Below are 144,179 nucleotides of genomic sequence, written 5' to 3'. Positions count from 1 at the left end.
CGGCGGTCGGAGTGTGAACGTGGCTGTCTATGTTGGTGGTTTCCACCACGGTCATAATTCCATTTTTTTACTGCCGGCCTGTTGCCGGTCTTACCACCGCTTTAACACCGACCGGCAGGGTTGTAATGAGGGCCTGTGTGTGATTTACAAAGCTGCCAGACAAATCAGATTTAAATTACTTTGTGGGTTTTTTCCCAGTAATTAATGCAAGTTGGAGTTATGCACATTACCTTGCTTTGGGAAGGCATTCATGGGTAAAGCATGGGCATTCTCACGCGTCCACCCATGGATTTTGGTGCATTTCTAGATTTACCACGTAATCCGGGGATTTCATCAAAAAGCTACACCTTCCTGAAGCAGGTGTAACACGGAGAAATATCTTCACTTTTCACCATTACATCCTCTTTCTATGTATGCTGCCTTCGTTAGCACATATAGAAAGAGGAAAATGCCTCTTTGGATTGTTTTTGTGCCCCTTCCTGCACAACAAGCTAACGAGGAACTGATGAAGCCACTCTGGTCGGGCACCACCCTAAGATGGGTTCTGAAGCTTGTGGAGCATCAGACTTAAATGTCTGATTAACTTGGCCCTATGAGGTCAAAGAGCAGATGGGTGAGGTCACCCTCTTGCTGAACCCCAAAATATCCAGGACTCCCATTAAGGGTCCTGCATGTCAGTCGCTTCAAACCTCACTTTGAATAGTCCAAAATATACATGGTCCTTGTGATAGAAGACTTGGTAGAGGAGGAGAGCTACCCTCTGTCTGAATTCTTGCCAACCAAAGAGCAAGATGAGTCAAAGGGAGAAGTTGTCCTCTCTCCAAACCTGTCTCCAGTGCAACAGAGGGGCTTTTCTCAATTGTTGGAGCAGCTATCTTCATATTTATCTCTTATCCCAGACCTCACCACTTGGTATATGCATGATATTGACAATGGGGACAGAATGCTTTTCAGAAACAATATTTAGCATCTGTCTGTTAACGTAAGAGCCAGCATCAACAAAGAGGTCTCCAAGATGTTGGAGTTAGGGGTGATTGAGCACTCCAACTGCCCCTGGTCCAGTCAAATTGTTCTGGTACCAAAGACCACCACACCAGGTGCCAAAACGGACTTTGGTTCTGTGTGGATTATAGGGGCCTCAACTCCAGCACCAAAACTGACACTCAGCCATTCCCACAAGCTGATCAGCTCATTGACTAGTAAGAAGCTGCCAAGTTCCTGAGTATGGTTAAATTAACTAGGCCTGGGCATAGAACTCTGCTCCGCCGGCAGAATTCGCAAAATTCAGGCACTCAGCGTTACGCAAAGTAGCGTGGAGTTCCTGAATTCAACTCTCCCGCAGAGCAGAATTAGTTCGCACTCGCAAGATTGGATTTTGGCATTCTCTCACTAGCACTAACCTAGCGTTCTATCGCATTGCTTCGAGACGTGCCACCCACCATAACAGGCTGCTTGCAAGCACAAACTTGCTTCCAAGTAGATTTTCTACTCCAGAGCCACTAAATCTAGTCAAAAAGGCTTTTTTATTTCTCAAACGGGAAGAAAATGTGTCAGAGGCTCCAACTTCCACTTCCTGTCCAGCAGGCTCCTGCCAGTGCTTTGTCCATCCCCTGGTCACTTTTCACTTGGATTTTTGTGAGGTGGAAGGATCACTCTCTTTTTCTCCTCGAAGTACTTTTGGATTTAAGGACTTTGTTTTTATGAAATCATCACACAAGTAAGTTCTAAAACTGTACTGAATAAGGATTTTGTTGTTTGTTTGCTTGGGCATGCCCCAGTATTTCTTTGTACTTTAATTTGATTTAAAAATGTATAGTGTGGTGGGTGGCCTGGAGTTGATGGATGGTCCTAGTTAATATTTATTTTGCATTTCATTGATTTTTCACCTTTTGTTAAGGAAAATTGTTGCACAGTCCAGTACCCTTTCTAAATGTTTCCATTTGCCATGATATTTTAGCATGTGCTCTAGATTTCCAAAGGGTCGTTAAGCAAGTTGTCCCAGGCCAGTACATGAAATAAATGTTTCAATAGCATATGTTTTTAAAATTTCTTTTAGGGCAGGGATGGCATTGGATTAATTTAAATTTAAAATGTTGGCTAGTCTCTGCATTTCAATTTTTGCACAAAGTTTATATATTGTGGGTAATAATACCTGAAGACATAGGAGGATGTAGTTTGACAATGTGGAGGGCTGGCAGCCATTTTGTCCATCCATCCAGTGTCCTTTAACATAGGCTTGCATGTGTTCCTTGTTTGCCATGCCTCATTGTTCCCTGTTATTTTACCATGTACCAAATATTCTTGGACCTGGGGCTGCATATGTCCTGGGTACTAACAACATTTTCAAACTGCAACACACAAAATGTGGTGTATATGGAATGACTTGCAAATGTGGACTGATGAATGTAGGGATGACTACAAGATCAGTGAAAATACGCATCAATTAACATAGAAGCACATTCAGATGTAGAAAGACAACGACGAAGATGTTGCACTACTTTATAGATGCAGGACATAGAATACTTGATTTCAAATGGTTTGTGATCGAACATTTAGGGGACACAGATAAGACTATGACACAGAAATTATTCTACATAGAACAAAGATGGCTTTTTCACCTTCACACTGATGTGCATAGACTTAATGATGAAATACCTTGGAATCAGTTTAGTGAGGGGTATGCAAAATAATGATCTGTGTCCTACCCCCATGAAATATTGCAAGATGTTGAGATGAGGAGAAATCATTTACAGAAGTGGTCATCATGAGTGGCATAGGACTTTGGCCTTAGGATTTAAGACAAGAGCTGTGGTGATCCTCGGCAGGGTACTTGGTTTATAGGTGAGATGGACCTTTATTAGACATACCCACTGCGAGATTGGGCATCATTAGATAGCAAACAGAGACACGTTTAGATTATTGCACCCCCCTGACAACCATGGAAAAAAACATTTAGATCACAAGCGCATTCACTAATGTACTATATAATAAATAAATAAAAAATATCTTTACAGTAACTGTGATTGAATATACTTAGAGCAAGTTTCAAAACCTGCTGGTGTAGAGCCCATAAATATCACATCTCGCTCAGCCAGAAGTTAGCTATGGTACGTGATAAAAGAACAGGATCAAAAACATTCAATATGAATTGCCAATGTTGAAGGAGGTTACACAGATTACAGGCTCTGATAGCTTCTAAACATTAAACAATTAAAATAGCCCCTTCTAGCCTTAGAAGGCAAGGTGTTAGAAAAGCTGACAGAATTAAATGTCTGATCGCCACAGAAAGAGGACTACATATCCCAGCAATCCTTCCATGACTCATGTAATGACGTCACGGAGGTCTACTAGGGCAACGTTGGGGGCGTGACAATGGAGTTAAAATCCCCTGCCTGAGCAGGTGTTACAAGAGGAGGACCCAATTTGTCAAAGTAAGCCGGGGGTGGACCTTGTCATTGAACGCTTGGGGATTAGTAGCCACAGCGGCATGTCCCATCAGCAAACAGCTCCGTTCTGGAGTTGAAAAAATAAATTTTGGGCTCCGGTGTGAAATGTTTTGTTGTGTGACTGATGGAAGGTAGCACTATAAAACTGCCTGAGTACGGAGACTATAGAACAATGTCAAATTGATAAGTATTCCATTTCAAAACGATATCGCTGGCACCACAATGTGATGATAAGGTCATAACGTGCGATTTTGGCAATGATTTGATGAATGTGATGAACGATGATAGAGATTCTACATAATTGTGAAAATGAGAAAACACCATTTCAGCTGAGTCTGTGCTTACTCAAAGTATGGCAATATGAATAGAAGCAACACGTTGGCATGATTAAACAAGCATGAATTTAAGATTTAAGCCTTCCCTCAGATAACGCTAGAGAAGAGTGGATGTGTGCAAAATTCTTTTGAGGACAACATGATTGATTTCCCATGTAGTATCCTTCACCTGCTTCTAACAAGCAAGTGACAGCTGACATTAAATGCCTTTTGATCTGTCTTGTTTCTATATTTTCTGACCAATATAGTATGTGACAATAAGTGGGACTTCATCCCCTAGTGACTGATAAGGCCTTGTCCTGACGATTGCAGGGTACGACACACTGTATATAGAGTTTTAAAGTTATGACTGTGCTTTTATCGATTTAGCTTGACACCTCTATGGATTTGCGAATAATCACATTTTTATATACAGAGTACAGTGTGCAGTGTTACACGATTTGTGGTGATTTTCAGTTGCACTGGAATTGTATTTGAGTCAGAATGAATGGGTATAATCTTAAATAATAAGATTTATTTTTCCTTTCTGCTGACACATGACCCACGGAGATGTCTAGAGGTTCAGGTAGGAATTAGTTTTATCTAGTTGCATGCATGAGAACACAAAATGTATCAGACAGAAAGAAACCAGACTTAGGGGGTCATTACAACATTGGCGGTATAAGGTGCTTACCGCCGTGCAGAAGACCGCCAATACACCGCTGCGGCTGCGGTAGACTGCCACAGCTATTATGACACACATCACGGAATCCGCCGAAACGCAGACACCCACACAATACCGCCACACCAAAGGTCAGCGATAAACATGCGGAAACAAATCCTCCACCTCCACGCCAACAGAAACACGCCCATGCTATTACGACCCACAAATCCACACGGCGCTCTTTCAACCGCGGTATTCCATTGGCGGGACACACCGCCGCTCTCAAAATACACACACATATACAAAACACAGCCACATTGGACAATTCAAAATACACACACCTGATACACATACACACACCACTCCCACACACCCAACACAATATAAAACACACACCTACATCACCCACAAACCCCTACGACCACAATTCACGAATGAAGGCCAGAGAGATGGCACAGAACAGACAACGCCATCACACAGAGGCACACAACACCATCACCCACGCAACATCCAAGCACAAAACACCACATACCACTACACTCACCACACTCATCAACATATACACCACCCCACACATCACACACACCACCCCATGTCACGCCAAAGACACCCCTGCTTCTCCGAGGAGGAGCTCAGGGTCATGGTGGAGGAAATCATCCGTGTAGAGCCACAGCTATTTGGCTCACAGGTACAGCACACATCAATAGCCAGGAAGATGGAGCTATGGCAAAGAATAGTCGACAGGGTCAACGCTGTGGGACAGCACCCAAGAAATAGGGAGGACATCAGGAAGAGGTGGAACGACCTACGGGGGAAGGTGCGTTCAACGGTATCCAGGCACCACATCGTGGTACAGCGGACTGGCGGCAGACCACCACCTCCTCCCCCTCAACTAACAACATGGGAGGAGCAAGTCTTGTCCATCTTGCATCCTGAGGGCCTCGGAGGAGTCGTTGGAGGAACGAACACTGGTAAGTCAAATCTTAACTATCATAACCCCCACCCTACCTGCATGATATCACACACCCCCACCATCACACCCTCCCCTATCACCCCAAATCCTCACCTATCTACCCATGACACCAACCACCCATCCCAATCCCAAGCCCTGCATGACATAACTAAGCATGGACACCCATCACCAAAGCATGCCCACTGCACAGACCCAGAACACCCCCCAACCATCAGCACACAAGCCCCCCTACAGGAATGCCAGCACTGGGGTTCACGCACACCCAACCATTGCACACCATTACACACACACATGCAATAATCATGCACTTATACCCCCGCAGGAACCCGAAGGAACGTCACCACACCAGAGGGTCCAGACAACACCACTCCACCCCCAGAAGAGGCCCACAGTGATGACAGCAGCTCTGCCCCACTGGATCTTGATGACCAGCCCGGAACATCGTGGGCCTCGGGACAGTCGGTTCCCCTTGCCCAGCCACAGCCCAACACTGAGCTTCCACCCTCTGGTAACACCAGCACAGCACCCACCCAGCGGGCCCAAACCTCCCTACCCAGGACAGGTCAATCAGCGGTGTGTCCACCACTACAGGGCACCCAGGCTAACCCACCACCCCAACAACAACAGGGACCTGGGGGCAGTGGTAGTGGGCACACGGTCCAGGGGACGGAGGCCCAGGAACATAGGGGAACTGGGAGGGCTACTGTGCAACAGAGGGAGGACAGGCCAAGGGAACCCACTCTCAACGAGGCCCTCTCCTCCATCATGGGAGCATACCACCACTCCCAGGAGACGATGTCCACGGTCATGGACAAGTTGCAGGAGACCCTGCGTCTGCAGGAGGAACAATATTTGGGGTTCAGGGAGGAGCTCAGGACCATCGGCTCCGCCCTGGGCACCATCGTAGGGGTGTTGACGGACATTCAAAAGACCTTGAGGGACACCGTGGCACTCCAAGGGGCCCCTGACACTAGCCAGGATGACGAACTGCCCACCACCTCCGCCGGCGCTAGTGGGCAGGACGCCCCGCCACAGGACCACCACACCGAGACCCCACCCCCTGCAGACGGACAACCACCACGCAAGAGGGCCCTGAGATCCAGGAACAGGACAGAGCAAGATGGCAGGACCCCCGCCAGGAAATAAGACCATCCTGATTGTCCTCCCACTGTCCCACTTTGTTACCCTGCCCAAATCGGAACTGCCCCAGCTCCACTTCCAATGCCCAGATGTGCAATGTACATGTGAGACTAATAGACTGGACTCTGCCATGGACATTCCTCCACCATCACCCATCACCATTTTACAACCCCCCTTCATTTTTTTGCACTTAAATAAACACCCTTGAAACACCCCAAAAAAATGGAGTCAGTCTATGATTTGTAAATCTGTATTATCAATTACAGTTTCATAATGGGTTACCCATTGGAAGGCTAACATACCTATGTCACACATCACAAGTCCTTCAAGGATGCAAACAGTTGACACGTAGGTTACCACATTTGTGAAACTGAAATGGAAGGGGACAACTCAGTTAACAAATAGTGAGTGAAATGGAGGTACAGGATAGAGGTAGATGTGTGAAAGTCAATGTAATGGTAAAAGATAAAAAGTTCTCACCTGTGTGTCACTGGAAATATTGCTGTATGACTGACTCCCTGTTGTCGTTTTCGTCTTCCTCAGCTTCATCCTCATCACTGTCCACAGGCTCCACAGGCTCCACAGCTGCTACAACACCGTCATCTGGATCATCCTCCTGTAGAAAAGGCACCTGGCGTCGCAATGCCAAGTTATGGAGCATGGAGCAGGCGATGATGATGTCGCACACCTTCTTCGGTGAGTAGAATAGGGATCCACCTGTCATATGGAAGCACCTGAACCTGGCCTTAAGAAGGCTGAAGGTGCGCTCGATAACCCTCCTAGTCCGCCCATGGGCCTCATTGTAGTGTTCCTTTGCCCTGGTCCTGGGATTCCTCACTGGGGTCAAGAGCCATGACAGGTTTGGGTAACCAGAGTCCCCCAATAGCCATACACGGTGCCTCTGGAGTTGACCCATCATATCAGGGATGCTGCTATTGCGCAGGATGTAGGCATCATGCACAGAGCCAGGGAACATAGCATTTACCTGCGAGATGTACTGGTCTGCCAAACAGACCATCTGGACATTCATCGAATGATAACTCTTCCTGTTCCTGTACACCTGTTCACTCTTGCGGGGGGGACCAGAGCTACATGGGTCCCATCAATGGCACCTATGACGTTCGGGATATGTCCAAGGGCATAGAAGTCACCTTGAACTGTAGGCAAATCCTCCACCTCAGGGAAAATGATGTATCTCCTTACGTGTTTCAGCAGGGCAGGCAACACTCTGGACAACACGCTGGAAAACATAGGGTGGGACATCCTTGATGCCATGGCCACTGTTGTCTGAAATGACCCACTTGCAAGGAAATGGAGCACTGACAGCACCTGCACGTCAGGGGGGATTCCAGTCGGATGGCGGATTGGTGACATCAGCTCTGGCTCCAACTGGGTACACAGTTCCTGGATTGTGGCACGGTCAAACCTGTAGGTCACAATTAAATGTCGCTCCTCCATTGTCAACAGGTCCACCAGTGGGCGGATTCCTCCATCTTCTCATATGTCCCAGCTGACGGTGCCTACGAAGGACAACAGCGAAGAAACAGTCACTATTCCTCCAGGTATGTACCCACAGTCACACACAAGACTACACCAGACAATAAACCCTTCCTGTATGTGTGTTGAGTGTTGGCCTCAGTATGTGTGATGCAGTTGAAAATGAATCCATGTGGGCACCTGAAATGGCGGCTGCCTGACCTCTAAAGTGGGACAATGGGATTGTGGGGCAACAGCGCTGGCGTTGCACACCGTCGCGGTAGGCGGTCGTTGAGCGCGCCGCAATGCTGCCTTGGTTAACATTGGACCCTTTGGGTCCCAGGAGCCAATGAACAGGTGCGCCGGCGGTGATGATGCGCCCCGCCGCGGACGTCACCGCCGCGGACGTCACCACCATTTTCTATCTCTTCAATCACTAGATACCTGACCTTCGACAGGAGAGGACCTACACTGCTAGTGCTGATGTGACCTCGGTCTGGAAGCGACGATGGCTGCTGCATCTGGGGAAAGGGCCCCTGCCTTCACTGCACAGGAGTTGGAGAAACTTGTGGATGGGGTCCTCCCCCAGTACATGCTACTCTACGGTCCTCCAGACCAACAGGTTAGTACACAGGGAGCACGTTGTAGGGGTTAGGCCTGGGTGGACAGGGCTGGGTGGAAGAGGGAAGGGGGCAGAAGTCAAACTACAGTAAAGCATGGAAATAAATGGGCCACATGGTCAGATTATGGAGGGGGCCACACACATTGATGGTGCAATTGGTAATGACGGTTCCTCTTCCCATGTGCATGTCATGTAGGTCAGCGCCCACCAGAACAGGGACATTTGGCATGCCATCGTCAAGGAGGTCCGGACCCTGGGGTCCACCAGAGACGGGGCACCCACTGCCGGAAGTGTTGGGAGGACATTCGCTGCTGCAGCAAGAAGACAGTGGAGGCTCAGCTGGGGATGGCCTCCCAACGTGGGAGGGGTGCCCGTCATACCATGACCCCCCTGATGTTCCGGATCCTGGCGGTGGCCTACCCAGAGTTGGATGGGCGCTTAAGGACATCACAGCAGACACAAGGGGGTGAGTACAACCTCATTCTGCTGACTTTGGGTGCAGTGGAGGTGTCTGGGTGGGGGAGGTCGGCTGTGGGTGTCCCTATGCCAGGGCGAGTTAGTTAGGCAAGGCCCGTCCGTAATGTAGGCCATGTGGCACTCTACCCCACCTCAGAAAATTAGCAAGTTGAGGTATAGTTGCCCCTGTGGCGCCCATGTGCACAGATTTCAAACATTGCCATGTAGGCCATATCCCTGAAATTGCATGTGCAGATGGCAGGAGCGCGGTGTTGTGCATGGGGCTGCTGCGTCTGCCTTGTCCGCCAACAGTAGCGGTATGCCATGCACTAAAACTCTCTTTCTTCTGTCTCCCCCCCTTTTCCTGCTCTCCCTTGCCTTTTGTACATCAGCATCAACAGGCGGAGGTACAGTGGCACCGGAGCACAAGGGAGCTGAATCCCACATGGCCACGGAGGGCCACACCACAGACTCTGAATGCACCAGTGGGACGGAGGGCGAGGGGAGCTTCACGTCAGCCACCGGGTCAGCAACCAGCGACACGGACTCGTCCGACGATGGTAGCTCCCTTGTGGTGGCGGCACCATCTGTGCCCCCCACTTCTACAGGTACAGCTGCCACCTCCGCTACCAGCACCGTGCCCGCTCACCCATGAGGGTGGGCATCACCTTCACCCCAGGCACCTCAGGCCCTGCCCCAGTCACCCCTGCTGCCCTCTGTGAGGAGGCCATTGACCTCCTCAGGTCAATCACTGTTGGGCAGTCTACCATTGTGAATGCCATCCAGGGTGTAGAACGAGAGTTGCAACACAGTAATGCATTCCTGGAGGGCATTCATTCTGGTCAGGCTGTCCATCAGCGAACCCTGCAATCTCTGGCCTCAGCACTGATGGCAGCCATTGTCCCTGTGTCTAGCCTCCCCCCTCCAACTTCCTCCACCCAGACCCAATCCCCTGTACCCCAGCCCATCCCAAACACACCTACAGACCAGCATGCACACAAGTCTACACACCCAAGTAGCTCAAGCAAACATAGGCACCACACACACCACAGTCAGTCACACAAGCATCACACACATACGGATACAGCAACATCCACTGTCTCCACTGTGTCCCCCTCCTCTTCTTCTCCCTCCTCCCTCCCAGTCTCGTCTACACACACACCTGCATGCACCACATCTACAGGCACTAGGACTCGCACCAGGACACCCAGCACCACAAGCCGCTCACCTGCACTCACCACCTCCACTTCCATTTACACGTCCCCTGTGTCCACTCCCAGTGTGTCTGTAACGCCCCCTCCCAAAGTACACAAACGCCGGCAATCACTCACCCAACATCCATCCACCTCACGACAGCCTCCACTACCTGCACCTGCACCCAAAACAGCTAAGGTGACACCTCCTACAACCACCTCCTCTTCCTCCACTCCCAGACCCCCTCCAGCTACCCATCCCAGTGTCCGTCAGAAACTGTCCCTCTGTCAAATTGACCTTTTTGCCCCCACCCCCCCCCTCCAATTCATCAGTCCTGTCGTTGCGCCTCAGCCAAAAAGCCTCCAGTACCAGTGGTGCATGTTCCAGGTTTTTGGAGTGCACCGTCCACCAGGGCAGGCAGTAGGACCCGGAGCCAAGGCACTGGCAGCCCACCCCCTGTAAAGGCTCCGAAATTGGAGAGTGGACGACGGGACCGTGTCAAGACTCCTGGTGGGACAGCAAGTGAAATGGGATCGAAGGCGATTGGTGAGTCAGCTGTAACTCCAAAAAAGGTGGGGAAGGTCCAGAGGAAGTCTGCCCAGCCTGTTGTGAGTGCCACGGCGGAGAAGTGCGCCATCTTTTCAGGTGGTCCAGACACAACCGCCAGCACCGTCGTCACTGGTCCAGAGACCACCGCCAGAGTCACAGCCCAGGAGGGCCCAAGTATCGTCACTGGTCCAGAGACCACCGCCAGAGTCATTGCCCAGGAGGGCCCAAGCATCGTCACTGGTCAGGAGACCACCGCCAGAGTCATTGCCCAGGAGGGCCCAAGTATCGTCACTGGTCAGGAGACCACTGCCAGAGTCATTGCCCAGGAGGGCCCAAGCATCGTCACTGGTCAGGAGACCACCGCCAGAGTCACAGCCCAGGAGGGCACAAGTATCGTCACTGGTCCAGAGACCACCGCCAGAGTCACAGCCCAGGAGGGCACAAGTATCGTCACTGGTCCAGAGACCACCGCCAGAGTCACAGCCCAGGAGGGCACAAGTATCGTCACTGGTCCAGAGAGCACCGCCAGAGTCACAGCCCAGGTGGGGCCAGGATGCCACAGCCCCGCTGGGCAATGATGGAACGTCATGCCACACACCAATGTCCAGTGTGGAAATCGTCAAGCCACACACCAATGTCCAATGTAGAAATCGTCATGCCACACACCAATGTCCGTACCAGAACTGCCATGTCATAGCACCACTGAACAGGGCAAAGACCGCCATGTCATAGCACCGCTGAAGAGGGCAAAGACCACCATGTCATAGCACCGCTCAACAGGGCAAAGACCACCATGTCATAGCACCGCTGAATAGGGCAAAGACCGCCATGTCAAAGCACCGCTGAAGAGGGCAAAGACCGCCATGTCATAGCACCGCTGAAGAGGGCAAAGAGCGCCATGTCATAGCACCGCTGAAGAAGGCAAGGACCGCCATGTCAAAGCACCGCTGAAGAGGGCAAAGACCGCCATGTCATTGCACCGATGAACAGTCCTGAACCGCCATGTCAAAGCACCGCTGAACAGGGCAAGGACCGCCATGTCATAGCACCGCTGAAGAGGGCAATGCACCGGGTAGGAATGAATGGCCCACCACATCAGGCATCCTTATCCCATGTGCAGCTGGGACAGTGACAGGACACTACCTTTCACGGGGAGACTCATCCAGTCTGGGCACCAGTCACCCCCCAGTACCAGTATGGACCTGCATCAACTTGAGAGACTGTGGCTTTGCACTCCCCAGGATGGCACAGTGGGCAAACCACCCACTGTAGAGACTTGAGAGACTGTGGTTTTGCACTCTCCAGGATGGGACAGTGGGCAAACCACCCACTGTAGAGACTTGAGAGACTGTGGCTTTGCACTCCCCAGGATGGCACAGTGGGCAAACCACCCACTGTAGTGACTTGAGTGACTGTGGCTTTGCACTCCCCAGGATACATCAATGGGCATGGAGCCCCGTCGTGGATGTGGCTTTGCATTCATCTGGCTGAGGTGCCCCCCCCTTCCCTTCCCCCTGAGGTGCCTGTAGTGTTTCTATCTGATGCCCTGGCAGTGTTCTTTCCGATTTTGGTCAGGTATCTATTGTTGGCCCATGCATTTTTGGACTGTTTGTGCACGGACATTGTTGTGTACATATCTGCACTACTTCTCGGATTGTATATATGTAAATAAGAGTGATTTTCTAATACATATATTTGTATATTATTGTATGACATGTATATTGGCACATTACAAAGTTTGACCGAAATTCGCATTGTCTTTGCATTCTTCCGGGGGAATCGTGGGTTGTTACTGTGATTTTTGTGACTGCATTGGTGTGTATGTTGTACTATGCGAGGGTGGGGGTGGGGGTGTTTGGTGGGTGTCCCCCTAACTTTTGCTTCCCCCCTCCCCCGTGTCGTAGGTGCTGTACTCACCGGTATCTTCTGCGCCTACGTCACTGTTGGTCGTGAAGGAGCAGAAAGACAAGGGCAGGTAGTATTTGGAGTTCCGGGTCCTTGGAGTCGTCGTTCCTCGTGGGATGTGTAGAAGGTGAGCGTTTTCCCATAGCAATAGCTGTTTCCACCGTGTTTTTATCCACGGTGAATCTGCCCCGGAAAAGGTGGCGGATTGGCCTGTTGTGATACTGTGGGCGGGACATTGTCTTCCGCCTGTCTGTTGGCGGTGACCGCCGCGCTGCTTATCTGTACCGCCGTGGCGGGCGGTGTGTTAAAGTGGCTGTCTTTGTTGGCGGTTTCCGCCAGGGTCATGATTCCCTTTTTTTGTCCGGCGGCCTGTTTGTGGTATTACCGCACCTTTTACACCGTCCGCCAGGGTTGTAATGACCCCCTAAGACTTTTGTCCCTAACAAAGGCCACAGCACTTCCTGGAGAAAAATGTTCCTTAGTGAGTACATGTGAAAAGGCTGAAACATGTTGACATTTGTAAAACATAGTGGTTATGGTGTACTGCTCATTGAGACCAGTGTCACAGCACAGACTTGTTTTTTATCCTTATCTCATGGCATCATCCATAAAGTATTATCTTTAGACAGTCACAAAGGTATTTGAATTATCTTCTTTAACCATGGTTCTCACTGACCAGAACAAAAATTATTCTGATCTCCCTGTCCCAGTAGGAGCAGGTTCTCCTATGGGCATACGGTTGAGACCGCCTAAACCAGTAACATCTTGGTTTGCTGGGTTGGACTGGCAAAATGATGAAGCAAGCCCCTATGAGGTTGGTAAGGTCTTTTCATCCATAAAAGGATATTTTTCATTGAAGACCGAGAAATGCAAGGGTGATAAGCTAGTGGTAATATGAACCCACTCTTCTTTGTGATACAGTAGGACGATATCTCCTGCCTAGTCAGTGGTGGTCATAGGGGAGGACTAGCTATATCAAGAAAAAGAAGAATGACAAAAGACAAATTGGAAAGAATGGTCTGAACAAACACCTGTACAAATGATAGCTAGTGGGTGGCATTGTAGCACTGCATTGATTAAGGCATTATGCATTTTGGCGCACAAGTTGTGTCAAATTATTGAAGGCATGCTAGCCAGCACTTCAAGTGCGTTGCTACTGTCTAGCTGACAGTTATCTATCTTTAATTCCAGTGGCCCTGCTCTTCCCCACATGACTTTCATTTAGTTTAGTTTCTACCCTGACTCCAAAAAGGAAGATGAATAAATAAGATACATCACACATGTGCATAAAATGTGGCTATATTTTCCTGTCTGCTGTAAGTAGCTGTGGGGGAAACGATGCACTGCACTACAGGAAAAGGAATGATCTATATAGATTGTATTTAGCATGTGTTTCACAGAGTATCCCCTACACCAAATTTGAAATCAAATCGGGCACTTACTAGGCCCACTTTACTCCCTGGTCTCACCCTCCATCACAATTCTTTCCAACAAATTGGTTTGTAAGGAAAGTCAAAATACTTGACTTGTTCTAGTGCAGAGTATGGCAGATGGATTATGCAGGTATGTAGAGCTTTTGCTATAGAAGAATAGAGAGGCGTAAGAGATCTATCTACAAAAAAGAGTTCCCTTCTTTACTCATTCAAGCAATTATTCAATCATCCTTTCATCCTTCCCCTATTTACAGTGTATACCCATAGCCAACATGATTTAAGCTTTACATTTTCTTATCCAGTCTTCCACCCAAATTCACAATCCTTTACCCATCCATTTCACCTATTCATCCACTTACCCAATACCACTACTCACCCACGCATCCTTTTTCACCCACCCATGCATCCTTTCCTTTCTCTCTTTTCACCAATCCTTTTCTTTCAACCTTCTGTTCTTTCCCGTTTCCATCAAGCCATAATTTTTAGCATACATTATGTGTGCTTTTGCTGAGTTGCAGACAGAAGAGGCCATAAGTAACACAACAATCACTGTAGCTATAATGCAGGGGATTCATGAATCTGATGGTGAAAACACCCTTGTAGCTAGTGAGTAACATTAATTGTCAATAAGCAAGCATTTTGGCTTGCCAGTGCCCGTCCCTGTGGTGGTGTCTCCCCCTGCTCTATCTGTTCCTTCAGCTGTGGAATTTAAGCCAGCTCCTCCAAGTCCACTGGTGTTTGGTGTGGCTATAAAAAAAAATATACAGTTTTTAGGTGTCAGATCCCATTCTTTATTTTTAAAATGAAAAAATGCAACCACATTCACTACAGTTTGGCTAGCACTGCATTGTCGTCTGTCAAAAATATTACTCTGGGCATTTTGTTGGAACGTCAGAGAAGCCAGATAAACAAGCAAACCAAAAGCTTTGCGTAATAGAGGGGCAGATAAGCCAACCAAAGGCTTTACGTAATAGAGGGGCAGAGCTATAGCCTATGATTGATAGTAACTCAGAATCATTGAAGAGCAACAAAGGGGTGGAATACAAAATGGTCAATGAAAGACAGAAAAAAAAGATAATGCAGGAATAATAGAAACTAATTAAACACAACTTGGATAGAGAAGTTGGAAACAAAGTTAGACAGTATAGAAAAAGTAAAAAAGGCAAAGTTAAAAGTAGTATAAAAGTGGGGAGAGTTAAAAGTTAGGGAAATAATAATAATAATAATAATAATAATAATAATATTGAATAATAGGACTTACTGGGATGAGCAGAGCCATCAGCATGGGCACTAGTGGTCGGTGCCTCCCCAGCTCCTGCCGGACCTGCTGGTGCAGTGCCCTTCTTCGTGCCCTTGGGTGCTGATGTAAGATTATAAAGAAGATAAAAAAACATTACTGGTACCATTATTCTCAAAAAAATTATTATATAAGAGGCAACTGCAATAAAATTTAATCTAAGTCAGATCGCCTATGGTACTATACTAGTATGATCAAATATCATTGAGTTGGCTATACTCCTAAAATACCTATTCCAAATTTCCTTACAAAAATATATGTTTAGAGCTAATGCGTTGCAATGAATGAGCTTTCATTCTATTCGCATTTCTCAAGCCCCTTGATGGACCAACTCAGTCTCCCTTTTTTGCAATGCATGCATACTTTCATCAATGTGGGACTGTACATGCTATATAAAGTCACAGAGAATGCTACCTCACTGATATGATTAATTCACTATGGAGATAGGAGGAGGACAGAGGAGTCTGCGTTTCAATGGCTTCTTAAATAATCAGCCAAGCGAGTTCCTACCTACGAGGATAAAAATCATTGATGTAGCACTGAGCACCTGGTTAGCTCTAACTGGATTACATAATAAATAATTATCTAACGTAAACTAAATGTAACTTACTTCAGAGTGAAAGGCGCCTGCTATTTGGAAAAAAAGTTAGCATTGTAGAATACAAACACAATAAAAATATAATACTCACCAAGCTCTGGGATATCCATGCCTAGTAGGTCGAGAAGGTCCTGCTCGCAGTCGATCTTATCTGTCCAGCAGTGAGTCAGCTGCTGGGTGGTGTGCTGGACCTGGGTGGCGGCCCTGACCAACTGGCATACCCTAGCCCAATGCTGCCAATGCTTCCGCTGGGGGTACCTGCTTCCAGGCCTGCTGCCGGCTGCCAGCATGGAGGGTAGGTTGCTCTGCACATAAAAACAGGTGCTGCCACTTCCTCGCTCAAGATCAGGAAAGGCTGCACCCCTTGATGCCCTGCTGCTGCTGTGCTATGGTGTTGTGTGGGTAGGGTAGGAGAAAAGAAAAAGAAACCGGAGGAAAAGGAAGGGAAGGGAAGGGAAAAATAAAGAAAAATTCAAAAAGTCATAAAAACATAAAGCAAATTAAAACAATTTTAAAATAATGAAACACAAAAAACACTATAACAAAAAATAAAAAATAGGGTTAGATGAAGTATGGGATAGAGGACTGCAAAGATTGAGGGCAGATAGAAGCAGAAGTCCTTCACCATAAACATAGCGAAAAACAAGATGGCTGCACCCTTGGGAACCGCGTGGTGCCATTCGCTCTAGATTTTGAATGCAAGTACACACTTTGCGTTGCATGTGATGTCAAATGCAATGGGAACAGGCGCAACAGAGAACTCTGACCACAAGTGGAACTCAACGTAGCACAGCAGAATAGTTTTGCCACTTTCCAGGGTTCTGCATACATATATATATTTAACATCGGTACTGGCTGATTGCCTAAATTTAAGAGACTAAGGAGAGGTCTGCATTTTCCACCCCAGAGGGCACATCCAGCTTTGAATGATGCCTTTTGGATTAAATAAAGCCCCTTCCACATTCCAGAGGTTGATCAACTAACTATTTCCTGACTTGGAGGGAGAGCTTAAGTGCCACCTAGTTGGACGACATTGTGGTCCTTAGTTCTAGCAGGCGGACCAACTGTTTTACTTTCAAGAAGTGCTTCAGGCCCTGTAACAGGCAGGACTGACAATCAAGGCCAGTAAGCGTGAGATAGGGCAGGTATATATGGTTTACTGATGTGACCAATTCAGTGGGTGCAGTCCCTATAGGCCAACATCCAGATCTTCTTGACTTGGGAACCCCCGACAACCCAGACTGAGGTGAGAGCCTTCTTGGTCCTCAATGGTTAGTACAGGAGGTTTTTCAAGGTATATGACATCATTAGTGCCCCTTTGACAGAACTGACTTCCAAGAAGCAGCCCAAGAGGGTGATCTGGAGAGAGGTATGGCAAAACACTGTTGACACCTTAAAGGAGGCCATGTGCACAGCACCGGTGCTCAAGAGGATCTGTCTTCTCTAAGGACTCATTGTCCAAACAGACACATCTTAGATTGGCATTAAAGGTGTGGTCTCACAGTTAAATGAAGAGGGCTTGGACCAACCTACATCCTTCTTCAGTAGATGTTTATTTACCAGGAAACAGAGGAGAAATACAATTGAAAGTTAAGCTGTTGTTGCGGTCTTGGCATTGAAGAAGTTAAGCCCATACCTATTTGGGAAACACTTCCGGGTGCAGACAGACCATACGCCTCAGATGGGTAATGCAGATGAAGGGTGAGAATCCCAAACTGTTCAGCTTGTTCATCTTCTTACAGGGAATGGACTTTATGGTGGAACATCGCCCTCGTACTCACCTCACCAATTCTGATGACCTTTTAAAGTTTGTCTGCCTTAGATATAGGAGCTCATGAGGATAGGTAGTTCTTCCTTTTTTCACCTGGGCAGAACACATTAGATCTGACAATCTTGGTGTGGTATCGCCCCCAAAACATTTTGCCTCAAAAATTTGATTTTTTCGGACTCGTTTTTGTTGGCATTCGGACTCTACAAACTTTACCCATGCTAACCTGAGCTAAACAGCTTGTTCTCTTGCATTTTTAATTTCTTTATACGTTCCTAGTAAATGGTACTACTCACCTGAGGGCATGTAAATTTAATGCTACTAGTGGACAGCAGCACTCACTGTGCCACTCAAGCCACTCACTGAAGTAGCACTGAAAACATGCCTCATACTTTCCACTGCAACCATTTCGACCTGACAGAATATACATTTTGCCAGCATTAAACCTTCCATTTTAGTACTTAGAAGTCACTCCTAAGGTAGGCCCTAAAGGCTCATAGGGCAGGGTACATTTCATTTAAAATGTAGGAAGTGTGTACTTACATTTTACATGCTCTAGCAGTGAAAAACTCCTAAAGTTGTTTTTCACTTTTGCAAGACCTATGCCTCTCTTTTACTAACACTGGGAACATCTTATGACATTAATTAGGTGGTAACTTCCAATTGAAAGTACACAGAGATATGCTGTTTAGACTCAAATTAATTTCTAATTTAAAAACCTCTCAAGTTTCAATTCTGAAAATGCCAATGTTAGAAAGTTGTCATTTTCTTGTCTCAACCTTGTCTTTCTGCCAATGTCCTTGGTCACATGACTTTGAATGGCTCTGCTGTTGGGGTTTGTGTATTCCTTTCAGACATTTAGACATAGGGGGCTTATATGTGGTCAGGATCGGCCATCCTGACAGGATGTTGGGGAGGTGCTATACCGATCCTTACAGGCTCAACTTTTTTGGCCTTACAGGCCTCATATTTTGCCTATAGCACACACAAAGGCATCTGACACCAGGTCTGCCCTGCCTTTTGCGATCCTAAATAATCTGTAGGCCTGGACAAGGGGATGGAAAGAACTGACCAGAACCTGTTTTGGGGGTAGGTCAGAGAAATACCATACAAAACGACTTGAACCAATCATAAAAAGAGGACCTTCATAACCACTAATCAGAGCATTTCTTGACCAGTGGAAGATTAAAAAGAAGAACTGTCCTGCTCCCAGAAGGACTGCCTTGCTGCTTGAAACACTGCTGCTGTCTGAAGAAGGAAGATTCAACCTTCTTGCTTGATCTCAGGAAACTGAGAGTGACTCCAAGCATTAGTTGACTGATCTCTTGTGAGAGCTACAAGGATACAAAAAGCTTTCAGAAGCCTCCTTGCAACTGCCCAGCTGACCAACTTGACCTGTCTTGGCTCTCCTGCTGGACTCTGCTGAAGTGACTACTCATCCCAGGGGAAGCCCCTCCGTTATGGCAGAGGAGCGTCCCCCCACTGCTAAAGGCAGAAAAATAAGATGATATTTTAAAAAAGTACTTTATTATAATTTTATTTTTCCACTTACTTACTCACCAAAGAGGAGGAGTAGTGGTGCTGCGCTCTAATTGCTGATGGCAGTTTGGCAGGCCATCAGAGGCCAACCTAACTGACATGCACACTTAGAACCCTCCACCTGAACCATATTTTACAGCAGGGTGGAGAGACCAAGTGCAGACTCCAACTCGCTCCCTGAGTGACATTTCAGTCCAGTCAGGCCAATCCTGGTGCTTCTCTCAGGCTGTATAACAGCCTGAGATAAGCATCTGGTTTGGGGAGGCAGGGGAGCAGAGAAGCACCAAGGTGGCGGCTGGAGCTCAGGTAAGTGATTTTTTTATTTTTATTTATTCTTCTTCATCCTCCTACATCCACCACTTTGTGCTCTGCCGCTCTGGCCATCCCTCGCAACGGCCGTCACTGCCTGATTTCCAAGAGGTGCTCCCCAGATCCTATACCCTTGGCTGGCATTGGTGAGAGCTTCTTCTGAAGACAAAAGTGAAAATCCTGAAGGGTGGGCTCCTCACAACTATGAGTGGGCCTATTTATGCCAAAGCCCTGCTTTCTTTAATGACTGCCAACTCAAGGTTCAGTTCTAGCGAAACATGATCTTTACATCGACAGTGATCGCGTGTGATGACTAGCAAAATGAGACCTGTACTTGCCACCCTCAGCAGCTGACCATGACGATTCACCATTGTGATGCTCCTGCGATGAATGGTTCTTCATGCTACAGCAACAATCTTCCTTGACATTCAACCTGCTCTTCATTCTAGAAGCCTCCTCCTCGTGGCCTACTTAAAGGCAAACTGAACTCTTTGCGTTGGTCTTAAAAATTTAACATTTCTGTGTGAATAGGCTGGTCTCTTTACCTGTCCATTGTGGTCCACGTGAACTTGTAAATTGTCCTCATCTGATGTGACCAGATGACCCAAGGTGGTGCTTTGTGCTTGTTGGCACTATTTTCACTTAAATCTTTTAAAAAAGCAATATCCCCAGTTCTTCTGATTGCATTTTGTTAAATTTTTGTGTCATTTTATTGATTAAAATTTACTCTATGTTTCTAAACTGGTTTGAGATTTTTGTAGTGTTGTGTTTCCACGACACTGCTGTTTGTGTGCTGCATAAATACTTTACACGTTGCCTCTAAGTTAAGCCTTACTGCTTTTGTGACAAGCTATGAGATGTTAGGCCTGGGTTAATTTAGTGACTTTGTGGTTCTGTTCACTCAGACAAGAACTGTGGTTGTTGTCTTATTGATGTCCCTGTAGCCACAAAGAAGGTAACTCACCCCTGGTGTTCACTTGTTAGTCCTTGGTGCAAGTGAGAAAAGGTACAGCCCTTTAGGTCTCATCACAGTTCATAACAAGCCTAATCATCGTATGTTCATTGGGAGGCCAAGATTTGTTCTAAAGAGTTATTAGTGAGGTGTTATTTTTGATTCAATCACTAGCCAATGTGGTGGGTGACTCTGGGATACACTCTGACCAATAGGTAAATAGTCCCAAAGGAAGCCATTCTCTCTTTTCCTTTTCCAGCACATCCTGTTGGTCTTATTGCAAACTATCGCACAGTGACTCATCGTCAAGAAAATCCTACATGGTACAACATTTCTGCCCCTCGATGAAGAAGGTGTCACATCTGGGAAATGAGCAGTCCCTTTCAACTCAACTAGTCCAAACTAGTTCTAGAGTCAGCTTCTTCCTCCACTGAAATGTACGAGTGTAGCCTGAGGCCGAAGGTACCCTTCTCTTATTACTAAACTATAAAGGTGCAAGCATTCCTCTCATCCATTTCAAGTCAGTGAAGTTCCCACACTCACCTTAGTTGCCATTGTTTGGTTAAGCTGGGTCACACACCTCACACCTTAAAACTGGCATTGTTGAGACTGGGAGTTACCTAAAAACTCTGTGAGATTCTGAGGAGTTCTGCATGTGGCGAATTCCAGCATGTCACACTGCTTGCACTGCGTTTTATTGCTGGAAGATTGTCCTGCACTGTAAAATCAGCTTGAACAGCAACACGTGATGCACCAGAAGGAACTAATTTTTTCTTCCATTCAAGCAGATTTTCTACTTGAGAAGCAGCTTTTTCAATGGGAGCAGCAGCTTATTCAACTTGAGCAATAGTGACCTGCAGCGACCTCCTGCATTGAAAAATCTCAACGGGAAGCTGTCTAGAACTTGATTTTCTCACTTGCGCTCTCAAGTTTAACGTTGGTGAGCCGCATGTGAGAAAAAACTTCACAATGCAGTGGTTGACTGAGTTTTCTGAACCTCTGCACTCCAAGAGGAGCATTGAGTGGGCAAAACTCTATGAACTGGAGCTTACCACCCACCCCAAGTATTGTTACATCACTGTCTAAAATTCAAAATAGGTTATTAAATATTTCACAATTAAATATATATACTATTTTTGTTATATTTTTTAATATTCATTTATATTTTTAACTATTTTAAATAATTTAATTTAATTTAACATTATTTATTATGGGATTTATTTCAAGTCCCTACCTCCATTATTTTCAAAAGGAGGGTGTTGAACTACTAGTGGTTAGCCATGTACAGTGCTGGACTTACTAAAATATGTAAGTTGCTACAAAGGTATAAGTTGTTTCACATGTGCAGTTTGTGAATACCAAAAAGTAAACATGCGTAAAAGGGTAAAATTACTCAAAAGGGCAGTTTGTGACTCAGGGAGCATGTATCCCTGCAACTAAAAGAGCCTGATTCACAAATGTAAAATTACACATTGTTTCATGACCTTCTTCAAGCATGTGAACCCCTTGAAACAAGTGAGATTCATAAATAATATGCATAAGAAGCAAATATATAATATACCTGGAGAGTGATCATGCACATGTATTAAACACAATCGTCATTACAAGTTAGATGTTACTAGACAAATAAAGAATATTAGAAATGTATCATTCTGAAAAGACATACATCATTTCCAGCTTTGTCTTTATTCTTGATCCCGCTACAATAGGTGCTGTTTCCTGCTGTCCCTACCAGTAAATTAATAACTACTATTGGAAAAAAAAATAGATTTAACATTACCTGAACGTACAGTCGTAATGAAATGAAATGGAAAAAAATTATTATCCAGACAGTAGAAAATGTAACATTGACTCTGGCTCTTTGCAAGTTTAGTTTCTCGATAAATCTACAGTTTCGCTCACTGTGGCAAGTAGTCTAAGCAATTGCAACTTTCAATAACAGGTATACAGGATGGGAGCCACCAACTTCACTAGATTTCCCATGATGTGCTATAACAATATCAAGATGTGTCATTCTCAATAGCAAACTGATGAAAAGAGACACATTTCCTCTTCTGTCTGAGAACTCCTTTAGATTTTTAGTGACTTTTACTTACTAAGGAGTCACGTTCACTAAAACGTAGCTTCTAGCCCAATAAAAAGCAAGACTAAAAAAGTCCTCAGCAATTCTAGGATCCAGCACAAGAAGCTGATGCTCAAGTCATGGTAAGAAACATATTTGTCAATGTCCCTCTGTTAGAAAGAGGATCTTTCTCCACTACAGTCAGGGCAGTTTTCTTTCAGTGTCCAAAATATTGGCAGTCTGCTTTATTATTAGATGTGATGATGTCCCTGTTTTTGTTAAAACAGTGAAATAGAAAGGTTGTATTGTTTGCAGTTCTGTTGCACTGTGCAATAATTCACCCATTCCATTTAAAAGGCATTTCTCTCCCAGTTGTTGTTCTCCCAGGTGAATTATGAAACAGAGTAAAAGGGAAAAGTGATTGTCTCAATTCCCAAGAATGCATTACCTTGTTATGAAAACCACTGTGGAATACTGGTACAAACGTATCCCTGTTAGACGGGTGTAAGTTGTTTATAATTGTATGCTTGATTCATTATCAGTGCTCCACTACATTTTAGCCATAGTATTTCCTCTAAAAGTAGTTATATACAGAACAAATTACCACATAATTATTATTTTTCAGCAAAATAGCTTAAAATGTAAATTTTCTGCCACTTTCTTCTCCAGGACCAGTCCATTGGAAATTGTGAAGAATACATATGTGGCCTCACCACCCCATCTCTGGGAGGCAGCCTAGTTAAAAGTAGGGGGTGTGAGCCTTGATTAAGCAGCAACCACAATCCTTGTCAGAGTCAGACACAAGCAAATTCCACATTAACCTGTGCTTACCCTCTGGTAACTTGACACAGAGCAATTAGGCCTAACTTGAAGGCAATGTGTAAAGCATTTGTGTAACACTTCAAACAGTGAAACAGAGAAAACACCACACAAATAAGGCCCCACACCAGGTTAGGAATTAATTTAGTAAATGAAGACAAATATCAAAAAACTTGAGTTATGAATGTTTAAATAATAAACTGTGCAACAGTGCTGATCAGCAAGAGGTGTCACCTGGGGATCTCTGGTAGGCCTGGACTGGGACAAAGTCAAATGTTCAGATCAACTGCGATGGGCGCACGGGCTGGCTACAGGGACTTAGTTAGGCCTGCTGCACTAAAGTACCCTAAATCCTAGAACATTTCAGTCCTTCTCACTCACAGGCAAGAGGGCAGCTGGCAGCAGGTCAGCACAGCAAAGCAGGAGTCCAATAGAGTACCAGTTCAGTATAGTCGCAGTTCTTCAGCAGCACAGCAGTCCTTCTTCATGACAGAGTATCTACAGGTCCAGATGTTTACTGAAGTGATCCAATTCTTATACCCACTGGTGCCTTCGATGTACGGATGTTCTGCCCTTCCTTACCTGCCTCAAGGGGATATGCTACCCTTTGTTTGTGGATGGGACACCAATTCAGGTGTAAATGTGGCTGTGTCCAGCTTCTCCCTCCCATCCTGCCCAGTCACACAGAAGCTCCCACAGTGTGTGGCTGTCTAGAGGTAATACACAAAGCCCAGCTGTCACCCACCGCTGACTAGTCATCAGAGACGAATGGCTGAAGTAAGTAAATTCCACCTTTCTAGAAGTGGTATTTTTAGTACTGCAATTTAGTCAGGGTTTAAATTGTGATTCCAGCGTTCCAGCGATACCAAACTTGGAGGGTTTATCTCTTCCCATTTGGTAGTTATGCTTATAAAGTGCTAATCTATTGGGAGGTTGTCCCTGCAGTGGTGAAAAAATAAGTGGAGAGGTTTTTATTTTACTACCAGGACCTGTAAAATTTAAAAGTACATGTCCAACTTTTTAAGTAAACTGCACCCTACCATTAAGCCTGCCTAGAGCCTTCCTCATGGGTGACTCATATGTATTAAAAGGAAGGTTTAGGCCTGGAAAATATGTTTTCTTTGCCTGGTCAGAATGACAGTTCAAACTGCACACACAGGTACGGCAATGGCAAGCCCGAGACCTATTTAAAGGGCGACTTAAGTGGGTGGCACAATCAGTGCTGCAGGCCCACTAGTAGCATTTAATTTATAGGCCCTGGGCAAATGCAGTGCACTTTATTAGGGACTTATAGTTAAATTAAATATGCCCGTTGTGGAAAGGCCACTGTTACCATGCTTTTGGGAAAGAGCATAAGTACGTTAGTGCTGATCGGCAGTGGCAAAGAGTGCAGAATTATAAGGCCCTCAAAAACGATGTCAGCAAAACCAGGTGGTCTGAAGAGAGAAAGTTGGGGGAAACCATGCTACGGATACCAGGTCTAGCAATAATTTTGTCCAATTTTGTCAATTTCGTAAACAAGGCAATGTGCAAAAGTTGGTGATAACAATCCAGCAAAAGTAGGTTTTGCAGGAGCAAAATATACCACGCATCGAGGGTGGCGTTTTGAGGGCTTTTCAGTCTTACCAAAGTATTTTTTGCAGATGTTTCAGCTACGATTGTTCTGTTTTGTAAGCTGTGCCAGATTCATTAAATTGACAAAGCTAGCAGCTATTATATTTCACGCAATCACAATTAAAAAGGCAAGAGGGGGTCTCTGCTCTTCCCTGGCAAAGGTCACTTAGGATGGCTTCAAAGAATCAACATTTAATAATGTAATAAGTGCAAAATATAACATATCTAGAAACATTTGACTTCATGTCTGACCATTTTGGGCTATAAAACCTGTTGAATTGAATTTTGCTTTTGACAGCTGCTTCTTAAGTCTGTTTTTAATAGATACCTCTTATTTATTGCGTGTGGGTGCAGCATCTTTTCTGTCACAAATGTGTGTACAAGGTTACGGATGAAGATGTTTAAAACAAGAGGGAATACGGGTACAAAGGATGGATTAGTCGTGATATCATGAATATGGTGAACAGTTAGCAAAATATATTTGGTCATTTTCCGACAAAACTAGCTACATGACAACATAGTTAAAAATGCACGACAACGCAACATTAAACCTCTGATTAGTAATCATATGGACTTACTTTTGAAGTGATGCTTTTTTTCAAAAGTGAGGAGGACGTTGTGTATCTAAGTTTTGTTAGTGAAGTGTAGTACAAGCGATTTGCTACTAGTAAGCTAGGGCTAGAGTTTCAAAGTGATGCAGAAAGGCACGTAGAATCTATTCGGCCGTGAATATCGGGGTTATATTAGAGTAATAAACCAGGCTGTGCACCATCTGTTTTGCAGAAAGGTGGGCCGCTTAGTAGGAAAATTGTGTATTTTAAGTGTGTCTAGGGAGATGACATAATGGGCAAGCCACAATGTTAAAAACGTTGTCCAGGAGTGCAGAAGCAGATTTGATTAATCAACACACTGATACTGTAATAACATTTGTTATTACCAAAACATTTGGATAGCCCGTCCTTGCAAGGGTGAGGAATTTACAGGTGTTCGTTTTCACATAGCTAGCAAATGTGTTAATAATATATGTCTATTTTTCTAGGATCATGCTCACGTCAAGTATGACGTTTTGAAGTAGACAAATAGCGCTTGAAAGTGTTGGTTGTTAATACATTTTGAAGGGATGGGGCGTTGGTTTTGAGGTAACCTGAAAAATAGGCTGCAAAGTAGATGTTTTTTTTGTCTTGGAAGAGATATGCATGAAAGACTGAATAGCCATGCAATAACACATCACTATTAAGCAGATTTGGAATGGAGAAGAAGCTTAGACTGTCATCACATAGAGGTGGTATGAGAAACCAAATAAGAAAATGATGAACATAAGGGCAGTGGTGCATAGAGATTAGGAGAGGACCAATGACTGGCCACTTGGGAACACCAATGGGAGGGTGTGTACAAAAAATATAGGAGTACCAAAGACAGAGAAGCAAAGCCCAGGAGGAGAAATATCATGGTAACATACCAGACAGAAAATCAAGATCTATCTTTGAAACAATTGATTCGCTGATGACTGTATAGCTACTCAACATCTTTGCTTTAAAAGTATTTCATCCTGTGGTCTGAGATGCAGGTTAGAGGGTGATAGAGGAGAAGGAGGACCCAATTTTACATGTTTGGTATTTCTCAACATCCATTAGATTATCCTTGTAAAATAATTCTTAAGACTGACATATCCCATTTAAGCCTCCACCTGAATTCGATTCTCCTTTTACAAATTCCACTTTGCTACTGGGGAATAAGACATTACATAGGAAAGTACTTTTTACTAGTCCCCATTTCACATTTAGTTTAATGTAATTTTATAATTAAGTAGTTCTCTATTCACAGTTCAATAATCCTTATGCCCTTGGACAGCAGGCAGGATTAATGATATAGTCACTCAATCAGTCAATCAATAAATCTTTATGCAGCTTTCATAAAAAAAAAAACATAAATAAATACACATATTCATAAAATAAATGTACAATTGATGAATAATCACAATGATAGATAAAATATCCAAAAATGTAAAAAATCAAAAATACAGGTACAAGAGTAATTCCACATACCCCAAAAGTCAGTGTACATCTATTTCCTTCATACACGTTATTTCTTAGAATAGTTTATAAGTGCAAAACAAATCATCAGAGACTGTAGTCTTTGTAAGAAGATTGGAGTGTGCCTACATTGTTTGAAACTACAAATCAAAGGCTGTATTAAAAAATGTCATTGATATTTGTAATATTTACACATAAAAATAAGTGCATTGTGCTTTGCAGGGACACTCCATCACAAGAATGGACCCTGGGGTCCCTGGTTCATTGGCCCATCTCCAGAAAGGCTACTAAAATGTGTATCACACTGAGTTGAAACCCGGTCGATAGGAACCAATGATGTGAGTTTGTTTCAAGGATGAGATACGGATGCATAGTTTTGGTTGTTAACAGCATGTCATGTTTTACAATTGTCAAATTATCATACTTGACTGGCTCCCTATCCCACTCTACGATAGATTTTGCTTTGCATTTCATTTCTGCTTTCAACAACACAATAGTAGCCTTAGGGTACTTGACATTCATGGTTATTCCCATACTCATACATTATACTGATAAAGGCCAACCATGGGATATTAAAGCATTATCTAGAGCTAGAGAGTCTACGATAAGCACCCTATTTACCTCTGTTTCTACTTTAGTTCAGAGTTCAAAAGTGGTAAGGGGCAGAGTTTAATAGTGTCTTTCAGATAATGGGAGCTAGTTTCTTGTGAGCTCTGTATGTGGAAGTACTTTTAGATGTTGCCAGCAGCCTCTTTGTAAAACCATTCCCAATCCTCTGTAAATTGTGAGAATTTGCGTAGCCCCAAATATCTGATCCGTACATTGCTACAGAGATACATTTGCTTGAGTATATAGTGCACATTTCTTTATTTGGCACGTTACCCACTCTTGAGGGAAACCTAATACACCCTCAACATTTGTTTCAGTCAGTGTTCCTTTCTTACATGCATGTGCTTCGAATTCCCTGTTTGATCATACAACACCCCAAGACAGGGGAATGAATCAACTTTAGATATTGTAATATCTTATATCATTAATTTGTAGGATGGGTGTTCTCCTTCCACATATCATAAAGTAAGTTTTAGTTAAATTAACTTTCAAGTTTAAATCCTCCATAAAACAGACATCAGTGTCCAACAATTTCTGTAAACCCAAGGGAGTTCTTGCGAGGAGGACGGCAGCATCTGTAAATAAAAGGACCTTGATTTCTGATGATCAATCTTAGGCATATCAGCTTGAATCTGAAGAAATGCTCTTTCTTAGTGATTAATATATATGTTAAACAGAAAAGTAGCCAGAATACACCCTTGTCTCAGTCCTCTTTTTTCTCTGAATGATTTGGAGCATTCACTGTTTGGGCTCATTCGAACCTGAGCAGTCCCTTGTTGGTACAAATTGCTGAGCAAATAGACAATAGAATTTTCTACCTCCAAAGATCTTATAATGGACCAGAGTTTGGCATGTCTCACACAGTCGATGCATTGCTTGGGTAAATAAAACCTAAATATAGGAAACCCTTCTTGGCTTTGATTTATTCACCAATTAATAGCTCTAAATTGAGTCAGTGCTCCATTATGCCTGAGCCTTTCCCAAAACCAAATTAAACGTCTGACAAAATTGAGTTCTAATCAGCCCAATCTACCAGTTTCTTTAATAAAGCTCTACCCAATAAACATAAGCCCAGATTCTAAAAAAGTAGCGCTTCATGTCATGAAAAGCCACTTTTCTTGCGGCCCATTGCACCCTCCTAACACCACCTGTGTGCACCGTAAATATTGGTGCTAATCCTGCAAACCTGCAATGTACATAGAGGCCCATTGTTCTTCCTTTTAAAGCCTGCTCTGAGCAGGTGTTAAAAATGCTGCTTAAAAGTGGCGAAGTGGAATCTCATAGATTCCACTGCGCCATTTTAGTGGGCCCCCAAAGCCTGATGCAGGCATGATGTGGCACAAAAGTTTACAAAGTGGTGCAATGCGTATATTGCGCCACTTTGTAAATATGGCACAGCGTTTTATCACAGTATCTCCGCATGAGCATAAACTCTAATTTGGGAATAGCTGGCATTAGGTTTGTCCTAAATTTGCGCCATAGTTTCTATAAATGTAAACAAAGTATCAGGGTATAGTCCTGGACAGTTTATTTTAAACTGAGCCTGTGCGGGCTAACAAAGCCCACCGGCAGAGCTAATAAAGTTTTTCAAACCCTGCTCACCGCTTGGAGTGCAGAGTTATCCAAAAGACTCCATTAGCCCTGCCAGTGGTGCGGAGCTCACCTGGTGCGAGATGCAGCCCAGTATGGGCTGCACAGCGCAGACAATCTGCGTCTGCACTGTGCATTCCATAACTGGGCTGCACAGTGCACCGGAGCACAGGAGGCAGCCTCTGAGAAGATTTGTCTCCGTCAGACAACAAGGAGAGGACAGCCCCAGGAAGACCCAGGTAAGTCCTTGTCCCTTTCTTCTGTTGTTTGTGGACATTGGTGCGCAAACAAGGGCTCAAAAGGCAGCTTTTGCTGCCATTGGCCTGGCCTGAACCTAGGCAAGGGCCGCAGGCAGTGAAATCTGCCATTTCAGGCCTCTTGTGCACCGGCCAGTCCCGTGTGGAGTGCAGGCGGGGCAGGCCGGTGGCCATCTTGAATGCACCCGATCTCAGAAGCGCTAAGGAGGGTCGGGCCTGGATAACCATGCCCTACCCTGCATAGTGCTTTCGAGATGGTGCCTTCAGGCGGACTCCGCGGGCCATGGAACTTCCCCTCTGCAGTATTCCACTGAGTTTTTTTTAACTCTGCAGAATTCTGCAGAGCTGGACTCCGTTTACTCAGCCCAAGTCTATTTTAAACTCAAGTTTGAGAGGTATGCAACAACCAGTTCACAAACAACTGTGCCTCACATCAATTTCACACAGGCTTTATATACATTTCTTTGGTACATTGGCTAACATGGAAGAAGCTGAATCATTTCCAAATATGACACAGTGTGCAAGGCTTAAGCAACCTCTGAATAATGTTTAACAGAGATAACAAATAGGGATCAAATGTGGTCTCTTACCCTTCTGACGGCAGCTTTAGGATGAACCTTCTCCCTGTGGATTCAGCAGAACTTTCAATCAGTTGTGGTGTCTGCTCATTGTCCTTGTTGTGGAACTCTGAATCCTTTCAGGGAGGGTCTTCTTCCATTGACCGCAGTTGGATCCGAGATGCCAATCTTCCCTGTCTGGCTTGCCAAAATGTTGTTTGAATGAGATTTTACCTTAAAAAACAAGAGGGGCTTGGCAGATAAGGAACAATTTTTTAATCAAATATTACAGCCAGGGAAGCAGTTACAGAATTAGGTCTGAGGACTTTCTCTCGAAGGAGATCAGTTTGGAGCACAATTTATAAATTCCCGGGGACCATCAAATGAGAACAAATGCAGGTGGGACCCTACTTTGAGTGGACACAAATATGGGTCAGCGAGTTTTTGTCCAGATGCCTGGCCCGAGGGGTGCATGGTCACCTTCTGTGCTCTATGTTGCATACAGGTTGGCTGGGTGTACTTAATCTTAGAAGTGGGGTCTTTGGTTGGCAGTCAGGTTACCACCTGTCCAAGGACCCTCACTCTAGTCAGGGTAAGTCACACACTATCCAAATTATCCTGTGCCCACCCTCTGGTAGCTTGGCACTGAGCAGTCAGGCTTAACTTAGAAGACAATTTGTAAAGTCTTTGTGCAATAAAGCATGCAATAACACAGTGGGAACACTACAAAAATACACTGCACTAATTTAGAAAAATATAAGCTATTTATCTGATTAATTTAAGGTAAAAAACAAGCAAGATTGGATAATCTCAAGTTGAAAATATCATTTTTGATATCAATGAGAATAGTCTTAAGTTCTCAAAAGCCACAATTGTCTCTCTTACAAGCACAAAGCACATGGTTTGCGTCAAAATTACATGCACGGAGACTGCAGAGGAGGAGATGCGTGGAAAACGAAGGGAGTACGTTGGATTTTCAGGTGCATGCAGACAATGCGTCGAGTCTTTTCCATGCGGCAAGTGCTTTGCGTTGAATTCCAGCATGAAGGCTTCAATCCTCTTTGCGATGTGGGGTCTTTTGACGCCCAGGGATGATGAGAGATCCTGGGTATGCAGGATGAAGTCACAGGGGCTGGGTTGATCCAGTGGGCGATGTGTTGGAGTTTCTGTCACACAGCAGGTGCTGTGTTGGTTCCTCACGCAGGAAGTCAGGCTGCGTCATTCCGGTTCGGCAATGCATCAATCCGGTAGGCTGTGTTTTCCTGTCGCAACGCGGCGCTGCATCGATCTCCACTCGGGGAGCCGGGCTGCATCGTTCCGGTTCGGCAGTGTGGAGATTCTTTCCCCGCAAATCATGCTGTACAGCGTTTCCGGCAGGCTGTGCGTCGATTTTTCACTGCACAAGGGGTTCTTTGCAGAGATTAAGGCCCTGATTGATACTTTTTGGTGCAAAACTGCACTAACGCAGCTTTACACCAAAAAGTTTAGCATCAGCTTGCACCATTTCTGTGCACCAGCCAGGCACCATATCTATGGAATGGTGCAAGCCGATGCAAAGGGTGGGCTAGTGTAAAAAAATTATGCTAGTTAGGTGGGGCTGGCGCTATGGAAGAAGGGAGTTTTGCACCAAAAAATGACATTAGGCAGGTTAGAGTAAAAGCAAATGACTCTCACCTGCCTAGAGTCATTTTCTGACGCAAAACCATCCACACCACGTGACTCTGTCTTGGAAAAGATAGGAGTCATGTCCACCACCCCAAAGGTCAGCACAGGGGACCAGGGTCCCCTCAACATGGCCACTGCACCCAGTGCCATGTGGGGGGCCCATTACCTGTACTTACCTGGGATGGGGTCCCACATCCTCCGCAGACCCTCCGGTGTGGGGGGGTGTCCCTGGGGCCTAGGGAGGGCACCTGTGAGCTTATTCCATGGTGTTCCACCATGGAAATAGGCCCACAGGCCCCCTAACGCCTGCCCTGACCCAGACATTAACAAATGGGGCTTTGCATCATTTTGTGACCCCTCCTCCCTCCAGTGCACCATTTCTGCACGGGAGAATAAATATGGCGTTAAGGCCATGAAGTAATTTTTTGCACAGAAACGACTACCTTGCATCTCGTTAAGGCACAGTAGGTTTCCACATCCAAGGTAGGTTTCCACATCCATTGGTCTAGCGCCAAAGTATACATATGGAGTTAGGTTTGCACCACATTAGAGTAAAAAAAAATTATGCTAATTTGGTGCCAACAGAGTATAAATATGCCCGAAGTCTTTTTGGCCCTGAGACTTCAGGAAAAAGGAAGCCAGCTCAATCTGAACACTTGGAGAGCACTTCTCAGCAGAGCGAGAGGCCAGCAAGGCACAGAGCAACAACAAGGCAACAGTCCTTCTCAGAAAAGCAGAACAGGTGAGTCCTTTGGCCAGCCAGGCAGTTCCTTTTGGAAGGTTGCAGGTCCTGGGGCAGAGTGTCTGTCCCAAGGAGTATCTTCAAGTGTCCAGAAGTGTCTAAATCGTTAGGGTCAGAGACCCAGCTCATATACGCAAAAGTGCCTTTCAAGTGGGAGAGACTTCAAATAGTGCTTTTTGAAGTGCACAAGGTCCCTTTTCAGTACAACCATGCCTGCCAGGGTCCCAGTAGGGGTTTTGGCAGTCCATTGTGTGAGGGCAAGCCATTGTCTTTTGAGATATAAGTCTCAGGCCCTCCACCCTTCCAGCCCAGGAAGATCCATTCAGTATGCAGATGTGTGCAAGTGTGACTGAGCATCCTGTGTTTGTGGCTGTCTGGGTGAAATGCACAAGGGAGCTGTCAACCAGCCCAGCCCAGACGTGGATTGTAGGCACAGAAGGATTTAAATGAAGATAAATGCTCACTCTCTAAAAGTGAAGTTTCTAAAATAGTAATATCAAATCCAGCTTCACCAGTAAGCAGGATTTTGTATTACCATTCTGGCCATTACAAATATGATCTGTCTATCCCTTTCTGATCAGAATCTACCACTCAAACAGTATATGAGGGTAGCCTAATGTTAGGCTATGAAAGGAGCAGGCCCAACAGCAGTGGAAAATGAATTTAGGAGTTTCCACTGCCAGACATATAAAACATCCAGGTATATGTCCTGCCTTTTACCTACACAACACCCTGCCCCATGGGTTACCTAGGGCCTACCTTAAGGGTGGCTTATATGTAGAAAAAGGGAGTTTAAGGCTTGGCAAGTACTTTTAAATGCCAAGCCAAAGTGACAGTGAAACTGCACACACAGGCCTTGCATTGGCATGCCTAAGACATGGTTAAGGAGCTACTTAAGTGGATAGCACAGTCACTGCTGCAGGCCCACTAGTAGCATTCCATTTATAGGCCCTGGGCACATGCAGGGCACTGTACTAGGGACTTACAAGTAAATTAAATATGCCAATTGAGTATGAGCCAATGTTACCATTTTTTAAGGGAGAGAGCATATGCACTTTAGCACTGGTAAGCAGTGGTAAAGTGCGCAGAGTCCCAAAACCAGCAAAAACAGTGTAAAAAAGCAGAGGGCAGCAGGCAAAAAAATTGGGGGTGACCACCCTAAGGCAGTCAGGTCTAACATTAATGACATGTGGCATCTAACTTTATGGTGTTTTGGAATGTCCATGTGCCTTTGGGCATATGTGCTTTATTCAGGCTAATCTCCTGGAACTGTTGCAGTACAGCTGCCTATCCATGGTATCTTAATCTAAGATGTCCTGTGTGCATGTTTGGCTGTTGGCTAAATGTTATCCCACCTGTGACCTGTCAGTCATTAACCTTCAGGCCTGGGTGGCAGGGCCTGCCTGATCAATTCCCTTCATGCTGTGGTCAATGAAGATTTCACAATGGGGGAATCTAACAGCGATGATGCGATTTCTTTTGAGTATGAAAATGTATCATTCATATACAGAAATGTCTTATTATCATGTGCATCAACACAGATATACTGGTAGCTCCATAGTTACCATATTCTGATCACTGTAGACTATCTAAATTACCTTATGTCCTGTAGTATAATGGGTTAAGTTGTCAGAAATCACAATATGGTCAATGTTAGATGAGGTCCCTCTGCCATTAAAAGTCGGCATTACATTTGAAGTATTTGAAGTAGTAGTGCTTCCCAAGTCAACTACATGGTTGAGGCAAGGAGGGCATTCAGTATCTCATCATACTTAGAGTGCACAAAATAGAGTTGGCCTTCTCCCAGTTGTCTACATAACCATAGATGTCCTTAGCAGATTTCACACACAAATTAGTTTTTAAGTCCCCTGCCCCAATATATTATCATAATTTACTATCTGAGTGAATTATCATTTCTATCTGTTTCTCCAGTAGGTTTATCAGATCCACCCGACATGATTTAAATGCATTATTGAAAAAATTACAATTAACAGTTAATATCTTGAATGCAAACTTAGACACAGTAATTGGAAGTGTGGTGTGTCGAAATTGAACCATGCCATTTCAAACAGAAGAAGAAATGGAATTAGAATTGCTAGTTCAGCCTTAGTTCTGCTAAATGCTGATGGAATAATGGGAGCAGTGTAAATTCTATAATCATCTGCTACGAAGTCATCTGTTGCCCAAGTCACTTATAGGTAAATAGTATTGTCTTTTTGATCAAGTGATCTTTTCCTCTCACCTATCGATTCTGAGTTGGGTCCTGCATGATCAAATAGTGAAGTGGAATCATCACCCAGCTCGATTAAGGAATCATTTCGCTTATGGGGCAAGGATAGTGTACTTACTGTTAGAAGTGAATAACTTGCTATGAGGGAATGAGATGACCCATCTGAAATTATTGGAGAGGTAAACTAGAGTCAATCTTGTTCGTCTAATATTGACAAATACATATATTGATTATGAGTGTGGATGATATATCTTGAATTAAGATCCCTTTGATGTGTCTGTTTAATAAGTTTGTCTCATCCTGAATGGCTTTGGTTCTTGAAAAAGCCTATAGGGATGGCTGTTATTCCACTATTATGTTAGGAGGAGAGATTTAGAGCAATAAAGATGTATTCAAGAAAATCAGAATTTTAAAATCTATTTGACACCCAGGCAGGTTGACTTCTTTGTCAGCAAATTAACATATTCAAGGCCTGATTTAGAACTTGACTGATGGAATACTTTGTCACAAACATGGGGATCACCATATTACAATCCCCATAGGATAAAATGGGATTGTAATACAACTGACGGGATATCCATCAAGTTTCTGACTGAGTATTCCATCGGCCAAGTTCTAAATCAGGTTGTCAGTTTAATTAGAGGGCAAGAATGGACATTCAACCCTCTGTCAGTGGATTGGCTTGCTGTAAACCTGCCTCACTCAAGTGGCCGTTCCATTTCCCCTAATAGTTTGTATGTTAGCTTGTTCATGTAATATTTGATTTGAGTTATGAAGTGGAGCATTATTCTCTATGTTTATTGACCTAGCTCACAAATCAGGACATGCATGGACGATGGGGCCACTACTAGGGGTCATGGCAGTTCTCTTTTCTTTTTTAAGGGCTGGGAGTCACTGTTTAAACTTTGTAAATTGGTTAGTACATGCTGTCCTTGACTTGAAAGGATTTATAATTCCATTGCCTTGTCAGTCAGGTTTAACGTTGTCATGGTTGTTCCTATGCCATTATGCTCTTCTTGGGTGATATGCTGAGTCCTATTTACTGTTGCTAGCCTCCTCTCTACCTTTTTAATTTCAAAATGTATTACCCCCATCACGTGATAGATAGCTTACATTGATGGATATAGGCCATCTATCTTTTAATATTGTTTGGGGAGGTAGCTTTCTGTTAACCGTATTGCACAATATACGCCACACTAAACACAAAAACAATAAAAACAATAATGAATATACAGTACTAGACCTCAGAAGGGAGTCCAGGGCCAGTTTTTTCTGGGATCTGAGGGGCACTGATGGGGTTGGTCTTGTCCTGTTGTTGATTCTGGCATATACCCTGGAGCGGCCAGTGGTCATCCCACACCAAGTGCTTGAGGGGCTTCTTGCTTGATGCCTCTTCTCCCTGCCTCGATGTCAGCAAGATTATGGACCTTTTGATCCTGGACCCTGGGAGAACAAATACAGCAGGTACAGTCAACACTAGGAGCTCGAGGCACTCCTTTCTGTCTCCTTCTCCCCACCTCAAAGTCACCAGGATTATGGGCCTTGTGTCCCAGGCCCTGGGAGAACAAATGGCAACAGGTACAGTCAAGCTGTCAATGATATAGTCATTTTGTATCTTGCTCTTGTCTTTATATATCGTTTTGACTGAAATAATTAAACATTAACGTTCATGATCAAAAGTCCTATAAGAAAAACTTGACAAGCTATATATATGGTACGACGCAAAAGCAGAGCAGGTTGAAACTATAATTTACAAATGAAGGGAGCCATTAGCCTCACCCTGTAGGTTGCCCTGACAGGTGACATAATCCTCCTTCCCTCATCCAAAAGGACAAACAACGTTGACAGAACAACTCAACTGCCCATCATGTCAACACTTTACAACACTGCCGAACTTATGATCCAATCCAAACAAGAAGCCCTGGGAAGTTGTGAACTATTCATGCAGCATGTAAAATACCTGAAACAGAAGGAAAATGAACAGAATTGAACAGGAGGGAGACTTGTGTTAACCACTTGGAGTGAACCCGTCTAAAAGCATAAAAAGCATATGTACTATCAGACATTCTGCTGTCAATTGGACCAAAAGATAGAAAAAGATGTGCTCAATACTGTCTGAGCTCGAAAACAGATGCTGCTGCACCAGAGACATGCTGAAATAACCAATAACACCATGGAATCATATTGATTTTTAAGTGAAACATGGGTATGCAGCAGTGGTAGAACAATATGCTTTTTATCTTCTTCAAAGCTCTGAATGATCACAGCGTAACAAAACATACGCAACCAAGATTTTCAAAAATCACATAAGCAAAACATTTAGGGGCATATTTATACTCTGTTTGTGCTGAATTTGCATAAAAAATGTTGACGCACATTCAGCGCAAACCTTGCCCCATATTTATACTATGACGCCCGACCCCGCGGATGTCAAAAATCCTCTGTGTGCATCATTTTTTGGATGCAGGAAACCGCCTTGCGTTAATGACATGCAAGGTAGGCGTTCCCGTCCAAAAAATGACTTTAAGGCCTCTGCACCTTATTTATACTCCAGTGTCATTTTGATGCACAGGAGGGGGCGGGCCTTAAAAAATGGCACGCAGCCTGATGTGTGCCGTTTATTTATGCGTTTTTGTTGTCCACATTCCTCCCATGTAACGTCTCCCTGCTTCAAGGTAATCCAAGGCATAGAAATGCGCAAGGTGGCTTTGTATAACTTAGTGAGTCCCCCTTGAGGGCTTGAGATGACTTGCATTGACTTTTGTGACGCAAGGGCAACACATGCCCTTTGTAAATCTGGCCCATCCTCACCTGCTACTGTGTAGTACCACCTTGCATCTGTAACTCTGTCTTTAACACCCTTTTTTACTGGCCATTTCATAACAAGATACTATGGCCCTGATTTATACTTTTTGATGCAAACCTGCGTTATCGTAGGTTTGCGTCAAAAAGTATACCGCCGGCTAGTGCCATACCTGGATGCCAGCCAGGCGTCATATTTAAGCTATGACGCTAGCCAGTGGTAAGGCCCAGTTAGCGTCAAAATTATTGACGCTAAACGGATGGGGGAGGCGAAGGGGAAACTGGAGGTTGTGCCGGAAAGAATGGCGCTAGTCAGTTTAGAGTAAAAAAATGACTCTAGCCTGTTTAGCGGCATTATTTCCATGCACAACCCCCATGGACATGACTCCTGTCTAAGTAAAGACAGAAGTCATGCCCCCCAAACCAATGGCCATGCCCAGGGGACATAAGTCCCCTGGGCATGGCCATTGGGCACAGAGCCATGTAGGGGGGCCCAAGTTAGGCCCCCCATGGCACTTTGCAAAAAAAATACAAATACTTACCTGGACTTACCTGGAATGGATCCACCCATCCTTAGGTGTCCTCCAGGTGTGGGTGCAGGTGGGTAGGGGTGTCCCTGGGGGCAGGGAAGGGCACCTGTGGGCTGTTTCCATGGTCTTCGACCATGGAAAAAGGCCCACAGGTCCCCTAATGCCTGCCCTGGTCCAGGCGTTAAATAATGGTGCTAAGCAGGCTTAGCGCCATTATGTAAGGCCCTCCCCCTCCCGTGCTTGATTTTTGCATGGGAGTATTAATAAGGCGGTAGGGCCTTTGAGTCATTTTTTGCCCTGGAACACCAACCTTGCATCTCATTGACGCAAGGTAGTTTTCTGCAGGCAAAACATTACTTTAACTCCAATATTTTGGCACTAAAAATGTCTTGCGTCAAAATATAAATATGGAGTTAAGTTTGTGCTGGATTTGCGTAAAAAAAATGATGCAAATCCGGCGCAAACAGAGTATAAATACGCCCTTATATTTACAAAATTATAATGAATGCTTAAGACAAATATGACTACGAATGAGTAAACTTCTCTTTTTAAATCTGTAATATTTGCCAAAGGATCTTCAACAGTAAATGACATGAAAGTGGCACTTCCTACCACCAATTTTTTAAATAATTCACCATGGCACTTAATATACTTAGGCCCATATTTATACTTTTTGATGCAAAACTCCATTAGCGCAGGTTTGCCTAAAAAAGTACAAGGCAGGCTAGCGCCATTCCACGATGCCGGGCGGGCGCCATATTTATGGAATGGCGCTAAGACCCTGTATTAGGGCCAGGGAGGCGCAGGGGAACCGGGGCTTGTGCGCCAAATTATGGCACTACATTGTTTAGATGCAAACAAAATTGCCTCTAAGCAGTGTAGCGCCATTTTCTGGGGCACAAGCCCCATGGACATGGCTCCTGTCTTCATAAAGACAGGAGCCATGTCCATCACCTCAATGGCCATGCATAGGGGACAATGTCCCCTGTGCATGGTCATTGGGGACAGTGCCGTGCAGGGGGCCCCAAGTCAGGGCCCCCAAGCAGTGTTGGGGGAAAATAAATACTCACCCGGACTTACCTGGGATGGGTCCCAATCCTTAGGTGAACTCCAGGTGGGGGTGGGTCAGGGTGTCCCTGGGGCCAGGGAAGGGCACCTGTGGGCAATTTCCATGGTCTCTGACCATGGAAATCTGCCTACAGGTCCCCTTACGCCTGCCCAGACCCAGGCGTTAAATAATGGCGCTAAGCAAGCTTAGCGCCATTATTTAAGACCCCCATCCCCCGTGCTGGATTTTACCACGGGGGATAAATATGGCGCAAAGGCCATATCGTCCTTTTCTGGACAGGAACACCTACCTTGCATCTCATTGACGCAAAGGTAGGTTTTCCTCTCCAGAAAACAACGTAAACTCCATAACTTTGGCGCTAAATGTGTCTAGCACCAAAGTATAAATATGGATTTAGGTTTGCGCTGAATTAGCGTAAACAAATTACACTAATGCAGCGCAAATCGAGTATAAATATTCCCCTTATTATCTCATTTAAATGTTGGAAATTAGGTAGTTATTTCATGTCTTGTGCTTGCATTGGTGTGATAGAAAATGGAGCGTAAATAACTTTCTTACTTTGTGTTTTCAGCTAAAAACATGTTTTACTAAAACAATGCCAGGCTAAGCTGCGCCAAGCACATTTTAGATAGTACCAATGAGTCTATCTTGTAATCAATGGTTTCCAGGCAAATTGAAATGGAGTCACTTAACGTATTTCTCTCTAGAAAATCAATTCGATATTATGATTGCATTCTGTCTTCATTTACAAGCAAGGGAATGAGATGTTTTAGGGCTGCTATTTAGATGAAGTATTTTTTGAGCAACACACAATCAATACATTTCAAGAATTAGAGAGCCGTAAGACTGCTAAGAAAGTATTGAGCATTTTGACAACTATTGCCTAGTCACCGTATATCATTTATACATTTTGAAAGAAATACATTTATTTGCTGCCAGAGTAGCTCGATTTATTTATTCCTCTTCGCTATAATGTATTAGAAAGGACTTATCAGCGCATAACCTTTATTGTTCTTCATCAATTATACATGCTAATATCAGGTGTTAAATCTAGGTTTTCATTTTAAATAAATGTGTCTCTGCCATATGCCGCCTAGAACTGTCTGGTGGAATATTTACAGGCTTCTTTGAACCTTCATTACTATAAATCATGTATTTCAAGAACTGGTTCCTACAGCAGCAACACATCAAACTATTAAATTCAGCTTGACATTGAATGATTGCCTGTCCATAGTTGAAAGCGAAGCAATTAAGTTATTTAAAGAAAATGGCAATAAAATACATTTTTACGGTTTCTGTCAGACTGAGTCAAATAACTTAGCAATGGGTAAATATTTCAGTAGCTCAGTTTTTGGAAACCCCCTGACATTATGGACTTTTATTTCGTCAACTTTTCAGCAAAATATACTAATAATCATTGATAAAGATTTCACTGCTGACTGGCTGTCATTATCAGACGAGCATTTTTATTTAAGTGACATTAATCTAAAGCCTGCGTGGTTTGGTGATATGTTTTTGTTTTGGTTGGAGCTATGCTTGACTGAACCTAAAAATTGTTGTATCTTTAATTCAGGTGCACGTATGAAAATCACGCAGCACTTCAGAACATAACATGTCATGTACCCCAGTCACACAGGGCAGCTTGTGTGATATTATAATAAAATGTTTTAGAATATAATAGAATAGACTGGGTCAAAATATTTCATTTTGAGGGAAGAGATCAAATCAGTGACTTGGAGTTTATCAGGGTCACCAGAGCGGTTGTGGTGCTAGAGATTCCAGAACAAGTCTTTCTTCATGGGCAAAGTCCAGATCAGTGTGGACCTTGAATCATTAACCGTGATTCCCCATATGCAGGCATGGGAGAGGTCCCTTCCTCCTGGCATCACATCTGAATTGAGATAGCTTCTCCTGGCATAAATACTGTTTTTGGTGGAACGTCTTCTGTGTGTCTGAAATGCTTATCATGAAGGCTTGTAATTATAAATAATGCAACTCGTATTATACTCTATAATATAAATGTTTGTAACTGTAATTATATGAAGAAGGATCTTTTAAGGCCTGATGAAGTTCCCCTTTCCGAACGAAACGTCTTTGCTGGGCTGCCACATCCTTTTCATATATTACAATGAAGGAATTATCAAAAACATAACTTTTATATATTTGTAGTTTCGATATTGCATCATTCGGTGTTCCCTTAAATGCTTTTTGAATGTATTATTTGTGACATAACAAATTAAATAGAGTTGCAGTGTTCTGTTGCCAATTTATCTGTAGAGTGCTTCTCTCTTACACTAGATATGAAGCATTTATAATATTTCTTACTTCCATGCCTTTTATTTTTGTAATATCTGCAAGAAAGGTGTGCTTCCTCAAATTCTACCTTGTTTGCCCCTTACTTTAATCTTTCTTTTGAATAAGATTGTTTGCATCCCCGTATTTCTTCTTCGATTTTCTTTGTTTTCTTTGTATTTCCTCACAATTATTGATACCTCTGAAAGCGACAACGAGTAAAAATGCTTCTTTGGGGAATATCTATCTAAAACATTTTTTATTGACATTTCAGATGTAGGAGACTTAAGAATTGCAAGTTTTCACTTATATGACCCTTTGACTTTACCAAGTGCCTACATCTATTAATTCTCATCATACTTATTGTGAGAAGCTGGCCTGGTTTGTGGGAAGTGAGTACAAGAAGTACCAGTGATTCACCTTAGTGAAATGTAGACAGTGTCTAGCAGTTTAGGCTGTCTAGAGGTAGCTGTAGAAGAGCAGTCAAGGCTGAACCAGAAGACATGCAAAGCTCATGCAATACCACTATATTCACACAATACTTGTACACAGGAAAGACAATACCCAGTGTTACCAAAAATAAAGGTATTTATATTAGTGACACAAGACAAAAATATCTTAGAGGTTATACTCCCCTTGAAGGTAAGTATTATACACAATATATACACTAGTAACCACAATCAGGTAAGTAAACAGTCATAGAATAGTGCAAACAGTGAAATACACAATATGTTGTAATGGGTCTAGGGGCAACACAAACCATATACTAAAATATAGGAATGGGAATGTTGTTTTCCCACCTAGGCAAGTGTAGTGTGTAGAGGGGCGCTGGGAGTGTAAGAAAACACCAAAGGTAAGTAAAATACCCCACCCCAGAGCCCAGGAAAATAGGAGTAAAGTACAGCAAGTTTCCTCAGAAAACACTAGAAGTTGTGGTAAACGATTATGCAAAAACCAAGCAAGACTGCAAGACACCAACAATGGATTTCTGGACCTGAAGACCTGTGGAGAAGACCAAGTCTAAAAGTCGATGAAGAGTCCAGGAAGAACCCGGATAAAGGTGCAAAAGTGGATTCTCCAGTTGGAAAAAAAAACAGAAATGCACTAAAGAAGACAGGTGCAGGTTCCTGGTTGGTGCAGGAGATGTGAACGCAGGGTAGTTTTCATCATTGGATTTCGCCAACGAGCCTTGGCTCACACAAGAAACTTGTTTGGAAGGGAAAGGTGCTGCCCAGGCCCAAGAGGGACCTGGGGGTCACAACTCAGGATAAGTAGAGAGAGGGGGCTGTCAGCACTTCAGAGAGCACTCAGAAGACCAGCCAGCACCCACACGAGTCCCAGAACACGGGGACAAAGGAGTTGCAAATAGCAGTAATCGCAGCACTACACAAAGGGATCCCATGCCCCTGAAGAACAACTCAGGGAGCTGAGTGTCGAAGGATAGAGTGCTGGAGACCTGGGCTATGCTGTGCAGAAAGGATTCTTGGAAGAAGTGCACAGAAACCCAAGGAGTTGAAGAAAACGAGAAGCACATGGTTACTGTCTGGCATGGGGAGGCAAGCTCTTATCGCCACCAAATTTGGACAGCTAGACCTTTGGACAATTAGGGTCGCTTCGGTCCACCACCTGTGTTCCAGGGATCATGCTCAGCAAGATGAGAGGGGACCCAGTGTACTGGTCGTCACTGCACAAGGGTGCCTGCTGAAGCAAGGAAGTGACTCCGTCACTCCACAGGAGATTCCTTCAGTCCTTCTGGTGAAGAATGAAGACAAGCAGTCCTCAAAACCTGCACAACCTGGAAACTGTTGCAGTTGTTGGCACGTGCTGAAATTACACAGTTGCAGCAGCCTTCTTGTATACTTTGTTGCATTTACAGTGTTCCTGGAGCAGTCTGCAGTTGATCCGATGGTCAGAAGCTGAAGCAGAGGATGCAGAGAAGTCCTGGTGGAGTCTTGCAAACTGAATCTGAGGAAACAACCAGAGGAGGGACCCTAAATAGCCCTGAGAGGGGGGTTGGCTACCTACCCAGGTATGGACCTATCAGGAGGGGTCAATGATGTCACCTGCTGGCACTGGCCACTCAGAAGCTCCCAAAGGGTCCCCACACCTTGGAATCCAAGATGGCTAATGGCAGGGACAGTCTGGAGGAGCTCTGGGCACCACCTTTGGGGTGGTGATTGACAGGGGAGCAGTCACTCCCCTTTCCTCTGGAAAGTTTCACGCCAGAGTAGAGACTGGGGGTCCCTGAACCGGTGTAGATTGAATTATGCAAGGAGGGCACCATTTGTTCCCTTCAAAGCATTTCCAGAGGCTCTGGGAGGATATCCCAGTAACACCTATTTCCAATGGGAGAGGGTGTAACACCCCTCTTCTAAAGGAAATGCATTGTTCTGCCTTCCTCGGATTGAGCTGCTCAATCCCCAGGAGGGCAGACACCTGCCTGTGAGGTGGCAGCAGCTGGCGCTGCAGTGGAAACCTCAGAGAGCTGGTTTGGCAGTACTGGGGGTCCATGGTGGAGCCCCCAGGGTGCATTGAAATTGCCCCCCAATACCAGAATTGGATTGGGACTACAATTTCACAATCTTAGACACCTCACATGGCCATATTCGGGGTTACCATTGTGAAGCTACATATATGTATTGATCTATATGTAGTGCACGCTTATAATGGTGTCCCCGCACTCACAAGGTCTGGGAAATTTGTCCTGGACAACATGGGGGCACCTTTGCTAGTGCAGGGGTGCCCTCACACACAATAACTTTGCACCTAGCCTTCAGGAACTGAAGGCTAGACATATAGATGACTTATAAGTCACCTGGTGGAGTTCACTGGAGTTCTGGTTAGCAGAACTTCAGTTACACAGTCAAGCATACTGACAACACACGCACACTGCACTGCACAGATACTAGGCACCATTTCTTTCACCTTCCCAAACAACACCCTGCACACACTTTTGTCCAGTCACACCCTTTTGAACTACCCCCTTTAGTAAGTCACTGTATGTAGGAGGCTGGCCTGGTTTGTAGTGGATACCTTGGGCACTTACACCTTACACCAGGTCCAGTTATCAATTATTAGTGAAATGTAGTAGTGTTCTAGCAGCTTATGCTGATAGAGGTAGCTATAGCAGAGCAGCTTAGGCTGAACTAGGAGACATGCAAAGCTCCTGCAATACCACTTTTAGTTACACAGTACCTACACACAAGTAAAGACAATGCTCAGTGTTACCAAAAATAAAGGTAGTTTATTTGGGTGGCACAAGGCCACAAATATCTCAGAGGCAATACTCCTGCTGGAGGCAAGTATTATACACAATATATACACTAGACACCAAAATAAGGTAAGTAATTAGACATAATATAGTGCAAACAATAGGAAATGCTATAGAATGCAATGGGAGAAAATAGATTTAGGGGCAACACAAACCATATACTAAGAAAGTGGAATGTGAATCACGAATTCCCCCCTAGACAAGTGTAGTGTGTAAAGAATCGCTGGGAGATTAAGAATACAGCAAAGGTAAGGAAAATACCCCAACCCAGAGTCCAGAAAAGCAGGAGTAAAGTACTGCAAGTTTCCTTAGGACACACTACAAGTCGTGATTAGAGTTATTACAAAAACCAAGCAAAACTACAAACAACAAATGGTGGATTCCTGGACCTGAAGACCTACAAAAGAAGGAGACCAAGTCCAAAAGTCGAAAGAAGTTCCAGGAAGAACAGGAGCCCCTGCCAACCTAGAAGAGGATGCAAAAGAAGAGCCCCCGGTTGGACGAAGACTGCAGGTTGCTGCATGATGCACTAGATGCCCCATGGAGAGAAGTTGGATGTAGGTGAGTTTTGGCACTGGATTCCTCCAACAAGCCTTGGTTCCCGCAAAGTCGCGTTTTGCATCAAAGTGGTGCTATCTAGACCCAGGAGGGACCTTGGGGTCTCAACTCTGTGTGAGGAGAAAGTGGGGGCTATCAGCACTTTAGAAAGCCCTCAGAACACCAGATAGCACCCACGGGAGTCCAAGGACACAGGGACAAAAGAGGTGCAAAATGCGGTTGGTGCAGCACTACAAAGGAGGGCCCCACGCCGCCGGAGGTCAACTCAGCAAGTTGAGCATCACAGGATAGAGTGCTTGGGACCTGGACCAGGCTGTGCATGAAGGAATTTGGGAAAATAGTGCACAGAGGCCTCAGGAGGTGAAGAAGTCGCGGTGCACAGTGGTACTGTCGTTCTGGGGGAAGGCAAGATCTTACCTCCTCTAAATAGGGACAGCAGGACCACAGGACAGTCTGTGTCAATGGGGTCCACCCTCTGTGTTCCAAAGAGCAGGCTCGTCAAAAGGAGAGGAGTCCAAGAGAACCGGTCGTCGACTTAGAAGGTGCCTGCATGAGCAGGAGAGTGACTCTGTCCTAGGTACCATATACTAGGGACTTATAAGGGGGTCCAGTGTGCCAATTGAAATTGGTAAATGAAGTCACTAGCCTACAGTGACAAATTTCAAACCAGAGAGAGCATAAGCACTGAGGTTCTGATTAGCAGAGCCTCCGTGACACAGTTAAGCACTATTCAGACACCCTCATTAGGCCATAAACTATGAACACTGGGGTCCTGACCAGCAGGATCCCAGTGAGACATTAAAAAACATACTGACATACAGGCAAAAGTGGGGGTAACATGACAAGAAAGATGGTACTTTCCTACACTTAGCGCCTGACCAGCTATGTTACTAAAAAAAGAAAGATGCTGTGTGCGGTCTTCAGTCATGCAGCAATACAAACCTGCAGACAAGCCCACATCTTCGCCCTTACCACAGAAAAACCCACTTAAGTGCACAGGCAGTAAAGTTCCTGTCAATATCTAAAACCAGAGTAAAAGCCTCTACAGGGTGAAGCAACTGATGAAACAATCAGCCACTTTGATAAGATATGCACTTTATTATGCAATATAATTTTAATATCGTACAACCTCAAAGACCTGTCTGTTTTGACCATGTCACCATATCGTGGGAAGTGTAATGGTCTTAAGTAAGTATGCCGTGATGAATTGGTCAAAAACGTACACTCTTCATGACTCTTATACATATGAAAGAAAACCATGTTAACTTAAAGTGTCTAGAAAAGGCTGGTGTATTTTTATGATTACATGTGGCATTTCTTTTAACCATCATACAGCCTTAGCAATTTCACTGTTTTTTTGTTTTTTTTTGGTAATGATATTAAAGGTACGGGAACTTGGAAATACCTCAGCATTCCCCTAACCTCACTTTTCTGTTCACAAGATATTTGTTGGAATCAGTACATAAACATTGCACATAAGCTTTTCAGACCTGACATTATCATGTATGTGCTCACGTTCAAACCATAACAGGAGATACAAGTGTGTTTTATCAGCAAACAGTATTTCTTTTTCGAGTTTCTTAACTTATCTTTTGTACATAGTGCACCAGTTCCTACCAATGGCTTTAGAACTTCGAGTTCTTTCCAGGGAAGTTTCAAGCTGACCATGCTTTTCTAGAAGTTCAACAGAGTCAGTTTTAATCAATACGCATTAGTGCCTTCACAGTTATCTTTCTTTTTAAGTTTTTCTAATCTTTCACCACTCATGTTTCTTTATCTTTGAAGGTCCTCGGGGAAACTGCAGCAAGACATGACAGGATACCAAAAAAACACTTGAGCTTAAACCCAGCTGCTTCATTTAGAAATCTTGAATAACAAGCAGTTGAGTCATCTTTGTTGTAGTTTAAATAGAACCCTGCCCGAAGAGTCCTGCGAAGAAAGGTTCCATTCTCAATAGTCTCCTAACAAAGCCCGGATTATCGACGACTTTATAGGTACTTTTGAGGCATTTCATACCTGTTTTGGAGGCATATATGTTACTGTGTATCCAGCGCTTTCCGGGAAAATGATTTTTGTAGCTTTTCAGGAGTGCTGAGAGGCTTTGTTGAACAGAACCTTTCCTCCGAGGTCTCCAGTGAAGTGGAGCCAGAGGCCCGTATTTATACTCCGTTTGCGCCGAATTAGCGTCGTTTTTTTCGACGCAAATTCGGCGCAAAACTAACGCCATATTTATACTTTGGCGTTAGACGCGTCTAGCGCCAAAGTATGGGCAAATAGCGTCATTTTTTTGCGTGAACGCCTTCCTTGCGTAAATGAGATGCAAGGAAGGCGTTCCCGTCTAAAAAAATGACGGCGACGCAAATGCGTCGTATTTATACTCCCGGGCAAAAATCACGCCCGGGAGTGGTCGGGTCAAAAAACCCTGCATTTGCGCCACTTTTTAACGCCTGGGTCAGGGTAGGCGTTAAGGGGCCTGTGGGCTCAAAATGAGCCCACAGGTGCCCTCCCATGCCCCCAGGGACCCCCCCTGCCACCCTTGCCCACCCCAGGAGGACACCCAAGGATGGAGGGACCCATCCCAGGGACATTCAGGTAAGTTCAGGTAAGTATAATTTTTTATTTTTTTTCATTTTTTTGGGTGGCATAGGGGGGCCTTATTTGTGCCCCCCTACATGCCACTATGCCCAATGACCATGCCCAGGGGACATAAGTCCCCTGGGCATGGCCATTGGGCAAGGGGGCATGACTCCTGTCTTTACTAAGACAGGAGTCATTTAAATGGCGTCTGGGCGTCGAAAAAAATGGCGCAAATCGGGTTGAGGCGATTTTTTTGCCTCAACCTGACTTGCCCCATTTTAAGACGCCCTAACGCCATTTTCCCCCTACGCCTGCGCTGCCTGGTCTACGTGGTTTTTTTCCACGCACACCAGGCAGCGCCGGTCTGCTAGCGCCGGCTAACACCATTCCATAAATACGGCGCCCGCATGGCGCTTCAGAATGGCGTTAGACGGCGCTAAATTTTTTGGCGCTAAACTGCGTTAGCGCAGTTTAGCGTCAAAAAGTATAAATATGGGCCAGAGTTTCCTTTCAGGAGAATTGAGACAGTTCAAGGAAAGGACGAGACTGAGACCTAAACCACACCCACAGCTGGTTCTAGCTCCTGCACAGCCTGCTTTTAAGGTTATATCTTGAGTAACTTTACTCTTAATTCATTTAGAGTGAATTTGACATCATTCATATTAATTACTAAAATTGAATCAATTTAGAAGGAAAAAATGTGCATGTTATGAATAACAAATGTTAAGAAACAACTTCTCCTTCACCAGTGAAGTACAAAATTGTGGATTCCACTGAATCTTCTTTAACTACTATCTTAGAAGAACTACAAGCAGTATACTCCAATACAGATAACAACACAACAGAAATATGCAGAAGGTAATACATAGCCTCTCAATGAAAGTTTCTGATAACACAATTAAAATTCATGATAATAGCGCAAAACCTGATAGTATAATGTCTCTTACTGCAAAAATGTAACCGATGAATATACTATCACTTGATTTAGAAAATGCAATAGATAATATAACCTGCACATCTTTAATTTACCAGAACATGTTGAAGACAAAGATGACCTTCGACCATGGCTAAAAAGCTGTGATTTTAAATATGCTACTGAGCACCTAAGTCCTCTGCTTTGCTTTCGTTCTACATCTGTGTCTTACTTTTGCCTTGAATGTCTTTGTGAATGTTCTGAACTTGAGTGGAACACTTTACGTTCTTCATTTAGATCCTGTGGAAGATGATGTTTTGCATGGTATGATTTTCATATTAGTTCCTTCATGGGTGTGTCATAGACACATAGCAGTCTAGTGTGATGTAAGGTACTCTCACATACTTAGTCAGACATGCATGCAAGACCCCCTGAAGTTTACTTAGATTCCTCAGTTCACATGAATATAACTTTTACAACATTTTTACTTTCTGATTGACGCAGCCAAACTTTGTACTCTTTTAGAAACAAGATCAGTTTGTAAATGCATTTTTTGTGTTATGTTGCACAATGTGTAACACTCCTATCAATATACAGGTTAAGGATGGCTCTGGCCCATAACTGTCAATATTTCAGCAACATCTGTAATGGTATTAGCTGGTCTACTGGTTTGCCATCTATTACTTCTATTATTTTGATTGTATTTTATTAGGTAAAGTAAATAATAGTTAATAAAAACCTTTACACCATCTATAATTAGATAAAATTCAAAATACACATTTCATAAAGTACCATAAAATCACATCAAAACATTTCTACAGTACAACACAAAGTTCTAAATGAGATCCTTAATAAACACAAACTTATTTTAAGTGCAAAATCATTTTAAAATATAAATTTAAGTTAGTCTGGCTTGACCTCTACACATTAATCTTAACCTCTAATATTTGTTCGGAAGAAGTACTCATGACCGATAACTTTAATTTAGGACCGGGTGCTGTATAAGTCAGCTACCAGTCCGCAACCACCTTATTGCATTTCACCCATGTAAATTTATACAATATCAATTAACATGCTAAAAGACCACCACTTCAAACCAATCCCTCACTTAAATGTGACTTACATTGAACATTCATTTTTTTGGAAACCTGGCTTAAAAATTTTGTTAGTCTTGTGTTTAAGATATCGGATGATTTAAAACGAGTGATTACTGCTTTCCTACATGTACATATATTCCTGTGGTTAAAAGTCTCCATAAGACAATTTCTGCGATCTTGCTTCAAACCTTGACATGTACGAATCTAATGTATAAGGTTCCCAACTCCTCACCCGCATAAGATACAAGGGGAATTTTAACTAGAACATTCCCAGGGGGAATAGTAGAACCTCCTGGGAGAAGTCCAAATCGATACTTAATACTAGATCTTTTAGTTTCTTTGACCATCCTGACTCCAAGTACTGCTAGTGTTTCATAGATTTATATTAATTTATTATAACCTAGGAGTGTGATCTGTCAGCCGGAAGACCCTTGCCTATAGCCAAGGACTTTTTCCTCATAATACGATTCATCATTTAAAATAAAAAGTATTGAAGGCTAAGTTCTCGTCCCACAAAGACTTCGCTCCCAGATTGCCTAAGGCTTGGTCAAAATATACCTGGGATGGAGAGTTTGAGTTTGAACTCAGCTCCTGCCAGAGTGCTTGACTTAACCCACCCCCCCTTTGCTTGTTGAACCTGTTTCCAAACTTTTATGTAGGCACCCTGTCTTGAGATTAATTGATTCATATACCCAAATTCAACCTGATTTGGGCCTGAGATGCATTTACTGGAAGATGAAAAAGAGCTCTGAAGACTTTACCAACCATCCCATTCAGGGTAACTGCATCTCTGCTCCTCAAAGCTTCACTACCATAGGTGATAGTAGGAACTAGTTTAACGGTTATTGCTTGAAGCGAAGGGTGATAGCTAGGAGCATCTTGTGATCTTTGCAGGGTACGAAAGGCAAGCAACAGAGCATTTCCTTTTCACATTATGCCAGTTGTCTGGGGAGTAAAAGACCCCTTCTCATCAACTATTACCCCCAGGTATCTATAATGTTTTACTTGTTCAAGTTCATGGCCTTGAAGGTACCACTTATATGTTTTATGTATTATTTTACTTATTTCCATAGTCTTTGTTTTCTTCTCAATTATAACCATTCCACTTTGTTCAGTGAATTCTGCTAGTGTCACTATCCGTCGTTGTAATCCTACTTTAGTGTGACTTAGAAGTATTACATCGTTCGCATATAACAAATTTGAAAATAGAGAGATCCCCAATCTTTAGATGGTGCACATTTAAACTATTTAACATACTGGATAAATCTGATACAAATAGATTAAAGAGATAGGGCACGAACACACAACCCTGTTTGAGACCGCGTTTGGTCTTAATTTTTCTTGATAAAAACGAACCATCCCCTACTTTCACCCTAATCCAAGTGTAAGTGTATAACATCTGAATACCTCTTAATAACTGCACTTGAGTGCCCCGTTGGGTTAGTTTTGCCCGTAATTGGCTATGCTGAACCAAATCAAATGCAGGTTTGAAGTCCACGAAACATTCGGCCAAAGGACATTTATTTTTAATACATTTCTCTAGGATGGTGGCAAGATATAAAATACTAACTGCTGTTCCCGGGGCCTGGATGAAACAGTCTGATTGACTGGAATGATGTTGTTATTGTTGCCCAACACTTGAGACACTCCAAAAGGGAGCCAGCATAGTATTTGGATTCTGAATCGGTTAGGGTGATTAAGCAATAGTTCTCAGGATTAGCACATGTGCCACCTTTAAAAATTGGGTGAATGATGGCGCCCTTCCAAGAATTTGGAATAACTTCAAGTTCCAATGCGTTATTAAAAACCACAGCCAACTTCTCTGCCCAAAAATCTGGGTTTGTTTTATAGAAGGCATTAGGGATCCCATTTGGGCCCGGAGCACCAGCCTGCCTACTCTTATTAACAAGTCTAGTGATCTGGGCAACAGTACTTGAATGGTCATTTCCATCTTTGAGCTTAGGGCTGGTAAAAGTGTTGATGGTATTTTGCTCATGAACCCCTATTAACTCCCCTTGGCTCAGCACCACTTCTTTACTATCTTTTGCTTGGTTAAATTATTGAGTTAGGAAATCGTACCAAGACGATTCAGAAATATCCATGCTAGCCAGGATCGTAGGAGGTTTGTTTAAATCGTGTACCATTTTCCAGAATGCCTAGGAGTTCTTTTTTTGCTAATAGATAAGGCCTTTACCCTGAAATTCTGCCTTTTCCTTTGATTTTTCTTATATAAGCTATCTTTTAGATCCTTTTGAATACAAGGATCAGTTGGGTTGTTCTTTGCAAGTCTTAGTAGCCTATTCCTCTTTTTCCTCAATAAGGCTAAAATAGCTGTTCTTTTTATTTTATCTCTATTTATTGCTTTTTCCAATGCATTATACTGATGAAACTTGTAATGGCTTTCAGAGAGAAAGTCAGTTGCAAATGTATCCAAGAAAGCTGACCATTGGGAGATAGGATCACTAGTTGGAACACCAGCCTCTTCACAAAAAAGTTGGGTTAACAGCAACTCTGAATTAATACCAATAGGTTCAATCGAATCACCATGCCATTGAAGCTTCTTCGTGGTAGTATTTCTGGGATGAGTAGCAGCAAGTTTATGCATTCGATAGCTATAGTTAATTTCCATATTTTGCAGATCGTGATCACTCAAACCTGTCCTAACTATATGATAGGTGGCAACCAGACTTAGGAGAGGCAGGGTGACCACTACATAATCAATTAGGGAATGATTCCCAAAGGCGTAGCAGGTGGATGCAGGGGGAATATCCTGATGGAATCTTTCGTTCATGATTCTGAGGCCTAATTCCTCCAAGTTCTTAACAAACGTTACCCCCTTAGCATCAATTTGACCTGTTCCATTGTTCCCTAGGAATTTTTGAGAATATAAGGTCCTGATGCACAATATGTTTTCTCTTTCAAAAGGTTTCATTAGTTTCATGTTGAAATCACCCACAATTAGAAGCTCCGGGATTCTTGCAAACCTGTTATAATTTCTTCTAGTAGTTTTGAGGTCATGAGTTTCTTGGAATAGTGGTCAGGATGAATTTAAACATTAATTACCAGAAGAGGCCCCCTTATAATGTTATACCAGTTAAACAATTTTATTCTTAAAAGGTTTGTATTTTCCCCTTTTAGTTGCGTACACAATGCTGCAATTTCTATTATTTGATAATTGTGCCATCAAAAGATGATTGGTTGCTTCTGTTATTAGTTTCTCCTGCTATTTGGTGTGTTGACATCCTGACAGTTCACTTCCTGGACCCTAAGAGTAGCAGCTGTGTTACATGTGTTTGAATCTTTCTTTTACTGTGTGAAGCATTATATTTGTACCTACAAAAATAACAGATATTTTAAAAATTGCATTAAATATATTTAAAAATCAAATTACAACAATTTACAATTTTCTGACATTCAAAGTTGTTTTTCCTTTATATTACTATTTTTCCATGTATGATGATGGTGTTATTCCTTGCACCCATCACTATAATAGCCTGCTGCCGTGCCATGGATTGATTGTTTGTGGTAAATAGTGTGGCTGGTGTTGATTTTTCCTATACTTTACTCTGCCCACCAAGGCAGAGATCTACCTATAATAAAGTGTAGGGAAAGTTTAAAATGTTTCTTAAACTTGAGAAAAACTTGGTACACAGCTCCACTTAGATTTCAAAGGTCTTTACCTCTTATAAACACAAAGAAACATGACACCAGGCCTGACCTGATTTTGTCACTCTCAAATAGTTTGCAGTCTTGACAGGGGAAGAACTTTACAGAACCAGGTTGGGGGGGGGTAGGACAGGGAGTCCCCTCATATACCAAGACTAGCACCAGATCAAAATATTGGACCTCCAGAACCACTCATTAGATTACTCCTGGACCTGTGGAAGTTACAGAAATTGACTACACTGCAGCTAGATGAGTGCCTTGCTACCCAAAGGACTGCCTTGCTGTCTGAGAAGAAAGACTGGACCTGCTTGCCTTTGTCCAAGGCTAACCAGAGTGACTCCAAGGGTCAGTTGCTAGACCCCTGTGCAAGCCGCAGTAATAGAGCAAGTTTCAGAGGCCACCTGCAACTGCCCAGCTGACCTGCTGCAACTGGACCTGCCTGGACCCACTGTGCCCTGCTGGACTCTGCTAGAGTGAGCCCTGATCTATTTCTAAGTGGTGCCTCCCCAGGTTCTGTACTCTTGGCTGGCAGCAGAGGGTTCTCCTCCTAAAATAAAGGACAAAATCCTTACATTTAGGCTCCTCACAACTGTGAATGGACCCTTTTGCACTAAGAGTCTGCCACCCTTGAAGACACTGTTGGACCTGGAACGTTTTGCAGGGACATCCCCAAACTTTTTGCCTCTGTCCTCTTATTTTTTCTGGCCTGGTTTTGTTGGCTTTAGGGCTCTGGATACTTCACCACTGCTAACCAGTGTAAAAGTGCATTTCCTTTCTGTCTAAATTATATTGATGATTGGTTTATTCCTGATTGGCATATTTGATTTACTAGTAAGTCCCCAGTAAAATGCACCTGAGGTACCCAGGACCTGTATATTAAATGCTACTAGTGGGCCTGCAGTGCTGATTATGCCACCCACATGAGAAGCCCTGTAAATATGTCTCAAACCTGTCACTACAGTCTCTGTGTGTTCAGTCTCGCACTGCCAATTAGACCTTGCAAGTGTACCCATTTGCCAGGCCCAAACCTTCCTTTTTACTACATGTATGTCACCCCAAAGCTAGACCCTTGGTAGCCCCATGGGCAAGGTGCATTGTATTTAAGAGGTAGGACATGTACTAGTGTGATTTACATGTCCTGATAGTGATTTAATGCAACATTTAATTTTTACTAATGCAAGGCCTATCTCTCCCATATGTTAACATGTGGACTGCCGTTAAATATACTTTAAGTGCAGTTTCCCATTGGGAGCAGTTAGAAATATGGGACTCTGAACTCATGATTTAAAAATACATCTTTTGATAGAGTTACTTTTTAGATTGTCTGTTTGAAAATGACACTTTTAGAAAGTGGGCATTTTCTTGCTTAACCATTCTGTGCCTCTGCCTGCAGTGGAATCCACGTCTGGGTCAGACAGACAGTTGGGCTATTTATTAATTCCTTCTAGACAGTGACATGAAGGGAGCTGAGGAGTATCCTGCATATCCTGATGATTCTCCTAGGCTAGTTGGAGAGGGAGGAGCTGACACCTGCTCCTGAAAGGACTATGACGCTCATTATGATCATGGCGGTTCAGCTCGCCATGCCAGCAGTGGCGGCTGAAACTGCCAGCCGGCATGGAGGGCCGAACTGCCATATTATGCACATGGAGACGGCCGCAAGCAGCAGCTGTCACCCACCGACAGGCTCCCACCGTCAGACAGCCTGGCGGCGGGATGAAACACCATCCACCAAGGTAGCTGCGCTACCCTGCGGATAATATTTCATATCCCACCAGGAAAAGACTGACAGAGGGGGTACCCCGGGGCACCCCTGGGGGCCCCTGCACCACCCATGCACTTTGCATGGGCAGTGCAGGGGCCCCGGTGCAGAGCCCCATCATGCATATCACTTCCCGATTTTCGGCCAGTGATCAGCGCGACAGGTGCAACTGCACCTGCTGTACAGAGTGTCCCGGCTGAGCCTTTCTGTGGGCCGGCGGCCAGAAACAATGTTTCCACCTGCCGGCTCTCAGAAATGTTCATAATCTGGCCGGTGGGGTTCTGGGGTCGCTGGCGGTCAGTGTTTTGACTACCAGCATGAACACAGCAGTTGTTTCTGCCGTGTTCATAATGACCACCTATGTCTGTCCTCCCACAATGCAGTCTCCAATTCCCTGGTGTGTGCCTTGGGCCAGGCCTGAAAAAAGCAGGATCTTGTGAACAACAGAGCCTTTCCTTAGAAGTTTGTCTACTTCAAAGGCAGAAATTAGTATAAGTAGTGGACCCAAAACCCCAGACGTTTAGAATACTTCTGGAAGAGTTGAAGAGCTGGATGAGGAATACTGCCTCTTTGCCTGTGAGTGTGCTTTGCTTGGTTGGCCTGCAGTTGCTGTTTCTGCCTTTGAGAGGACAAAGACTGGACTTTGCTGTGATGTCCTGCTTATGAAGTGTCCACAAGGGCTTGGACTGAGCTTGCCCCCTGTTCTGAAGTCTCAGTTCTAGATTTGACATCATCCATGGGGGCAGGATGGTGTCCTCATCAAGCTGGTCATCAGGAACAGGCTGCTCTAAGGGAGGTGTTCTTTGTCCCGCTGGAAAAAGATAGGAATATGTCAATAATGATCCATGATAGATGTCGACATAAGTGATTTTGGTGACATTCAGATTGACTTTCTTCACTTTCAAGCACACATGGATATGTGGATATGTGGATAATATGTTACTAGAAATAGATGAGGCCATGTTACATTATTGTTGCCTGTCACATGACAATATCTTTCACACAACCTCTGTATGAACAAGGGGGCCTATTTGTGTAATGGCACAAATAAAACACAACTTGTCAGCTTGCTAGCTGTCAGACTCTTACCTATACTTGCACAGGAGCAGATAGAAGCTTGTTCGAAATTGCCTTTCCTTGAACCTCTCCTAACTTCCAACTATACCGGTAGTCAACAAGGCTTCAGGGGGTGAAGGGAATGGGGATAAGAAAAGACTGCCTGTTCTGTCTTCACTTTCTCACTTTTTCTTTCTGACTTCTGCTGGTGTATTCACTTCTTCCTTATAAGCCACAAGATTTTAGGTTGGTCATGTTACCATGGCTGGAAATCTATAGAAACTGTGAAAATAAATATGCAACATACCATTACTTACTTTGGCTTACCTAAGGACTCTTTTCATATATTTCTTATTAAATTAACTCTATTCAATACAACAACATACTCTGTTAGAAATAATCTTTTGCTTTTCTTCTATAATGTGAGGTTACCATGCTTTACTAATTATTTCCAGTCTTTTAATTCACAAAGAGATATTCAGCATTAATTGTTTCAACATTCTGTTAACTGTCTCATTCAAGTTATGTGGTTTGTTATTGTTTCAATCACACAATTAATATGGTTGTTTAGTTTTTGTTAGACTTGGCATTCTTGGTGTGTTTTCCCAGTCTTTTGGTCTCTGCTTCCTGTGTTTTGACTGTGTGCTGGACTTTGTTTTCGCCAGTTGTTTGCACTCTGGGCACTTTACCACTCTTGACCAGTGCTAAAGTGCAAGTGCTGTTTGTGTAAACTGTATGGGTAATTGGCATTTTTGATTTACTAGTAAGTCCCTAGTAAAATACACTAGAGGTGCCCAGGGCCAGTAAATCAAATGCTACTAGTGTACATTGATTGTGCCACCCACATGAATAGTCCTGTAACTTGGCTCAGACCTACCACTGCAGTGTCTGTGTGTGTAGTTTAAAACTGCCAATTCGACCTGGCAAGTGGACCCACTTGCCCGTTTATTTTACTTCATGTTATTTTATTTAAAATGCATATTTATTTTATTTTTTGTGGGTTATGCACATCAGAATATGTTCCAGATATGTTTAGGTACACGTTAGTAAGTGATTTACTTTGTGTTTAAAATGAGGTAGCCATTTTTATGAGTACAATTTTATGGTTTGTTTCTATTGAAGTGTAAGTCGTACTCATTTAAATGTGATATTATCTGCAATGAGATGATGAGTTTAATGGTTGCTTATGGGTTTTCTTTGTAGTTACCCCTGATGAAGGGCTTTCAGGCTGAAATGCATTGGGTTTACACCAGCTGGATTTTGTGGAATGATAAGTGAATTCCAACATGTTAGGAAAAAAGCTTGTGCATTTCCTATACATTTGAAGACTGGATATACTGCCTTTGCATTAATATGGTGAACATTAAATAAAGAACAGAAGATTGGATTACCTGGTTGAAACTGGATTCTTCATTGATTGCTTTCAAGTTCAGCTGTGCGTCTTGGTGTCTGGGTGCCCCATACACACCAGCTTGTTTTGGAATATATACATGCTGTTGAGGCAGAGCTCGCCTGAAGCTGCATGCTATAATTTTGTCTTTTAGCATCTACAGAAAGTACTGTTGAACAATGATGAACTTTGGAGTGCATTCTATTATTATTCTGACAAGTGTACCCACTTGCCAGGCCCAAACCTTTCCTTTATGTAAATGTAAGTCACCCCTAAGACAGGCCCTAGGCAGCCCTACGGGCAGGGTTCAGTGTATGTTAAAGGTAGGACATGTACTGATGTGTTTTCATGTCCTAACAGTGAAATATTGCCAAATTTGTTTTTCACTGTTGCAAGACCTGTCTTTCTCATATGTTAACAAGGGGTCTCCCTTTAAATATCTTTGAAGTGCAGTTTCCCATTGGGAGCAGATGGAGATGTGGAGTTTGGGGTCTCTGATCTCACAATTTTAAAATACACTTTTTGGTAAAGTTTTTTGATTGTCAGTTTGAAAAGCCACTTTTAGAAAGCTGGCATTTTCTTGCTTAGCCATTCTGTGCCTCTGCCTGCCTGTGGAATTCACATCTGGGTCAGACTGACAGCTGGGCTGTTTGTGAATCCCCTCTAGACCTCGCGCCAGAACGAGCCAAGAGCCCAGAAATTATGCCCGAGACCTAATTGGAGGGATAGGTATTACTTATTCAAGTGAAGAATTACTTCTTCTTAATAAAAACTCCTCAGCCCTATGCTATAACAGTCTAGACCCAGATAAGGTTAACTTTAGATGCCCCAGTTGTGCCTGGTTACATAAAGAACCCACAAACTATCAACAAGCAAAGAATTATGTTAGATTTCCCATATGTCTTGTCAATTGTCGCTCACTAAGAGCGCACGCTAGGGACATCCATCTCCTAATAGAACAAACTGAACCCCTGGCCTTGTTTCTAACAGAAACTTGGCTGGATGAAAGCTCCTTACCAGATATTGTTATGGCCCTCCCCTCTGGATATAAGATTAGCAGAGTAGACAGACCTAGCAGAGGGGGAGGCATTGCAGTCATTCTCAGAGACACATGTAAGATCGATTGTGCCCCTACCCTAATTAAAGGCTGCGAAAGCATGTCGTTTGCGATCAATGTAAACCCTCACTATACACTCTCGGGAATATTGCTCTACCGTCCACCTGGTCCCATGGGAGATTTTATAATGTCACTAGCAGAACACATTTCGCAAATAACACACACTAAATCTAATTTTTTAGTGCTGGGTGACTTCAACCTCCATATAGAAAATATAGACACTGCATCTTCCAAGAGGTTGATAGCAGAGATGAATGCATGTGATCTAAATCAACTTATTCAGGGCCCCACCCATGTTAAGGGCCATACTCTTGACCTGGCTTTCTCTAATAATCCTAATTTAAAATTTTTACTATCTTCCACGCTTATATGGTCAGATCATTTTCTTGTAGAAATGGAATTACATCTTACGCACGACAAGACCCCACACAGGGGGGCACCCCCTCGTCGGAGAAAATGGCATAGGTTAAACTCCGTAGATTTTGTTTCGGCACTGGAGAAAAATAGACCAGGGAGCATAAATACAAATAATATAACTGTCTTTTCGCATTCTGTTAATAAATGGATAGAGAACAGCTTAGATGAGATTATACCTCTCTCCTCGTCTAATTGTACCCGGCGTAAGAAGTCACCTCCGTGGTACAATGCCGACCTACTGGAGAAAAAAAGAGAGTGTAGGAAACTTGAGAGGAGATGGCACTGCACCAAAAATGAATCCATAAAAAAGGGTTATAAAAATTTGATTCGAGATTATCACCTGGAAATAAAAAAAGCTCAGGCGATCTATTATGCAGGAAAAATCGAAGCGGCGGCCAACTCACCTAAGGAGATTTTTAATGCCCTAAAAGATCTCATCCATCCAAGAGAGGAAGTAGAAAGTAGAGATTCCCCCCAACAACATGTTGAAGAGCTGGCTAGCTTTTTCCTGGACAAAATCCAGAATATTTACCGTCCATTTCCTAACACCCCTAATATAGGACAGGAGAGAATAAACCATGAGGTCGGGGAAGTAATTACTTTTACTAATTTTACTCCTATCAGTCTGGACAGAGTTATCAATCTAATGAGATCAACAAAATCGGGCTCTCCGCTTGACCCGGCCCCTCCCCAGGTCCTATCCTTGGGCATCTCAGTAGTAGGGCCGATAATAAAGAATCTTATTAATAATTCCATTGTCAAGCCACTCCTGAAGAAAACCAACCTGGACCCTAAAATACTGAGTAACTATAGACCAATTTCATTGTTGCCCCTAATCTCCAAATTGGCTGAGAAACATGTACACTCTCAGTTATCCTCATTCCTGGAAGAAAATAATGTTATACATCCGACCCAGATGGGTTTCAGACCTAAACATGGTACTGAAACTGCCTTGATTGCCATAACAGAAGAGGCAAGGAAGAGGATGGACTTAGGTATGGAAACCGCGATTATCCTCCTTGACCTAAGTGCCGCTTTTGATACAGTTGATTTAAAAATCCTTATAGAAAGGGTACAAGGATGTGGGATTGACGGGTCTGCGTTAGATTGGATTTGCTCCTTCCTATATGGAAGGTCTTTTCAGGTACTTGACAGAGAATGTATCTCTAGGAGCACTTTTAGCAGCTGTGGTGTCCCCCAGGGCTCGGCCTTGAGTCCATTGCTTTTTAACATCTATATGAGGCCACTAGCAGGCATAGTTGAGCCCTTCGGACTGAACATAGTTTCTTATGCCGATGATACGCAGCTGATAGTCTCCTTCTCGAACTCCCATCCGGATATGGGCCTAGCCTTAGGCCCTTGTATGAAGGCAATTGCAACCTGGATGGCTGATAGTAAACTAAAGCTCAACGATGATAAAACGGAAGTTATGTTCTTTGGAAATAAAATTCCCCCTTCTAACTCTAGCATACTGAGAGGAATATCGACCCTCCCCCCCCCTAAAGGCCTGATTAAAAGCCTCGGGTGTGGCTTGATCCCCTTCTATCAATCGCCCAACATGCAAATAGAGTAGCAGGAACGGCCTTTGCTCTGCTAAGGACCTTGAGGAAGGTGTTAACTATTTTACCTTTCACAGCGAGGAGAATGGTTATCCAGGCACTGATTGGGGCCCGGATTGACTATGGAAATGCGCTGTTCATTGGCTCCCCGAAATATGTAATTCAGAGATTGCAAAGAGTACAAAACGCAGCGGCTCGTCTGCTACTAAACATCCCTAAACATCACTCAATACGGCCAGGAATTGTTTCTTTACATTGGCTCCCGGTAGCAGAAAGGATTCAGTTCAAGACCCTGTGCCATGTTCACAGATCTATATTTGAGAAGGGACCTGAAATGTTGAAAACTCTTGTTCAGGCTTATATTCCAGCTAGACCTCTTAGATCCTCCTCAGCTAATCTGGCTAAAGTTCCAATCCTGAGGAAAGCCAGATGGGGAGGAAGATCGGCAGCCTATCAAGGCGCGTTACTTTGGAATAACCTTCCTCCCAAGTTGAGAGTCAATTCTCAAGAGTTGTTGTTCAGAAAAGAATTGAAGACCTGGCTATTTAAAACTTAAATCCTCCGAATAATTATTTTAAGCAGTAAGTCATCACTATGGCTGTATAAGCGCTACGAGGTCGTTGGCAGTTGGGCGCTATATAAACCTCTATAACATAACAGTGGTCTCCAAACATTTTAATGCCACGCCGCCCCCAGTTGAAAAATAAAAGTCATTGCCCCCCCAGAATTTTTCACAATTGTTTATAAAGATGGCAATGTTTAAATATGTCTTGACCTATTTAAACATTGTAGTTAAGTACTGTTACCTTTTTAAAAATGCAATAGCATACAACTGCTTAAAATAAAGCCCTGTTATCTGTATAATATATGGCCAGAGCCTGGTGACTCCCCTGTGATCACTTGAGGCTCTCCTAGGGGGGCCCGCCGCCCAGTTTGAAGACCTCTGCTCTAGACAGTGACACAAAGGGAGATAGGGTGTAGCCTGAATATCCTGATGTGTCTCCTAGGCTAGAGTGGGGAAGGAGGAGCTGACACCTACACCTGAAAGGGCTATGTCTGTCCTCACACAATGCATTCTACAGCCCTCTGGTATGTGTGTGTGCCAGGCCTGGGTAGGGCAAAATCTTGTGAACAACAGAGACTTTCTTTGAATTTTGCCTACTTCAAAGGCAGAAATGGGTATAAGTAGTTGACCCCAAACTTCAGAGATGAAGAGTTGGAGGAGGAGTACTGTCCATTTGCTCTGTGTGTTTTGCTGTGTTGGCCTGCAGTTGCTGTTTCTGCCTTAAAGAGGACAAAGACTGAACTTTGCTGTGTGTCCTGCTTGTGAAGATTCTCCAAGGTCTTGGACTGTTTGCCCCTGTTCTGAAATACCAGGGCCATCAAAAACTTCATCTGCAACCACCTGGAATCTCTTGCTGAGAACCCTAACCTGACATGATGTGTGCCGCATCTTGTCCCTGGGCCCTTGAAAGGAGAAGCTGGTAAACCCAAAATAAAAATCCATGCACCAGAGCTGAGCGGCAGAAAAATGGACACAGCACCCGTGGCTGAAAAATTAATGCATCACTAGCTCAGCGCCGTGTGGCTGGATTTTCCACGCATTATCCGTGGGCATCAAAACCTGCAACATTACAGTGCAGACCTAATGCTGCGTGTTTGGAAATCGACACATCTCTTCCCTGTGAGGAAAGAATTGACGCATCGCTTGCTTGGCAGAGAAAGAATCAGTGCACTGCCTCACTTGTGAGGAAGGAATCGATGCATCACTTGCTTTTCTGATGCATGTTCAGCTGTGCAGTTTTATTTTTGATGCATACTGGGTACTTTGTGCTAAAACAACGTACCCTATGATTTCTATGGATGAAGACTCATTTTACTTTAAAAAAATCATATCTTTGCTTTTGTATGTTGGATTTTTGTTGTTTTAGTCTTGTTTTATTTAGATACATAGGCCCTCATTACAACAAAAAAATGGGATCACGACCATGGCGGAAACCGCCAACATAGACAGCCACTTTAACACTCCGACCGCCACGGCAGTAGAAACAAACGACCCGGCAGTAACCGCCAACAGGCAGGCAGAGGACAAAGTACCACCCACTGTATTTCAAGACGCCTATCCACCACCTTTCCGGGGCAGAACCAACGTGATCAGAAGCACAGTGGAAACAGTACACAGAAGGGAAAACACTCACCTCTCGACACCCAACGAGGAACCAGGACGCCATGGAGCCCGAGTTACAGGTCCTGCCCATGTTGGTGTATTTCTACCAGGAGTACGAATGGCAGCGGCGATGACCACAGTGAGTACTGCACCTACAACACAGGGGGGGGAGAGGGTGACACACACATGCAACAAGCAATACCCCCACCCCCACTCTCACCCACACCAAGATACACACAAATACATGCAGCAACGTTACAAATACACCCCCTCACCCTCTGGAAGAATGCAAGGACAAAAGGAAATGATTGTAACCAGTGTAATCATGAAAAATCAGATAGTCAAAATTCAAAATTCAGTATATACAGATATGTACACCAACTACACAAGTCCGGATAGTGTACCAATCATTGTCCGTGGACCACTGGGCCCAAAATGCATGGGTGAAGCCCAAACTAGAGACCTGACTGGAAACGGAGAGAACACTGCTGGGGCATCAGATCGCAAATATACAGGCACCTCAGGGGGAAGGGGAGAGGGGGCACCTCAGCTAGATGAACGCACAATGCCACTGCTGCATGAGGGGGCTCCATGCCCATTGCTCTATCATGGGGAGTGCAAAGCCACAGTCTCTCAAGTCTTTCCAGTGGGTGGTTTGCCCACTGCATTGTCCTGGGAGTGCAAAGCCACAGTCTATCAAGTCTCTCCAGTGGGTGGTTTGCCCACTGCTTTATCCTGGGGAGTGCAAAGCCACAGTCTCTCAAGTCTCTCCAGTGGGTGGTTTGCCCACTGCTTTATCCTGAGGAGTGCAAAGCCACAGTCTCTCAAGTGGATGTCATTCTCCACTGGTTCTGGAGGGGGCCTTGTGCCCAGAGTACTTCATCCTGCCAAGGACTGAGGTAGTGGAGGCCATTCTCCACTGGTTCTGGAGGGGACCTGGTGCCCAGAGTACTTCATCCTGCCAAGGACTGAGGTAGTGGATATCATTCTCCACTGGTTCTGGAGGGGGCCTTATGCCCAGAGTGCTTCATCCAGCCAAGGACTGAGGTAGTGGATGTCATTCTCCACTGGTTTTGGAGGGGGCCTTGTGCCCAGAGTGCTTCATCCTGCCAAGGACTGAGGTAGTGGATGTCATTCTCCACTGGTTCTGGAGGGGGCATGGTGCCCAGACTGTTCCACGTGCAGTGTGGCTGGTACAATCCCCTCACCTGGGTGTGCATGCCACAAGATTGGCGAGGTACAGGTAGCGTGATACTCCATGGAGGCAGCGACATATCCCACACTGCTGCGGCTTAGCCTTCCACCAGCAGGTGCAAACAGTGATGGAAGTCATGCCTCATGGAAGCTGCCCACGGTCCAGGAACTCTCCTCCAGCCTCGGATGACTGACGACTGGGGATGGTAGCCATGTCAGCGATGGTGCCACTGTCCGAGCACGTCACGGGGCCAGTGGCGGTGCTTGCGGCGGTGTATGTGGCAGCGGTGCTTGCGGCGGTGTCTGTAGAGGCAGTGCTGGCGGCGGTGCATGGATCAACACCTGCTGAGGGACACAGCAGGACGTCTCCTGCAGCCTCGGATGGCTGCCTACTGGGGAAGAGACTGGGGACTGTCGCTGAGGCTGTAGGCGTGCCGGTGGCAGTGCAGGTGGCGGTGCAGGTGGCGGGGCAGCTAGCGGTGTTCGCCGCCGTACAAGTTGGTGTGGTCGTGCACAGAAGGTGTGACACTGGTCTCTCAGTTGGTGCCACCATGCCCTCTCTTGACCTGCTCTTCTGCTTTTGGCCCTTCCCCACCTTTGATGGTGCTGCAGTTGTCTTGCCACTATCCCCTTTTGTTTTTGCTGAGCCCTTAGTGGCTGGTAGTTTCGGCTTATCCCTCTGGGATGTGGGCACCTTTTTTACCTTGGCAGGTGGCGGAATGTCCTTGCCCTCGCTACGTGGCATACTGGAAGCCCTGATGGGTGGCGCGCTTGATGACCCCGCAGTTGCTGGCACCACTGTGCCTGGGGAATTGGTGGCTGATGTGCTGGGCTGGGACCTGGAAAGCCTGGCCCTAGGGGAAGGACTGGGGGGGAGGTGTAGGGAAGAGGTCAATGTAAGCCAGGAAGAGTTTTTTAGACACAATGGGACGGGAAGATGGAGGGGGTTTGGGAGTGGAGGAAGAGGTAGTGGTTGTAGGAGGCGTACGTCTGCTGAATTTGGGTGAAGGTGCATGGGCCGGAGGCTGTTGTGAGGTAGATGGCTGTTGGGTGGGTGTGTGCCTGCGTTTGCGTACTTTGGGTGGAGGGCTCACAGACACACTGGGAGAGGACACACACGGGATGTGCGAATGGTAGTGGGGTAGTGGGGGTGGTGATTGCACGTGAGCAGTGTGTGGTGATGGGCGTGCTGGTGATGGAGGTAGTGGCTGAGGATGTTTTGTATGCAGGTGTGAGTGGAGAAGAGACAGGGAGGGAGGAGGAGGACGTGGAGGAGGGGGACACAGTGGAGGCAGTGGATGCTGGTGTGTCTGCATGGGGATGGTGCGTGTGTGAGTGCCTGTGGGATGTGTGGTGCTTATGTTCGCCTGAGCCACTCTTGTTTGTTGATGTGTGTGCATGCTGGTCTGATGGTGTGCTTGGGATAGGCTGAGGTACAGGGGATTGGGTCTGGGTGGAGGAAGAAGGAGGGGGAGTCTGGACACAGGGACAATGGCTGCCATCAGTGCTGAGGCCAGAGCCTGAAATGCTCTCTATTGGGCAGCCTGCCCAGAATGAATGCCCTCCTGGTATGCATTTGTTTGTTGCAAATTCCTCTCAATACATTGTCTGGCATTCAAGATAGCAGATTGCCCAACAGTGAGGGATCTCAGGAGGTCAATAGCCTTCTCACTGAGGGCAGCAGGGCTGACTAGGGCAGGGCCTGAGGTGCCTGGAGTGAAGGAGATGCCCACCCTCCTGGGTGAGCGGGCATGGGACACACGCTGAGGGGCTGCTGGGATGGCAGTGTTGGTGGGGGCGTGGCGGCTGGCCCTGCTGATGCGGTGGGCACAGAGGTGGCCACCACCGCAAGGGAGCTCCCATTAGAGGAGGAGTCGCTGTCACTGGTGTATGCTCCTGTCCCCGCCGTGGAGCTCCCCTCGCCCTCCATCCCACTGGTGGCTTCAGACTCTGTTGCTTCACCCTCCAGGGCCAAGTGGGTTGCAGCTCCCTCCTGCTCCGGTGCCAATGCTCCTCCTCCTGATGATGCTATTGCACACAAGAACAGGGAGACCACAAAAAGGGGGGGGAAAGACAGAAGAAAACATGTTCAGTGCATGCAACACCACTACCGTTGGCGGACACAACATACATGGAGCTGCCCTCTGCACTACGCCATGCACTAACAGTTCCTAGAAATGTCACCTGACCATTTGGCACGAGGCCTTAGCCCAATTGCTGCACACCTGGATGTCACAGGAGCCTGACTAAGGTATAGATGGCTCTTACTACTAGTGGGGTTGGGGTGCCTGTTTTGACCTGGCCTAGGGGAACCCACTGCCCACCTCCACCACCAAGACACCTCGTTATGCACGCAGAGTCAGCTGAGTGAGAGTGTACTCACCCCCTTGTGGCTGCTGTGATGCCTTCAAGTGCCCATCCAACTCTGGATATGCCACAGCCAGGATCCGGGACATCAGGGGGTTCATGGTGCGACGGGCACCCCTTCCATGTTGGGAAGCCATCCCCAGCTGGGCCTCTGCCGGATTCTTGCTCCAGCGGCGCAGGTCCTCCCATCTTTCACGGCAGTGGGTGCTCCGTCTGTGGTAGACCCTGAGGGTCTGGATGTCCTTGGTAATGGCACACCAAATACCCTTCTTCTAGTGGGTGCTGACCTAGAGGAATGGTACAGGGGGAAAGGAAATTCACCAACCAACACTCACCATCCGCACATGCAGGCCTCAGCCCCCTCATGCAGCATGCTCACAGTGTACTCACCTGTTTGTCTGGAGGTCCGTACAGTTGCGTGTACTGGGGGAGGACCCCATCCACTTGTTTGTCCAACTCCTCCGAAGTGAAGGCAGGGGCCCTTTCCCCAGACACTGTAGCCATCGTCGCTTCCAGACACAGGTCACAGCAGCACTTGCAGAGTAGGTCCTCTCCTGTTGAAGGTCAGGTATCAAGTGAGTGAACAGACAGAAAATGGCAGTCACATCTACGGCGGTGCGTACCGTCACTGCCGGTGTACATCGTCATTGGCTCCTGATACCCCTAGGGCCCAATGTTAACCAATGGAGAATTGTACCGCGGTCTTCGACCGCTACGGTGTACAACGCCAGCGCAGTTACCTCATATCCCCTTGTCCCACCTTACAGGTCAGGCAGCCGCCATTTCAGGGGGCCACATGGGATGGATAATAACTGCGTCACACCTATCTAGGCCGGGAATACAGACAGATTCTGGCACATTGCGGATTAATAACGTTTCTGCAAATAACACATTTTTATACCTCAGTGTTGAATGACTCTTTGCTCGCTGTTCTCCTCCAAAGGGCACATCTGCTGGGGCAGGTGATGAGATGGTGGCATCCTCCGGTGTACAGATCCCTGGTGGACCTGTCGACAATGGAAGAGAGACACATCATAATCATATAGAGACTTGATCGTGCAACAACCCTGGAACTGTGTGCCCTGTTGGAGCCTGACCTGATGCCTCTAGTGCGGGTCCTGTCTGTACTCCATTTCCTGGCCAGTAGGTCTTTTCAAACAACAGTGGCCATGGCATCAGGGATGTCCCAGCCAATGTTCTCTAACGTGTTGTCCAGAGTGTTGTCTGCCCTGCTGAAACACATGCACAGCTACATTGTTTTCCCTCAGGTGGAGGATATGCCCACATTGAAAGGTGATTTCTGTGCCCTGGGACATATCCCCAACATCATAGGTTCCATTGATGAGCACACATGTGGAATTTGCCCCCCGCGGAATGAACAGGTGTATAGAAACCGGAAGAGCTACCATTCGATGAATGTGTGTTTGGCAGACCAGTACATCTCCCATGTGAATGCCAAGTATCCTGGCTCTGTGCATGACGCTTACATTTTGAGAAATAGCAGCATCCTTTATGTGATGGGGCAACTCCAGAGGCACCGTGTGTGGCTAATAGGTGAGGGCAAGGTGCCAATACAGTTCACATAGGTGTCTGGGTATGGGGTTGTCCCTAAGGGTTAGTGTGTGTCTAACAGTGGTCCCTCGACATTTGCAGGTGACTCTGGTTACCCCAACCTGTCATGGCTACTGACCCCAGAGAGGAATCCCAGGACAAGGGCAGAGGAACTCTACAATGAGGCACATGGGTGAACTAGGAGGCTAATCGAATGCACCTTCGGCCTCCTGAAGGCCAGATTCCGGTGCCTCCATCTGACAGGTGGTTCCCTATACTACTCACCGAAGAAGGTGTGCCAGATAAACGTGGCCTGCTGTATGCTGCACAACCTGGCTTTGCGATGCCAGGTGCCTTTTCTGCAGGAGGATGGGCCAGATGGTGGTCTTGTGGCAGCTGTGGAGCCTGTGGACAGTGAAGAAGGGGAGGCAAAAGAAGAGGATATCGACAACCGAAACAACATCATCATGCAATACTTCCAGTGAGACACAGGTAAGAAGATGTCACTGCTTCCCACATCTCATACTATTGTTGATGGACTTCAAGTCCTCCCTGATCGCCAGGTTGTGTTGCTCCTTCAGCCGCTGGGTCTCCTGAAACTTGGCCAGTACCGTGCCCATGGTCTCCTGGGAATGGTGATAAGCTCCCATGATGTTGGAGAGTGCCTTGTGGAGTGTTGGTTCCCTGGGCCTGTCCTCCCCCTGTCGCACAGCAGTCCTCCCAGCTTCCCTGTTGTTCTGTGCCTCTGTCCTCTGAACTGTGTGACCACTGCCACTGCCCCCAGGTCCCTGATCATCCTGTGTTAGTGGGGATGCCTGGGTTCCCTGTAGTGGTGGACACACTGCTGATTGATGTGTCCTGGGGACAGAGGGATGGGCCAGCTTGGTGGGTGCTGTGCTGGTGTTTCCTGAGGGGGGAGGCTCTGTGGTTGGTTGGGACTGTGTCAGGGGAACCGAATGTCCCGATGTCCCTGATGGGCCGGGCTGGTCATCTTGATCCAGGCATGCAGAGCTGCTGTCATCACTGTGGGTCTCTTCTGTGGGGGACTGGATATGTCTGGCACCTCCTGTCCGGTGACATTGGGTATGGGTCCTGTTGGGGTGTAAATGCATATTTATTGATCTGTGTGTGCCTTCTTGTGCAATAGGTGAGTGACTCTCTACTCCTGTGCTTGCATTATTGGCTTGGTCTTTGTTTGATTGGTGATTTTGGGGCATGAGTGAGTCTCTGTACTGGACATGCTTTGGTGATGGGTGTCCATGCATTGGTGTTAGATGCAGGGCTTGGTTTTGGATGTGTGGGTTGTGTTAGTGGGGTATCTGTGGGTTGTTGGGGTGATGGGTGTGAGGGTAAGGGGGGTATGTGATAGCATGCAGGTGGGTGCGGAGATAGAGTAGTAAAGATATGTCTTACCAGAGTCCAGTCCTCCTGCTACTCCTGCGAGGCCCTCAGGATGCATAATTGCCAAGACTTGCTCCTCCCATGTTGTTAGTTGTGGGGGAGGAGGTGGGGGTCCACAGCCAGTCCTCTGTACAGCAATCTGGTGTCTGGATACCACGGAACGTACCTTCCCCCGTAGGTCGTTCCACCTCTTCCTGATGTCATCCCGTGTTCTTGGATGCTGTCCCACTGCGTTAACCCTGTCGACAATCCTGAGCCATAGTTCCATCTTCCTTGCAATGGATGTCTGCTGCACCTGTGATCCGAATAGCTGTGGCTACCCGGACGATTTCCTCCACCATGTTCCTCTGCTCCTCCTCAGAGAACCTGGGGTGTCTTTGAGGTCCCATGATGTGGTGTGGGCGATGTATGAGGGGATGTCTGTTGTAATGAGTGAGGGGATGTGTTGGTGTGTGTTGTTTGAGGTGTGTGGATGTTGTGTAAGTGATGGTGTTGTCTGTCTGTGGATGCTGGTGTTGTTTTAGGTAGTCTCTCTCTCTGGCCTTCTTTCAAAATTTTGGTAGTAAGGGTTTGTGGGTGATGGGGGGGTGTGCTTTATATTGGATTGGGTGTGTGGGTGTGGTGTGTGTATGTGTATCAGGTGTGTGTATTTCAAATTGTCCAATGTGGTTGTGTTTTGTAAATGTGTGTGTATTTTGAGTGCGACGGTGTGTACCGCCAATGGAATACCACGGTTGAAAGACCGCCACGTTGATTCATGGGTAGTGATACTGTAGGCGTATTCCTGTTCGCGTGACGGTGTTGTTTTTGGTATCGCCAGTTTATCACTGACCTTTGGTCTGGCGGACGTGTGTGGGTGGTTGTATTGTGGCGGATTCCGAATCAAAATCTACAGCTAGGGACTTTGCAAAAAAACACGTCAGATTTCAATGTAAAAATGTGATGTGTCGATGTTGCATTTCCTATCACGAGCATTAGGCCTACCCACGCAAGTGAGGTACCATTTTTTTCAGGAGACTTCAGTGAACACAGAAAAGCAGAACCGGTGTTATTGCCCCTTGTCTTCCTCCACATTTTTCCCTTCCAAATGTAAGACCGTGTGTAACAAAGACATCTATTTGAGAAATGCGCTGTACTGCACATGCTAGTATGGGCACCCTGGAATTCAGAGATATGCAAATAGCCACTGATTCTCAACCCCTTATATTGTGCCCATTTTGGAAATATAAATGTTTTCTTGATACCGATTTTTCACTCTTTATATTTCAGGTAATGAATTTCTGTATACCAAGTAGAGAATGAAAACCCATTGCAAGGCGCATCTCATTTATTGGCTCTGGGTACCTAGAGTTCTTGACAAACCTACAAGCCCGATATATCCCCACAACCAGAAAAGTCCAGCAGACATAACGGTATATTGCTTTAAAAAATCTGACATTGCAGGAAAACGTTACAGAGTAAAACGTTAAGGAACGTTTCATTCACCTCAATTTCAATATTTTTTTATTTCAGCTGTTATTTTCTGTAGGCAAACCTTGTGGGATCTACACAAATTACCCCTTGCTGAATTTAAAATGTTGTCTACTTTTCAGAAATGTTTAGCTTTCTGGGGTCCAGCATTGGTTTCAGACCCATTTTTGTCACTAACTGGAAGGAGGCTGAAAGCACGAAAAATAGTAAAAATGTGGTATGTCCCAGTAAAATGCCAAAATTGTGTTGAAAAATTTTGTTTTTCTGATTCAAGTCTGCCAGTTCCTGAAAGCTGGGATGCTGATGATTTTAGCACTGTAAACCCTTTGTTGATGCCATTTTCAGGGGAAAAAACACAAGCCTTCTTCTGCAGCCCTTTTTTCCCATTTAAAAAAAAAACATGTTTGTAGTATTTTGGCTAATTCCTTGGTGTCCTTCAGGAGAACCCACAAAGTCTGGGTACCTCTAGAATCCTTAGGATTTTAGAAAAAGAGGACACAAAATTTGGCGTGGGTAAGTTATGTGGACAACGTTATGAGGGCCTAAGCGAGATCTGTCCCAAATAGCCAAAAAAAGGCCTAGCACCTGAGGGGAAAAGGCCTGGCAGCGAAGGGGTTAATAAACAAAACATGACTGCAATGACCAAAATCCAATAGGTAGAAGTCAAGATATGAATTTTCAAAGAATAAACTTAGTTGTAGTGCTTTGAAGAATAAAATGCCAAGCAGGGTCATCTGGTGGTGTCTTACTGGGTCAAATCTGAAAAGTTAGGCCGACCATGATGGTGTATGAGTCGGACACAGCATCAAGCCTTGATCCGCTGAAACAGTACCTTGGTAGCGTTGACGTTGAGAACAAGATGCCAGAAGTGAAGGAGGCAATGCATTGGCTTTGATCCCAAAGATGTCGGTGATGTGTCAATTCCAAGCTGCGCAGAGTCAGGGATGCATCAGGAATGGAGGTGATGTGTCATGCAGTTGGCAATGCAGTGTTCCTTTTCCTTACAGCAGCAGTGATGTGCCAGCATCAATGGGATGTCCTTGATCCTCCCAGCAGCAGCGATGCATCACATTGATAGAAATATGACAGATCCGAGCAGCACAACAGCATTGATGTGTGGATTTGGGACTAAAACTACACTTCCAAAGGCCTAGGACAGGATTGGCACTATGTGACAGAGCAAGACTCAGAGTTGCGAGTCTTTAATATCACAGAGACTTTAGAAGAACAGAAGACAGTCCAGCAACCCCTTGGAGGCACTTTGGTTCTAGGTTGGAGAGATTCAGGTCCAAACCTACTGACTAGCAGAAAAGGATAGCAGCAGGCAGCAGGTCAGCACAGCAAAGCAGGAATCCAGTAGAGTAACCACAGGTCCAGAAGTGTACTGAGTCGTTGGTGTCTGAGGTACAGGACGTATACCCAGTGGTGCCTTTGAAGTGGGGGAGGGCTCATAGAGAGTCCTTTGCAGTGCATAAATTCCCTCCCCTTTCTAGTCTGGGTCCAGACTCACTAATGGGGGATATGCACCCCTTTGTGTGGAGACAGAAAACTGCCATTTGAGGTGTAACTATCATATATGTCCGGGATGGCCCATCAAGCTGTGGATGGCTCATCAATCACACCAATGATACCTTTGTGTGTGGCTGTTTAAAGGGAATGCACAAGCCCAGCTGTCACCCCAATCCAGGCATGTATAGGGGGAAGGCAGTAGGCACCAGATGGCTAAAGTCAGAACATGCCAAGTTTTGAAAAGTGGCATTTTCAGAATTTTACTATTACAATTTAAAACCCATCTTTACCATAAGTTGTGATTCCAGAAACACCAAACTTGGGTTTCCCATCTCTTCCCAAATGGAAATTATACCTATACAATTTAACAAGGTAATCTCAATGTTATCCAAAGGGAGAGACAGGCCTTGAGTAGCGAAAAACAAATGTAAGAATTTGTCACTACTAGGACATGTAAAACTTTAAATCTACATGTCCTACTTTTTAAATACACTGTCCCCTGCCCCTTGGCTGTCTAGGGCCTAACTTAGGGGTGACTTATACGTAGTAAAAAGGAAGATTTGGGCTGGCAAGAGGGTTAACTTGCCAGGTCAACATGGAAGTTAAAACAATTCTGGCCCCCCTGGCCAATTTTAACAGCTTTTTCAGTAATCCCAAATTACTGCACTGACCTCCGGAAAACATTTCTAAAAGATCCCTGACAAAGACCCCCCTCGAGGGGCTTGTCAGGCATTGCAGTGCCGGCCTGACGAGGAGCAAAGCCAGATGATGAAGCATGTAACTGAAAGGTGAGTGAGGGCCTTTGTTCCTAGTATTGAATACTGGTAGCAGACTTCTCCCCGAGTTGGTAGTGAAACTTTGCATTTCCCCTGGAACTGTGAATCCTTCTTTTTTTATGTGTATGGGAGTTTGATGCACAGGTCCAGATAAATCTCCCATATGACTAGCCCCTCCTCGGTTCTTTTTTTGTGACACCATGGACGTTTCACACTGCACATAAAGATTCTGAAATGGCAGGCCTGAAACATGCTGAAGGGCTACTTAAGTGGCTGGCACAATCAGTGCTGCAGGCCCACTAGTTGCATTTAATTTACAGGCTCTGGGCACAGGTAGTGTACTTTACTAGGGATGTATAAGTAAATTAAATATGCCAATTCTGGATACACCAGTATTACTACGTTTTAAACAGAGACCATAGGCACTTTAACACTGGTTATCAGTGGTAAAGTACCCAGAGTCCTAAAGCCAGCAAAAAACTAGATCAGCAAAACAGGAAGTCCGAAGGCAAAAAAGTTAGTGTAAACCACACCAAGGATGCCATTCTACTATTCTTCCACCTCTCTTAACCAATAATCAAGTTTTGTACATAAAGAAACTTTGGAACATAGAATTGGAAGGCATTCATGAGCCATTATTGATACCATGCCACACCTGTAAATTAATTTCGGCTTTTACTGTTGCATGCTTTTCAATCAAATTTAAAATAGTATTCTTGCTACAGGCCGAATAGGCTTGTTTTGAATTATCTTCTTATTTACCTTAACATTTGTTTTCCTGCTCTTCATTTAATGCTACTTTAAAAATAGAAGAATATTATTAATAACTTGATATTTATAACTGTTTTTACATATGTTGAAATTCTAGTGTTTCAACAGTATCTAACTCCAAAAGGGTTTAGCAGATTATTTTAGCCCACTGCCAAGGTCTGGGCCAGTTGCTAATGGCACTAAACTAGCCTTAAATGAGGAAGAAATCCTTCAACAAATTGTATTGTCCTTTGCAGAAGGTCTGTGATGCTTTTAGAACATCTTTCCCACTGAGGCTGTGATGTTCTAAACTAAACTATGATCCAAGCATTAGAATATTGTATCAGAAGATGCAAACAAGGCATTTCTGGATTAGACCTATTTGATTGCCTTCAATGGGAATAAAAGTCACTGGAAACGGACATATCTTTATCAACCTTGTTCCTCTTCCTAGGAGGCCTCTAAAATCTGCTTTCTCCGCAAACACAGCATGCCTGTGGAGAAAGTGGCTTCTGGCCAAGGTCAGAGATTTGACACTATCCCATCTCTGACTAGTGCTTCAGATGCTCTGAAGTTTCTCTTATAACCCACTTTCCTTCCAGCAGTTTGCATAGCATTGCCTTTACTCCAACAAAGAATTTTGCTCAATGAAAAGGAAACACCCTTGAAAAATATACCTCTTCACAACTGGCACCAATCAATCTAACTTCCTTTGTCCTGACCCCAAAGATGCCTCATCCCTAACAATCATCAAATCCAATAAAAAAAAAAAACTTAGGCCCTCATTATGACTTTGGAAGGTCTGACCGCTGGGCTGCCAATGCAGCCGCACTCCCGCCGCAGCCATCAGGAGATCCCTGCCAGCCCAGCGGGGATCTCGCTCGCAACAGAGGAGCCGGCTCCAAATGGAGCCGGCAGTGTTGCGGCCCTTAGAGTCTCATACTAATAGAGTCTCATTCTAATATTGCAAACAAGAAAACAATAATTGTAATAGTAGGATGTTTTATGGAATGCAAACCATAGTCTGTCCCAATTCAACCAACACATTAGCATTCATGAGGGAGGTCACAAATTGTGATCACTATGACTCGCTATAGTTAAAGGCAAGGTGGCCTGCTGGGGTCAGCAGACTGCCTTCTCTGCAACTTCTTTTAAATAAAGCAATCTTTTTATTTTAAAATGTAGCCCATTTCCTTAAGGAAAATAGTATTTGTATAATGGAAATGAAAATATAACCACAATTATTAAGGAGTAGTCAGTGAACCAGTGGTCACTGACAAAAAACATCTATGTGAGGCACTCAGACAAATAATAATGAAAAAATTACATTAACCATAATACAATATAGTAATCCACAATCAAAATGAGCATCCAAAATTCAGTCCTTATAATGTAGTCAAATTTCCATATTTTATTGAAGAAAAATCCTCCTGAAGCTGGAGTCCATCAAATCCATTCATCAAAGAGTCGCACAATATTTTGAAACAAAGCCAAGCCAACAGGTGTTTCATCACAGGAAAATAATCCCAACGACTTCTTCAGGGCTGAAAATTTCACAAACAAATCACTGAATTGGAAAAACAAAATACTCGAGTAATAAAATGGGTAAAATTACCCATAGTTAATATATAGCACCTCATAGACAAAGAAGAAAAAAGAAAAGAAAGAGAAAGAGGGGGAAAAAGAATAATAACCACCAAAAAACCACAATCCCGTGCGCCTATAGAAAAGACTATCATGAAAAAAAAAAAATTCAAATACAAACCATACCAGCAAAAATGAAGGGAAGAAATGAAAGGATGATTCAAAGAACCTTACCCCACAGAAAAAAACATTAGACTCATGCGGAATCATCATGCAATATAAATCATGGCCCCACCATTCAGGGTCAACTCAGTTAGTGCTAATTCTCCTAGTGAGAACTACAAAAAGTACTAAGTATTGATGGAATTGTGTTAAAAAATATGATCAAAAAAGGGCATGAAGGAAACCACATGCAGCACACTCCTGTGATCTCACCAAATAAAATTAAAACCACATCAATCAAATTACTTCCTTACAGAAGAGAGTATGAACCATTCGTAAAGCCATCATCTTCTACAGTAATCCATAGTTGAATAACAACATGGACCGGGTCTGACCAAATAGTACAAACTTGTGTAAAAATAGTGACATCAACCAAACCCAAAAGAACTCCAAGTCTCGAATACATCACACCTTACCCAAAACCAATGAATAATCCGTAATACCTTATTAAGATCCTTGTTGAAAAATCCAAATGTCCGTGCAACAGTCCCGTAGTCTTTATAAGTGCCAGCAATCCTCATCCCAATGAACTGTGAACAGAAGTAACCCACACATTTCAAAGTTTGCAAACAAATTATAAGGCTTATAAATGTCGACATCAGTAGAATGGAAAACCACTCAATAAATCCAAGGCTTTAAGCTTACCTTTATCGAAATCACCTCTGCGGCGTTCCCATCCAAAAACGCCTGCCCGACCGCGAGTACGCAAGCCGCGGTAACTGAATGCTGATTTGTCTGTGAAATTTTCAGCCCTGAAGAAGTCTTTGGGATTATTTTCCCGTGACGAAACACGTGTTGGCTTGGCTTTGTTTCAAAATATTGTGCGACTCTTCGATGAATGGACCTGATGGACTCCAGCTTCAGGAGGATTTTTCTTCAATAAAATATGGAAATTTGACTACATTATAAGGACTGAATTTTGGATGCTCATTTTGATTGTGGATTACTATATTGTATTATGGTTAATGTATTTTGTTCTTATTTGTCTGAGGGCCTCACATAGATGTTTATTGTTCTTGGGTTTACTTGGTAAACGGTTTGAGGTACGGGTGTGGTCCCTTGTGATGGCACCTTTTAGCTAGATTTGTGGTCTTTTTATCCTTGAGCACCCTGGTTGCTTCCCCCTTAAATGCACCCCTTTAGTAACTACAGTGGTCACTGCCTACTTCCTATGACTGTGGTAAAATGTTAATGTTTTGGGACTAGATTGCAGTCACAAAACATAACTTAAGTAATCAGTATTTGAAAGGGAAACCCTTTATGCCATTTGCAAATAGTGGTTCAGTCTTTACTTGTAAACCCAAATTGCCATTCATTAATGTGTGTTACTATATCACAGTTTTTTTTTTTTTATTCATTTAAAATGCAATTTTGTCAGCACAAAGGATTCAATTTAATCTTTGTGACTGTAAACTTGCTTTATACATTAGGCCCTTAATGAGAAATACCATTTTAGGACCCCTTTAACCTGTTCTGTGCCCAGGACGTAATGGTTACGTCCTGAGGCACAGTGCTGCTGTGCCCAGGACATAACCATTACGTCCTGGTCACAGAGCCCAGAGGGAGCGCTAGCGCTTCCTCTGTGGGGTTCCCCCCCACCCCCCCCAAGTCAGGGATGGAAGGGGAAGCCGTTCCCCTTCCAGCCCCGACCCCCCGAACCCCCGTGACGTCAGCGCGCGACCGCGCACTGATTAGTCACAGGGTCTCCCCCATCGCGCAGGAAGCTCTGCTTCCAGCGCGATTGAAAGAGAAATGCAAAGCATTTCTCTTTCAGTCCCAAGGGGGAGGCCCGGAGGGGTTTTAAAGGGAAGGAAATGTATTTCCTTCCCTTTGAAGTCTCTCCCAGGGTTTCAAAAGCCAGGTTGCTTGCAATCCGGCTTTTGAAACCCCACTAGACACCAGGAATTTTTTTGACTGAAACTGACAAAAGGGAGCGACCCCTTAGGCAAGGGTCGCTCCCCTAGGGGGCAAATTATATTTAGGCCATTTCTGCCCCACTTGGGGGCAGATTGGCCTATTTCGATGAGGCCAATCTGCCCCCAAGGGGGCAGAAACCATTAGACACCAGGGATTTTTTTTTTTTGCATGAATTTCATGCAAGGGGAGCGACCCCTTGGGCAAGGGTCGCTCCCGGGGGGCATTTTTTTGGGAAGGCATTTTCTGCCCCCCCTGGGGGCAAATCAGCATATTATTAGGCCGATCTGCCCCCAGGGGGGGCAGAAACCTCTAGGCACCAGGGATCATTTTTTCTTTTTTTTCTTATGTTTTCTTTTTTTTTTAGGTGGGGAGCGACCCCTTAGGCAAGGGTCGCTCCCCTAGGGGGCAAATTATATTTAGGCCATTTCTGCCCCCCTTGGGGGCAAATTGGCCTATTTTGATGAGGCCAATCTGCCCCCAAGGGAGGCAGAAACCATTAGACACCAGGGAGGTTTTATTTTTTGCGTGAATTTCACGCAAGGGGAGCAACCCCTTAGGCAAAGGTCGCTCCCTGGGAGGGTGGAATTATTTTAGGCAATTTTTGCCCCCCTGGGGGGTAGATCAGCCTATTTTGATTAGGCTGATCTGCCCCCAAGGGGGGCAGAAACCACTAGGCACCAGGGATTTTTTGTTTTTTTTTGTTTTACAGATGGGGAGCGACCACTTGGACAAGGGTCGCTCCCCTGGAGGGGCAAATTGTATTTAGACCATTTCTGCCCGCTTTGGGGGCAGATCGGCCGATTTTAGGTCAATCTGCCCCCAAGGGGGGCAGAAACCACTAGGCACCAGGGATCTTTTTTTTCCGCCGTTACGCAAGGGGAGCGACCTTGTAGGCAAGGGTCGCTCCCCGGAGTGGGGTGGGGGGGCAAATTTATTTTAGGCCATTTCTGCCCCCCGTGGGGGCAGATCGGCCTATTGGTATTAGGCCGATCTGCCCCCAGGGGGGGCAGAAACCTCTAGGCGCCAGGGCAAGTAGTTTTTTGAGTATTTTTTTTTGTTTGTTTTTTTAGAGATGGGGAGCGACCCATTAGGCAAGGGTCGATCCCCTGGGGGCAAATTGTATTTAGACCATTTCTGCCCCCCTTGGGGGCAGATTGGCCGATTGTAGGTCAATCTGCCCCCAAGGGGGGCAGAAACCACTAGGCACCAGGGATCTTTTTTTTCCGCCGTCACGCAAGGGGAGCGACCTTGTAGGCAAGGGTCGCTCCCCGGGGGGGTGGTGGGGGGGCAAATTTATTTTAGGCCATTTCTGCCCCCCCTGGGGGCAGATCGGCCTATTGGTATTAGGCTGATCTGCCCCCAGGGGGGGCAGAAACCTCTAGGCGCCAGGGCAAATAATTTTTTTGTGTTTTTTTTTTTGTTTGTTTGTTTTTTTAGAGATGGGGAGCGACCCATTAGGCAAGGGTCGCTCCCCTGGGGGGCAAATTGTATTTAGACCATTTCTGCCCCCCTTGGGGGCAGATTGGCCGATTGTAGGTCAATCTGCCCCCAAGGGGGGCAGAAACCACTAGGCACCAGGGATCTTTTTTTTACGCCGTCATGCAAGGGGAGCGACCTTGTAGGCAAGGGTCGCTCCCCGGGGGGTGGTGGGGGGCAAATTTATTTTAGGCCATTTCTGCCCCCCCTGGGGCCGGCTGAGCTAGAGGCCAAAATCCACAGGTAGGCACTGTTTTCTGTGAAAAAATGTGATGTGTCCACGTTGTGTTTTGGGCCATTTCCTGTTGCGGGCGCTAGGCCTACCCACACAAGTAAGGTATCATTTTTATCGGGAGACTTGGGGGAACGCTAGGTGGAAGGAAATTTCTGGCTCCCATCAGATTCCAGAACTTTCTGTCACCGAAATGTGAGGAAAATGTGTTTTTTTAGCCAAATTTTGAGGTTTGCAAAGGATTCTGGGTAACAGAACCTTGTCAGAGCCCCACAATTCACCCCATCTTGGATTCCCCTGGGTTTCTAGTTTTAAAAAATGCGCTGGTTTGCTAGGTTTCCCCTGGTGCCGGCTGAGCTAGAGGCCAAAATCCACAGGTAGGCACTGTTTTCTATGAAAAAATGTGATGTGTCCACGTTGTGTTTTGGGCCATTTCCTGTCGCGGGCGCTAGGCCTATCCACACAAGTAAGGTATAATTTTTATCGGGAGACTTAGGGGAACGCTAGGTTGAAGGAAATTTGAGGCTCCTCTCAGATTCCAGAACTTTCTGTCACCGAAATATGAGGAAAATTTGTTTTTTTAGCCAAAATTTGAGGTTTGCAAAGGATTCTGGGTAACAGAAGCTGGTCAGAGCCCCACAAGTCACCCCATCTTAGATTCCCTAGGTCTCTAGTTTTCAAAAATGCACAGGTTTGGTAGGTTTCCCTAGGTGCCGGCTGAGCTAGAGGCCAAAATCTATAGGTAGGCACTTTGCAAAAAACAGCTCTGTTTTCTTTCAAAAAATGGGATGTGTCCACGTTGTGTTTTGGGGCGTCTTCTGTCGGGGCCACTAGGCCTACCCACACAAGTGAGGTATCATTTGTATCTGGAAACTTGGGGGAACGCTGGGTGGAAGGAAATTTGTGGCTCCTCTCAGATTCCAGAACTTTCTGTCACCGAAATGTGAGGAAAATTTGTTTTTTTAGCCAAAATTTGAGGTTTGCAAAGGATTCTGGGTAACAGAACCTGGTCAGAGCCCCACAAGTCACCCCATCTTGGATTCCCCTAGGTCTCTAGTTTTCTAAAATGCACAGGTTTGGTAGGTTTCCATGGGTGCCGGCTGAGCTAGAGGCCAAAATCTACAGGTGGGCACTTTGCAAAAAACAGCTCCTTTTTCTGTGATGTGTCCACATTGTGTTTTGGGACATATCCTGTCGCGGGCGCTAGGTCTACCCACACAAGTGAGGTAACATTTTCATCGGGAGACTTGGGGGAATATAGAATAGCAAAAACAAGTGTTATTGCCCCTTGTCTTTCTCTACATTTTTCCCTTCCAAATGTAAGACAGTGTGCAAAAAAGACGTCTATTTGAGAAATGCCCTGTAATTCACATGCTAGTATGGGCACCCCGAAATTCAGAGATGTGCAAATAACCACTGCTTCTCAACACCTTATCTTGTGCCCATTTTGGAAATACAAAGGTTTTCTTAATAGCTATTTTTTACTCTTTATATTTCAGCAAATTAATTGCTGTAGACCCGGTATAGAATGAAAACCCACTGCAGGGTGCAGGTCATTTATTGGCTCTGGGTACCTAGAGTTCTTGATGAACCTACAAGCCCTATATATCCCCGCAACCAGAAGAGTCCAGCAGATGTAACAGTATATTGCTTTCGAAAATTTGACATTTCAGGAAAAAGTTACATAGTAAAACGTAGAGAAAAATTGATGTTTTTTTCACCTCAATTTCAATATTTTTCTTTTTCAGTTGTTATTTTCTGTAGGAAACTCTTGTAGGATCTACACAAATTACCCCTTGCTGAATTCAGAATTTTGTCTACTTTTCAGAAATGTTGTAGTTTCTGGGATCCAGCGTTGGTTTCATGCCCATTTCTGTCACTGACTGGAAGGAGGCTGAAAGCACAAAAAATCGTAAAAATGGGGTATGTCCCAGTAAAATGCCAACATTCAAGTCTGCCTGTTCCTGAAAGCTGGGAAGCTGGTGATTTTAGTACCACAAACCCTTTGTTGATGCCCTTTTCAGGGAAAAAACCACAAGCCTTCTTCTGCAGCCCCTTTTTCCCATTTTTTTGAAAAAAACGAAATTTTCACTGTATTTTGGCTAATTTCTTGGCCTTCTTCTAGGGAACCCACAAAGTCTGGGTACCTCTAGAATCCCTAGGATGTTGGAAAAAAAGGGCGCAAATTTGGCTTGGCTAGCGTATGTGGACAAAAAGTTATGAGGGCCTAAGCGCGAACTGCCCCAAATAGCCAAAAAAAGGCTCGGCACAGGAGGGGGAATAGGCCTGGCAGCGAAGGGGTTAACTTTAACTGTTTTTACTTTGTCTTATGTGTTCCAGTGAGAAAGTGGTCTATTATTTGTAGTGGATGGTACTCCACCTCAAGTATTAAGGTCACTAATCTTTTTATTTCCAGTAAAGGGTTCAGCATTTTAAACCTGAGCTCAACCCCTGGTAGATATGGCACAGAGCAGACAGGTTTGACTAAAGAAAATATGTAAAGCATTTAGAAGTACAAAACAATTAAAAAGTCAAAAATACAACACAACAAAAATACCACAATTATGACTGTGGTCTCCCTCCACCGGTGAAGATAACTTTCAAGTCAACAACAAAGGAGAAGTGCCTACATAACATATTTGTTGACACATTACTTAGACCCTTCAATGGTCATAAAATTAGACATTCCTTCACAAAAGACATTTAGAGGAAGGAACCAGGAAAGCATAATTGACTATATGATATTGAACTTGGATGTTTGGCATTGAATAATCAATATGAAGGTGGTAGAAAGTCTGGAAAGAGACCACAATCTAATAGAACTCACGTTTTTACTAGCAAAGGAATCCCAAACTTCTTATTTAGCCACATGTATTCCATACTGGTTTAAGATACATGTGGATATAATATAAATAGGAAAATATCAGTAGAACAAAGAGATCCATTGAACACAAAATTGAAAACTCTTCAATCGATTTTGACAACATATAATATAGTAACCGGATCTATAATGTTATCAACCTTTGTAAATCTGCTCACAGTTACTAGCTCTATCTTAAGAAAACAGATGGGGAGTGTGGGCAATAAAGCTCATCCCTCATAAATGGATTGGGTTGATGAGGAGTGCATCAAATCAAAAAGAGACTTGCCTTCTGTGCTTAAAAACTAACATGTAGTAGGAAGTGGGGAAGCTGCCAGGTGCAAACCCAGAAAAAAAACCTTTAAACTCTGCCCAAAACCAAAAAGAAACCAATCCCCTATAGCAGGGCAAACCCTACAAACAGCAATTGATGGGAAATAGAACAAAAACATTTGGGAGAACATAAAATGCAACAGCAAGGGTATGGCCAAAAACTTGGAAGCAAATATAAGTCCATGAATATGGGTCCAGCACCTCTCCGTGATGTAGCAAAAAATCTCATTACTCAGGATGATGTGGAGAAGTTGAAGGGTAGGGAACAAGCAACATCTAGGAGCACAGTACCAAATGACACTAAGGTGAGATTTCAGCAAAGAGAGGTAGCTACAGCTATTGTGGCCACAAAATCAAATAAAACCCCAGACGCAGATAGAATACTTTTTGTGGTGTTGAATAACAACCAAGATATGCGGATAAAAGTCTTTACAGCTGGCTTTAACATAATGTAGTCCCAATAAATGGTTCCTGACTCATAGAAGACTTTCATCATTGGGCCAATCCATAAAAAGGTAGCTAAGAAGATCCTGCTAACTATAGCCCATATCGCTCCTGGATGGCATGAGCAAAAACTTCAAGAAATTGCTCCTACAGAGTGTAGAGGACAGGAAAGATGAGAAACATATTATATTCCATTCAGAGAGAGGATTCTGGAAAGGGCAAAGTACAATAGATCAGATGATGAGGCTGTACTTGATATGCCTAAAGTATGTGACCCTGCAATGGAATGCTTTATGTATGTTCTTTATTGATTTAAAGACTTTTGATGTTGTTGATAGACCTACATTGTAGAATATCATAGAATATTTTTACTTTACCAGCCATGTACCTGACATTATCAATGGATTTCCAAAATGGTAATAAAGAGAGAGTAAAGAACAAAACAAAAAGAGAATGTTCAGCTAAATTTGAAATACTTACTGGAGTAAGACAACGTGTTTTGGCTTTAGTATTATTTGACTTATATATAAATGGGATATGTCAGTCCCTCATCAATCTTAATCTTGATGTGCCAAAGATAAAGAATGATTGTATATCATTTCTACTTTTCGGAGATAATGCAGTAATCCATGAACACACAGAAAACTCAATGCATTGCTTACTTTTGGACTGCGAACAAGTCTATCCTAATGAGAAACTAATGATCAATACAGAAAAAGCCACTTGAACGAATACATTTCTATGATTATTTGGGTATCTCCCTGATGACCACCTTAACTCGGTGGACCAATTTGCAGAATGTAATGTGACCCAGAGCCAACATGGAGGTGCAGTTTTTAGATTTTTAAATAAAACTTGTAATTGTTTAGTTAAGCCAACACTAGCCGCTTACAAATCAACAGCATTGGCTGCACGTATGTATGGTGCAAAAATAAGGGGCTATTGGGAAGATGTCAGTGTTGCAAACTACTGAGAACTCACTTTTGTGAAGAATGTTCAGTTTAGGCCTCGAAACGTAATTGACAGCTTTGAGATTAGTACTGGGGATAGCTAAGCTAGAAGACCACATAGTCTTTAGCCCGATTTGTTACTAGATTTGTGTATGGATCAACCCTACTCTGCAGAGTTCCAGAAAGCCTGTCAGGACGCAGGAAATATGTCTCCTTACCATGGTGTAGGCACAATAAGAACACTCGTACCACAATTGCATGTAAACATCTATGGCGGAAACCTGAGCAGATGAATAGGGACACCCTACTATTGGTAAAAAATCTATTTTGGGGCTATGTGAACCTAGAGGATGTGACTGGGAAAAATCTCTCTACAATATTTATATAAGTCATTATGACCCCAGTTTTGAGCCTTACATCAACATGATCTTTCCTGATGAAAAAATATCCTTATACATCAAATTCAGACTTGGTACACTACAGGTATTGTCATTCATTGAAAAAATATTTCAGACACCTGTAACTGTGTCCTGAGTGACACAGAGACAATAGCTAACTGCATGCCTTTATGTACCACTACCTCGCAGCCCAAATGCTACTTTTTACATCCATTGTTTTTAAAATGTAACAAACAGTGCTGCAAGATCGCCCTTGAAATTTGCTATAGGATGGACTTGAGGGAAATATACCTTACAGCAGCACATGCATTTACTCAGCAAGGAAAGTAAAAAGGTCACATCTGAGATTACAGTATTTTTCTACGAGGGCTTCCTAATTGTGCTATTGCCTAACGATGAGTTAACCGACCTGTACTTTTGCAAGGACTACTGGGTACTTACCCATTGTCATGAGGATGGGTGCCCATCCTATTACCATTCTCCCTGCTGAGGAGCTAGTAGACAGATTGGACATAGCCAAGTATCTCAGTAAATTTGATCTCACCACTGGTTACTTGCATTTATGCCTGGTGCCTATCCTATCACACTTCTCCCTGTTGATGAGCTGGTAGACAGACTAGGCATACCAAAGTATCTTGGAAACTTTGAACAAACCAGTGGCCACTGGCAGATTGCATTTATGCCTGATGCCATGGGGAAGACTACATTATCTACCTCAACAAAACAGTACGAGTTCAAGATTATGCCCCTTTGGTAAAATGCCCCTTTTCTGCTCAATAACAACTTTGGGCTTGATTTAGCTCCTTGTGGAAGGGAATACTCTATCACAAACGTGACGGATATCTAATCTGTTTTATTACGATTCTATGCTATCTTATGGTGATCGTGATAAGGCTGACAGGATATCTGTCATGTTTGTAATGGAGTTTTCCCTTTGCCAAGATCTAAATCAGGCCTTTTGTCTTATCTGACCTGTAAGAGTTTAATTTGGCCTACTTAGAAGCCTTTGTTACTTTTATAAGTATATGGGGAAACCATGTAAGACACTTGGAACAGGAGCTGTGGGGATGAACTGGGCTAATGTGACTATCAAGGCTATGAAGTGTGAAATTAATCACTCCTCTTATCATTAGGGAGAGAATCGAAGGATTCATCCTTTTGAAGGCACATATTACACCTGATTGGAAGGTTCAAGCAACTCAAACCCAGATGAACACTTTCTTAGGCCTCATTTGGTACTTTGGTAGACCTCTGGAAAACAGCCAGGAAGGTGATCTGGAGTGATGAATGTCAAAAGAAGTTCTATGACATGAAGTTCATTGCTATGGAATGCACTAGACTTAAAGGTCCCTGGCAATGTTCAACATTTTATTGTGTAGACCCATGCTTCTAAAAAGGGAGAGGGGCAGTTCTCCCCCAGCTCAGTGAGGAAGGGGGAATCATCAAACTGCTTTAATCAAATACATATTGCTGCCTAGAGAGCAGAAGGGGATGCCATTGAAAAAGTGTGCTTTCCCATAACATGAGCCCTGTATAGGTTCAGACAATACTTTTATTGGTTTCAAGAATGTGTGCCAAATGGATTAAAAGTCACTTATGTGCATGATGGTTATAACGTAAAGAAACCTAAGTTGCTTCAGTGGTCAATCTCTTGCAGTGATGGGACTTTATAATACAGCATATCACAGGATTCCACACAGATATACAAAAGGCCTTTCCTGCAGCCCAGGTCAGACTAGAATTTATGTTGGTTAAGCAGTCGCTGGCTTGTCCTTCGGCATTCGTCAAATGTTGTTACAAACTGAGACGTGCCCAAAAAGGGTCCTTAGCCAATCTAGTCTGGCAGGAAATTACTTTAGAAAGAGGCAACAACAACTATAAATATAAAAAGTATCTGGAAAAGAGTATAAGCCTCTTGAACTTAGATGAGATATGGGACCAGTCGCTTCCGATGCCGGCTTTTAACAAAGCAGTGAATAAGATGAGTAAACTACAGAGCTGGTTAGAAGACAGGGAGGCTCTGACTAAAAGGTTGCGTGGCTGGTTGATTCTTAACTCATTTAAAATTCTCAAAGAATCATCACTTACGGCTGCACCCTACTCACGGAAAATTAAGCAACGCTTTCTAAGGCTCAGGCTGGGTGAAGTTCCAACGTTAGACCTCATGCCTAAATGAAAGAAGGGGCCACGAGCGGGCGTGCCTGAGTGCCGCCTTTGTCATCTGGCAGTAGAAGAACTAGTACATGTGGTCTGCATTTGCCCAGCTCTGGCGGCTGAAAGAAAAGGCTTACTGAAAAAATAACTAAATGCCTTAGGGATTAGATCCTGTAGACATGCACTAATTGAAGCATTTAACCCACGAAACACCATATTGAATATTAGATTGGTTAAATTTTTGGAATTTGTTTCTGCTAAAATAACATCTGCCGTTTCAAGCCAGTGATAGAGAGGGCACAAATAGAAACAAAATCCATCTATTTTGAGTGAACACATCAAAGAAAGGAATTCAGTAACCGGATTCAACAGGAGCAAATCAAATCTGCAGAATGTATTCAGCTCTTCTTAGTTTTATACTTGTGTGTAATATATATGTTTTAGTGCACTAAGAGTGTTCTGTTAAATTGTATGTTGAAGGAATATTTTTATGGTTTTAATTCACTAATAAATTAAACATTGCTGTTGCCTTTCCTGATGGTGTGCTTAGGCAGATTAATTGGCTTCCCCAATAACGGAATAAGTCCTGGGTGATGCAGGTCTTTGAGGGGTATCTGTTGAGGTTGTGAAAGGTCTCCTGCAGAGCTTTGGTGAGTGTGCACCCCTTCCTTAAAGTAACCATAATAAGCTAAAGAGTTTTTGACCCACATATCACCACACACGTGTGGGCTGAGAAGGTTCTATGATGCAAATGAAACCTACAGTTGGGATTGGCAAGTGGCAAAAAAAGTGCACCTCATATTTTTAGTAGAGTGAATGCTACCATGTCAATGGGGGGTAGAGGACTAACAAAGGGAACAGTGAAGTCTTCCAGAAACCTTTAGTCAGTGCACCAAAATGTCTTAATCAGAAGACTGGATTCCTACCAGTTGTGGCCAGGAGACTTCTTTGAGCTCCAGGATTAGTGTACAGACTGTCCGCTTCCCTTAAGACATTGAGGAACATTGGCCTAGGGAAGACCCTCTGAACTTGCTGTGTGAACTGCCTGCAGCTTCCTCGAAGGAAAGAGAAGACTGATTATACAGGGTGTACTTTGGTGGTTTTCTTGCACAAAGAAGCCTAAGTTTAGAAGAAGCAGAGGCTGCTAGGATCTGAAGTGAGGTGATAGTGATGTAATGACATGAGGCATGACCTACAATGAGGTGCTGTGATCAAGATCTTGAGGCCTGAACAAGTCCCCCTTGTCCTGATATAAAATGGCAGCTCTAGGAAGTTTAGGAAATCAGGTTTGCAACCTTTTTCTCGCAAACGTTGCAGCATAATTCATAAAGGCCTTGTGATAACCAAATACTGGTTACGTTGTCCCATCAAGTCTTTATACTAGATGAAACCAGCATGGTCAAATGTTTAACTTTAACAAGGGTCAGTGATAAACTGGTGGTTCCAAAACTCACAATGTTATGTCAACAGAACAATTCCCATCACATTAGGACCCATGAATCAGCACAGCAGACATTCAACGGTGGTAAACCTTTGGTGGTACATACCGCCGTGCTCAAAATGGACATCCACAGACAAAAAAACACTACATTGGCCAAATATGAAAAACACACACCTGACACTCATACACACACCATACCCACACACCCACACCACTATAAAACACACTCCCACATTACTCACAACCCTTTGCCAACAACTATTGCCACCACAAGACTGAGAAGAAGAGCACAGAGACAACTATACACATACCCCACTGACATCCATACACCACTCACACACTCCTCATCACACACCCCACCACATTACTTAACACACCCTCACCAACACACATCACACAACAACCATGACACCACTAAGCACCTCAGTTTCACTGAGGAGGAGTTAAGGGTCATGGTGGAGAAAATCGTCAGGGTAGAGCCATAGCTCTTTGGAGCACAGGTGCAGAAGATATAAATAAAAGAAGGAAGATGGAGCTATGGCGGAGAATCGCGGACAGGGTCAACACCATGGGACAGCACCTAAGAACAAGGGATGACATCAGGCAGAGGTGGAATGACCTACAGGGGAAGGTACGTTCCATAGCAGCAAGACACCAGCTCGCCATACAGAGGACTGTCAGTGGACCCCCATTTCCTCTTGAACAACTCACAGCATGGGAGGAGTAGGTACTGGCAATACTGCATCCTGAGGGACTCGCCAGAGTAGGCGGAGGAATGGACACTGGTAAGTCAACTTTAAACAATTATCACCCCCCATACCTCCATACCATCACACACCCTCACCCTCACTCCCATCACTCTATCACATCCCACACTCCACCGTCACATCTCACTAATCCCAATGCCAGGCCCTGCATGCTGTACCAATGCCTGGATACCCCTCCCAGCCCTGCATGGACACTCATCACTAAAGCATGCACAGCATAGTGAAACTAACATAACCACCATACACCAATATACACCAGGAAAAGCTGGCAGAGGAACAACAACCATAGAGGAGAAGCTACAGAAATTAAAATGTCAGACACTTGAAGCATAATACATCATTTACATTCCCACAGCTACCCCAGCCAATGTCACTAGAGAGGGTGTGCCACCACTATCCAGGCCCCTATCATAAGGGGGCCACAGTGATGACAGTAACTCCTGACTTCTGGATTTGGACGATCTAACTGGGTCATCAGGTACCACTGGACAGCCAGTCACCCAAGTCCACTCACAGACCACCACAGAGCCTTCCCCATCAGGAACCAACACCATGGCACCAACCCAGCGTACCTAAACCTCTGTCCCCAGGACACATCAATCATCAGTGTGCCCACCTGTACAGGGACCCCAGGCCACACCTTCCCCACAAGACAATCAGGGAGGACTTGCAGGCCATTAAAACCATGATCTCCATAGCAGGGGTGTTGGCAGCCATGGCCAACATCATGAGGGAGGCAACTGCACACCAGCAGGCCCCTGCCACTAGCCAGTCATCCGAACAGCCCTCCACTTCTGCTAGTGGCCAGAAGGCCCGCCACAGGACCAACAGGCCACCAGCACCCCTCCCCCTGCAAAAGGTGAACCACCCCACAAATATTCCCTGCGAACCGGACAAAAGCCAGAGACACTTGCCAAGACCACTGCCAGTAAATGAGACTCTCCTGATGGTCCCCCTTGTGTCCCACACTGTCACCTTGCCCACTTTGAACTGCCAATGCTCACTTTCCTATGTTCCCATGGACAATGCACCTGTGCTACAAACAGACTGGAACAATACCATGGACTTTCCTCCATCATCACCCCATTCCATTGCACTTTCCCCATATATTTTAGTACTACAATAAACACCCTTGGTTAAAACCTGACTACTAGTATTTCATGTATTGCAAGTGTGTATTGATTGAAACAGCTACAACCATTGCAAAAGAACTGTAAATAGCATGAATATAGAATTAATGAACTGTGGCTGGCTGTTGTGATCGCATCAGAAGAATGTTGTAATATCACCATCATCTGTAAAATGAATATCCATAGGTAACAGTAAGTAAGGGAAAGAAGTAGATAATGCCAGCATGTCAATGCCACACAGAATATACCGATAGTAATAGAAATGTGAAGTTGTACTGTCTCACCTATGTGTCCTTGGAAGTACTGACTATCACCAATGTTCTGTTGTCTACATCCTCATCCTCTGCCTCCTCAGCCTCACTTTCCTCAGGATCTACTGCTGCCAAAGTCTCCTCCTCCTGCAGAAAAGGTACATGGCGTCTGAGGGCCAGGTTGCGCAACATGCCGCATGCCACTACTATCTGGCAGACCTTCTTGGGTGAGTAGCACAGGCATCCACCTGTAAGATGGAGGCACCTGAACCTGGCCTTCAGGATGCGAAAGGTCCTTTCAATGATCCTTATGCTTCGCCCATGTGCCTAATTATAACATTCTTCTGCCCTTGTCCTGGCATTTCTCACAGGGGTCAGCATCCATGATAGGTTTGCCACACACTATTCTATTTGGCCAGCACCATATGCATACACCAGCATACACTGGGTGGGAACCAGGGCTCACCTATTAGCCACACCCTGTGCCTCTGTAGTTGGACATCACATTTGGGATGCTGCTATTCCTTAGGACAAAGGCATCATGCACCGATCCAGGATACTTAGCATTGGTGTGGAAGATGTACTGGTACGCCAGGCACACCATCTGCACATTCATGGAGTAGAAACTCTTACGATTCTTGTACATCTGTTCATTTTTCCGGCGGGTACAAATGTAATATGTGTTCCGTCAATCACCCCAATTATATTGGGGATATGTCCCATTATATTGGGGATATGTCCCATTGCATAAAACCCGGCCTTCACAGTGGCCAAATCTTCAACCTGGGGGAAAGCAATGTAGCTGCACATGTGTTTTATCAGGGCAGAAAAGACTCTTGCTAGCATGATTGAGAACATTGGCTGTGACATTCCTGCTGCCAAGCCCACCTTCACTTGAAAAGAACCTGTTGCCAGGAAATGGAGCACTGATAGAAGCTACACAAGAGGAGGAATCCCAGTGGGATGACGGATAGCTGAGATCAGGTCAGGTACCAACTGGGCACACAGCTCTGTGGTTGTGGTCCTGTCCAATCTATAGGTGAGTATAATGTGCCTGTCCTCCAGTGTAGCCAAGTCCACCAGGGGTCTGTACAAGGGGGTATGTCTCCATCTCCTATTCATCCGCAGGGGTAGGTGTCTAAGGGACACAAGAGTGACTGAGGCTGTCACAATTTGAAGAACTATACCAGAACAGCAGTCCACATAGTGCAAACATGTTTTGGAACAGTGTGATTTATAATGTATGTGCCTATTTATCCTGTTACCCAGCAATTATCGATAGGCCTTTTAAGCCCCTCCTGAACTGGCGACCGCCTGTCCTGTGTGGAGGGGACAGGTGGAAGTGAGGTAATTACACCGAAGTTGTGCGCCGTGGCAGTAGGCGGTCGTAAATGCAGTGCAATTCCTCATTAGTTTATATTGGGCCATATGGGGTACAGTGGCCAGTGGGGATCTACGCCGGCAGTGACTGCATGCACCAACGCAGACGTGACCACTATTTTCTATCGCAATCCTCACTTGTTTCCTGACCTTCCATAGGAGAGGACCTACACGGCATGTGCTGCTGTGATCTGTGTCTGGAACCTACCATGGCCCGTGTGACTGGAGAAAGGGCCCCAGCCTTCACTTCTGAGGAGTTGGTGCGACTGTTGGATGGGGTCCTACCCCAGTACGGATTGCTGTATGGGCCTCCAGACCAACACGTGAGTACATTGTGGGCATGATGCATGTGGCATGAATGCATGGAGTTGTGTGTGAAGGCCTTGTATAAGGAGGGTGGGTGGATGTCGTCTTGGCGGTGTACATGTTGTGAGCTGGGCCATGTGTTTGCCAATAGTGATAAGATCGGGTATGGGGGGGGGGCATTTGTGTGACAGGCTGGACTGTTTGTCTAATGGTGTTCTCCTGTCTGTATTTCCTCTACAGGTCAGCGCCCATCAAACAAAGGGATTATGGCTTGCCATCGACAAGGAGGTGCAGACCCTGGGGTTCTATGGCAGGCGGAGCACCCACAGTCGGAAACGTTGGGAGGACCTGAGACGCTGGGCCCAGCTGGGGATGGCCTCCCAACGGGGAAAGGGTGCCCGTCGGACCCTGACCCCCCTGATGGGCAGCATACTGGCGGTGGCCTACCCTGAGCTGGAAGGTCGCTTGAGGGCATCACAGCAGCCACAAGGGGGTGAGTACAGTGGCTATCATTACAACTTACGGCTGGTGGGGTGGTATCCGGGTAGTGGTTGTGTGTCCTTGGGTGCCCCTAGGTCAGGCCAGACATGGTATCATAGGTCCTCTGGTGGCTAAGGGTTTGAATATAAAATACTGCTTACCTAGCTTGTTAGTATTAACATCTGGGCAGGGATGAGTGGGTCTCAGGTGAGCTACAGTTGGCGGTATGTGCCCCTCTTCAATCCTTAATGACTAGCCATTTCACTGGGAGTGCAATGCGTAGTGCCTAGGCCTCTTCCCTATGTGTGAGGGTGCTGTGTACACCAAAAGTGGTGCTGTTGCAGTCATTGACCCAGTGTATCCAATGTCTCTCTCCCCCCTTTCTTGTTTTGTCATCCTGTCCTTATGTGCATTAGCATTATCTGGTGGAAGAGCAGAGGCACAGGCAACAGAGGGAACTGCATCCCATAGCACCCTGGAGGCAGATTCAACCAACGCTGAGGAAACCAGTGGGACTGAGGGTGAGCGGATCACCACAGAGGAGACTGGAGAGGACAACACAGACTCTAATACCTCCTAAGATGGGAGCTCCCTAGTGGTGGCAGACACCTCTGTGACCACCCAGCTGCAGGTACAGCAGCCACCCCCGTACCAGCACCACCCTCCCAGTAGCCCCTCATCGAGTTGCCCGTGCCCGCTCACCCAGGAGGATGGGCATCTCCTTCACCCCAAGCATCTCAGACGCTGCCCCAGTGAGTTCTGCTGCCCTGAGTGAGGAGGGGTTTGACCTCCTGAGACCCATCTCTGTAGGGCAACCAACCATTGTAAATGCCCTCCAGGGGCTGGCAGCCCAGATGCAGCAATGCAATGCATTCCTGGAGGGCATTCATGGTGGATTGGCAGCCCAACAGAGATCGATTCAGGCTCTGGCACCCATTGTCCCTGATTCTACCGTTCCCCTCCAATTTCCACTTCCCAGTCCCATTCTCTCCCACCCCAACACATCCCAACACACAGACAGATGAGCATGCACACAAGACAACACCCAAGAGTGGCACAGGTTAAATTGTTTCTGTAATGCAGCTGGTTGTGTGTATGGTTTGTGTGTGTTGGGTGGGTGTTGTGCGTGTGTGTGTCACTCTCGTTTTCCTCCCACCCTCCCTTATGTGCTGGGTGCCTGTCCTCATCGTCTCCTTCTTCTCCGGCGTTTGTGTTCCAGGTGGAGCATAACGTAGGAGATCATTGGGAAAACTTGCAGTTCGAGTTCCCTGTGGCTCCAATGGTGAGTCCTTTGACTTTTGTGCTCTGTTTCTGCCAGGCTTTTATTGGCATTGGTACAACCCCGGAAAAGATGGCAGTTTGCAGGGTCTCAATATGGTGGGCGGAACTTTGTCTTCCGCCTGGCTGTAGGCGGCTACCGCCATGGAAACTGTTGTTTCCGCCCTGGCGGTCGGTGTGGAACATTGGCTGTCTATCGGAGATATCACCGCCATGGTCATAATTTGGCAATAGTTAACGCCAGCCTGTTGGCGGTATTACAGTCACTTTATCACCCACTGCCAGGGTCGTAATAAGGGCCTTTGTCTTTAACGAGGTTGGTCCAACCTAGTGGGGGTAAAAGCGTATCATGTGTGCAATTGGAATAGACTATTTCCTCCACACCAATTTTTGGAATACTTGCAATAATTGTACATATGTTGCTGAGCAGGTCCTGCGTTTATTTTGTTTTTTGAGGAGGTTGGGGAAATTAATGCATCTGTCTATAAGAGATCTATGGACAATAAATCCAAACTGATTCCTGTTTTACAGAGTGTCCTTAATGGTCACCTCAAGATGACACAAGTCTAATATGTGTAACAAAGTTATATTTCTTTGAGAGTAAAGGAAAACTGTTCACAAAATGTGAATAAATCATTACATGACTCTTGTCATTTTTAGGATAGTTTCATCCTGATTAACAGCAAAAGTCAGGGGAACATTCTGGTTAGTGTCTCGGGTGAAATATATAAATCATAGAGTTAGTAAGAGAAAAGTAGTGACAACTGTTGTTTATTTCCTTAACAGATCTCCCTCCTCACAGGTCCTTTCCCAACCCCCTATTCCCTCCTCTATTCATTCATCATATCTATCATGGAATCTCCACTGTCAGGATGCAGTATCTAAATGTCTGTTAGCATTTTGGGCTAGATGTAGCAAGCGTTTTGCATGGTGCAAACAGCGTATTTCGCTGTTTGCGCCATGCAAAACGCACATCGCGATGCTCATTCCCATTTTGCGAGTCAGTAACCTGGTTACCGACTCGCAAAATGGGAATGCGACTCGCAAATAAGAAGGGGTGCTCCCCTTCCTATTTGCGATTTGCATTGCGATGTAGAATTACTTTGTGACCGCGAATGCGGTCGCAAAGCAATTCGCAGTTAGCACCCATTTCAAATGGGTGCTAACCCATTCGCAAAAGGGAAGGGGTCCTCATGGGACCCCTTTCCCTTTGTGAAAGGTTCTGAAAAAATGAAACAAAAACGTTAAATTTTTTCGTGTGTATTGCAACTCGTTTTCCTTTAAGGAAAACGGGCTGCAATACAAAAAAAAAAAACTGCTTTACTAAAAAGCAGTCAAGCAGTCACAGGCATGGTGGTCTGCTGTCTCCAGCAGGCCACCATCCCTGTGAAAGATGCGAATCGCAAGGGGGTCGCAAATTGCGACCCACCTCATTAATATTAATGAGGTGGGTCTTTGCGACCCCCTTGCGATTCGCAGATGGTGTCAGGGACACCATCCTGCCTCTGGGTTTGCGAGTTGCAAATTGCGAGTCGCAATTTGCTAGTCGCAAACTCGGACTTACCTACATCTGGCCCTTTGTTACTTATTTGTTGCAAACAAAGGCATTGTACGAAATTGAAATAAATCTAATAGCTTTATAAATGTCAATTTCCTCTTTTCACCAGTTTCCAAGTTTCCCAGAGCAGAGCATGTTCCCTGTTTCTAGTCAGGTCAAACGTTTACCTTGCCTCTATGATTCTTCCTAGACACTGCAACCTTAAAATCATTTGTAGTCTTTAGTATAGCCTTATAAATTTTAGGTTGTTTGCTTCAGAAACCACAATTTCAGTCCATGGTGTCTAAATGAAAAGCTGAGAAGGTGATGTTGTTTTTTACATCAAGGCACAGCCTTAAACTGTTAGTTACATATCAGTGTAATTTGGACTTTTACCTAACTTGTGCTCTATTTATCTAACAGCACTCTATCACAGTCACTGTCTTTAGGCAATCACTTTTTTTCTATTCAAATCACTGTTTCTTGGTGAGGACTTCTTCTTCCACAGCTCCTTCTCTGAGGTTCACAAGGACTCCAGCAATATTGACATTAAAAATTGTGAGCAACCAGATGTAGTAATTGTGCACTGGATAGTGAATGATTTAGGTACAGTTACTGGTGCTACTTTATCATTCAAAATTAAAGAAACCTTTGTGAAGGTAAGGCATCTCTTTCCCATCTCAACCTTTGTTATTTCCAAGATCTGTCAAATGCACAAGAGAAAAAGGTCCAACTAGTTTTGTCTATAAATAGACAAATCCCCCTAAACATGTCAACAAAATGTTGTCTGCCTACTTCAGCAGTCCTGGAAACATATGGAGTGAATGTGACAGCAAAAGGGAATAGAATATTCCTAAGCAACCTGTAGGAATGTATCTAATTCTGTTTTAGATCCAACTCTTCCTAATAAATACAATATGGTTTTGCAATCAAATGTTATCTTTTTTGTAGTTTTAGGGTAGCTGGTTCTACTGTTTTGCTGCATGGTTTTCCTATAGCTCCTTAGACAGTTCCTGTGAACTACAAAACAGTATATATTAATAATGTGTCACTAATTTCATAAGTCTAAACACATAGGCCCATATTAATACCTGGTTTGCGCTGAATTAGCATCATTTTATTTTACGCTAATTCAGTGTAAACCTAACTCCATATTTATACTTTGGCGCTAGACACGTCTAGTGTCAAAGTTAGGGAGTTTACGTCATTTTCTAGAGGGGAAAACCTACCTTGCATCAATGAGATGCAAGGTAGGTGTTCCCGTCCAGAAAAGTAAGATAAGGTCTTTGCGCCATATTTATTTTCCTGTGCTAAAATCCAGCACAGGGGGATGGGGGCCTTAAATAATGGCGCTAAGCTTGCTTAGTGCCATTATTTAACGCCTGTCTATGGTCAGGCGTAAGGGGACCTGTAGGCAGATTTCCGTGGTCGGAGACCATGGAAATTGCCGACAGGTGCCATTCCCAGTCCCCCGGGACACCCCACCCTCCCCTATCCACACCAAGAGGTCACCTTATGATGGGGTACCCATCCAAGGTAAGTCCTGGTGAGTGTTTTTCTTTTTTTTCCAAACACCGATGGAGGGCCTTGACTTGGGGCCACCTGCACGGTGCATGGCCATTGGGGTAGTGGGCATGGCTCCTGTCTTTACTAAGACAGGAGCCATGTCCATGGGGCTTGTGACCAGAAAATGGCACAATTGTTTGCCTCTAAACAGTGTAGCGCCATAATTTGGCGCACAAGCCCCGGTTCCTCCTATGCCTCTCCGGCCCTGTTAGCGTTCTTTCTAAGGATGCTAACAGGGCCTTAGAGTCAGCTAGAACTATTCAATAAACATGGTGCCTGGCCAGCGTCTAGGAATGGCGCTAACTGGTGCTATACTTTTTCACGCAAACCTGCGTTAGCACAGGTTTGTGCCAAAAAGAATAAATAGGGCCTTAGTCACAAGGTTTGTTCTTCAACAAGGTCCTGCCTTTTGTCCTTAGTGAGAGTCCGACTTCAGCTGTATACAGGCAAAGGCTGTGCCCATCAAGGGTAATGTGCAAGGCCTGTGCCCCACCATCTCCAGGCATCTAATCCCACTGTGCATATCATTAGACAATGGCCATTTCGTACCCTCTGTGGGCACCTGATCATCCCTGCCTATGTTTTTGGCCATACACCATGGGGGTTTAAGCACAGGTGTCTGACCACTGCTGCACATGGCCTTTTGGTGTGCACAACGTAGATGTTGCACTAGGCCTGCTCTCACCTTCTCTGTGCTTCTGACCTCAACTGCTTACTGTCTTCAGCCATCCACAGTGGGGGTGACATGCAGGGTCTGGCCTCTTCCCAAACTGTGCCTCTCACCACCCACAGGCATCAGACCTTCCATGCAGCAGGCCTTTGGCCAACCACAGAATGGTGGATAGAAGGCTTCTGACCCTTGCTGAGTAGGACCTTATACCACGAGCAGCAGGTATAGGGTGCAGGGCCTGGCAACACACCCTTTGTAGAAAAACATTTTTTGCTGTGCAGAGTAGGGGTGGATGCGGTCAGAGGCCATGCACCTCACCCTCTGTAGGCATTCATTCCTCCATGCAGGTCATCTGGCCAAATGCATAGGAGTGAACTACAGGTGTCTGCCCCCATAATGCACATAGCATGCAGGTGTGAATGGTAGAGTTGAGGCACAGGGCAGCTTTCAAAACATCATTAGGCACCTGACCCCAAATGCACATGGTTGAAGGAGAAAGATGTTCAAGGCCTTTGTCAAGGTGCAACTGCTGTGGGGCACCAAACCTATGACTCACCCTCAGCAAACATCCAACTGCTATGTGAATGGTATTTTGGCCTGTCCTCCTTTTGCTGGTGTACATCCACTAATGAGCACAGCATTAAGTCATAATCCACTGGAGGAAGCTGCATGATTTCCCTCGTACCCCATCCTCGGGTGTCTAATTGCCATGACGAATACTCTTTAACCATGTGTATCTGTGATAGTAACAGTTATGCAAGGGTCTAGCCTTTTGCAAGCTTCAGGACCCAGTGCAGGATCTGTGGTACCAGAACCAGAGCCACAAACTTAGTATTTCAGTGCCATTGTTCCATGAAGACTTACTCTACTGTTTCAATACTGGGCATGGGAGGCTTCTGTACACCTACTTAGTACAGATGGTGTCTTTTATAGATAAAATATGCCATACTGAGAAGAAAAGAGGCAAAATGCATGCAGTGTAAATTTGATGAACATCCATACATTTGGGATGTTTAATTCGATCACAAAAGAATGGTATGCAATTAATACAGGTATCTCAGCACCTAGAATGAATTCCTTTTGAATGTCACACTTTGTGTTTGAAGTAAAATGAAGGGCACCGCTTAGACTAGCATAAACAAGAGTTGTGTAAAAAAGGGGAGGAGTGTATGTGAGCCCTGAATAACTTAAAAGTATAGCTAGGGTTCGGGGTTTTGCCATGTATCAATTATACATGCTTCCATTTTATTCAGTGCATACAAGGCCTGATTGACGGTTACTTTACACTTTTGAGTATGTTTTCTACTTTCTGCCTATTCACAAAATCTGAGTGAAAAAATAAAGTAATATGTTCAGCAACACACATGACTGACCACTGATAATGCAACGCCCCCTCCAAATGATGGAGCTAGGAAAAAACACATATAGGAAATAAAGCTAAATTAAATTGAATTATTTAAAATAGTTCAACATATAAATGCATATTGTAATATAAAACATATGTAGAAAGAAAACACATTTATTTTTTCATTATGACATATTTAATACTCTATTGTGAATTTAAAAATCAATGTTTATCACATCTGTTCACACTGTATTCTAGAGACAGAAGAAGGTTCATGAAAATATTGATTTGCTGGAGCCGTAGTTCTTAAATCATTTCAATAAGCAATGCAATAAGCTTGGCATTCATTAAATAACTATAATGTTTAGAACTATTCTGAATTTAGGAAAGTTAATTAGTCTACTTATTTGGAGAAATCTTCATTTCAGTCCTTTATTTTTTCATTTTAAATTCCCAACTCCATTCAAGCGACGTTTATTATGTGCAAAGATGCAGATCTAACATACGAAGGCAGCACCATGTGAAGTATTACTATTAAACTCCATGTTTTCTTTACTGTTTATTGCAGATTTTCATCTGATAATGTTTCGTGTGAGCAATGAAAAAACTGTGAACACAGTAGCTATGCCTAAATGTTTCTGGCAGCTTTCCAGGAGTTGCGAGACATTTGTGTCCAACATTGATTAATGAAGACTACTACTTTATGGAACCTTCTAAAATGCACCAACACTTTTCTACATCATTAATTCTCTTTTGAAGTGTTCATTTTTTAAGTTAGACTAAGGACTCAAAAGTGATGACAAGAAATGTCTTTTCTGGAAAATAACAGCCCCTTTAAACCAAATGCGTCATTTTAATTGGATTTAGTACAGGCATAAGCGTCTGCTTCCACTGGAGTGTTTCTGAGTCAACAAGTTAGGATTTTGAATAGCATTTCTGCTGAAGCAGCTCAATGCCTTCTAGGTAGAATAGGCTACTTTTAAATTCGTTCATTTTTTAAAATGTATTTTAATGCACATATTTGACCATGCATTGACTGTGATAGCAAAGCTAAGAAATGTAAACAAAGTAAAGAATTTAGGACCACATGTACAAAGATCCGGTTTTGCGAATTGCCACAAAACCGGATGTACAACAGTGTACTTTACACTGTTTGCGATTCCCAAAGGGGTCGCAAATGACCTTCCTCATGAATATTCATGAGGTAGTTCGCAATTTGCGACACCATTGGGAATGGCCGATTCTAGGATAGAGGCCTGCTGGAGACAGCAGACCACCATGTCTGTGACTGCTTTTAAATAAAACAGTTTTTATTTTTTGAAATGCAGCCTGTTTTTCTTAAAGGAAAACAAGATGGTTTCAAAAACAAAAATGAAAAGTTTTCTTTCATTTTTTCAAAGCAGGCAGTGGTACGTGGAACCACTGCCTGCTCTGAAAAAATATTTTCACTACCATTCACAAAGGGGTAGGGGTCCCATAGGGACCCTTTCCAGTTTGCAGATGGATTAGCACCAGTTTGAAACTGGTGCCAACTCTGATTGTTTTGCGACCGCATTCGCAGTCACAAAACAATCATACATACCATTTGGATTTGGTATTAGGAAGGGATGCCCTTGACACGCCCCTTTATAACACCAAATCGCAAAACCCCAAAAAAGCATTTTTCAAGTCACAAACGGGCCGATTCTAGAAAAATGCTTATACAATTGTATATAAATAATAATAAAGTTAAAAACATCAAAATAACACAGAATATAATTAAAACGCAATAAACTGTGATCACGAGTAATACATTTGAGACAGGAAGTTTCAACATAGCAAAGTCCTTGATCCATTTGCATTTGCAAAAAATGTGGATCGGGTCTACAGCCTCTGAAGTTGTTCCATTTGCGAAGGGAAAATAAAAATATCTTTATGTGCTTTTCATAAAATTGAAAAACAAATTCAACAATGACTGCTGAGAGCAGCATTCACAAGGTCAAACATGTACACTATTACTGCCATATTGTTCCAAAAGAAAACAAAGCAGATTACTTACGGATACGGAACTAAACCTGAATTAAAGCAATCACTTTCAGAGGCTTGCAGCGTGCAATAAGTAAGGTTTGATAGCAGAGTGAGAGCCTGATTTAACACGAAGGCCCATATTTATTCTTTTTTAGCGCCACACCTGGTCATTTCTTTACTCAAAAGCGTTGTAAACTCACAAAATATAATTGTATTTTTAAGTCTGTGCCACATTTGCTTAAAAAAATTAACCAAATGCGGTGCTAAAAAAGTATAAATATGGGCCCAAATGTACAAGAAACTGGTGCAGTGCGGTGCTGTGCCAAAATTAGCGGCGCTCTGCCAGTTTTGAAACACATGGATACACCAAATTTACAAGAATACTGTACACTTATGAGTTTTTCCCTGCACTAAATTAGGCAGCCTGTGCCAATGCAGTCATCCTTGCACCATAGTGCAAAGATGTCTGCGTTGGGGGTGTGTGTTTATTTATGTGCAGGAATGTGTCTCTTCATGCACATAAACAATCATCCATGGCATTTTGCATCTTCTATGTGTGCTGCAGAATGCAGCACACACAGTAAAAGCAAAAAACGAGGAGGACTAAAAGTATTTCTCCTCATTGTGCCATGCTAATGCCACCCCTGGGGTGGCGTTAGGTTTTGGTGCTGCCTCAGATTTATAAATTCTTGTAAATCTGGGGCAATGTCAAAAGCAGTGGGTGTTGCAGTGGACTGCCCACTGCAACACCAAATGCACGCCTCTCTGCCGCAGAAAACTGCGTTGGAGAGGTCCATTTATACAATGAGGCCTAAAGCCACAAAAAGTGGAGTTACACCTCCTTGTAATTATGGAGTAGTAGTTAGCGTCACCGGAGCTAGGACCTTGTAAATCTGGCCCCTAGAGTTTGACAGACGGATTACTTTGTCACAAACGTGACGGACATCCCAACTTATGTATTACGATCCCCATAGGCTGTAATGGGATCATAATATGGTGGCTGGGATATCCATCACATTTGTGACAGAGTAACTCCCTCCGCCAAACTCTAAATCAGGCTCTTAGTCTGCAGCTTTACCTATGTCTTATATTAGGGATATTTAGGGCCGTATTTATACTCTGGTTGCGCCGAATTTGCGTCGTTTTTTTCGACGCAAATTCGACGCTAAACTAACGCCAACTAACGCCATATTTATACTATGGCGTTAGACGCTTCGGGCGCCAAAGTGCCCGGAGTGAGCGTCATTTTTTAGCGTGAACCCCTTCCTTGCGTTAATGAGATGCAAGGGAGGCGTTCCCGTCTAAAAAAATGACTCCCAGGCCTTTACGTGGTATTTATACTCCCGGGCAAAAATGACGCCCGGGAGTGGGCGTGGCCAAAAACGGCGCATTTGCGCCGCTTTTTAACGCCTGGGTCAGGGATGGCGTTAAGGGACAAGTGGGCTCAAAATGAGCCTACAGTGCCCTCCCCTGCCCCCAGGGACCCCCCCTGCCACCCCTGCCCACCCCAGGAGGACACCCAAGGATGGAGGGACCCATCCCAGTGAAGTACAGGTAAGTTCAGGTAAGTATAATTTTTGTTATTTTTCAAATTTTTTTTGTGGCATAGGGGGGCCTTATTTGTGCCCCCCTACATGCCACTATGCCCAATGACCATGCCCAGGGGACATAAGTCCCCTGGGCATGGCCATTGGGCAAGGGGGCATGACTCCTATCTTTACAATGATAGGAGTCATGTTGATGGGGGATGGGCGTCGAAATAAAATGGCGCAAGTCGAGTTACGACGATTTTTTCGACGTAACCTGACTTGCCCCATTTTAAGACGCCCATGCGCCATTTTCCCCCTACGCCGGCGCTGCCTGGTGTACGTGGTTTTTCTCGCGCACACCAGGCAGCGCCGGTCTGCTTGCGCCGGCTAACGCCATTCAATAAATACGGCGCCCGCATGGCGCTTCAGAATGGCGTTAGCCGGCGCAAAACTTTTTGACGCTAAACTGCGTTAGCGCAGTTTAGCGTCAAAAAGTATAAATATGGGCCTTAATTGAATGCCTGCCCTATCAGAACATCTGAAATCAAAGCAAGACTCCCTTAACTAGATTTTGTCCTGCTTACATGTGAGAAATGAATTCTCCAAAAAGAGGGTCTTCATCAGCATGTCAAAGACTTTTTAGCATTAGCCGACCATAGGATAGCCAACCCCTTATCACACTTTAAACAGTCCCTGATGAATAACTGATTAAAGATGGCATGAGGATTTGTCCAAATGGATAGCGATAACAACATAGGTGCAGGCAATAATGAATCCTCAATGAATGGGAGTCCAAAATCCTCATGGCATTTGAAGTATGGCCTGCTAGGTTGTAAGAAGACAATACATTGACAAAATTGATTTTCTTTGTGCTGCAAAGACGGAACATTGACATAACACCAGATTCCAGTTCACTGGGTAGCAATTTGGACAAACTAAGGGCCACATGTACAAAGATCCAGTTTTTCAACTCACAAACTGCGAGGCACAAAACCGGATCTACAAAAGTGTACTTTACACTGTTTGCGATTCCCAATGGGGTCGCAAATGGCCTACCCATGAATATTCATGAGGTAGGTCGCAATTTGCGACCCCATTGGGAATGGCTGCCCTCACAGGGATGGTGGCCTGCTGGAGATAGCAGACCACCATGTCTGTGACTGCTTTCAAATAAAGCAGTGTTTTTTAAAAATGCAGCCTGTTTTCTTTAAAGGAAAATCAGATGCATTTCAAAATCAAAAATGAAAAGTTTTCATTTCATTTTTTCAGAGCATGCAGTGGTCTCTGGGACCACTGCCTGCTCTGAAAAAATATTTTTGTTGCCATTCACAAAAGGGAAGGGGTACTATGGGGACCCCTTCTAGATTGCAAATGGGTTAGTACCAGTTTGAAACTGGTGCTAACTGTGATTGTTTTGCGACCACATTCGCAGTCACAAAACAATCATACATACCATTTGGATTCGGTATTTTGAAAGGACGCCCTTGACACGCCCCTTCCTAATACTCAAGTTACCGAATCGCAATTTGGGCTTTGTACATCCCAAAAAGCATTTTTCAAGTTGGAAACGGGCCGATTCCTAAAATCGGCCCGTTTGCGACTTGAAAAATGCTTCGTACATCAGGCCCCAGGTCTTATATATGTCAAGAAGAGGGGCAACTGGCTTTACCCCAATTGAGAGAATTAATTTGAAAAGCACACTCATGGACTGAATGAATTTGTCATGACTTATTGCAAGATTAGAATGCCAGGAATAAGTAGTGTCAAAACCACCCAAGAGCTTATTGTTCTTAACAGAAAACATATGCATATTGAAGCTCGTGGGGCCACAGGCTATAATTTGAGAAGTGGAATAATTGGTATAGAGGTCAAGCTCAACTTTTATGATGTTAAAAGTTTTGACCATATGTTCTAATCCTTAGCAGATCGCTCTAATAACACAGTGGATATATACATATCGTAATGCAGGAATAATGGTGGAAAAACACCTGTGGTACTTCCTGTCTACAATACACTAGGAAATAATTCAGCTTTTGTATATAGAAAATAAATAGAAGATGGGCCAGGTTGTAATCTTAGTGCGCTCCACTTTCAAGGTTAAACAAGTCAGAAACCTCCCTGTTAAGACTGGACCTAAGACTAGCAAAAAAACAGATAACGATGATGATTAGAAACTAAATTGACCAAACTCTCATCAAGACCTATCTCTAGAATTGACATAACAGCCAAAGTTTTGAAACAATTGAGTGTGTACAAAATGTTAATATTATATTTGATGTCGATGCACACAGAAATGCATGTATGTACACAAACAAAGTCACATCACCATTATTGGATTCTCCTGTTGTAAACTGTCCGTCAACCCCAGCAAGTAGGTAAGTGGTCAGGCAGACTCTGAGACCTAAGCATGAGTTTAATAACTGACAAGTCACAGGTGGGGTAACACTTACCAGGCAGTCAAACACACTAACAGAAAAACCTAGATCAGATCCCACAGATAGGCACAGCAACATCACAATGGTCCCCAGAGTTTGGCCCAATAAAACATACATGGTTAGAGGGATACATACATTCCCAAAAACACCATAAAAATAGATGCCACGTGTAATTAGGAACCTTTAGCCAATCAGAATCACAGCACAAAAAGCACATGTGGCAACCATTCGCCTCTCAGTCCAGACATCTAGACACATACTCACTGGCCCACATTGTGCCCACACCAGGTCGAGGCCCACTTGCATTTGCTATCTGGAAACCATATGCATGACTCCATGACAACTGTTCATATTTTTACCAATAAAGAAATGTTTTTTATTGTTTTATTCTACTCAGAGAAATGTGTAAAAACCTCCTTCATTCTAGTGTATGTTGATGGACAGTCCTCATACCCCGGTTCTGGAACTGCTCTCCCTGCCATAATGTTTAATTAGATGAACCGTTTCTGTTTTGCCAGATGCAAAAGGGAAGAAGAACGTTAAAAATAATGCACATGGGCGAACCAGAAAGATCATTGAAAGGACCTTCGGCCTCCTGAAGACCAGGTTCAGGTGCCTCCATCTAACAGGTTGATCCCTGTGCTACTAACCCAAGAAGGTCTCCCAGATAGTAGTGGCATGCTGCATGTTGCAAAACTTGGCCCTCAGATGCCATGTACCTTTTCTGCAGGGGGAGGAGACTGGATATGCCCCTGTGGCAGCAGTGGACCCTGAGGACAGTGAGGATGAGGAGGCAGAGGATGAGGATGTGGACAACAGAACATCTGTGATACGTCAGTACTTCCAATGACACACAGGTGAGAAAGTGCAACTTTACATTTCTATGACTTTTGTTGTGTTCTGTGTGGTATTGCCTTGCTGGCATTACCCACTTTTTTGCACTACTTACTGTTACCTCTGGATATTTATTTTACAGATGCTGGTGATATGACACATTCTCCTGGTTTGATCACAACAGCCAGCTACAAGTCATTAATTCCATGCTCATTCTATGTACAGTTCATTTGCAATGGTTGTAGCTGTTTCAATCAATACAAATTTACAATAGATGAATTACTAGTAGTTGAGTTGTGTCCAAGGGTGTTTATTGTAGTGCTAAAGTATAGAGGGGAAAGTGCAATGAAATGGGGTGGTGATGGAGAAAAGTCCAGGGTATTGTTCCAGGCTGTTTGTAGCACAGTTGCATTGTCCATAGGGATATAGGAAGGGGAGGAGTGGCAGTTCAAGGTGGACAGGGTGACTGAGTGGGACACAAGGGGGGACAATCAGGAGAGTCTCATTTCCTGGCGATGGTCTTGGCAAGTGTCTCTGGCTTCTGTCTGGATTGCAGGGAACGTTTGCGAGGTGGTTCACATTCTGCAGGGGGAGGGGTGCTGCTGGCCTGTTGGTCCTGTGGCAGGGCCTCCTGGCCACTAGCGGCAGCGTAAGTGGCGGGCTGTTCAGATGACTGGCTAGTGGTAGGGGCCCGCTGGTGTGAAACTGCCTCCCTCATTATGTTGGCCATGTCTGCCAGCATCCCTGCTATAGAGACCAGGGTGGTTTTAATTGCCTGCAAATCCTCCCTGATACTGTCCCTCCTACAGCCACCTGTTCTCCTGCAGGTTGTCTAGGATCTGGCCCATCGTGTCCTGGGAATGTTGGTAGGCTCCCAGGATCTCAAAGAGTGCCTCCAGGAGAGTCTGTTCCCTGGGCCTGTCTTCCCCCTAGTGCACAACAGTCCTCCCAGTGTCCCTGTTGGCCTGTGCCTCTGTCCCCTGAACGGTGTACCCACTGCCACTGACCCCAGGTCCATGATTGTCTTGTGTGCAAGGTGTGGCCTGGGGTCCCTGTACAGGAGGGCACCCAGCTGATTGACCTGCCCTGGGGACAGAGGTTTGGGGATGCTGGATGGGTGCTGTGGTGTTGGTTCCTGATGGGGGAGGCTCTGTGGTGGTCTGTAACTGGGCTTGGGTGACCGACTGTCCAGTGGTCCCTGATGGGCTAGGTAGATTGTCCAGATCCTGAAGTGCAGAGTTACTGTCATCACTGTGAGCCTCTTCTGTTGGGGGAATGGATAGTGGTGGCACCTTCTCTCCAGAGACATTGGCTGGGGTACCCGTGGGGATGTAAATCATGTATTATAGTTCAGGTGTCTGACATTTGTACTTCTGTAGCTTCCCCTCTATGGTTGTTGTTCCCCTGCAAGCATTTGCTGCTGTATGTTGGTGTATAGTGGTTATGCTACTTTCCCTATGCTGTGCATGCTTTGGTGATGAGTGTCCATGCAGGGCTGGGAGGGGTGTCCATGCATTGGTACAGCATGCAGGGCTTAGCATTGGGATTAGTGTGATGTGATGGTGGAGTGTGTGGGATGGAGTGGAGTAATGGGAGTCGGGTGTGGGTGTATGATGGTATGCAGGTATGGGGGGTGATAATTGTTAAAAGTTGACTTACCAAAGCCCAGTCCTCCTTCAACTCCGGCCAGGCCCTCAGGATGCCGTATTACCAAGACTTGCTCCTCCCATGTTGTGAGCAGTAGGTGAGGACGTGGGGGTCCACTGCAAGTACTCTGTATAGCGAGCTGGGGTCTTGCTGCTATGGAACATACCCTCCCCCGTAGGTCATTCCACCTCTTCCTGATGTTGTCCCTTGTTCTTGGGTGCTGTCCCACGGTGTTGACCCTGTCCACGATTCTCTGCTATAGCTCCATCTTCCTTGCTGTTGATATCTGCTGCACCTGTGCTATAAATAGCTCTGGCACTACTCTGATGATTTACCCCACTATGACCCTTAACTTCTCCTCAGTCAAATGGGGGTGCCTTTGTGGTGCCATGGGTGTTATGTGATGTGTGTTGGTGAGGGTGTATTGGGTAATGTGTTGCGGTGTGTGATGTGGAGTGAGTAAGGGGTGTATCGGTGTGAGTGGTGTGTGTGTCTAGTTGTCGCAGTTGTCTTGCTGTCAGTCTTGTGGTAATGCATTTTATTCGTAAAGGGTTGTGGGTGATGTGGGTGTGGTGTGTGTATGTGTGTCAAGTGTGTGTTGTTTGAACTGGCCAATGTGGTGTTGTTTTGTCTGTGGGTGTCCATTGTGAGCACGGCAGTATGTACCGCCAATGGTTTACCGCCATTTAATGTCCGCCGTGGTGATTTGTGGGTCATAATGTGATGGGCATTGTTCTGTTGGCGTAACATTATGGTTTTTAGGACCGCCACTTTTGCACTGACCTTTGGGCTGACGGATTTGTGTATGTGGCTGTACTCTGTCGGATTGGTGTGTGTGTGTCATAATATGGTAAACGGGTATTCGCCAGCGAGGAGGTAAGTTGGCGGCCGTCTGCACGGCCATAATTGGCATTTACCACCAATGTCATAATGAGGGCCCATGTACTTTGGGCAACGGAGGAAAGAGTACTGTGGTCAGGTGACTATAGGCCCTCATTACAAACCTGGTGGTCGGTGTTAAAGTGGCGGGAAGACCACCAACAGGCCGGCGGTAAAAAAAAAGGGAATCACGACCATGGCGGAAACCGCCAACATAGACAGCCACTTTAACACGCCGACCGCCACGGAGGTACAAACAAACAGCATGGCGGTCACCGCCAACAGACAGGCAGAAGACAATGTTCTGCCCACACTATTATGAGAGGCCAATCCGCCACCTTTTCTGGGGCGGATTCAATGCAAACAAAAACACGGCGGAAACAGGACTTGGAAGGGGAAACACTCACCTCTACACAACCCACGAGGAACCAGGACGCCATGGAGCCAGAACTTTAAATCCTCCCTGCGATAGTTTTCCTCCTCCTCTACCAGGAGCACGAACGACGGCAGCGACGACCACGGTGAGTACTGCACCTACAACACAGGGGAGGGGGACAGAAAAGAGAGTGACACACACATGCAACACCCCCACCCCCACTTTCACCCACAACAACACACACACCAATACATGCTGCAACAATAGATTTACACACTCCACACCCCCCCGGAATAGCGCAATGACAAAAGGAAATGATTGTAACGATTGTAATCAATAAAAATCCGTTAGTCAAAACTTTAAATACAGTGTAAACAATTATGTACACCAACTATACAAGTCCGGATAGTGCACCATTCAAAGTCCATGGAACACTGGGCCCAAAATGCATGGGCGAGGCCCACACTCAATACCAGACTGCAAAAGGAGAGAACACTGCTGGGGCATCAGATCGAAATTAAACAGGCACCTCAGGGGGAAGGGAAGGGCGGGCACCTCAGCCGGATGAGTGCACAACGCCAGCTCCACGAGGGTGCTCCATGCCCATTGATGTATCCTGGGGAGTGCTAAGCCACAGTCTCTTACATCTTTTCAGGGGGCGGCTTGCCCACTGCTTTATCCTTGGGAGTGCAAAGCCACAGTCTCTCAAGTGGATGCCTTTCTCCACTGGTTCTGGAGGGGGCTTTGTGCCCAGAGTGCTTCATCCTGCCAAGGACTGAGGTAGAGGTGTGGGATCTCAGGAGGTCAATAGCCTCCTCACTGAGGGCAGCAGGGCTGACTGGGGCAGGGCCGGAAGTGCCTGGGGCGAAGGAGATGCCCACCCTCCTGGGTAAACGGCCACGGGACACACGCTGAGGGGCTGCTGGGAGGGCGGTGCTGGTGGGGGGGTGGCGGCTGTACCTGTTGATGCGGTGGGCACAGAGGGGCCCCCCACCACAAGGGAGCTCCCATCAGAGGAGGAGTTGGTGTTGCTGGTCTCTGCTCCTGTCCCCGCCGTGGAGCTTCCCTCGCCCTCCATCCCACTGGTGACTTCAGACTCCGTTGTCTCGCCCTCCAGGGCCATGTGGGATGCAGCTCCTTCCTGCTCCAGTGGCACTGCTCCTCCGCCTGATGATGCTAATGCACACAAGAACAGGGAGACCACAAAAAGGGGGGGGGAGAAGAAAGACATGTTCAATGTATGCGATACCGCTACCGTTGACGGACACTACAGACACAGCAGCCGTCTGCACTACGCCATGCACTTAGAGTTCCCTAATTAAACATAGGGACATGGGGTACAAGGCCTATGCCCGACCGCTGCACACATGGAAGTCACAGGAGCCTGACTAAGTGTAGATGGCTTTTACCACTGGTGGGGTTGGGGTGCCACATAGCCTGCCTGACAAAAGGTCCTTGCCTACAAAGCTCACCCTGGCCTAGGGTAACCCACTGCAGAGTCAGATGGATGTGACGGTATTCACCCCCTTGTGGCTGCTGTGATGCCCTCAAGCGCCCATCAAACTCTAGATACGCCACTGCCAGGATCCGGTACATTACGGGGGTCATGGTGCGACAGGCACCTCTCCAACGTTGGAGGCGATCCCCAGCTGGGCCTCCGCCGTCTTCTTGCTCCAGCGGCGAATGTCCTCCCATCTTTTCTGGCAGTGGGTGCTCCAGGGTCCGGACGTCCTTGGCGATGGCACGCCAGATATCCTTCTTTTGGTGGGCGCTGACCTAGAGGAATAGTACAGGGGAAAAGGATGATCTTTAACCGTCCGGACCATCACAGTCATTGGCCCACGTTCCCAACCTTGCCCTGACGCACATACACTCACCGTCGGCTCATGCAGGCCTCAGTCCCCCCTGTATCTTCCATCCACACCACTCCAACAGGCATTGCCCATACAGCATGCTCACAGTGTACTCACCTGTTTGTCTGGAAGACCATAGAGTAGCGTGTACTGGGGGAGGACCCTATCCACTAACTTCTCCAACTCCTCCAAAGTGAAGGCAGGGGCCCTATCCCCAGACACATGAGCCATCGTCGCTTCCAGACACAGGTCACAGCAGCACTTGCACTGTAGGTCCTCTCCTGTCGAAGGTCAGGAGTGAGTGAACAGAGAGAAAATGGCAGTCATGTCCGCGGCGGTGCATACCGTCACCAGGCGGTGTTCTTAGTCATTGGCTCCTGGGACCCATAGGGCCTAATGTTAACCACTGCAGGATAGCGCCGCCGTCTTTGACCGCCTACCGCGACAGTGTAAAACACCAGCGCAGTTACCTCATATCCCCTTGTCCCACATTGCAGGTCAGGCATCCGACATTTCAGGTGACCACATGGAATTATTTTTAAATGCGTCACACATATCTAGGCCTTACATACACACAGTGACAGGCACATAGCGGATTGACAAATGTGTGCAATAAATTCTTTTTTTACTGCCTCAGAGTTGGCTGACTCTGTGCTCGCTGTTCTCGTCCACAGGGCACATCTGCTGGGGCAGGTGAGGAGATGGCGGCATCCTCCGGTGTACAGACCGCTGATGGACCTGTCGACAATGGAAAACAGACACATCATTATCACTTACAGACTTCATCGTGCCACAATCCAGGAACTGTGTGCCCAGTTGGAGCCAGACCTGATTTCAGCTATTCGCCATCCCACAGGAATCCCCTCTCTAGTGCAGGTCCTGTCAGTACTCCATTTCCTGGCAAGTGGGTCTTTTCAAACAACAGTGGCCATTGCATCAGGGATGTCCCGGCCTATGTTCTCAAATGTGTTGTCCAGAGTGTTGTCTGCCCTGCTGAAACACATGCGCAGCTACATTGTTTTCCGTCAGGTGGAGGATTTTCCCACAGTGAAAAGTGACTTCTATGCCCTGGGACATATCCACAACATCATAGGTGCCATTGATGGGACACATGTGGCCTTGGTACCCCCGGGAGGAGTGAACCGGTGTACAGAAACAGGAAGAGCTACCATTCAATGAATGTGCAGATGGTGTGTTTGGCCAACCAGTACATCTCCCATGTGAACGCCAAGTTTCCAGGCTCAGTGCATGACGCTTACATTTTGAGGAATAGCTGCATCCCTTATGTGATGGCGCAACTCCAGAGGCACCGTGTGTGGCTAATAGGTGAGGACAAGGCCCCTATATCCTGTGAATAGTTGTCTGGGTCTGGGGTTGTCCCTAAGGGTTAGTGTGTGTCTACCAGTTGCCCCTCGACATTTGCAGGTGATTCTGGGTACCCCAGCCTGTCATGGCTACTGACCCCAGTGATAAATCCCAGGACAAGGGCAGAGGAACGCTACAATGAGGCACATGGGCGAACTAGGAGAGTGATCGAAAGGACCGTTGGCCTCCTGAAGGCCAAGTCCCGGTGCCTCAATAAGACAGGTGGTTCTCTCTACTACTCACCAAAGAAGGTGTGCCAGATCATCATGGCCTGCTGTATGCTGCACAACCTGGCTTTGCGACAACAGGTGCCTTTTCTGCAGGAGGATGGTCCAGAAGGAGGTCTTGTGGCAGCTGTGGAGCCTATGGACAGTGAAGAAGAGGAGGCAGAAGAAGAGGCTATCTACAACATAAACAATGTGATCCAGCAATACTTCCAGTGAGAAACAGGTGAGAAGACATCACTGCCTCCTACATCTCATTCAGTTGTTATACCTATCATATGTCTGTCACTTTCACCCAGTATATGGACCCTGACCTGTCACTTTGCCTTTCCATTTCACAGATGTGGGTCCCACTGTGTGACCTCTGCTATGTTACCTCATGGACTGGAGCTGTGTGACATAGGTATGTTGACAATACAATGGACATTGCTATTTTCGTTAGTTATAGCAAATACACATTTGTAAACGCACAGACTGACTCCAGATTGTTTTGTGATTCAAGGGTGTTTATTTAAGTGCATATTAGTGGAGGGGGTTGGAAAATGGTCAAGGGTGATGGTGGAGGAACGTTCATGGCAGAGTCCAGTTATTTGTCTCACAGGTGCATTGTCCAAAGGGGCATAGGAAGTGGAGCTAGGGAAGTTTAAGGATGGACAGGGTGACGAAGTGGGACAGAAGGATAACATTCAGGGTGGTCTTATTTCTTGGCGGGGGTCTTGGCATCGTTCTCTGTCTTTGTCCTGGATCTCAGGGACCGTTTGTGGGGTGGTTCTCCATCTGCAGGGGCTGGGGTGCTGGTGTCGTGGTCCTGTGGCGGTGCCTACTGTCCACTAGAACCGGGCAGCTCATCATTGAGGCTAGTGTCAGGGGCACCTTGTTGTGACACAGTGTCCCTCCTGGTGTTCACAAGGTCCTTCAGCACCCCTACAATGGTGACCAGGGTGGTGTTGAAGGACTTGAGTTCCTCCCTGATCCCCAAATACCATTCCTACTGCAGCCACTGGGTGTCCTGAAACTTGGCAAGTACCGTTGCCATTGTCTCCTGGGAATTATGGTACGCTCCCATGATGTTGGAGAGGGCCTCGTGGAGAGTGGGTTCCCTGGGCCTGTCCTCCCCCTGTCGCACAGCAGTCCTCCCAGTTCCCCTGTTTTCCTGTTCCTCTGTCCCCTGAACCGTGTGCCCACTGCCACTGCCCCCAGGTCCCTAATGTTCTTGGGTTTGTGGGTTTGCCTGGGTTCCCTGTAGTGGTGGACACACTGCTGCTTGACGTGTCCTGGGAATAGAGGTATGGGCCCGCTGGGTGGGTGCTGTGCTGGTGTTTCCTGAGGGGGGAGGCTCTGTGGTGGCATGTGCCAGTGTGTGGGGAACTGACTGTCCCGAGGTCCCAGATGGACCGGGCTGGTAATCTAGATCCAGTCGGACATATATGCTGTCATCACTTTGGGCCTCTTCTGTGGGGGGGGGTGGACATGTCTGGAACCTCCTGTCCAGTGACGTTGGGTAGGGGTCCTGCAGGGGTGTAAAGGCATGATTATTGCATCTGCGTGTGCCATTGTGTGAAATGGGTGGGTTACCCTGTCCCCCATTGCTTACATTCTTGTCTAGGACCTTGTGTGATATTTGGTTTGGGGATCTGTGTGGGTATCTGTAGTGGTCATGCTTTGGTGATGGGTGTCCATGCTTTGTTGTTGCATGCAGGGCTTGGTGTTGGGATGGGTGGTTTGTGATAATGGGACATATGTGAGATGTTGGATTGATGGGGGTGAGGGTGAGGGTGAGGGTGGGGGTATGTGATAGCATGCAGGTGGGGTGGGGGATGTCATAGTTAAGATTTGACTTACCAGAGTCCGTTTCTCCTGCTACTCCTGCAAGGCCCTCAGGATGCAGTATAGCCAAGACCTGCTCCTCCCATGTTGTTAGTTGTGAGGGAGAAGGTGGGGGTCCGCTGCCAGTCCTCCAAACTGCAATCTGGTGTCTTGAGACCACGGAACACACCTTCCCCCGTAAGTCATGCCACCTCTTCCTGATGTCATCCCGTGTTCTTGGGTGCTGTCCCACTGCGTTGACCCTGTCTACGATTCTGTGCCATAGCTCCATCTTCCTAGCAATGGAGGTGTGCTGCACCTGTGATCCGAATAGCTGTGGCTCTACCCAGACTATTTCCTCCACCATGGGGATATCTCCCAGGGCATAGAAGTCACCTTTCACTGTGGGAAAATCCTCCACCTGAGGGAACACGATGTAGCTGCACATGTGTTTCAGCAGGGCAGACAACACTCTGGACAACATTGTCTGGGACATCCCTAATGCAATGGCCACTGTTGTTTGAAAGGAACCACTTGCCAGGAAATGGAGTACTGACAGGACCTGCACTAGGCGGGGTATCCCCGTGGGATGGCAGATAGCTGACATCAGGTCTGGCTCCAACTGGGCACACAGTTCCTGGATTGTTGCACGATCAAGTCTGTTTGTGACTATGATGTGTCTCTCTTCCATTGTCGACAGGTCAACCCGGGTCTATACACCGGAGGGTGCCGCCATCTCATCTCCTGCCCCAGCAGACGTGCCCTATGGACGAGAACAGTGAGCAGAGAGTCAGCCAAGATTGAGGTATCACAAAATGTCATTAGCAGAAATGTATTAATCCGCAATGTGCTTGTAACTGTGTGTATTCCAGGCCTAGATAGGTGTGACGCAGTTATTATTAATGCCATGTGGCCCCCTGAAATGGCGGCTGCCTGACCTGTAAGGTGGGGCTAGAAGATTTGAGTTAACTGCGCTGGCGTTGTACACCGTCGCGGTGGGCGGTCGAAGACCGCGGCGCAATTCAGCATTGGTTAACATTGGGCCCTATGGGTCCAAGGAGCCAATGACGATGTACACCAGCGTTGACGGTACGTACCACCGTGGACGTGCCCGCCATTTTCTGTCTGTTCACTCACCTGATACCTGACCTTCAACAGGAGAGGACCTGCACTGCAAGTGCTGCTGTGACCTGTCTGGAAGTGGCACTGGCTCATGTGTCTGGAGAAAGGGCCCCTGCCTTCATTTCGGAGGAGTTGGACAAACTAGTGGATGGGGTCCTCCCCCAGTACACGCAACTGTACAGTCCTCCAGACAAACAGGTGAGTACACTGTGAGCATGCTGAATGGGCAATGCCTGCTTTGAGTGGTGTGGCTGGAAGATACATGGGGGGTTGAGGCCTACATGTGCAGATGGTGAGTGCATGTGCGTCAGGGCATGGGTGGGAACTGGTGGGCAATGAGTATGACGGTCCAGCCGGGTGAGAAATGTCCTTTCGCCCGGTACCATTCCTCTAGGTCAGCGCCCACTAGAAGAAGGCTATTTGGCGTGCCATTGCCAAGGACGTCTGGACCCTGGGGGTCTACTACAGACAGGGCACCCACTGCTGTAAAAGATGGGAGGACCTGCGCCGCTGGAGCAAATAAGACGGCGGAGGCCTAGCTGGGGATGGCCTCCCAACGTGGGAGGGTTGCCCATCGCACCATGAACCCCCTGATGTTCCGGATCCTGCAGTGGCCTATCTGGAGTTGGATGGGCGCTTGAGGGCATCACAGCAGCCACAATGGGGTGAGTACACTCTCATTCAGCTGACTCTGCGCGCATTACAAGGTGACTGGGCGGGGGAGGTGGGCAGTGGGTTCCCCTAGGCCAGGGCGATCTTGGTAGGCAAGGTCCCTTGTGAGGCAGGCCATGTGGCACCCCAAACCCACCAGTAGTAGGAGTCATCTACACCTAGTCAGGCTCCTGTGACTTCCAGGTGTGGAGCAATTGGGCTTAGTCCTTGTACCCCATGGGCATGTGAAAAATCTAGGAACTATAAGTGCATGGTGTAGTGCAGAGGGCTGCTCACTGTCTGTTGTGTCCGCCAACTGTAGTGGTGTTACATGCACTGAACATGGCTTTCTTCTGTCTCCCCCCACTTTTTGTGGTCTCCATGTTCTTGTGTGCAATAGCATCATCAGGCGGAGGAGTATTGGCACCGGAGCAGGAGGGAGCTGCATCCCACTTGGCCCTGGAGGGTGAAGCTACGGAGTCTGAAGCCACCAGTGAGATGGAGGGTGAGGGGAGCTCCATGGCCGGGACAGGAGCAGAGACCAGCAACAGCAACTCCTCCTCTGATGGGAGCTCCCTTGTGGTGGCGGCCCCACTGTGCCCACCGCATCAACAGGTACAGCCAGCCGCCACCCCATACCAGCACTGCCCTCCCAGCAGCCTCTCAGCGTCTGTCCCATGCCCGCTCACCCATGAGGGTGGGCATCTCCTTCACCCCAGGCACCTCAGGCCCTGCCCCAGTCAGCCCTGCTGCCCTCAGTGAGGAGGCTATTGACCTCCTGAGATCCCTCACTGTTAGGCAGTCTACCATTCTGAATGCCATCCAGGGTGTTGAGAGGCATTTGCAACAAACAAATGCATACCTGGAGGGCATTCATTCTAGCCAGGCAGCCCAACAGAGAGCATTTCAGGCTCAGGCCTCAGCACTGATGGCAGCCATTGTCCCTGTGTCCAGCCTCCCCCTCCAAACTCCTCCACCCAGACCCAATCCCCTGTACCTCAGCCTATCCCAAGCACACCATCAGACCATCATGCCCACACAAGAGTGGCTCAGGAGGCAAACATAATCACCCCACATCCCACAGGCACTCACACCAGCAACATACCCATGCACACATACCAACATCCACTACCTCCACTGTGTTCCCCTCCTCCACGTCTCCCTCCTCCCTCCCAGTCTCGTCTCCACTCACACCTGCATGCACTACATCCTCAGCCACTACCTCCATCACGAGCATGCCCATCACCAGTCACCGCCCCCACTTCCATTCACACATCCCCAGTGTCCTCTACCAGTGTGTCTGTGAACCCTCCTCCCAAAGGACACAAACGCAGGCACACACCCACCCAACAGCCATCCACCTCACAACAGCCTCCAGCCCATGCACCTTCACCCAAATTCAGCAGACGTACACCTTCTACAACCACTACCTCTTCATCCACTCCCAAACCCCCTCCATCTTCCCATGCCAGTGTGTCAAAAAACTCTTCCTTACTAACATTGACCTCTTCCCTACCCCCCTTCCTTCCACTAGGGCCAGGCTTTCCAGGTCCCAGCCCAGCACCTCAGCCACCACATCCCCAGGCACAGTGGTACCAGCAACTGCGGGGTCATGGAGTGTGCCAACCATTAGGGCTGCCAGTGTGCCATGTAGCAAAGGCAAGGACATTCCGCCACCTGCCAAGGTGAAAAAGGTGCCCAGATCCCAGAGGGAGAAGCCGAAACCACCAGCCACCAAGGGGTCAGCGAAAACGAAAGGGGATAGTGGCAAAACAACTGTGCCACCATTCAAGGTGGGGAAGGGCCAAAAGCAGAAGGGCAGGTCAGGATAGGGAATGGTGGCACAGAACGAGGGACCAGTGTCACACCTTCAGTCCACGTCCACCCCAACCTTTATGGCGGCGAACACCGCCACCTGCACCACCACCTGCACCTCCTCCGGCACGTCTACAGCCGCTGCGACAGTCCCCAGCCTCTTCCCCGGTAGGCAACCGTCCGAGACTGCAGGAGACATCCTGCTTTCTCCCTTAGCAGGTGCTGACACATGGCCCGCCGCCAGCCCCGGCGCCACAGACACCGCCACCAGCACCGCCACCACAGACCCCACAGCCAGCACCGCCACCACCGACACCGCCGCCAGCACTGCCACCACAGACCCTGCCGTCAGCACCGCCACCACAGTCCCTGCTGCCAGCACCACCACCACAGACCCCGCCGCCAGCACCACCACCACAGACACTGCTGCGAGCACCACCAGCGGCTCCGCGACGTCCTCGGACAGTGGCACCACCGTTGACATGTCTACCATCCCCAGTGGTCAGTCGTCCGAGGCTGGTGGTGAGTTCCAGGACCCTGGGCAGCTTCCATGAAGCATTACTGTCATCACTGTTGACACCTGCAGGTGGAATGCGAAGCCGCAGCAGTGCGGGGTATGTCGCTGCCTCCATGGCATATCATGCTACCTGTACCTCACCACTGTCATGCCACGCACACCCAGGTGAGTGAATTGTACCGGCCACACTGCACGTAGAGCACTCTGGGCACCAGGCCCCCTCCAGAACCAGTGGAGAGATACATCCACTACCTCAGTCCTTGGCAGGATGAAGCACTCTGGGCACCAGGCCCCCTCCAGAACCAGTGGAGAATCACATCCACTACCTCAGTCCTTGGCAGGATGAAGCACTCTGGGCACCAGAACCCCTAAAGAACCAGTGGAGAATCACATCCACTACCTCAGTCCTTGGCAGGATGAAGCACTCTGGGCACAAGGCCCCCTCCAGAACCAGTGGAGACTGTTATCCACTTGAGAGACTGTGGCTTGCACTCCCCAGGATAAAGCAGTGGGCAAACCACCCACTGGAGAGACTTGAAAGACTGTGGCTTTACACTCCCCAGGATACATCAATGGGCATGGAGCCCCCTCGTGCAGCAGTGGCGTCATGCGTTCATCTGGCTGAGGTGCCCCCCTCCCCCTGAGGTGCCTGTTTCATTTCGATCTGATGCCCCATCAGTGTTCTCTCCGTTTCCAGTCAGGTATCTAGTGTGGGCTTCGCCCATGCATTTTGGGCCCAGTGGTCCACGGACAATGATTGGTGCACTATCCGGACTTGTGTAGTTGGTGTACATAATTGTATTTAATGGACTTTGAACTTTGATAATGAGATTTCACATGATTACATTCGTTCAAATCATTTCCTTTTGTCCTTGCGTTCTTCCAGGTGGTGGGGGGGGCGTATGTGTAATGTTGCTGCATGTATTTGTGTGTATGGTGTTGTGGGTGAGGGTGGGGGTGTTGCGTGTGTGTGTCACTCTCTTTTCCCTCACCCCTCCCCTGTGTTATAGGTGCAGTACTCACCGTGGTCGTCGCCGCCGTCTTTGGTGCTCCTGATAGAAGAGAAGGAAGACCAGCATCGGCAGTATCTGCAATTCGGGCTCCATGGCTTCCTGGTTCCTCGTGGGGTGTGGAGAGGTGAGTGTTTTCCCTTCTGTGTACTGTTTCTGCCGTGTTTTTGTTCACGTTGGTTCCGCCCCGGAAAAGGTGGAGGATAGGCCTCTTGTGATATGGTGGGCGGTACATTGTATTCCGCATGTCTGTTGGCGGTTACTGCCGTGGTGTTTGTTTCTACCGCCGTGGCGGTCAGAGTGTTAAAGTAGCTGTCTATGTTGCCGGTTTCCGCCATGGTCATGATCCCTTTTTTTTTTTCCTCCGGACTGTTTGCGGTATTACCGCTGCTTTAACACCGACTGCCAGGGTTGTAGTGAGGGCCAGAATCAATAATGATTTACCAACCTATGTCAAAAGGTAGGTGTCTGCGGTGACAGAAAATTGTCCCCCTCATTATTGTTTACTACATCATGTTCCAAGATGAAATTACTTAATTCAGTACCCCGGAGATGTGAATGTGCAGAGGATAGATGAACATTATGATAGGCAGAATATAAAAAATGTGTCATTATAAAAGTGAATTATATAAAAATTAAACTTTTTACAGCAAGTATCAATGAACACGTGAATCATTCTATAGCTAACATGAAGAACGAAAACATTAAGATTTAAAAGAAGTTAAAAAGTTAAAGTCTTGTATTAGCTCTTCGCGAGCTCGATTGAACAGCTGTGGTTGCAAAACAGGTAAAATGATCATATATAAGTTCAATTTCTACTTATGTTTCCTCCAAAGGGATGATATCTTAGGCATTTATAAAAGATAACCTATCTATGGGGTTGATTACAAGTGGGTCATTATTTTACGACCCCTGCATAACCCCTTGTTTGCACAGGGGTCGGAATTAAGAGTTGAGTATTATTTAATGTATCTAATAAATATTGGATATGTTAAATACCTCAACCTTCATTACATTTAGGCAGGTCAAACCTGCTGAAACTCACAGGCGAAAAGCATACAGTGTTTACTGTATCTTGTGCATTTTGATGTGTTAAATACCAAAGTCTGCATGTTATTCCTCAAAAATTCTTAATAGGTGCTATTTATGGAACCCAATAAATTATGTTTATCGTGGTGTTGTTGTTTATCTAGTGCAATGAATAGCATATGTAAGAAATTTAGTTACTGGTTGAGGGGGGTAAAACCCTACTTAAGCAGAAACCACAGTCATTGTCAGGGTGAAGTCAAACAAACCCTTAATTAACCTGTGCTCAACCCCTTCGTAGCTTGGACACAGATGTTAGGGTTTGTGCACAGCAAAGAGCATGTCCCCTCTCACTGCACTAGTGGGTTCTGTAATAGCTCCCTTTTAAACTTACTATTGAAAGCCTTTCTTGTTATCTCACCTTCCCCCCCCCAGGCTTCTGTGTATGTTGTTTAATGTGCTGTTTTGTTTACTCATTGGGCCTTGCTTTTACCAAGGCTTCTTTAAAACACTCCTCTCTAGGCCATGTGTTAATTTAACTCATTTGCATAATAACTGAAACTCTGCACACCTTTCAAGAACATGTGCAGCATGTGAGGACCACACCCAGCCCTGTCTATAAAAGGCAGCCCCCGATCCTCACCCAGTGCTTGTGCTCGTCTACCTCCCGCTTACCTGAGGACAGATCCCTCGGCGCTGGCACTCCTGCTCTCTACAGACTTTCATTGGCTTCAATGGGCGCAGCTGCTGGCTCTTCCTTCTTCCGGTTTCCGGTTCCTCCTTGCCTCAGCCTCTCTCCTACAAGCAACCTGCAAAAGAGAAAGAAGACAAGGTTAGACTGATCAGTATCTCTTGCCAGCAACAAGTAAGTGCAAAACTTTTATTACCTGAAAGAACTTTGACAACAATTTCTGGATTCGTGTATAGACAATTTGAAACAAGATACCTTCCACGAACATTGTGATTCAAACTCTTTGTTACAAGAATACTTTGCGGAACTTTGTGAAGCAAATATATATATATTTTTTTTATGGAACTTTTAAGAATCGAACTGTGGAAACCATTAACAGCAAGACAAACAGTAAATCAAGGACTTGCACAAATTACGTGCTGTATTTTGACGTAAAAGTACAGTATTTGTTTTATAAAAGATTCTGGAAATATGGGAAAAGTGAGTCTGCTATTGGGAATTTAGGCTTTAGTTATATTAAGATGAATGTTTGATATTGGTAATTCTGATAACGGTATTTGTTTAATGTTTTAGAAGCTTTAGAGTAATAGAAAGCACATCCCAGAGCAGTAACACATTCCAAACCTGGAAACTAGAGACCAGGATCCAAGAGGTACTTTTAGAAGAAATCTTTTAATAAATAAAGGGATAGTCAGGAACCCCGTTAGGAATAGGTTGTACTTATCTGTTCTTTGTTTATGTTTCATTAGGCACTAGTTTCTACAGAAATCAGAGAGGGCCGCAGATTTGTGCAGCACTTCAACAGTGGAAACGCAAGAACGGTGTTGTCTCTTTATTTATTTTATCCACTTCCCCCCTTCCCTTGAGCTTCTGTTCTTAGCGCACTGTTTTTAAAAACTAGTGTGCTGGAACAAGCAGTTTCAGGGTGGGGTCGGATTGTCTTCAACCTCCATCAGAACTGAACAAGGACTCAGGTGAGCTGGGCTTTGACAGAAGCACAAGCCTTAAACAAAAAAAAAAAATTCAGTTCTGGTGGACGATGAATATCGGGGAAGAAATAGAGGGCATTGATGTCACGGATATGGCGCAGGCCCTAAATGAGGACTTGGCTCATAATGAATCAGTGTCTGGCATCTTGCAACATATGCAAGAGGAAATAGAGAGATTAAAGATGGAGAATACCTCTTTAAAACATGATTTAAGCAGGTATAAATTTAGGGTATCTCAGTGGAACACAGCTTTTACGCCTTTGTTTAAAACCTCCTCAGAGACAGGGGCGCCATCAAAACATACAACTTTGCCTCCCCCAGTTGAGGTCGCTGTTAATGTTCCTAATGCTGTGCCCTTAGCAGCACCTGAACGTTTTCATGGAGATAGTAACAAATTCCATGTTTTTATCAATCAATGTCAATTACACTTCGTTTGTAAACCACAACAGTTCCCTACTGATGCTACGAAAGTGGCATTCGTCTTGTCTTATTTGGGTGGCACAGCAGCCAATTGGTCAATTCCTTTCGTGGAGAGAGATGATCCCATCCTCCATAATTGGAATCAATTTAAACGTACCATGACCAGCCTTTTTGCAAAACACACTTTCATGCAGGCAAGTGATAATGAGCTTTTAGATCTTAAACAAGGTAATAAGGATTTATTGACCTATCTCACTAGTTTTATTCGTTTACTCACCGAGACACAGTGGCCAGAAGAAAAGCGTGTCTCCCTTTTTTATAAAGGTTTGAGAGACGAGTTAAAAGACGCGCTGGCTCATATCGTTGATTTGCCAGAAGACTATTCGGACTTTGTAGATTTAGTTGTGAAATTAGAACATAGACTAGGAGAAAGAAAGGGAGATAAATACAAACTGGAATCACGGTTAACTTTTATTAGACACGAGAAGAAAGACCCAGATAATAAACTCCCTGAACCTGAGCCTATGCAAATAGGGACACTCAGAGGTCCACTCACATCAGAGGAAAAAGAAAGAAGGAGAAAACTTCAATTATGTTTATATTGTGGAAGGGCAGGTCACTTTGCCAGAGAATGTCCAGTAAAGCCTAAAAATCCACGAAAGGGTGCTGTTTCCTCCACCTCCTTAACTGAATCGGGAAACGATTAAGCTCGACAAGGGGAGAGGTTACTTGTTCGAGAAAACATCTTAATCAAACCTCTAATGCTGCAGCCTTCATGGTACCGCACATACCTAGACATTTCATAATTCAGGTTGTTTTAATTGTTACTACCCAAGTGAGGCATTCTCTCCCTGTCCTACTGGACTCAGGCGCGACAGGAAATTTTGTGGATAATAAGTTAGCTGAAAACTTAGGACTTCCTATGTGCCTAAAGCCTTGTCCAGAAGCAGTATGTGCAGTGGATGGGTAAGAATTGACCTCTGGATTAATCACAAAACAAACAAGTCCACTTGTTATGGTCTGTCAGAACGGGCACACAGAGGTGATTAGCTTTGATCTGATAGATACTCCTAATTTTGGTTTGATTCTCGGGGTACCCTGGTTAACAACTCATAATCCAAAAATTGATTGGGTGAATAGAACTGTTACTTTGGATTCCTCTTTCTGTAGAACCAATTGCTATCAAGAAGCAGGTACAGAACAGAGCACAGTATTACACTGTGCTAGTGTTACACAAGATGAACTAAGTCTCCCTCCTGAATATTCTGACTTTAAAGACGTCTTTGATCCAGTAAAGGCTAGTGTGCTGCCCCCACATAGGTCTTATGACTGTCGTATAGATCTTATCCCAGGGGCCCCTTTACCTAATAACAGAGTATATGCTTTAACTGACGAAGAAACCAAATACTTAAGAACCTACCTAGATGACCTACTACAGTCTGGGTTCATCCGTCATTCCACATCTCCGGTGTCATCTCCACTCTTTTTTATCCCGAAGCCGGATAAATCCCTGCGCGCGTGTATCGATTATAGAGGACTAAATAAGGCTACAATAAAGAATAAATATCCTCTTCCTCTAATACCTGTGTTGTTGGATCAATTAAGACATTCTACTGTATACACTAAACTAGATCTGCAGGGAGCTTACCACCTGGTCCGAGTAAAAGAGGGGGATGAGTGGAAGACAGCTTTCAAGACAAAGTTTGGTTTATTTGAGTACACAGTAATGCCCTTTGGGTTATGTAATGCCCCTGCGGCCTTTCAGTTCTTTATAAATGAGGTCCTACATGAATTCCTGGACGTTTGTGTCATAGTATACATAGACGACATCCTCATTTACTCTAAGAACTCAGAAGAACATACCCAACATGTTTGTGCAGTATTATCAAAGTTAAAACAAAATCATCTTTTTGCTAAGTTAGAAAAGTGTACTTTTAATGTCAGCAAGGTGGACTTTTTAGGATACTGCCTGTCACCTCAAGGAATAACTATGGATGTAAAGAAAATCAGTGCTATTGCTGATTGGCCAGAACCATCCTCTGTAAAAGATATTCAGAAATTTCTGGGTTTCGCCAATTTTTATAGGAGGTTTATTGCACATTTTGCAGACATTGCGGCCCCAATAACTACCTTGTTGCGGAAAGGGCAACGATTTCTTTGGACTGATGAGGCGGCACACGCCTTTCAACTCCTAAAACAAAAGTTCACTTCAGCCCCAATTCTGAAACATCCTGATCCTGACTTGCCTTTTTTTGTTGAAGCGGATGCTTCACAAGTAGCTTTAGGAGGAGTTCTCTCTCAACGAGATGCAGTAGATGGCCAGTTACATCCTATAGCCTTCTATTCCAAAAAGTTATTACCAGCTGAACAAAATTACACTGTGGCTGAAAGGGAACTACTAGCTATCAAAGTAGCCTTTTCAGAATGGAGGCACCATTTAATGGGAGCCAAGTACCCAGTTACAATCTTTTCTGACCATAGGAACCTACAGTTTTTTGGATCACTTAAAGCACTAACACCACGTCAGATGCGCTGGTTAAATTTTTTTAGCACATTTGACTTTGTATTAACCTATAGACCAGGTGCACAACAAATTCAATCTGATGTGTTATCTAGATACGGACATACCTCAGACATGAAACAAGATAAAATAGGAGAACCCATTATTCCTCCCCAAAAGTTTTTGGCACCAGTACAACAGAAGGATTTCATCACAGATCTATATAATGCACACATGCAAATAGCACCTCAGGATTGGTTAAAGGATTCCCATAACACAATACAACGAGGTTTATTGTATCACGACAACATGCTGTTAGTGCCCACCTCTGAATTACAAACACAGGTGATAATTTGGCATCACGCCTCACCCTTGGCAGGTCATCCTGGTTGGGTAAAAACCCTGGAAAATGTGCAAAAACACTTTTGGTGGGACACTATAAGAAAGGACATTAAGCAATTTGTCACTACCTGTCCAATTTGTGCAAGACATAAATCTTCTCATAAGGCCCCTGACGGCTTGTTAATACCAATGCCAACACCCAAACAACCTTGGCACACTGTGAGCGTAGACTTTATTGTAGGTTTACCACCTGTAAAATCTTTCACAACAGTGTTGGTTATAGTAGATGTTTTATCTAAAATGGCACATTTTGTACCATTACGGAAATTACCCACAGCGGCAGAATTTGGCGATATTTTTATAAGGGAAATTGTGCGTTTACATGGTTTGCCAAGCAAAGTGGTGTCAGACCGAGGGAGCCAGTTCAACTCTAAATTTTGGAAAAAATTATGTAAAAAACTGAAAATAGATGTGGCATTATCCACTGCTTTCCACCCAGAGACAGATGGACAGACTGAACGACTGAACCAAACCTTACTTCAAACGCTACGTTGTTTATTGGCTGATTATTCTAGTGAATGGTTGGAAGCTCTCCCTGTAGCGGAGTTTGTTTATAATAATACTGAGCATTCAGCTCTACTTTGCTCACCATTCTATTTCTTGCAGGGGTATCATCCAAGAGCTATACCCATTTTGTTAGAAGATTCTCTGTTACCTACAGTAACAGATAGACTAACGAGGTTAGGTGACATACAAGACAAAGCCAGGAAACATTTATTAAAGTACAAGGAAAGCATGAAAAGACAAGCAGACAAACACAGATCTGAGGCCCCAATGTATAAAATCAGTGACAAGGTATGACTCTCCACAAAGAACCTAAACATAGAGGGATCCCGAAAGCTGCAACCACGTTTCATTGGACCCTTTAGTATAACTGCCATAGTAAACCCGGTAACAGTAAAATTAGATTTACCAAAAGAATATCCAGTACATACTACATTCCATGTGTCCTTGCTTAAGCCGTACAATCCAAAAACCTGACCTGAACCACCACCTCCACCCATACCAATTAAGGGAAATCTAGAATATGAAGTGAAAAGCATAAAAGACTCAAAAAGAATTAGTGGACGTCTGTTTTATTTAGTAGAATGGAAAGGATATGATGAATCTGAGAATTCATGGAAACCAGCATCATATGTACATGCCCCACAGCTGATTAGATGGTTTTATTTAAAAAATCCAGGAAAACCCCGTCCTGTAGGAGGGCCTTTGAGGGGGGCAACTGTTAGGGTTTGTGCACAGCAAAGAGCATGTCCCCTCTCACTACACTAGTGGGTTCTGTAATAGCTCCCTTTTAAACTTACTATTGAAAGCCTTTCTTGTTATCTCACCTTCCCCCCCCCTAGGCTTCTGTGTATGTTGTTTAATGTGCTGTTTTGTTTACACATTGGGCCTTGCTTTTACCAAGGCTTCTTTAAAACACTCCTCTCTAGGCCATGTGTTAATTTAACTCATTTGCATAATAACTGAAACTCTGCACACCTTTCAAGAACATGTGCAGCATGTGAGGACCACACCCAGCCCTGTCTATAAAAGGCAGCCCCCGATCCTCACCCAGTGCTTGTGCTCGTCTACCTCCCGCTTACCTGAGGACAGATCCCTCGGCGCTGGCACTCCTGCTCTCTACAGACTTTCATTGGCTTCAATGGGCGCAGCTGCTGGCTCTTCCTTCTTCCGGTTTCCGGTTCCTCTTTGCCTCAGCCTCTCTCCTACAAGCAACCTGCAAAAGAGAAAGAAGACAAGGTTAGACTGATCAGTATCTCTTGCCAGCAACAAGTAAGTGCAAAACTTTTATTACCTGAAAGAACTTTGAAAACAATTTCTGGATTCGTGTATAGACAATTTGAAACAAGATACCTTCCACGAACATTGTGATTCAAACTCTTTGTTACAAGAATACTTTGCGGAACTTTGTGAAGCAAATATATATATTTTTTTTTTATGGAACTTTTAAGAATCGAACCGTGGAAACCATTAACAGCAAGACAAACAGTAAATCAAGGACTTGCACAAATTACGTGCTGTATTTTAACGTAAAAGTACAGTATTTGTTTTATAAAAGATTCTGGAAATATGGGAAAAGTGAGTCTGCTATTGGGAATTTAGGCTTTAGTTATATTAAGATGAATGTTTGATATTGGTAATTCTGATAACGGTATTTGTTTAATGTTTTAGAAGCTTTAAAGTAATAGAAAGCACATCCCAGAGCAGTAACACATTCCAAAACTGGAAACTAGAGACCAGGATCCAAGAGGTACTTTTAGAAGAAAAATTTTAATAAATAAAGGGATAGTCAGGAACCCCGTTAGGAATAGGTTGTACTTATCTGTTCTTTGTTTATGTTTCGTTAGGCACTAGTTTCTACAGAAGTCAGAGAGGGCCGCAGATTTGTGCAGCACTTCAACAGTGGAAACGCAAGAACGGTGTTGTCTCTTTATTTATTTTATCCACTTCCCCCCTTCCCTTGAGTTTCTGTTCTTAGCGCACTGTTTTTAAAAACTAGTGTGCTGGAACAAGCAGTTTCAGGGTGGGGTCGGATTGTCTTCAACCTCCATCAGAACTGAACAAGGACTCAGGTGAGCTGGGCTTTGACAACAGAGCAGTCAGACTTAACTTAACGGCAATGTGTAAAGGAATTGTGCAATATTTCAAACAGTAACACAGTGAAAACATACCACATTAGAATACCAAACCAGTTTAGAAATTAGTATTTTTGAAAAAATAAAGCAAATTCAAAGCTAAACAAAAATACAAAAAGTAAAACCAGAGAAATGCCGCTTTAAAATAGTGCCTGAAAGCACAAAGCACCAACTGTATATATCTGGGAGCACAGGACAAAGTCCAAAGTTAAGGTCCATTGTAATGGAGCAAGGCTGGCTACACAGACCCAGTTAGGCCAGCTGAACAAGAGTACCTTAGGTCCTAATTGAAGAGTGTTGCAAAGTCCAACCCCAAGGATGAGTCCAGCAGCAGAGGTGATGCCACAGTTCCGTGGTACTGCAGAGCTGCAATACGAGGTCCTGTGTTGTTGTTAAGGATCTCTTCGATAAGGGCTTGCAGTGCAAAGTCCAGCATTGAGGATGTGTAGTGCAGTGAAGGTGATGTGTTGGTTCCGAGGAGCTGTGAATGTGTGATATAAGAAGCTGCATCATTGTTGAGGCTGCAATCAATGAGGGATTTGTGATGTGAGGGCCTGAGTAAGGAATGCTTTGCATAGGTGATGGTTCCAATGCAGGCTGCGAGGTTGATTGAGAGTCCTTGCTTTGCGAAAACCCTCACAGAAGAAGTGATGATAGGTTCTGCTCAGGGTTGCCCCACAGTGCAGAGGAGATCTGTGGGTTCTGTCGGATTCAGAGATGGGCTGGCAGAACATATTCAGACCAACATCTAAGGATCTAGAACTGGGGTTGGACACTTATCAGGGTAGGACTCTCAAATGGCAGAGTGCAGATGTAGGATTGAAGGTGGTTGGAGGCCAGGCAAATAGCTCTTAGGGTCAATTTTGGGTCCTGGATTCCACAGAAAGAGATCTAGTCCTTTTCACCCAGACACGAGCGTAGAAGGTCAGAAGAGCAGGGCAAAAATCCTTCAGAGCAGCAGTCCAGCAGAGTAGCAGTCCCTTCAGCAGCACAGACATTTTTCTTGCTGGCAAAGTCTCCACAGGTCCAGAAGTGTACCACAGAGGTGATGTCTGAGTTCCAATATTTATACCACGTGTCCTTACCCTGAAAGGTGGGCAAAGCTTCTAAAAATCTTCTTTGAAGTTCACAGTCTTCATGCCTAACCTTCCCAAGCACCAGAATAAATAAAGGGGGTGTGCTTCCCTTTGAGTGGAGGCAGGGCACAGCCTAGTCAAGTGTAAGTAGGTCTGTGTCTAGCTCCCCCCCTCCCATCCTGCCAGTATTGGCCCATTCAGGCACACCTAAGCTGTCAAGTGTGTGTTGATGTCTTTGAGAAATACACAAAGCCCACCTGTCACCTACACCTAGTCATGTGATCCAGAGACAGGCACTAAATGGGAAAAGGCAGGAAAATGGCGACTTTCTAAAATTGGCATTTTCAAAATTGTAATGTAAAATCATAGTATTGACCCAGGAACAAAAAATATTCAATAAAATGAACTTGGAAGGGGGACACATTAGCAAATGACTAACTGTGGTCACACCTTTTTCCTAAGTTGCGGGTACTCTTGTCCCCCTTTTTTATGTTTAGCACCTGGCTCTATGGGTGTGGAAATTACGTTAATTGTGGGATTAAGGGGTATGCTAGATTTACTGACCACATCGGTATCAGACCTCATAGCAGAAGTTAGAGCATTGAATTATTGACTAGGGGCGGGAGGAACTCAGAGAGTTGCTCTCTGTGGAATTTCGGTGAGTTACATAAAAACTTAGCAAGATTCAGCCGAGTTCCACCCATGCATACAAAGTCAAAGCAATATGTTCCCGTATACAAAGACAAGATTGGTTCAAGGTGTCACACATGAGGGATGTCACAACTCCTACAAGTCATCCAGAATGAGCAACGTTTCACATGTACACTTCATTCAAGAAGGGGAGGAGCACTAGCTTATGGGCAGAAGACAAGCTGCATCTGCGTAACTTTCTTCACACGTATATTCTTCTGTGCACCCCACAACATGTGAGGTCCACCAAGAATTTGTCCATACATTTGTGAACCAGTCCCACTAAAAAAATGTTGTTTTTCACTAAGCCCATCATAGTGTGTATCCCTGTATGCCCCGGTCATCATTATGTTTGTAATTTGGGCATGCTACCAATACATGTATGTAAGAAAGTGTTGGTCGTGTGTGATAGCAGAAAGCTTTAATATTGGGCTAGCTTAAGGCTTATACCCACACATGTACTGTCCACTAAGGTCCTGATTTATACTTTTTGGTGCAAAACTGCACCAACTCAGTTTGCACAAAAAAAGTTTAGAACCGGCTTGCACCATTTCTGTGCACCAGCTGGGCACCATATTTATGGAATGGTGCACGCGCGGGCAAAGGGTTGGGCTAGCAGTATGGAAGAAGGGAGTTTTGCACCAAAAAATGACTTTAGGCAGGTTAGAGTAAAAAAAAAATGACTCTAGCCTGCCTAGAGTCATTTTCTGATGCAAAACCATCCATACAACATGACTCCTGTCTTAGAAAAGACAGGGGTGGTGCCCACCACCCCAATGGCCAGCACAGGGGACCAGGGTCCCCTGTGCATGGCCATTGCACCCAGTGTCATGTAAGTGAGTCCATTTCAGGGCCCCCAGTGGCACTTAAAAATAAAATAAAATACTTACCTGTACTTACCTGGGATGGGGTCCCCCATCCTCCGCTGTCCCTCTGGTGTGGGCGGTGGTGTCCCTGGGGCCTGGGAAGGGCACTTGTGGGCTTTTTCCATGGTGTTCCACCATGGAAATAGGCCCACAGGTCCCCTAATGCCTGCACTGACACAGGCATTAAAAAATGAGGCAAAGCAAGGTTTGCACTATTTTTTGACCCCTCCTCCATCCCGTGCAAAATTTTTGCACGGGAGTATAAATATGGCGATAAGGCCATAGAGTCATTTTTTGCGCGGGAATACCTACCTTACATCTCATTAAGGCAAGGTAGTTTTTCCCTCCCTTTAACTCCATAAATTTGGCACTAGATAGGTCTAGTAACAAAGTATAAATATGGAGTTAGTTTTGCACTGAATTACAGTAAAGCTAATTCTGTGCAAAAAGAGTATAAATATGTCCCTAACAATCCAATCATTCACTTTGGATTTAAGCCTGAAGTTCATATCCACCTCCACCACCTCCCTCTCACCTTGACAGCTACTGCATATGGAAGTGCTCGAGCCCCCAGTCCCTACCAACGAATCATCAACGAAGCATCGAGTCAGCCTACCTTCCCAACTGACAAGCTTCCAGTGCAGTGAATCTCTCTACAACATAAACAAAACTGGATGCTAGAATGTTTAGTTCATTTAAAAGGGGCTGGGCTATTTGAAGCACAAACTTCCTCCCACCTTTCTCGAAAATTCACCATAACACAGACACAGAGTTATCCCCTTCGCTGCCAGGGCTTTTCCCCCTCCTGTGCCGAGCCTTTTTTTGGCTATTTGGGGCAGTTCGCGCTTAGGCCCTCATAACTTTTTGTTCACAAAAGCTACCCACGCCAAATTTGCGTCCTTTTTTTCCAACATCCTAGGGATTCTAGAGGTACCCAGACTTTGAGGGTTCCCCTGATGGATACCAAGAAATTAGCCAAAATAGAGTGAAAATTTAGGCCCGTATTTATACTCCGTTTGCGCCGAATTAGCGTCGTTTTTTTCGACGCAAATTCGGCGCAAAACTAACGCCATATTTATACTTTGGCGTTAGACGCGTCTAGCGCCAAAGTATGAGTAAAGAGCGTCATTTTTTTGCGTGAACGCCTTCCTTGCGTTAATGAGATGCAAGGAAGGCGTTCCCGTCTAAAAAAATGACGGCGACGCAAATGCGTCGTATTTATACTCCCGGGCAAAAATCACGCCCGGGAGGTGGCGGGTCAAAAAACCCCGCATTTGCGCCACTATTTAACGCCTGGGTCAGGGTAGGCGTTAAGGGGCCTGTGGGCTCAAAATGAGCCCACAGGTGCCCTCCCATGCCCCCAGGTAACCCCCCCTGCCACCCCTGCCCACCCCAGGAGGACACCCAAGGATGGAGGGACCCACCCCAGGGACATTCAGGTAAGTTCAGGTAAGTATAATTTTTTATATTTTTTAAATTTTTTTGTGTGGCATAGGGGGGCCTTATTTGTGCCCCCCTACATGCCACTATGCCCAATGACCATGCCCAGGGGACATAAGTCCCCTGGGCATGGCCATTGGGCAAGGGGGCATGACTCCTGTCTTTACTAAGACAGGAGTCATTTAAATGGCGTCTGGGCGTCGAAAATAATGGCGCAAATCGGGTTGAGGCGATTTTTTTTGCCTCAACCTGACTTGCCCCATTTTAAGACGCCCTAACGCCATTTTCCCCCTACGCCGGCGCTGCCTGGTCTACGTGGTTTTTTTCCATGCACACCAAGCAGCGCCGGTCTGCTTGCGCCGGCTAACGCCATTCCATAAATACGACGCCCGCATGGCGCTTCAGAATGGCGTTAGACGGCGCTAAATTTTTTGACGCTAAACTGCGTTAGCGCAGTTTAGCGTCAAAAAGTATAAATATGGGCCTTAGTTTTTTTTTTAAAAATGGGAAAAAGGGCTACAGAAGGCAGCTCGTGGTTTTTGCCCTGAAAATAGCATCAACAAAGGGTTTACGGTGGCATGATCACCATCTTTCCAGCTTTCAGGAACAGGCAGACTTGAATTGGAAAACCCCATTTTTCAATACAATTTTGACATTTTACTGCGACATACCCCATTTTTACTATTTTTTGTGCTTTCAGCCTCCTTCCAGTTAGTGACCAAAATGGGTAAAAAACCCGTGCTGGATCCCAGAAAGCTAAACATTTCTGAAAAGCAGACAAAATCCTGAATTCAGCAAGGGGTCATTTGTGTAGATCCTACAAGTGTTTCCTACAGAAAATAACAGCTGAAATAAAAACAATATTGAAATTGAGGTTAAAAAAACAGCAATTTTTCTCCACGTTTTACTCTGTAACTTTTTCCTGCGATGTCAGATGTTTGAAATCAATATACCATTACATACGCTGGACTCTTCTGGTTGTGGGGTTATATAGGGCTTGTAGGTTCATCAAGAACTCTAGGTACCCAGAGCCAATAAAGGAGCTGCACCTTACAATGGGTTTTTATTCTATACCAGGTATACAGCAATTCATTTGCTGAAATATAAAAAGTGAAAAATAGGTATCAAGAAAACCTTTGTATTTCCAAAATGGCCACAAGAAAAGGTGTTGAGAAGGAGTGGTTATTTGCACATCTCTGAATTCCGGGGTGCCCATACTAGCATGTGAATTACAGGGCATTTCTCAAATAGACGTCTTTTTTACACACTGCCTTACATTTGGAAGGAAAAAATGTAGAGAAAAACAAGGAGCAATAACACCCGTTTTGCTATTCTGTGTTCCCCCAAGTCTCCTAATAAAAATGTTACCTCACTTGTGTGGGTGGGCCTAGCCCCCACAAAAGGAAATAGCCCAAAACACAACGTGGACACATCACATTTTTTCACAGAAAACAGAGGTGTTTTTTTACAAAGTGCCTACCTGTGGATTTTGGCCTCTAGTTCAGTCGGCACCTGGGGAAACCTAGCAAACCAGCACATTTTTTAAAACTCGACACCTACAGGAATCCAAGATGGGGTGACTTGTGGGGCTATGACCAGGTTCTGTTACCCAGAATCCTTTGCAAACCTCAAAATATGGCCCAAAAAACACTTTTTACTCTCATTTCGGTGACAGAAAGTTCTGGAATCTGAGAGGAGCCACTAATTTCTTTCCACCCAGCGTTCCCCCAAGTCTCCCGATAATAATGGTACCTCACTTGTGTGGGTAGGCCTAGTGCCCACGAAAGGAAATGGCCCAAAACACAACGTGGACACATCACATTTTTTCACAGAAAACAGAGGTGTTTTTTACAAATTGCCTACCTGTGGATTTTGGCCTCTAGCTCACCCGGCACCTGGGGAAACCTAGCAAACCAGCACATTTTAAAAAACTAGACACCTAGGGGAATCCAAGATGGGGTGACTCGTGGGGCTCTGACCAGGTTCTGTTACCCAGAATCCTTTGTAAACCTAAACATTTGACCAAAAAAACACTTTTTCCTCTCATTTCGGTGACAGAAAGTTCTGGAATCAGAGAGGAGCCACAAATTTCCTTTTACCCAGCATTCCCCCAAGTCTCCCGATAAAAATGGTACCTCACTTGTGTGGGTAGGCCTAGCGTCAATGAAAGGAAATGCCCCAAAACACTATTTGGACACATCAAAATTATCAAATGCAAAATTACCTGTTTTTGCAGGGGGGCACTTGCGTTTTTGGTCCTGGTCTCAGCAGCCTTCTAGGGAAACCTACTGTAGACGGGTCTCCTTGACTGCGTCTAGTAGCTCCCGGAGCTGGCGCCAGTCACACACCTCCCTAGAACAACGCCCGCGTTCCCATGACGACATGGGAACGCTAACAGGCGCGTTTATCCCGGATTTCCGGGTTTTTGACAGAAAAGGGAGAACGGACTCCCAAGAGGGGGAGGAGGAGTTTTGCACCACAGAGAGGAAGACGAACAAGGAAAGGACGCCGAGTGCCAAGAAGGAGCGGCTACACCTAGAAGAAACGCCGGACGCCGAAAACGAGCAGTTCCATCAGGAAGAGACAACCGAGACCCGCGACGGGGATATTCCAAAGAACCCAGAGACAAAGGCCTGTGAGTCCCGCCACGACCCTGGAGGGTCGTGGCTTAGCAAGGTACGGTCCTTTTTAGGACACCGAACCCCTAGCATAGATAAAGGGGAGCAAGGAAAGGGAACCGGGCACACGAGGGGAGGGGAGGGATTGGGACAGGGGAAAAGGGGCACCAGGGTAGCACTTGAAAGCACTATTGGTCAGAGCTCAGAGAAAGAGAGTGATAGAACCTGCCAACAGCACGTGTGACCCACACCCTCACGACTGGACACTGCCCTTCTATCCCTCTCCCTCCAACCCAGAGTACCCTTTCTCCTTGCATGCCAACAGTAAAAGAACCCCTCAAAACACCCCACAACCGACTTACCTTTGTCCTACCCTGTGTTTTTTTTTCGGTATCCACGGGAGACAAGATGAGCTGACGTCCATCCAAACCTAAAAGGAAGAGAGAAACAGAGACGGTTAATAGCGAACAAAGAAGAGTCTACCAGACCTACGGTCATCACAATCCCCCCCCTTCATCACTGGAAATACACCATCTACTTATATAAATAAAATCACTTACCTTATCTCCGACTCCGAGTTCTCTGTACCGTCAGTAGCCTACCACACCTACCAAACCCAGACATTTCTGAAAACTAGACACCGAGGGAGTCCAGTGAGGTGTGACTTGCGTGGATCCCCCAATGTTTTCTTACCCAGAATCCTCAGCAAACCTCAAAGTTAGCTAAAAAAATCAAATTTTTCCCACATTTCTGTGTGGGATCACCGCACTGGGACACATTTCATACCACCCAATGTTCCTCTCAGTGTCCCGGTAAAAATTATACCTCATTTGTGTAGGTGGGCCCAGTGCTTGTGAAAGGGAAGAGCCAAAAACATGTCAATATTGAGGGGGAACAAAGGGGGTCCAAAAGGGCAGTTTGCAAAAAAATGTTTTTAGGCTGACAAGTGCAGCAGAATTTTCATCGGTATAGATGAGACAATGCTGGGTGGTAGGAATGTTGTGGATTCCTGCAGATCCCGGAAAGTTCCATCACAAAAACGTGGGAAAAATGTGTGATTTCCAGCAAAGTTGGAGGTTTGCAGTGGATTGTTGGTACAAAAATGGTGCGGGCTGCATGTGAAACACACCACCCTGGAATCACCCAGATGTTTAGTTTTCAGATGTGTCTAGGTCTTGTGGATTTTTCTACATGGCAGCGTCCCAAAGTCCATAAAGAGCAGCCCTCACCATTCCAAGTGGGCCGATTTTGAGAGTAAGCCAAGTTCTCATGACCCAAATGTAAAACTAAAACCTAAAATAATCCAACGTCTTCTTGCTTGTTGTGGGATAAGATGTTTTAGAGTGCGGGGGAGAGCTGAAAGACTGTTACCCCCTTCAGTTGAGGTTGAGGCGAAACCAGGCCCATACTGGTTGGTAGCCACCACCCCAATATTTTTTGTATTTTTTAAAATTCCCTGGTATCTAGTAGACTTTCTGCTCCCCTCCGGGGTGGGGATCAGGGGTAATTGCACCATCTGCCCACTAGTGGGCAGAACAACTTTGGCCCCATTTATTTGGGGGTGGGTCTATGGCCATGCCCCCACCCTCTTATTTTAGGAAAATAAAAATTTCTGGCCTCTGGTGGGCTTTCTGCCCCCCCCCTTGGGGCAGATGGGCCTTCCAAAAATAGGCCCATCTGCCCCCAATGGGGGCAGATATGGCCAACAGTAATGTGCCCCCATGGGGAGCGACCCTTACCGAAGGGGCTGCCTCCCTAAAGAAAACAAACGCATACACACACACCAATCCCTGGTGCCTAAGTGGTTTCTACCCCCATGGGGGCAGATTGGCCTAACAAAAATTGGCACTGGGGAGTGACCCTTGCCTACGGGGTCGCTCCCCTTTCATGACATTGGCGCAAAAAAAAAGATCCCCGGTGCCTAGTGGTTTCTGCCCCCCTTGGGGGCAGATCGGCCTAATTAAAATAGGCTGATCTGCCCCCAAGGGGGGCAGAAATGGCCTAAATTAAATTTGCCCCCCAGGGGAACGACCCTTGCCTAAGGGGTCGTTCCCCTTGCGTGAAATTCACTACAAAAAAAAAACTCCCTGGTGTCTAGTGGTTTCTGTCCCTCTTGGGGGCAGATTGGCCTCATAAAAATAGGCCAATCTGCCCCCAAGGGGGGCAGAAATGGCATAAATATAATTTGCTTGCAATCCGGCTGCTAAAATGCTGAGAGAGACTTCAAAGGGAAGGACATGTATTTCTCTCCGGCCTCCTCCACGTGAGCTTCCAGCGCGATGGGAGGAGGCCTCTGTGATTGTCAGCGCGTGATCGCACGCTGACGTCACAGGGGGGGTGGGGGGTTGGGGTGGAAGGGGAATGGCTTCCCCTTCCATCCCTGCCTTGGGGGGGTGGGGAGAACCCCACAGAGGGAGCGTTAGCACTCCCTCTGGGCTCTGTGCCCAGGACGTAATGGTTACATCCTGGGCTCACGAGCTCTGTGCCTCAGGACGTAACCACTACGTCCTGGGCACAGAAGGGGTTATAATGTAACTAGAACACTAACTTTCCACTTTTAAAGAAAGAGCAGACGAAAGGCAGCAGCAAAAGGCACCTTACTACATGAGTAAATACTGTGCAGTTTCATGCATTCCCCCATATAGCAAAATTCATATTTCTAGTGCTGATTAATTCCACAGACGGTGCAGTGGAATTTATTAGTAATTCTGCATTACAAGTGTAACATGTAATTACTAAATTCGTCCAATTCCTCCCACCACTATTACTGACACAGAATAATGCTGCCATTTCAAGAGAGACACTTTTCAACAAGTTCCATTTCTTTGTTAATAACCCCAAAAGAACAAACTACACAGGTGTCAATTGTAGACCTTCTAGGGTGGCACTTAAATTACCTGCAATTTTTTGTTTCTCCATTATCAGAAGTTTGATGACAGGGAATAAAGAGGGGTGGCACTCAGTCGGGCACTAACAGATGCAGATGGGCCCAGTCTTGGTCCAGTCACAGCCTGAGTGTGTCCAGCGTGTGTCTCATCGTTGATGTCTGCCCCATCTCCTTTCCCAGCTCCAGGTTGGTAAGTGAAATGCTCTTCTAGATAGTGTCCAGCACTGCAGGAGTGGCTGAGGTGCTCTATGAAACCGCTTTGTCTCAGCTGTGCCTACCAGTGCCCTTCCTCTGCTGCAGGCTAGAATTTAAAGTGCAGTTCCCCTAAGTGTCCCCATGGATACAAAATATGATAAACATAAAAGACAAAGGGGGTGATTCCAACTTTGACGGGCGGCGGAGGCCGCCCGCCAAAGTTCCCCCAACAGAATACCGCTACGCGGTCAGAAGACCGCCGTGGTTATTCTGTGTTTCCCACTGGGCTGGCGGGCGACCGCCAGAAGGCCGCCCGCCAGCCCAGTGGGAAACCCCTTCTCACGAGGAAGCCGGCTCCGAATGGAGCCGGCGGAGTGGGAAGGGTGCGACGGGTGCAGTTGCACCCGTCGCGATTTTCAGTGTCTGCAAGGCAGACACTGAAAATCTTAGTGGGGCCCTCTTACGGGGGCCCCTGCAGTGCCCATGCCATTGGCATGGGCACTGCAGGGGCCCCCAGGGGCCCCTCGACACCCCTCACCGCCATCCTGTTCCTGGCGGTCAAAACCGCCAGGAACAGGATGGCGGTGAGGGGGTCGGAATCCCCATGGCGGCGCAGCAAGCTGCGCCGCCATGGAGGATTCCTCAGGGCAGCGGAAAACCGGCGGGACACCGCCGGTTTTCCCTTTCTGACCGCGGCCATACCGCCGCGGTCAGAATGCCCTTGGGAGCACCGCCAGCCTGTTGGCGGTGCTCCCGCGGTCGTTGACCACCAGGGTCAGAATGACCCCCAAAATAAGAAGCAAAACATTGCCCACTAAAGCAATTAACAAAAATCAAAATTTGCAGGGGTAGGTAAAATTACAGCATGTGTGCATGGCACCATCTCTTATCCACTTGGAGTTCACATCTGGCTCATGGTAAGTCCTTTGGTTCATATTGCTATACCTGGTTTACATTAAAAGTGGTAAGTAGGGATAAATGACGTTGTCACATCACAAAAACTAATTGCCACACCTGTGCAATACTTCTATGACATTCTGTCTCCTCGCTGTTCCATCTCCCTTGTCTAGATATATACCTGTTTGCAGCACAACTTGCAAAAGATTATCATGGTTCACAAGGATTCTAGCTCATGTTGTCTCCATTGTGGTCAATGGCATTATAAGCACTGTTCCCTGTCTTAATAGGAGCCTGGTCCATCTTTACATGTATTTATTCAGGAGGTAAGAGTAAAAGATGTTGGCCTAGATAGTGGAAATGTCATAAAGGCACTTTTTAAATGTTTTTAGGGTGTGTAGTGCTTGTTTGTTGATTGGTGGGTACTTCTATGGCTACCTGGGAGTCTGGATGCTTGTGTAGGTTATAAACTGGTGACCTCTTTTGCTGGATATCAGGTACCTGTCCTCTCCCTGTTTCTTGAATGTGAATTTGCTTTGAAAAAACAAAAGACAAGAGGCGTTTGGCATAGCAGGAATGGTTTGTTTAATTAAACAATACAGCCTGGGAGAAGAGTTACAGAAACGGGGTCTGAGGACTATCTCTCAATGTACAAATGTTCTGATAGGTGTTTTATACATTTCTTTGAGTACCATAAAACATTCGATTCTTGGGCAAGAATGAGAGCAGTTGTCTTGGAGTCATAAATAAGGTCCTGATAAATGCAGGCGGGCCTCAACTTTGTATGGACACAATGATGGCCAGTGGGTAACGTGTACAGATGTCCAGCATGAGGGGTGCATGATTGTGGTATGTTACTGTGCGTGCTGTATTCTGATTGAGTGGTCTAACTGCATGCAACATCTGACTTTATGGTGTTTAGGAATGTATGCACCCCAATATCCATGTGGGTTTTATTGGGGTCAATCTCCTGGGACCATTGTGGTGTAGCTGTTGGACTGATCCTGAGTTTCCTGTTCACACATTTGTTTGCTGGCTAAGTGCTGGCTCAACTGTGACCTGTAAGTCAGCAACTTCAGGCCTAGGTACCAGAGCCTGCCTGACCACACACTTTGGAGTAGGGGATGAAGGAGAGTTCATGACGGGTGAATTCACTAATAGTGAGGCGATTTCGTTCTCATATACAAATGTATCATGTTGTACATTGACATTAATTTTTAAAATATTAATATTTCCCCCTCTAGTTGAATTTTCAACTACACCATCTGACCCATACTGCATCATAATCACATTGTTGGTGGCTTGTTGTTCCGTTTTGCTTGCTACCATTTCCCTAGTTATTTCCATTCTACCCAATTTGACAACTGCATGTTTACAGCAAGAAATCCTCACTTGCACAAAACCACATAAAAACAAAACCAAAATGAAAATAGGAAACAATAACGTGCACAGACCGGTCAGCCACTGAGGGAGCCAGGAGAACCAGTTCATGAATCACTCCTGCTCAGGGGCACCTCCCTCTTTAGGCATGTCTTTTGTAATTGGTGAAATGCTTGGACGGCAAGAGCCAGAGTCCCATTGTCTATGTCATTGCCTGGTATAAACATGCAGCAGGATGCACTGATCTTCGTACACACCCCTCCTTCCATTGCTGTCATTAAGTCCAACACATACTGATGTTGCATCACCATGAGACTGGTGGCTCTCAGGTCTTCCTCAGTTGCATTAAGGTCAAGCTCAGTGCTGTTCATCATTGAGCATTTCCCACATGGTTTCCTTCCTGCTGATACTTGTGCATCAGAGAACAGTCTGAATTCTCCTTTTTATTTCAGAATTCCAAATTTCCTGACATGGGGTCTCTATGCTGCCATTGAACCCTCCTGTATGAGACTCATTTTCCTTCATTGAGGTGGATGGCCCTACACTGGAACTCCATGCCAGGGGTCCATTTGTTATTAACCCAGATATGTTAAGGGCCACCCTGGGACCATGGATGGAAGCAGGTGTGGACATGTTTGTGCATTGCTTGGTGGTTTTGCTACCTCCAAGAATCTTTTCTCTGGAAAGTCTAAAGGACAAATAGCTTCCTCACCTATGGTGCCTTTCCTGTGCATCCTATTTAGCTCAGTTTGGATAACTGTTGGCTTGGTGTAAAGGTACTGTGCAGTGGGATTGGTCTTGTATCAGGTCAGGTTTATTACCACTCTATGGGGTTCTACTCTGTGGGGTTGTATCTTTGCCCTAATCTTATATGAGTTTAACTGAAGAAGACATTTTGCTTTTTCAGGGGCTACCTCTTGGGACAAGTAAAACCTGTCAGCTCCTATTGCATGTGGTATCAGTGAACAGACGAAACATGACTCGGCTGATGTGTTGGAATGCACAGCTGTCATGAGCTGATACCATGTGTTAAGTAAAAAGGCTCTGTGCAGTGCATGTGGGTGCTAGTGTTAGGTGTGGTGTAATTATAGGAGACATGGGAAAGGTCCCTATGCAAGTGTGCAGACAGTTTCTTAATAGACTCCATTAGACTAGGCCACTATTTGACAATGAATGGATGCAGCAGCACCCCTAATAAACAGAGGGCATACACATCCAGAATAATATATAACTTTATGAATATTGCAGATCTTGCGATGAATCCAAGAGAGAAATCTGCATTCCTCTGATGATCAGGGTTTCTTACTGTTAACAGTTCAAAAAAGTTCAGAGTTCGTTTCATGGGGGGTTTGCCATTGAAGATTTCAGCCGTACATCAGAGAGGTGGACCCACCCGTCTTTCCCTTCCAACCTGAGGGCGGTAGGTGTTGTGAAGATCACTCGGTAGGGTCATTAAAAATTGGATTGCTTCCATTTCTTAACAAGATTTTGGAAGTAGACTTCTTGTCCAGGTTGAGGTGTTTGATATGGTAGCTTGGTGGTGGTGCACTTGGAATCCCGATGGCTCACCTGTTTGAATAGCAACTTAGTGGTTTTAGTTAATTTAGAAATAAGCACATGTAATTCATCCCCTAGCGCTTGAGAGCTGGTCTTGGCATTTACTTGGGTCTGTGTTTTTGGGAAGGGTGTCGATATCAGGAAAGGGATTATTGAAATGGACTTCTAAAGATGGACAATGTACATGTACAAAGCTTTCTTGCTTGATATTTAATTTTGTGACATGAGTTCACTATTCAAGGCAACCTGTCTGACTCATTCAGAGGTAATGTACAAATTCCATGAGAAATTTGAAGTGTCTAAGTAAATTGATATGAAATTAGATGGGAGCAATTATGGTAATTTGCAAAACTGTGAGCAAATGAGTCCATGATATGTTGCCAACATGCATTGGGTAATGGAGAAGTATACCTAAGTTTTAACGGCTTGGAGCAGGTGAAATATTAAAGATGTGAAATGTTTTCTTAGTGAATCTCATGAAAACATTTATTTGCACAGATATACTAAATATGTTGTCTGTATCTCTTCAGAATTATCAGGTGCAGGTGGAGAAGACACTGGCCATGAAGGTGAGGAAGCATCTGACCACTGGGTTGTGGGTGCAGAAACATCAGACATGGATGGTCACAATGGCAGGGAGGCGAGGGGACTGGCATAGAGGCCACCAGCTCTACATCTTCTTTGGAGGCCTCCACAGAAGGCCAGTCCCTATTGGTGGTGGGCCCAAAAGGACAATTACCATCTGCATCTGTGTCTGCCACCCACATTCTCATCTGCATCCTCCCTCTTCCTACCCACAGTTGGCAAACTCTGCCCCCTAAATGGGGTGGCATCTTCTTTGCTGCAGGCACCTCCCCCTGCCACTGTACCCCCAGGCTGCACTCAGTGAAGAGGCTATTGACCTCTTACATAGCATCTCTGTAAGCCAGACAACAATTGTGAATGGCGCTTAATTCCCAAATGTAACAAATGGTTGCATTCCTGGATGCCAATAATAGTTCCATGTTGGGCATGCAGAGATTGCTTGCAAAGACAGCCTCTGCACTGACCGCAGCCCCTACCCAGCCCTACCTTGTGCCCCTACTCCCGTCCCTTCCTCATCCTAAATCCTACCTCTCACCCCAAGCACACTCATTTCCTTGCAGACACCCACTCCAACAGAAAAAAGCAGCACACACACACATAAACAGAAACATACCACAAAACATAAGCACACACCCATCCACGAGACATACAGTACTGATAATCCACCCACTGGCACCATAACACACACCATCATGCGCACAACCACCATAGCCTCAACAACCACAACCACAGACACAACCACCAATCCCACAGCCACAAAACCCACCACTACAGACACAACCATCACAACGCCCACTACCACAGATACAACCGCCACACCAGCAACAGATACCACCGCAGACACATGGATCCCCACTACAACAACCCCAGCCACCACCATACCCACCACAATGCACACAAGCACCACATCAACAAGATCCACCTCTACATCTCACTAATCCAACCACACACAATTACACATACACACACCTGCAAGCATTACAACACTTACCAGACACACACACTCACAATCCTCTGAACGCAGTACACCTACCAAACCATACACATTCAAACATACATACTGACAGAAAGGCGCAGACACACCCTAACACCCACCAAACGACAAAGCACCCACTCACCTGAATACCACACACCTTTCAAAAGATGCACACCCAAACATGGGCCACATACACTAGACCCAAATGCACCAGCACAACAGACAAACATACATACAACACCTACTCTAGCGTCCTCTAACTCCCAAAACCCATCCTCTCTCACTCCTTCTACCCAATTTCCTCCAGATGCTTTTACTCTGGCCCTGTCTCTGACCCCTGTCAGACTCAAACCTGCCCCTTGCAAGAAAGATCTTTGAGATGTCTTCTCTGCCCACTAGATGTTCTTTACTAAGGAGGTTGGACATTTATTCATATATATTTTTTCAATTATAAGAGACATATCTAATTCAAAGAACAAATTTTCATTTCTTTTCACTAACTTTGTCCTGGCATTATTTAAAAATTATTAGTAATTAATCACTGAAATGTTATTTATGCAATTGTGTGTGACATGCACTTATTTTAATTTCTGACAGTGACAACAATAGGTTTTATTTTTGGCATCTGTATGAGGTACATACATTAGTGTTGGACATTTGCGGTGGACATGTTAAGTATGGACAAGCATTCATCATGATACTGGACACTTACACCAAAATTATACATATTTGAGGCATATTTATAGTTTTTGATGCAAAACTGTGCAAACGTGGTTTTGGGTCAAAATCCTTGGTGCCATTCCATAGCAGCAGTCGGGTGCTATATCTATGAAATAGCGCATGCTGGCGCTAAGGAATAGCTAGCGTCTAAAGAAAAGACACTAGCTGGGGGGATGGCGGCAGGGAGGAAAGCGCTAGTGGGTCAGCACTAGTGGGTTAGTGCCGCTAACCAGCCTAGTGTAATTTTCTGATGCACTACCACCCAAAAATGACTCCTGTGTAGTAAAGACAGGAGTCATACCCACGAACACAGAGGACCAGTGTCCCCTGGGCAAGCCCGTAAGAACCAGTGCCAGGCAGGAGCCCGTGTCAGGGGCCCCCAATGGCACACTGTGAGAAAGTAGCCACTTTCTAGCAAGGTTACCTACATTTCTGGCCTGTTTGTCAGTGTTTGTCAGTGTGTTTTTACTGTCTCACTGGGATCCTGCTAGCCAGGACCCCAGTGCTCATAGTTGGATACCTATTTGTCAGTGAGTTTTTACTATCTCACTGGGATCCTGCTAGTCAGAACCCTAGTGCTCATAGTTTGTGGCCTATATGTGTTGTCAGTATTCTTGACTGTGTCACTGGAGTTCTGCTAACCAGAACGCCAGTGCTTATGCTCTCTCAGTGTACCAAATTTGTCACTATAGTTTAGTGACTCCATATTCCAATTCTGATTGACACACTGGACCCCTCTTAGAGGTCCCTGGTGTATGGT

Source organism: Pleurodeles waltl, chromosome 5 (assembly GCF_031143425.1).
Source record: "Pleurodeles waltl isolate 20211129_DDA chromosome 5, aPleWal1.hap1.20221129, whole genome shotgun sequence".
Classification (NCBI taxonomy): domain Eukaryota; kingdom Metazoa; phylum Chordata; class Amphibia; order Caudata; family Salamandridae; genus Pleurodeles; species Pleurodeles waltl.
The sequence above is the reverse complement of the archived record's forward strand: the minus strand, read 5'-3'. Positions refer to the sequence as shown.